Source organism: Ambystoma mexicanum, unplaced genomic scaffold (assembly GCF_040938575.1).
Source record: "Ambystoma mexicanum isolate Mex_15411 unplaced genomic scaffold, UKY_AmexF1_1 Mex_scaf57, whole genome shotgun sequence".
NCBI lineage: Eukaryota > Metazoa > Chordata > Amphibia > Caudata > Ambystomatidae > Ambystoma > Ambystoma mexicanum.
Window position 1 is genome coordinate 650,254 of NW_027182474.1, and position 144,179 is coordinate 794,432.

The 144,179-nt window shown below is 46.3% G+C and overlaps 1 protein-coding gene across 1 annotated transcript; it reads right to left on the reverse strand.

Annotated features, from left to right (window-relative positions):
- Positions 1–3,505: 3,505 nt before the first annotated feature.
- On the reverse strand, positions 3,506–111,557 carry LOC138562528 (extracellular calcium-sensing receptor-like). Its single transcript, XM_069642774.1, has 7 exons — positions 111,401–111,557; positions 98,637–98,802; positions 80,992–81,283; positions 68,513–69,355; positions 35,128–35,355; positions 11,266–11,389; positions 3,506–4,981 (listed from the first exon to the last, which is right to left on the reverse strand). Exons 1-7 carry the CDS (start codon positions 111,555–111,557, stop codon positions 4,059–4,061), a joined length of 2,733 nt encoding a protein of 910 aa, XP_069498875.1. The 3' UTR covers positions 3,506–4,058.
- Between the last annotated feature and the right edge of the window lie 32,622 nt (positions 111,558–144,179).

Below are 144,179 nucleotides of genomic sequence, written 5' to 3' on the forward strand. Positions count from 1 at the left end.
AGCCCAGCATGCTTTGTACCCCTTTCAGAGACGTCGGTGAAGGCCCTTTCAGAATGGCATCTACCTTGTGCACGTCCATTCTGATGCCTCCTGGAGTGGGGATAAAACCTAGAAATTCTACTTCAGTGACGTGAAAAAAGCATTTTTCAAGCTTTGCAAACAAGCAATGTTGACGGAGCTTGGTGAGGACTGAACGAACGTGCCTGACATGATCTTGTTCCGAGACTGAGTATACTAAGATGTTGTCTATGTACACTAAGGCGCACACATCAATTAACTCCTTTAAGACGTCATTCATGGAATATTAGAATGCCGCAGGAGCGTTGCATAACCCGAAGGGCATGACTTGATATTTAAACAAGCCGTGCTTAGTACAGAAGGTGGTTTTCCATTCATCTCCTTTTCTGACTCGGACCAGGTGGTACGCTACTCGAAGCTCCAATTTGGTGTAAATCTGGGCATCTTTAACTTGGTCTAGCATCTCAGGGATACGTGGCAAGGGGTAGCGGTTCTTCACGGTAATCTGGTTCAATGCGCGGTAGTCAATACAGGTTCTCAAGTCTCCTTCCTTTTTTGGTACGAAGAACAAAGGACTGGCTGCACAGGACTTCGAAGGACGGATAAATCTGTTTGCAAAGTACTAGTCTAAATAGGATTTCAAATGAAGGTTTTCTGGTTCTGTGAGAGCGTAGATCCTGCCGCAGGGGATTTGTGCACCAGGAACAATGCCTAGTATTAGCCTGAACTGAGGTGCCTTGATGAGATCGAATGAAATAGACTCCCCATGTCCGTCCTGCCACAGCAAGGTTACCCTGGCTGTGCACCGGGTTACTGGTCCGGAAGCGATTTCTGTCTCATCCACGGTGGTTACCTTGTCCATAGTTGGCTTAGAACACAAAGGAAGCCCCATCTCTGCTGCCAGTTCTTGATCAATATAATTTCCAACTGCTCCGCTATCGATGTATGCTTCAACGGCATGCATTCTTGACGACTGTTGGTGGTTAATTAAGATCACTGGTATTGCAAAGTGCGAGGTCAGCAACTCTTCCTTCTCACTCGACAAACTGACCTCTACGTTTGTCGAGCTTGGTAGTTTCCCGATTTCTTAGCTTCATCCTTCTCTGTAGCCCCGACTGTTCTTCTTGGGGGTTTTACTGGACAGTCCTTCAGGAAATGTCCTGGTTTCCCACAATACATACAAAGCTGTTGTTGTCTTCTTTTGTCCCGCTCTTGTTTTATTAATGGAGACATATCCCTCCAATCTGCATGGGTTCTACAGCATTTACAGGTACCCGGGGTGTGTTTTCCCTTGGTCGAACATACATGGTCCGAGGGTCCGTCTTAGACCAGTCTGCCATTCGGTCCTGCAACCGGTGGTCTAGCTGCACCATCAGATTTATGAATTCTGCACAGTCTCAGGGTGGATCAACAATCTGGGCTAAGACGTCCTTTAATTCGCCTCATAAGCCTCGATGGAATAACGTGGTTCTTTTGTTTTCTGGCCACATAGCTTCGGCAACCAGTCTGTTGAAGGTAGCAATGTACGTTAACAAGTCCTGATTCCCCTATCGGAGGGACAAGAGTTCATTGTCTACTGCTTGTTCCTGGGTATGGCGAGCAAAAAGTTTTTCCATTTCTCTCTGGAACCCCCCAAAGTCATGTAATAAAGGATCCTCATGGGTTACCAACGGCACCGACCAATCTGCCGCACTACCACTCAGGTATGATAAGACAAAAGCTACCCAAGCTTGGTCGTTTGGAAATGCTCCAGGCCTACAAAGAAAATGAAGGCGGCACTGATTGATGAATGCTGCATACGTCCGTGGGTCGCCTGAGAACCTTTCTGGTTTTGCCAGGGGCACTGTTCCAGGTAACGTGATCTCTACTGGAGTGGGTGGTATGGCGGGGTTTTGCATCGTTGGATTGCTTCCAGGTAGAGGCATCTGTCCTGCCTGTGGTTGCAAGTATTGCCTGCTAATCTCTTCAGTGCGTTCTTTGGTCACTATTAGGTCTCTCCGGAGGGCAGAATGAACCTCAGCACGAAGCTCCCCTAGTAATTGGGACAATTGGTCCATTTCTGATGTCTCCATGGGGCCCAGGTGGATTTTTTATGGTAGGCTTCGTGTTCTGTTACGCTCACCTGGTATCCACAGGGACACCACCCAGCTGGGTTACTCACTGATATGCTTCTCAGCTTTGCCCTGACATGGTCTGCGGGGAAGGCTCTGCCTGAAAATACAGGAGGACTGTGTTCAAGACTGACCAACTGGGGTAAGTATCCTCACTCCACCCCCGTATGCTTTCAGCCCCTCTGGCGCACTCTCCTTATCTTGTGGTAGAATTAGGAGCACTCTCCATCCTGCCTTCTTTGCAGGGGCGTGTTGTCTTTCATCGGTGAGTGCGGTCCAGTTACTTCACTGACGCCGGCCCATTTGATATTGTTCAGGTAGGTCTTATTGCTGCTCTTTAGTTTTGTTGCTATCCTGCATGCCTTTCTTTGTTTAAAATGTCTCTTTTTTCTCCCTTAGGTATGCAGAGCTTCAGCGCGGCAAACTGGCTTGGTTGAGCCCCGTTGGTAAATGATGGTGCATTAAGAGCGCTATGATGCGGTAAGTAAGCGCTATGCGCAGCACTGGGAAGTCTTGCCTTTGCTAACCTGTGTTTTCCTTCCTTGCAGGTCGCGGTGCTCTTCAGCGCGAGTGGAATGTCCCGAGTGGTGCCAGCCGAAAGGCGACCAACCAGGTAAGCCTTTTGAGCAGTTCGTAATTTGTAAATGTTGTGTATGAGCCTGGCGCCATAGCACATTCCCAAGCACATTGTTGTTCATGGTGTATGAGCCTGGCGCCATAGGCGCCAGGACTGGCCTCATGAGGGCTTTTGAAGATGATGCCAGGCTCTAGAGGCCCGAGTACTGACTCCACCGGGCCAATGGGTTTGCCAGAGGGGGTTTGGACAAGGGTCGTGACACTTATAAACAAGTGTGTCAAAGATTAAAAAGTACCTTTAATTTTAGGCATGTCCGGTGTATTTAGATTTTCCTTCCACTGATCCAGAGGTTCCCTTGCAGTACAGTGACAGATCATATTAACTGGCTGCTCTGCAATCGTATCAATAATTGTTTTAAAACTTTCCATGTGTTTCAAGGAGAGTGTGCATTTTTTCTTGCCTTCTGGTGCAGTCTTTTAGCAATAGCATAACTCAATATTTACAAAAAAATGCATAAACTTCTTATTTTAATGTGTGGCTATTGAACTAGCATTTATCTATTTTTACTTTGATCTTTTCTGAGCTGTGTCAGAATTTTGGGACATGTCATATCTCTTGATTTGCTTCCTGATCTGCAGGACCTACGTTTCGATTCTGTAGGCTTGTCTTTTGTAAACTTTGAGGAGTTTTCTAAGCAATTTTGCAAGATAAAGTTTAAAACAATCTTGCATTGTTTAGCTGCTTCCTGTACTGGACACAGTAGCTGAGCTTCAGTCCTATAGCTTAATCTGGTGCTATGATTTCTATGCACTTTTAAAGAATTACCATTTATAACTTAATAAACAAATCCATAAATACATCTTATGATTTAACCTTGCCTTTGTAAATTGGGAAATTAACAACCAATGTTTTATAACATTCGATTGGTTCAACCACATTTTTTTTTAGTGGATGGAGATTTATTTGCTGGTAATCATCATTGATACAGACTAATGCTATTTGTCTAATGTACTTGCATTGATTTCATACTCCTACCTTTGTCTGGACAGGTCTGCGTCATTCTTGTTGTTTCCTGAATCCTGCAGAGGTCATTGCTGGTAAAGCCTTGAGCTCAACCAAAGCTACCAAATCAGATTCACCTGTCCTTTAGAGAGTCTCTGACTCACATCTGTTTATTAATAGCAGAGCTGGGGTGTTCTGGAAGGTGGGATAGTGTGAATGTATACTATACATTCTCTCCACATCTATCTAACCTGAGGTTTGCTCATGGTACTCATAAGAACAAACAAGCAAACATAACTATTCAGGCACATTACCCCTTTAAGTTTAACTCAATTATACCTTGCTGGTTTTCATTCGGTTTTTTTAATTACCAATTTAACTTTGCCTGTCAGCTGTTCTCTGGTGTTCCTGTCAGGCCTAATCAGTATAATATAACACTTTGGAAAGAATATGCAACCAAGAAGTCCAGCACTAGAACACAGAATGGCAAACACCTCCGCAGCCACCATGTACTTCCCGCGTGTGCTCAGGTACGCTGGGATGAAGGCGATCCAAACACTGACAAACACCAGCATACTGAAGGTGATCAGCTTGGCCTCGTTGAAGCTTCCAGGGAGATTCCTGGAGAGGAAGGCCACGATGAAGCTGATGGTGGCGAGGACGCCCATGTATCCCAGCATGCAGTAGAGGAAGATGGTGTCTCCCTCATTACATTCAATGATGATTTTCTCTGTATTGGATTTCATATTTACTTCTGGAAATGGAGAATATGTGAAACACCAAGCAAGATAGATAGCAACTTGTACCAGTGAACAGAAGGCAACAATACTCTTTGGTGTCTTTGATCCCAACCACTTTCTTGCCCGGCTACCAGGATTCCGTGCCCTGAAGGCAATGACAACCACAACAGTCTTTGCCAGCACAGCAGAAATACTGATGGAAAAAACGATCCCAAACACTGTCTGCCGGAGCACGCAGGTGATCTTCTGAGGACAACCAACAAAGATGAAGGAGCAGAGGAAGCATAGCATGAGGGAGAGGAGGAGAAGGTAACTCAGCCCAAGGTTGTTTGCTTTTACAATGGGAGTGTCACGAAACTTGATGAAGACACACATGACCGAAGCAGTCAACAAAGTCATGGTGGAAGCAGACATGGTCAGAGTTAGACCCAGTGGCTCTTCAAAGGAAAGGAACTCAATTGATTTTGGGATGCATTGATCACGCCTCTCATTGGACCAGTGATCATCAGGGCATTTGAGGCATTCAATGGAATCTGAAAAAGAATTGATATGGTTTAGAATCTAAACAATACACAAATATGCAGTATTGGTAGACACTTATTTCAAGTATTTAAAAACAGCAGAGTGCATTTAACAATTGCAGGAGAAACAAATAATGATTAGTAGGTAAATGCAAATCTTCTTGATTTAGTTGCAAAATAGATAACTTGCGGTATCAATGAGTTACTCTGCCTGCTCCAATAATGAGGGAAATGTAAACATTTATTGTATTAATTAATTGCACAGGTCCAAACACTTGAGATTTGGAAAGGTTTTGGATCATAACTAGCAACAAGAAATAATTTAGGATTAAGAAAATACTGTACCATTTGCATTTAATGATAATAGCAGAAAGCCTATTTTAATAAAGAACAAAGCATAACTGTAGACATTCCATTGTTGGGTGCTTTAATCAAATTATAGAAACACAAAAAAGTGTGGCAATAACAAATGAATAATGAGGGTCTGCCTCAAGAGATCCTCCATCAAAGACAAACAAATGTTCAAGACCTGCTCTTTGATCCAATCATAGACGTCTGGTACCTACTTAAAGCTCAACCCCACCAAAACTGGATTCCGTCTGATGATTGACAACACTGAATACACTGACATCCAGATCTGGCTTTCGTCTATGCACCTCGAGGGCTTCAGACCTCGGCTGGCTACCTGTGCCAAGTCCCTGGGGTTCAGCATCGACAGACAATTTAGCAAGAAAGACACAAACAGCTTGGTAGTAACTTTCGCATCTGTGGAAAATCAAGTGCTTCATCCCAGAAAATACTTCCGATCTGCTGTCCAAGCTCTGGTCTGCTCCCACCTGGATGGTTAAAACTCCATTTGGAAGGCCATCAGGCAAGAACCTGACACCCTTGAGATGTGTCCTGAATGCTGCAGTATGACTCATCAAAGATCTTCACAAATTTGACCACTTCACCAGACCCCCATTGAACTGCACTGACTCCTGCTGCAAGCCTGTATCATGTGCAAATCCTGCTGCATCATCTACAGGACTGTCACCCTGAGATCCACAAGCTACCTTACTGAGAAACTTAGCAGCTCCGGAGGCCTATGAATAATCCACATGAAGTAAGGACATTTGCAGACTTGAACCCTGCCGGTGCAAGAAGAAAATAGCCAGAAGACAGGCCTTCTCTGTCTACTCTCCAAGAATCTGGAACCTCCTCCCGTCAACATTAGTCTGGCCCCCTCCCTCCTACAGTTCAGGAAGGGTCTTAAGACCCTCCGCTTCAAGGAATGGTTCCTCCCAAACGCGTAGGTCCAAATATCCTCCACTCCCCACCCAACCGAGACCGGGTGATCCGACCCCCACTGTTTCCTCCTCTAGTTGCTTGTAGGTCCCATGTTGACAAATTGACCACCCTCACCCTCCACCATGTTCTTGCCCCTATATACTGTAATAATAATAATAATAATGATAATAATAATAATAGGACAATACCAGGCATCAGGCAAGAGTTTCATAAATGTGAATAATCTTCTTGACCTGTGTCAACCCCAGAATCTTTTGCTTGAGTTTGGTCATTATTTTGCCTTGTCCCTAGGTGAGTGGGAATCTTTGTCCCCTCTCACCCAGCCTTTTACTCTTTTTATGGGTGACCTTTTTATGTCTCCCCATAGTGTGTGTTTGAATTTATAGTTCCCTATAACTTTTGGGCTTAGGCTGGGTGCCCCTTTGGGCTTCCCTTTGTAATTTCTCTTATTATATCTTGGGTGAAGTACTGTTCCCAAGAGGCAAAGTGGGATTGCTATCCCCTTAACATTTTATATAGTGAGCCAGCACACCCCACCTTATGTGGATTGCTGGGGAGATACACTGGGCCTCATTAGACCGGCAAACTACGAGTTGTGCTCGCGGGTGCATTTTTGCGGACCTGGCAGGCAGAAAGGCACCCGCGAACACAGCCTGTTGGATGCACCGGCACCGTTATAAATGGTGCCGGTGCATTCGACCTCCCTATCCCCATTCCCTACGGGGCGGAATGGGAATGGGGAGCATCTTTTTTCCGGCACCCGCAAAGGGGTAATTACTGGGTCCGGCAGGGCTGTAATGACCCGATAATTGCCCATTTGCGGGCACTGGAAAAATTGCACATTTGGCGGCAGCCTGTCGGTTCTACCGGCAAGGCTACCGCCAAACTTGTAATGAGCCCCACTGTATCCCTTTTCTCACTTACCTGGTAAAATGTTTGTTACATTTACAAGTTAACTTGTATGGCTGCTGGCGGTGAAACTACTTCAATATGACTCGCAGGCTGTCAAATCAGTCGCAGTAATGCACAGGAGGGTCTCCATTCTGCTCGAATGATGGGCTCCTCCTTTTTCACAATTTCTCAATTGCTTGTTGCCTCTCAGGGCATCTTCTGCCATTGTAGGTGGGACAGATCTTGGTATAAGTTTTGTCTTTGGCAGGAATCCTTTGTATTCCCCACTGAGGCTCAAGAGTGTCTAAGAAGGCAGGAAGCGAGGGAGGAGTCCAAAACTCTGCAGCCCTTTGTCTTTCACCTTGCCAGAAAGGAACCAGTTCCCACTGGGGAGCTGGCTGTCCCGATCGGACAGCCAGACCACCCCTTTCTGTAACTGCAGGGAGAGTTTGCAGACGTTGTGCTGTAGTTGCTGATACATTCTCTGTCATGGAAACTGCTGACAAATCGAGCACTGGAACATAATCTAAAGAGGAAGATGAGGAAACAACGGCTGTGACTATTTCCAGCGACTAGAGAGTCTGCTGTGTAACCGAAGGCTGAAGTAAGTCTTCCTTCCCATCGTCTTGGGGGTCCCCAAAACAATGACTCCAACCCATAGGCTAGTGTGATCCACTAGTCTTAAGCGTACCTGAAAAAGACTGATCCCTCAATGTACTGTAACCATGCTGGGTTGCAAAACGTCAGTACCAGGCAACCTCAAGCCTGAGTGCAGTGCATGGTCTTCTAAAGTCCAAATCCTGCTGAAACTTTGGTGGACTCCTGCTGGACCTCCAGAGACACAAATTGAATCACTTAAATCTCCTTACCCGAGTGCAGGACCAAGAGATTGAAGAGAATCTGACTGGCGATATTCAGTCTTCATCAGGTACCTGTAAAAGAGCGTCAAATGCACAGAGCTGTGATAAACTGTAAAGTATCCTTTGGTGAAAGCCTTCCCTTTGATGGCTGCTGCCAATTTTCTTCAGTGTTCATGTTTTCAGTCTGCACACCAAGAACCCAAGGACCGGATCATGTGCTGCTGCATCCTGAAGGCATCCACCCAGAAGCTCTTTCTGCTGAGGTACTGTGTGGGCTTGGGTACTACTTACCTTAAGTCCTGTGTGAATCCTGTGAGGCTGAGTGGCTGATTCGAGTGTTTGGGAGTTTCCCATACCATTCACCCAGTCCTAATGCTGGAACACAACTAGGGAGCCTTCTGTGAAGTCCCTGAACACTTTCAACTAACTTGTGAATACTTACTTGTCTGAAGAGATATCCTCTGGAATTATGACTTTCCTGCAACTGAACCCTATCCTGACCTACCTACAGCTGGCTCCTAGACCACTAGGGCCCCTCTTCTGCCACTGAGAACACGTATGCTCTACAATTAGGAAAGAGCTTTGATGATAAGGCTTCTGTCTGGAAAATATAACACGTTTGAAAAGTACTTACTTGCTAAAGAAGTCAGGGTGGACTGTATATCAGCATTAGAATATGTTACAAAGTGTCCTGAAGTTTATACTCACCTTTCTTTAATTTGCTTTTTGGTCCTTTAATAAGTATATGACTTGCGTTACTTACTTTGAATAGTGTTCCACTCATCTTAAAAGTAAAACTATTGGTACTGTTTTATTATTCATAACTGAATGAGTGTAGAGCTTACCAATAGGGTTTAGCTACCTTGCATAACTGTGTGTTTTTCCTAAAGTGAACCATTGGGATTTGCTTCCCTGTATCTGCCTTATGCAGAGCTAAAACAGTCTTAGAGTTAATACTGGGCTTTTAGTTACTTGTAGCCCCTCTGAAAAGTATAATCAGTTACTTACTGGCCTTGACTTAATTGAAATAAGTGCTCTTACTGGCCTGACTGAAGTCGCTCTGTGTGTGGTTAGAAGAGTACATAGTAAATTACTCACCAGTTGGTGTTGTGCTTTCCCTGAATTGCTATTGGGCAGTTCTAAAATAGTTTCACTTGGTTCTAACTTGTCCATGAGTAACCTAAGGTCACTCTAGAAAGTATACAAGTTAGGTTACTCCCTCTGAACTTTGTTCTAAAAAGTAGCATTGGTGTGTAACTGTTTCCATTCTTGATAGAAGAAGGTTATACTTGTTGCAATATAGGCTTGTAACAGTGTTGGCCTAATTAAGTGTGTCTAAACTGAATAACACTGTATATTGGGACCAAAAGAGCCTACTACCCTTGCATTCCTTATTGTAATCTAAAAGTAACTAACTGTGATTTTACTCCCCAAGAATAACTTAATGGCATTCTGTGTTATAGGTTTGACTCACCATGACTGCTTATTCTTTGGTTTGTGTAACATAAGTATTGAGTTGGTTTTTATAATTTTGTATATATGATATGCGATAGTACTTACTTACCCAAGATGTATCTGGGCCTACTTCTATTTAAATAAACCCTTTATTGTTTTACAATACATAAGGCCTAATTCACAGAAGCGTTTTATAATGGGCCAATCCCATAGGAAAACTCTTTGTGAATCAAGCCCATAGTGTTTCAGTGTTTATTTGGACCAAATGTATGCTACAATTTCTTTGTACTGACCTACAGCCCTCTCTCCCTTCTAAGATAAAGCTGGCTGCTCAGTCTAGGCTACCAAATATTCTCAGGTGGTACAGCCTTATACTAAGAGTGGGGAGTTGTACCACCTCAGATATGGTTTTCTGAAGCCCTTAGTTGTACTTTATAAAACTGTCTTAACATCAGGCTTACCAGGGGGACATTGGGAAGCTTCACTGGACTGGAGGGACACAAAGGAAACAGAGTAGTCCAGAAGCAACCCTGGTGGAGTGTGGAGAAGGAGGAGAGGATCCCAGATTCAGCACAGAAGCATAGGGTAAGAGAACCCTTGAGAACCCTGGCTCTGGGCTTCCCTCCTACTTTGCAGCCTTTCTGGGCTGCTTCTGGTTGCCCGTCTACTCCTTCCAACTAGGCTGGCCTCAGCTGCCTCCTCTTCTCTTGCCTGATCCTTTTGCACCCTTGATTGACTCTGGCCTATAAATCAGGGCTCCAAGTGCATAAGAGGACCTATTGCTCGCTGGCATAGCCAATAACAAAGTCCTTTTAATTTCTTTGGTGACCTAATTACTGTAGAATGACCACCAAACTCACAATAAGGCCCAGTAAACTTTGCCATCCTTACACTGCAGTCTGGCCTCATTTAATGCACCCTACATGTGGTGGTCTGGCATGGGGAAACACATTATAATGAAGTATTGCAATTGTACATTACTACTGAACATAGTATTATGAATCCACCGGACTACTTTGATGGCATGACTTTCAAAATCTGTACCTCAGTTTAATACACATATGCTGAGCAATCAAAAGTGCCCAACTGATTATCGTTGTCTTCCTCGTGGCACGCCCCATAACAGTCTTTTGCCACCCCATAGCAACCCACAAATAGTTGCCAAAGGCAGTTATTCAAAGACCATTTTGGCCAAAGGTTGCTTACCCTGAGGGCCTGCGAAGGATTTCCATCTGCTAGGGAAAACTCCTGGATTTATTCGGAATTTCAGTAGGTCTGCTAATCAGCCTCACTTTCTTAAAGCTCTCTGTGCCTTAATAAATGATGTTCCTGGTCTCTACACATATGGATTTTCTGATCCATATGTTCTGTAAAGGAAACAGAAGCATCCATGTATAAGAGCTACTATTTATACTTTCTGTTGTGCATTAATTATTTGGCCTTTTTAATGAAATGGAGCACAACTCTATGTGAGACTTAAAAGGTAATCTCTGTGTACATGCCTAAAAGCTCTAAAATCCAACTTACAAGGTGATCTAAATTTAAAAATATAATGTTATGTGTTACGCGCAGCTTTCTAATTTTTGCGCCTGTATACCATGTCCCCTAGGGACACTCATTAGATAGTCACAGGGGATAAGTCGTTCCAGTATTATATTTATTAAAAACATACCATTTAGGCTAGAACATTTCCATCATGAACTGTTTGACCCAATAATTCATCACTTGATGCTTCATAAAATTACATTCTTTCAAAAGTATTGCTAAGCTTAGTGTAGGGATTACAGAATACAGACATACCAGTTGCATTGCTGACCTCTCCAAGAGAACAGGGGACACAGTCATAACAGCACCTGGGCTCCTCCTCTCTGGCAGCCTTCCTGTATCCTGGGAGACAGCTTTCACTGCAGACAGAACGTGGCACCTGAGGGTGGGGTCAGGGCAAAAAGAGAGAGCTTTCATGAAAATGTCACTGAGTGGGTGTCAGGGGAGGACTGGCCTACAGGGAACTCTGGAGTTTTCTCAGGGGGCCTCTGAATCATGGGAATCTTTCCTATCTTATTTCCAGACTTTCTCATGGGGAAGGGGTTCAGCTAGTTCAAAATGTGTACTTTAATTCCAGGGCCTCATTTGGTGCCTAGCCCACCCCTGATGGGAGTGCTACAAGTGAACATGCAAGTCCTAAAATGGAAAATGAGAGGGAGAGGGTGTGCACACATTCAGAAAGGAAAGAGGCTGCATTAGATGAAGAGTGAAACGTGCATTAAGGAATGCACATGTGTAGCAACTGCGGCACCAATGAAGGGGCCAAAGACAGTGGGATCGGCCCAAGGGTTGCAGGAAAACCAAATGTAGCCGGGCATCACTGGCACGCGACTATATGTCTAGGTGGCAATGGTCCCTTTCCTCCACACATCTTCACCATCTCCCAACCTTTGAAAGCGCCCCCTGGCTCCGACCCCTCTTTTATCTTCTGCCCCTCGGTCTCCAACCTGCTGTCCAAACTAACTGCCCAACCCACCTCTCCTGCATTCTGCCCACTTACCACTCTATGCAATTTGTAAATACATCAGTAGTGGCCTCAGGCTTCGTATGCAAAACTGCTTGAATGTCCTCCAGTCACTATCGCCGGCATGTGGTCCCATTGTTACCCCTTCACCGCCAGAAAAAACTCTTTCAATACTATGGTGTTCTTATGCAAAGATTCCTTAAGTGAGGACTGTTCTGCTCTCTGTTGTTGAGGACTTCATGAATCATTTCTGTTCGTTGTCACATCCTGATATGAAATGCACGATGCTCTGAAGAAGATTAACAGACACTGCAGCGTGGCATGATCACAAATACTACATACACAAATACAATGCAATACCTCCAGGTGCACCATAAGTCGTGCGTTGAAGGTCAATGAGCACAGGGCTTGTATTTGCCCACTTAGTAAGGTCTGATGTATTAGTGATGTGGAGTGGCAGCTCATCTGCTAGATCCAAAGGCGGGATGACCTGGTTCTTGACTTGAATCCTCTGGGACATCTCACAGAACATCTACTAGACCTCTACCATCATTGAGCGAGGGGTTCGGTCGGTGAAGTGTACCCTCCTCTGCAGTCAGATCATGTTTTGGTATCCACTAGCTTGCCTTTTCCAGGCCCTCTTCCCATGCTTGGACTTAAAACCAAACCTTCTGGTTCGGGAAAAGCTCCTGTACTGGAATGGGGGAGCGAGAAGCTGGTGTTTGCTAGAGGCCCCTTGGACTTTGGCTTCTGTCTGGATCTTCGGGCTAAGCATTCTTTCTGCTTACAGTAATTCCATTCCACAACACAGTTTAGTAGCCCTGCATTTGCGATGGTTTCTGCCAACCAGCTGGGAATCAACTAGGAGCTCCAGTAATCGTACGCAAGTGTCTGGATAGAGTTAAAATGATAAACACAGAGAGGGGATAAAAAGGGGTACTGCTTAGGAATGGACCCAGGATGGATCACTGAAGAGGTGCGTCTTCAGAGGTTTTCTAAATTGCAGCAGGGAGGCGGGCAGTCTTGTGCCAGTTTGAGGCTCGCTGCACATACTGAGTGCATAGTTGGATATCCAGGTTTGTCATCGGGTCGTATGCCTTTCCGGCTTCATGTTAAGCCTGCGTATGAGAACTATGGATTTCAATGGTTAACATTGAACACTGTGTTCTAAGTTCACTTTATTTAACCCATAACTACTTTGCATATTTAGAGATAGTTGTACTGCCAAGCATGCCTGCTCCTGCAGACAGTTGTCTATACTTTACAACAAAGAAGCGGAACCCCAGCTCCCTTCCGTGAGCCGAGTACATCAAGGGAAACTAAATGCAGCCAATCTCAGGTGTGATTCCTTCCAACCATCTGCCCATTATAACCATAACTGGCTAAGGCTGCAGAACCATAGGAGGCATTTTGCCTGGGTCACCGCTAGCAATATTTTTTTATTATTATTCCTTTTTTATTCTATAAGGTTAAACATACCTTTAGAATTCATCTGATTAAATGTAATTCATCATAAGATGAAATAAGAACAGTAATACATACCTACAATAAATACATTTTGAAAAAAGATATAAAACTATACCCACAGTAAATAACTGTTGAAAACGTATATTGCCACAATCGAGCACAGTTAAACCAACCCACTACAATTCCTTTCTTCTTAAAGTGTCATATATCACCATCATAAAACTTAAATAAAACAGAAAAGAATTACTGCATGATCACTGCCTCAGTATTCTTCAAATGCACCAACTTCAGTGAATTAACAAATCCAGCTACTGCAGTTCCCACCACTGTCGACTTTGGGCATAAACAGCATTTCCATAAATTCTCCAGGTCTACCTTTCCCTAAAATATGCCGTTCCTTGAAGAGACACTGTGGAGCACTCCAAAAACTGATGTTTAGTGGTTTCAATAATATTTTCATCTTTGCAAAATCGACAACTGGCATCTCCAATACCGATCGTTCTCCTTCCTATCCGAACCTCACGGGTTGGCGACAAGTTCCATCTCAATCGCCGAAGAAGTTGTCTATAAAGAACCATTTGGAAATAAGAGCAGATATGGGGGAGGCTGCAAAAGCTGGTTTCTTATGCTCATGAGCCAGATGGCAAAGTGAGGGATAACCGGGGAAGTGATCGACAGCAGCTTTCCAGCCCCATCATATAAAGCCGCGTTCACTTTCTCTGGGTTGGCTTACAAGGTGTCTATGTCTTGATGAATCTCTTTCAGGACATTAACACAGTAAACCCCCTCCCTTCCCATTTGGGATTCAAATTCTCCTTGTTCAAGCTGTGTTTACATACGTACATTTGGTACAGTAATACGTCTGTAAAGGAGAGCCAGTAATCTCTATTGGATGTGAACCTTAATTGATAATAACCCCTATTCATAACGAATCGCTGTAAGTGGAACAGCACTAGGAACTCTCAGAATTCGCCTCCAAATAGACACCTCCAGTTTGTCGATATGATATGTTAGTCCACAATTCCGGCTCAAATACAATGTCCAGTATAATTTTACGTTCATAAAAATACATGGCCAGTTTCAAGGAAAATCAATGTTTTTAGACTAAACCCATTTCCCTGCTGGGCTGATATGTGCAACCCCAAATAGGTTATGATTGAAGCCCAACTCAAAGTTATATTTTCCAAAAACCATTTTGGTGAACACAATTCTTTCCTCCTTGAGAATTCAAATATTCTCATTTTGAATGAACTGATTATAAGACCATTTGATTTTGAATATCCATTAAAAGCAGATGGCAGGCACTGGAGACTGTGAAGGCATCACAAAGTAAGACACAGACAACAGACTTACAGCCCAAGCAAAAGATATTTATCAACTTAAATGTCAGGATGGGGGATGACCTAACGTGTCCTATACTAGGGTGGGATTTCCATACCTGAACAAAACTAAGGAAAGTCTGAGTCAAAGAGTTCAACTTGAAAGTCTGTCTGTGTCCAAAATCTATCCTTGCCCTCACCACTTCAGCTTAACAAAGTGTTGGGATATCAAAGTCAAAACAAACAGTGTGGAACTCAAGGTTCTGAGCTCCCTTCAGCTCACAGATTTCCTTCAACTGCCCCATCCCCAAGCACAAGAAAGTACCATGAAAAAAGCTCACAATTACCTTTCTCCAGTTGAGAGTGTTGTAGTTCAAAATCACTTCTTGGGATTCCCTTCTACTAGTTTCAAGCAACACAGTTCAAAGTAACATAGTTCAAAACAAAAGAGGTCTTAACTATGGTTCTCAAAACACCAAGTGCAGTCCCTTTGAGTCTCAGGGTTTCCTTCCCCAAGACTTCATCTCTGCCACTTATACTTGCTGCAGTCTTTCCAAAAAGTCTCAACACTAGGCCACCCTGACCCCCCTTCTGGCTAGCTTTACCAGTCCATATGCAGTGGTTTAATTAGGCTGTTGCTCTGGGTGCTTATATTTCACCGTTCAGGCCTCTCTGGTCTAGGCATAGTTGTTAGACTGCATGGTCCACCCATTATAGGTCATGCAAACAGGGCCCTGGGACTCCTCCGCACACACACACAGGTTCCTTGGCACTTGCTCCTGTGCAGCAAGTCACCTTCACTTAGTTCTTTTGGTCGGCCTCTGGGCGTATGTGTAGTCTCGCACTCTGTTGGTTTCTCCTTAATAGCATTGTGGCCCTGCCACCACATGTCGCACGCCTCCTGCCAAGTTGTGGCCAAGCCCCACTGCAATTAATCATTAAAGTTCACTGTGTGGCTCCCTTTAACCTTTGATGTACTTACCTTCAGGTTTTAGGTTCAAAACGTGTGCAACATATATTTAGTATTGTTCAATATTCAATGTGCACTGGTGTTGCTTAATTTTAAGCCCTCATTCGGGTTTTTAATTTAATATGCACTCATTTGCTTCAAGGTTAAGTTTTCATTTAGTTCGGTATGCAACATGTTTTAAATGCACTTAATTCCTTCAAGGTTAAGTTTCCACTTAGTTCGGTATTTAATATGCACATATTTGTGTCAAAGTTAAGTTTCCATTTTTGTTCGGTATTCAATACATTGGCTGCTATTAGCTTGCAGTCCTTCTGGAGGGTCCTGGTGCTTAAATGCCCTCCCGACACTTGCCAGCCTTTCACAAGTCTTCCGAGCAGTTCCTCTGAACTCCTGAAGTTGAGAAACCAGCCTGCCGTGTGCTTCTCTCTCTGCACGCCGGCTCCAAGGCTGCTTCCTTGATGCGGGCGGCATCCTTACAACACCAGGCTTCTCCTCAGCAGCTCATGCTACTTGCACCTTGAGAGGGAGGCTCTCAGACCTGGGGAAAACATACAACCTACTCGTTTTGGGTCCCACAAGTCCTACGGGATGATTGCCAGTGTCCTGGCTCTGTCTCTGGTCGCATCATGGCTGCCTCCTCATAAGGGCCTTCTGCTGCTTCCCCTTTCGCTCTCCTTCCTGTCTGGCTGATTTCCTTTTATACACCTGCACCCCCTGGACAGGCTGCAAGTGTGGATGTCCCCTTAGCCCTGCCTGAACACAATTATATGGACATGCTTGACACTCACAGCTCGTAGCAGGCATCTTCTTTGTCCCAGTATCAAAGTGGTGGAAAGGTGTAATCTTCACTGCTCTAAGGGGTCTCTTCTTCGTCACAGTACTGGCAAATGTTACATGTGGAAAAATGAGGGGAACTGCTTATAACAGCCCATAAAGGTTGGGGGAGCGTTAGGTTGGTTGTCAACAGGAAAAGGAGGATACCATGTCTTGCCCAAGGACACCCCACTCCCAATCCTCAAGGACCCTCCACCCAGGTGGTCCTCCCTCGCTTCTCTAACCCCAGGGTCAGGATCCAAGAGCGATAGCCTTTTGCTAGCCACCTGCGCAGAGGACCCAAGTGGAGTAGGAGTGAGAATACCCTCCGGTTTCTCACGAGACCTATCATAGTTTTATAAACAAAATGAAAAAGTCCTCAGCATAAGTCTCAAGGTACTCAGTTTAGGAGATATAAAACGCAGTATTTTTTAAAATCACCTACATCAGATGCATATAAGTTAAAAAGGCAGGGAACCAGGACGCAACCTGGCCTGAGGCCTGATTCCATATTGATATTATGTGACAAATTGCCATCTTTATTTAGCCAAAGTTTGACTACTGACCCTTCATGTAAACCAATTGCTAGTTTTCACCACAATCTGTCTTGATCCACTCTGTTGAAGGCCTCTGATAGGTCTACTGAGATGGCATAAGTACAGCTTAAATGATCTGCCCAACTTTGTTCTTGGATTGCTCTAACCACCAGACCATTTACATTGTTTGAGTGTACCTTCCGAAAACCAGTTTGCAATTTAATCTCCCGACGGACTGCGCCCACTCCAACAAATGTGTTAATAAAAGGAGAAAAGGGACGTAAAGACTTTATTGTCAATATCAAGCAAAGTGATGAGATGATAATTCTTAGGGTCGGCCCTTGCGCCCCTTTTAAATATTTGTACCACCAGAGCCGTCCGCCAAGACTCAGGAAATCGGACACTTGCTACCACGTCTTTAAAAAGAAAAATGAAGATAAGTGTCCATAGCAAAGGATCACCCTTCAGAATATTGTTGCTCAAACCTTTGGGACGGGAGCCCCAAAGGGCTTACTATACCTTATCAAATCGAATACCAGATCAGTGTCCATTTCCAGTTTCCATCCACCCTGCAATTTTAGCAAGCTCTCCTGACTTCCAACTAAAAATTAATCTCAACATGCATGAAGTTCTTCAAAATGTGTGACCCACATAGCCTCTGGAATTGCATTTAACTGTGCTGTAGGAGCGACACCCGCTTGGGCATTGGTGATTTCCCAGAAGGCACCAGAATCCATTCTGCCCAATAAGCTCAGCATCTTTCTGCAAAGGATTTGCTCGATGGCCTTTACAAAATTTGCTATAAACTAATTTTACCTGATTCCTCTGCTCCAGTTTCTTAACTAAAATGCTGCTTGAAGACATAATTTCCTTAATATCCCAACGCATCTACCTTTTCTTTATTGCTAGAACTTCATCAACACTGTAGACAGCTTCCATTCATATGTTGTCCTTTTTATAGTCTCTGTAAGAGTGCTATTCAAGGAACGAATCAGTTTTGGTGACAAACAAATTCTATTACTTTCTGCGTTCACCTTCAAATTTCTTAAAGCACTTTGGGTAATCATACAGGGGGAGACCCCAAAGTCAACCGTTAACATAGAGTGGTTACTCCATGTATTTTTTATTATAGGAGGCTTACCTTCTGGACTCCCAACTCTCCAAAGGAAGTTTACCTTCTCGACACCCAACTTTCCACAGGAGGCTTACCTTCTGGACTCCCAACTCTCCAAAGGAAGTTTACCTTCTCGACACCCAACTCTCCACATGAGGCTTACCTTCTGGACTCCCAACTCTCCAAAGGAAGTTTACCTTCTCGACACCCAACTCTCCACAGGAGGCTTACTTCTTGACTCCCAACTCTCCACAGGAGGCTTACTTTCTGGACTCCCACCTCTCCACAGGAAGCTTACTTCTGGACTCCCAACTCTCCAGAGCAGACTTACCTTTTGGACTCCCAACTGTCCACAGGAAGCTGAACTTCTGGACTCCCATCTCTCCACAGGAGGCTTACCTTCTGGACTCCCAACTCTCCACGGGAGGCTTACCCTCTGGACTCCCAGCTCTTCACAGGAAGCTTAACTTCTGGACTCCCATCTCTTCACAGGAGGCTTAACTTCTGGACTCCCAACTCTTCAAAAGAAGCTTAACTTCTGGACTCCCAACTCTCCACGGAAGGCTTAACTTCTGGACTCCCAACTCTTCACAGGAAGCTTACCTTCTGGACTCCCAACTCTTCACAGGAAGCTTACCTTCTGGACTCCCAACTCTCCACAGGAGGCTTACTTCTAGACTCCCAACTCTCCACAGCAGGCTTACCTTCTGGACTCCCAACTGTCCACAGGAGGCTTACCTTCTGAACTCCCAACTCTCCACAAGAGGCTTAACTTCTGGACTCTCAACTCTTCACAGGAAGCTTACCTTCTGGACTCCCAACTCTCCACAGAAGGTTTACCTTCTGGACTCCCAACAATCCCCAGGAGGCTTACCTTCTGGACTCCCAACTCTCCACAGGAGGCTTAGCTTCTGGACTCCCAACTATCCACAGGAGGCTTAACTTCTGGACTCCAAACTCTTTACTGGAGGCTTACCTTCTAGACTCCCAACTCTCCACAGGAGGCTTACTTCTGGACTCCCAACTGTCTGCAGGAGGCTTACCTTCTGGACTCCGAACTCTCCACAGGAGGCTTGCCTTCTGGACTCCCAACTCTCCACAGGAGCCTTAACTTCTGGACTCCCAACTCTCCACAGGAGGCTTACCTTCTGGACTCCCAACTCTCCACAGGAGGCTTAACTTCTGGACTCCCAACTCTTCACAGGAAGCTTAACTTCTGGACTCCCAACTCTCCACAGGAGACTTACCTTCTGGACTCCCAACTCTCCACAGGAGGCTTACTTTCTGGACTCCCAACTCTCCACAGGATGCTTACCTTCTGGACTCCCAACTATCCACAGGAGGCTTACCTTCTGGACTCCCAACTCTCCACATGAGGCCTACCTTCTGGACTTCCAACTCTCTACAGGAGGCCTACCTTCTGGACTCCCAACGCTCCACGGAGGCTTACCTTCTGGACTCCCAACTCTCCAGAGGAGGCTTACATCTGGACTCCCAACTCTCCACAAGAGGCTTAACTTCTGGACTCCCAACTCTCCACAGGAAGCTTAATTTCTGGACTCCCAACTCTCTACAGGAGGCTTACTTCTGGACTCCCAAGTGTCCGCAGGAGGCTTACCTTCTGGACTCCCAACTCTCCACAGGAGACTTACCTTCTGGACTCCCAACTCTCCACAGGAGACTTACCTTTTGGACTCCCAACTCTCCACAGGAGGCTTAATTTCTGGACTCCCAACTTTTCACAGGAAGCTTACCTTCTGGACTCCCAACTCTCCACAGGAGGCTTACTTCTAGACTCCCAACTCTCCACAGCAGGCTTACCTTCTGGACTCCCAACTGTCCACAGGAGGCTTACCTTCTGAACTCCCAACTCTCCACAAGAGGCTTAACTTCTGGACTCTCAACTCTTCACAGGAAGCTTACCTTCTGGACTCCCAACTCTCCACAGAAGGTTTACCTTCTGGACTCCCAACAATCCCCAGGAGGCTTACCTTCTGGACTCCCAACTCTCCACAGGAGGCTTACCTTCTGGATTCCCAACTATCCAGAGGAGGCTTAACTTCTGGACTCCAAACTCTTTACTGGAGGCTTACCTTCTAGACTCCCAACTCTCCACAGGAGGCTTACTTCTGGACTCCCAACTGTCTGCAGGAGGCTTACCTTCTGGACTCCGAACTCTCCACAGGAGGCTTGCCTTCTGGACTCCCAACTCTCCACAGGAGCCTTAACTTCTGGACGCCCAACTCTCCACAGGAGGCTTACCTTCTGGACTCCCAACTCTCCACAGGAGGCTTAACTTCTGGACTCCCAACTCTTCACAGGAAGCTTAACTTCTGGACTCCCAACTCTCCACAGGAGGCTTACCTTCTGGACTCCCAACTCTCCACAGGAGGCTTTCTTTCTGGACTCCCAACTCTCCACAGGATGCTTACCTTCTGGACTCCCAACTATCCACAGGAGGCTTACCTTCTGGACTCCCAACTCTCCACATGAGGCCTACCTTCTAGACTCCCAACTCTCTACAGGAGGCCTACCTTCTGGACTCCCAACGCTCCACGGAGGCTTACCTTCTGGACTCCCAACTCTCCAGAGGAGGCTTACATCTGGACTCCCAACTCTCCACAAGAGGCTTAACTTCTGGACTCCCAACTCTCCACAGGAAGCTTAACTTCTGGACTCCCAACTCTCTACAGGAGGCTTACTTCTGGACTCCCAACTGTCCGCAGGAGGCTTACCTTCTGGACTCCCAACTCTCCAAAGGAAGTTTACCTTCTCGACACCCAACTTTCCACAGGAGGCTTACCTTCTGGACTCCCAACTCTCCAAAGGAAGTTTACCTTCTCGATACCCAACTCTCCACATGAGGCTTACCTTCTGGACTCCCAACTCTCCAAAGGAAGTTTACCTTCTCGACACCCAACTCTCCACAGGAGGCTTACTTCTTGACTCCCAACTCTCCACAGGAGGCTTACTTTCTGGACTCCCACCTCTCCACAGGAAGCTTACTTCTGGACTCCCAACTCTCCAGAGCAGACTTACCTTTTGGACTCCCAACTGTCCACAGGAAGCTGAACTTCTGGACTCCCATCTCTCCACAGGAGGCTTACCTTCTGGACTCCCAACTCTCCACGGGAGGCTTACCCTCTGGACTCCCAGCTCTTCACAGGAAGCTTAACTTCTGGACTCCCATCTCTTCACAGGAGGCTTAACTTCTGGACTCCCAACTCTTCAAAAGAAGCTTAACTTCTGGACTCCCAACTCTCCACGGAAGGCTTAACTTCTGGACTCCCAACTCTTCACAGGAAGCTTACCTTCTGGACTCCCAACTCTTCACAGGAAGCTTACCTTCTGGACTCCCAACTCTCCACAGGAGGCTTACTTCTAGACTCCCAACTCTCCACAGCAGGCTTACCTTCTGGACTCCCAACTGTCCACAGGAGGCTTACCTTCTGAACTCCCAACTCTCCACAAGAGGCTTAACTTCTGGACTCTCAACTCTTCACAGGAAGCTTACCTTCTGGACTCCCAACTCTCCACAGAAGGTTTACCTTCTGGACTCCCAACAATCCCCAGGAGGCTTACCTTCTGGACTCCCAACTCTCCACAGGAGGCTTAGCTTCTGGACTCCCAACTATCCACAGGAGGCTTAACTTCTGGACTCCAAACTCTTTACTGGAGGCTTACCTTCTAGACTCCCAACTCTCCACAGGAGGCTTACTTCTGGACTCCCAACTGTCTGCAGGAGGCTTACCTTCTGGACTCCGAACTCTCCACAGGAGGCTTGCCTTCTGGACTCCCAACTCTCCACAGGAGCCTTAACTTCTGGACTCCCAACTCTCCACAGGAGGCTTACCTTCTGGACTCCCAACTCTCCACAGGAGGCTTAACTTCTGGACTCCCAACTCTTCACAGGAAGCTTAACTTCTGGACTCCCAACTCTCCACAGGAGACTTACCTTCTGGACTCCCAACTCTCCACAGGAGGCTTACTTTCTGGACTCCCAACTCTCCACAGGATGCTTACCTTCTGGACTCCCAACTATCCACAGGAGGCTTACCTTCTGGACTCCCAACTCTCCACATGAGGCCTACCTTCTGGACTTCCAACTCTCTACAGGAGGCCTACCTTCTGGACTCCCAACGCTCCACGGAGGCTTACCTTCTGGACTCCCAACTCTCCAGAGGAGGCTTACATCTGGACTCCCAACTCTCCACAAGAGGCTTAACTTCTGGACTCCCAACTCTCCACAGGAAGCTTAATTTCTGGACTCCCAACTCTCTACAGGAGGCTTACTTCTGGACTCCCAAGTGTCCGCAGGAGGCTTACCTTCTGGACTCCCAACTCTCCACAGGAGACTTACCTTCTGGACTCCCAACTCTCCACAGGAGACTTACCTTTTGGACTCCCAACTCTCCACAGGAGGCTTAATTTCTGGACTCCCAACTTTTCACAGGAAGCTTACCTTCTGGACTCCCAACTCTCCACAGGAGGCTTACTTCTAGACTCCCAACTCTCCACAGCAGGCTTACCTTCTGGACTCCCAACTGTCCACAGGAGGCTTACCTTCTGAACTCCCAACTCTCCACAAGAGGCTTAACTTCTGGACTCTCAACTCTTCACAGGAAGCTTACCTTCTGGACTCCCAACTCTCCACAGAAGGTTTACCTTCTGGACTCCCAACAATCCCCAGGAGGCTTACCTTCTGGACTCCCAACTCTCCACAGGAGGCTTACCTTCTGGATTCCCAACTATCCAGAGGAGGCTTAACTTCTGGACTCCAAACTCTTTACTGGAGGCTTACCTTCTAGACTCCCAACTCTCCACAGGAGGCTTACTTCTGGACTCCCAACTGTCTGCAGGAGGCTTACCTTCTGGACTCCGAACTCTCCACAGGAGGCTTGCCTTCTGGACTCCCAACTCTCCACAGGAGCCTTAACTTCTGGACGCCCAACTCTCCACAGGAGGCTTACCTTCTGGACTCCCAACTCTCCACAGGAGGCTTAACTTCTGGACTCCCAACTCTTCACAGGAAGCTTAACTTCTGGACTCCCAACTCTCCACAGGAGGCTTACCTTCTGGACTCCCAACTCTCCACAGGAGGCTTTCTTTCTGGACTCCCAACTCTCCACAGGATGCTTACCTTCTGGACTCCCAACTATCCACAGGAGGCTTACCTTCTGGACTCCCAACTCTCCACATGAGGCCTACCTTCTAGACTCCCAACTCTCTACAGGAGGCCTACCTTCTGGACTCCCAACGCTCCACGGAGGCTTACCTTCTGGACTCCCAACTCTCCAGAGGAGGCTTACATCTGGACTCCCAACTCTCCACAAGAGGCTTAACTTCTGGACTCCCAACTCTCCACAGGAAGCTTAACTTCTGGACTCCCAACTCTCTACAGGAGGCTTACTTCTGGACTCCCAACTGTCCGCAGGAGGCTTACCTTCTGGACTCCCAACTCTCCAAAGGAAGTTTACCTTCTCGACACCCAACTTTCCACAGGAGGCTTACCTTCTGGACTCCCAACTCTCCAAAGGAAGTTTACCTTCTCGATACCCAACTCTCCACATGAGGCTTACCTTCTGGACTCCCAACTCTCCAAAGGAAGTTTACCTTCTCGACACCCAACTCTCCACAGGAGGCTTACTTCTTGACTCCCAACTCTCCACAGGAGGCTTACTTTCTGGACTCCCACCTCTCCACAGGAAGCTTACTTCTGGACTCCCAACTCTCCAGAGCAGACTTACCTTTTGGACTCCCAACTGTCCACAGGAAGCTGAACTTCTGGACTCCCATCTCTCCACAGGAGGCTTACCTTCTGGACTCCCAACTCTCCACGGGAGGCTTACCCTCTGGACTCCCAGCTCTTCACAGGAAGCTTAACTTCTGGACTCCCATCTCTTCACAGGAGGCTTAACTTCTGGACTCCCAACTCTTCAAAAGAAGCTTAACTTCTGGACTCCCAACTCTCCACGGAAGGCTTAACTTCTGGACTCCCAACTCTTCACAGGAAGCTTACCTTCTGGACTCCCAACTCTTCACAGGAAGCTTACCTTCTGGACTCCCAACTCTCCACAGGAGGCTTACTTCTAGACTCCCAACTCTCCACAGCAGGCTTACCTTCTGGACTCCCAACTGTCCACAGGAGGCTTACCTTCTGAACTCCCAACTCTCCACAAGAGGCTTAACTTCTGGACTCTCAACTCTTCACAGGAAGCTTACCTTCTGGACTCCCAACTCTCCACAGAAGGTTTACCTTCTGGACTCCCAACAATCCCCAGGAGGCTTACCTTCTGGACTCCCAACTCTCCACAGGAGGCTTAGCTTCTGGACTCCCAACTATCCACAGGAGGCTTAACTTCTGGACTCCAAACTCTTTACTGGAGGCTTACCTTCTAGACTCCCAACTCTCCACAGGAGGCTTACTTCTGGACTCCCAACTGTCTGCAGGAGGCTTACCTTCTGGACTCCGAACTCTCCACAGGAGGCTTGCCTTCTGGACTCCCAACTCTCCACAGGAGCCTTAACTTCTGGACTCCCAACTCTCCACAGGAGGCTTACCTTCTGGACTCCCAACTCTCCACAGGAGGCTTAACTTCTGGACTCCCAACTCTTCACAGGAAGCTTAACTTCTGGACTCCCAACTCTCCACAGGAGACTTACCTTCTGGACTCCCAACTCTCCACAGGAGGCTTACTTTCTGGACTCCCAACTCTCCACAGGATGCTTACCTTCTGGACTCCCAACTATCCACAGGAGGCTTACCTTCTGGACTCCCAACTCTCCACATGAGGCCTACCTTCTGGACTTCCAACTCTCTACAGGAGGCCTACCTTCTGGACTCCCAACGCTCCACGGAGGCTTACCTTCTGGACTCCCAACTCTCCAGAGGAGGCTTACATCTGGACTCCCAACTCTCCACAAGAGGCTTAACTTCTGGACTCCCAACTCTCCACAGGAAGCTTAATTTCTGGACTCCCAACTCTCTACAGGAGGCTTACTTCTGGACTCCCAAGTGTCCGCAGGAGGCTTACCTTCTGGACTCCCAACTCTCCACAGGAGACTTACCTTCTGGACTCCCAACTCTCCACAGGAGACTTACCTTTTGGACTCCCAACTCTCCACAGGAGGCTTAATTTCTGGACTCCCAACTTTTCACAGGAAGCTTACCTTCTGGACTCCCAACTCTCCACAGGAGGCTTACTTCTAGACTCCCAACTCTCCACAGCAGGCTTACCTTCTGGACTCCCAACTGTCCACAGGAGGCTTACCTTCTGAACTCCCAACTCTCCACAAGAGGCTTAACTTCTGGACTCTCAACTCTTCACAGGAAGCTTACCTTCTGGACTCCCAACTCTCCACAGAAGGTTTACCTTCTGGACTCCCAACAATCCCCAGGAGGCTTACCTTCTGGACTCCCAACTCTCCACAGGAGGCTTACCTTCTGGACTCCCAACTCTCCACAGGAGCCTTAACTTCTGGACGCCCAACTCTCCACAGGAGGCTTACCTTCTGGACTCCCAACTCTCCACAGGAGGCTTAACTTCTGGACTCCCAACTCTTCACAGGAAGCTTAACTTCTGGACTCCCAACTCTCCACAGGAGGCTTACCTTCTGGACTCCCAACTCTCCACAGGAGGCTTTCTTTCTGGACTCCCAACTCTCCACAGGATGCTTACCTTCTGGACTCCCAACTATCCACAGGAGGCTTACCTTCTGGACTCCCAACTCTCCACATGAGGCCTACCTTCTAGACTCCCAACTCTCTACAGGAGGCCTACCTTCTGGACTCCCAACGCTCCACGGAGGCTTACCTTCTGGACTCCCAACTCTCCAGAGGAGGCTTACATCTGGACTCCCAACTCTCCACAAGAGGCTTAACTTCTGGACTCCCAACTCTCCACAGGAAGCTTAACTTCTGGACTCCCAACTCTCTACAGGAGGCTTACTTCTGGACTCCCAACTGTCCGCAGGAGGCTTACCTTCTGGACTCCCAACTCTCCACAGGAGACTTACCTTCTGGACTCCCAACTCTCCACAGGAGACTTACCTTTTGGACTCCCAACTCTCCACAGGAGGCTTAACTTCTGGACTCCCTACTCGCCACAGGAGGCTTACCTTCTGGACTCCCAACTCTCCACTGGAGGCTTACCTTCTGAACTCCCAACTCTCCACAGGATGCTTACCTTCTGGACTCCCAACTATCCACAGGAGACTTACCTTCTGGACTCCCAACTCTCCACATGAGGCCTACCTTCTGGACTCCCAACTCTCCACTGGAGGCTTACCTTCTGGACTCCCAACTCTCCCCAGGAGGCTTACATCTGGACTCCCAACTCTCCACAGGAGGATTACTTTCTGGACTCCCAACTCTCCACAGGAGGCTTAACATCTTGACTCCCAACTCTCCACAGGAGGCTTACCTTCTGGACTCCCAACTCTCCACAGGAGGTTTACATTCTGGACTCACAGCCTCCTGGACTCCCAACTCTCCACAGGAGGCTTACATTCTGGACTCCCAACTCTCCACAAGAGGCTTAACTTCTGGACTCCCAACTCTCCACAGGAAGCTTACCTTCTGGACTCCCAACTCTCCACAGGAATTTTAACGTCTGGACTCCCAACTCTCTACAGAAGGCTTACTTCTGGACTCCCAACTGTCCGCAGGAGGCTTACCTTCTGGACTCCCAACTCTCCACAGGAGACTTACCTCCTGGACTCCCAACTCTCCACAGGAGGCTTACCTTCTGGACTCCCAACTCTCCACAGGAGGCTTAACTTCTGGACTCCCAACTCTTCACAGGAAGCTTAACTTCTGGACTCCCAACTCTCCACAGGAGGCTTACTTCTGGACACCCAACTCTCTACAGGAGGCTTACCTTCTGGACTCCCAACTCTCCACAGGAGGTTTACCTTCTGGACTGCTAACTTTCCACAGGAGGTTTACCTTCTGGACTCCCAACTCTCCACAGGAGGCTTACCTTCTCAACTCCCAAATTTCCACAGGTGTCTTAACTTCTGGACTCCTGAATCTTCCCAGGAGGCTTACCTTCTGGACTCCCAACTCTCCAGAGGAGGCTTACCTTCTGGACTCCCAACTCTCCACAGGAGGCTTACCTTCTGGACTCCCAATTCTCCACAGGAAGCTTAACTTCTGGACTCCTAACTTTCCACAGGAGGCATACCTTCTGGACTCCCAACTCTCCACAGGAGGCTTACCTTCTGGACTCCCAACTCTCCACAGGAGGCCTACCTTCTGGACTCCTAACTCTCCACAAGAGGCTTACCTTCTGGACTCCCGAATCTCCCCAGGAGGCTTACCTTCTGGACTCCCAACTCTCCACAGGAGGCTTACCTTCTGGACTCCTAACTTTCCACAGGAGGTTTACCTTCTGGACTCCCAACTCTCCACAGGAGGCTTACCTTCTGGACTCCCAAATTTCCACAGGAGTCTTACCTTCTGGACTCCTGAATCTCCCCAGGAAGCTTAACTTCTGGACTCCCAACTCTCCACAGGAGGCCTACCTTCTGGACTCCCAACTCTCCACAGGAAGCTTAACTTCTGGACTCCTAACTTTCCACAGGAGGCTTACCTTCTGGACTCCCAACTCTCCACAGAAGGCCTACCTTCTGGACTCCCAACTCTCCACAGGAGGCTTACTTTCTGGACTCCCAACTCACCACAGGAGGCTTAGCTTCTAGACTCCCAACTCTTCACAGGAAGCTTAACTTCTGGACTCCCAACTCTCCACAGGAGGCTTACCTTCTAGACTCCCAACTCTCCACAGGAGGCTTACCTTCTGGACTCCCAACTCTCCACATTTCTGCTTCATACAATTCTGGTGTTTTTCACGGTACACATTCTCAATCATGAATCAATCAATAACTTCTCTTATCTATTTTACCAGTCATACTAACCCTCTGCCATAAGCTGTACCTAGGCCCACCATAGACCAGGAGAGGCAATATAAATACCCTTTCCTCTCCTACATCAATACACAGATGAAGCATCCTCACAGAGCACAGACACACCAAAGACACAACTGCATATTCCACTTGAGGTCCCAAGCACAGCTGGGGAAGTGTCAATCATCCCTGCCATGGATTCCCTGTGGGACGCGCATTACACTGATGGGGAAACACATGCCTGGAGAGGCAAACCTTTATGGCCCCTCCTGCAGAAGAAAGGGGATTCCACTCAGAAAGAATGGTTTATTGGTGTAGCAGAGAATTGCCATTGCCAAAAGAATATAAGGGTCATTATTATTAAGGGGATGACCATGGAGATTGCTATGTTTGCGAATCTTGCCAAACGTGCCAAACAGCAAAAATAAGCTGTTACGTGATTAATTCCATCTTTATCTTTGTATTGTACAGTTATTCACCATTACTGAAGGGATCTTGGACTTACAACAGTACAAATACCTTCAAAACAGTGACATTTCCAGTCTACAAATTCAACGCTGCTATGACTTGTCAAGACATTTTGGCAACCGTTTGTGGCGGTGTATGCGGGCTCTGGACAGGATTTTAAAATGGCAGAACCCTACAATAGATGGCTATTACTAATTGGGATGTTAACATTAGATGTGAAGGGAATAAATGGAAGGAGCCATGACAGTTTCTCAGGATTTAAAGGGGTAGAATAAGACACCATTGGTTTGAGGGATAATAGCATGTGTTAGTGTGATTTGAGGCACATAATCTCATAAGCAGTAAGCAATTTAAGGATAGTTATTATTAGTAGTATTAGGATTTCTCATGACAGCACAGACATGATGAGGAAAACACATATATGAAGGAACATTAGGTGAAACACGAAACATAGGCAGGGAGTGGGAGTCTGACAAAAGGGGTTGGACGGTGGGGAAGCGTCTCAGGTCTCCTGTTAAATCCAGAGGCAAGATAACATCAGCTCTCCGAACTATGAGAGCAAAAATAGATGGCTCTACGGGGGCCGAAAGGCTGATTACTGGGTATTTTGAAGACTCCTCTATGACTTGACTGGGCTTGCCCTCTTTTTTTCTATACCAAACCCATTTAATGCTCTTCCCCCCACGGGTATGCCAGGTGTGATAGATGGTGTGACTGATGAGGGTACAGCTGCTGCCATTGACTCTGTGAATAACATAGATCACAGTCTGCCATCAATTGTCAACAATGGATCTCTTCTTCGGATGTGTGAGAACTTAAGGCAGAACTCTATGGCCTCTGCCATGGTAAACCCTACCCTGGCAACTGGTGTTAGTATAGCATTGAGCCTAATATGGTGGCCGCAAATTCAAGCCAGTAGGCTCCCTATATCGACAGTGATTTTGCGGCCATGGTAACATCTGTGACATCCCTGATATCCTCGAAGATGCTGCTTAACACCCAAGCAGATGTTCTAACACTCCCCTCAGGAGTCAAGGTCAATAGCCAATGCAAAAGTCCACTCAATAATACCGGGTCCCCGGCTCTACCCGGTAACAGGGGATCAACAAGGGAAACATGTTCAACCCAATATGATGCCGACAGAGGTCCCATCCCCTGTTTTTGCAAGAGCGCAGCTCCCTGAGCCGATAAGGAGAACCGATCCAAACACTGTCCTTCGAACGACTTCCTACATGTTGAGGCTGCAATAGAGGAATATGCGATCGAGGTCCTAAGTGTGGAGCAGCTGATGTTTGCTCGTAAATCTCTGTGGGCAACCATTGCGACCGGTCTATTGTCCAGCTTCTACCGGTAGGACAAAGTACTCGAATACACCCCCAAGAGGAGGTGGTATCCTCAGTGGTATTGTCTGGGATGGCACACATTCAAACACTGTCATCTCTCCCGCACTGTGATCCTCCTCCCCTGAGCTTCCATCAAAGGTCTATTACAATGGCCCAGGGGATGGGACAGCAAGGCAGGTGATCCTCCCAGGCCCGCGAACAAGCCATATCCCTGATCTCAATGCAGAACACCCCAGCAACCAGCAGAATCGAAGTACCATACAATGAGGAAGTGGGATCTACGAGGACGTGGATGGCGCATTTTTTTTGCCAAGGCCTCAACACTTTTTTACAGAGGGCTATTCTCTAAATCTACCTGGCATCAACCAGAAGTTACATCCCTATAACGCGCGTCCTATTGGAGTCCACAAAAGTAACAATGTGGCACAACTAAACTCTCTGCTTTACAGATCAGTGAGACTGGAGCAACTTGCACCAAGATCTGAACCGTTCCTCACTGTTGTCTATATGGGGGGCTATTCCGCAGTTATCTTCAATTCGCAGCAGCAACATATCCCAAATCGAACTACCTAAGTGGAACAGTGCCCAGAATTGGGCTTCAATTGAATTAGGTTAACCAGTGGCTGTCTCTCTATTATCTACATGTGCAGGAACCCTACTGTCTATGGTCTTCGCCCTTTCAGTCTGCCAACTGCAGTCCTCAAATGATCACCCCTTGCCACAATGGCATGTCTGCAGCAGCAATGGAGGATGGCCCCCTTTACTGGCCCCGGCTACGGTCCTGACCCGTTACTGGCCAGTGGGGGAAGACTATGGGAGATCTGCCAGCCTGTTGGCTACCACCAGCCCCCTAACCTGAGTCAACTACATCTGAAGGAATCCAACTGACACAATCAAGGTTTGTGCTTAGCGGGAGGCACCCAGGGCCTCAGGCTGCCCTCATGAAACATAGATGGAGTGAGCAGGCGAATGGTCGACCCGACATGGACTGGTTTTATTAGTGGCTTTTATATATTTGCTTTGCAGGAAACGTGGTCCGTGGATCCTGCCATGTTTTATGGTTACCAGTCCTTTTGTAGTCTGGCCACGAAGGGGCAGAAAGGCAGGCCAAGGGGGGGCTTCTGATCTGAATCGATTCTTCTATGGACTGGGAGGTGAAGATGGTAGACACCCTGTCCCCAGATGTTCTTATGTTGTAAATTAAATTTAATTCTGCAGAGATATTATAACAGACCCGCGGGCTAAACAGGACTGGCCTGTATGGGCTAAACAGGACTGGCCTGTATGGGCTAAACAGGACTGGCCTGTATTGAATCAGTCCAGAAGGCGCTAGCCGTCAACAAAGCCACGGGCCCAAAACATTCTTTTCTCATGGTAGTGGGTGACTTTAACCTGCAACTGGAGCCAATCAAGTTGCTTGAAGGATTGTTGGGGGCGGATCAAGACGTAGCCTGGGATATTCCTGACCGGGTGGCACCCGGCCCAACCTCATTGTAGCTAACAGTTTGACAATTGTGTACAAACTTGAGCTTTGAGCTTGTAATGGAAGGTTTGTTACAGACCAACCAGCCAAAAAAAACTTTCTTTGGAGTGAACGGCTCCTCCTTAATTGACTACATATCAGCGTCAGCGTGCGCAGTGGCAGGTGAGTTCAGTGTAATTGATAGGTCTGAAAGTGACCACCGCCCGCTGGCCATGCATCTGAAACTGGAAAATGAAGATGCCGGCAGGAAAGCCACTACGCAGGGTCCCAACAGGAACAACGACCTTGCATGAAGATCATTGAAATGGGCTAAGATCCTAAACCCTGAGTTGAAGCAAAGTGTATATATACCAATCTTAGCCAATGTCAAGATAATCTGTAACCCAGAAACGAAGAGAATTTGAAATGTAAAAAGAAATGTGAAACCATATGTTTCAGGGTCTGGGGGAAATGCAAGAGTAAACTCTCTTTTGGGGGGGGGGGGTGGATGGATGGCCACTGTCGAGAGGCAAAGAAAGATATAGAAAAATGCCTCAGAGATCCCTTGGGGATTGATAAACACCTGCTTCGTTCATTGAGAACCCATTATAAAAATCTACTCTATGATTGAAAGACCAAATATCTAAAAGGGATATGGGTGGGATTGCACAATGCATGGCAGTCGAGAAACAATGTTTTGTTATGGAAACTCGTTCCCAATAGTGTTCTTGAGGGGGACCCCCAAAAGCTAGATAGATAGTATAGGGAGAGACAGGCGGAGGGCACATTATTGTACTCTTTATGCTACAGACTCCCCTTTAACCCTTTCATTGGCCATTGAAGGTGGTTCCGGTAGTAATCCATTATGTACCGCGTTGCAGAACGCAGAGGAAGCTTTAGTCTCATCCAAAAATGATAGGCGGCCAGCCCAGACCTAATACCATTGCATCTTTATAAGGACGAGCCGAGTACCTGGGCAGCTAAATTACTCCAGGTCTTTAGGCGAGTGATATACACAGGCAGGATCCCAGATTCATGGCGTAGGGAAAGTCATCATCCCGGGAAACAAGAAGGGAGGTAGGGACACCCCGGCCAATCTTAGACCTATATCCCTCTTGGATGCAGCTGGGATACTGTTTGGAAAAATAATCCTGAAATATCGCAGATTGGGGTGGTCCATAAACGGATAATAAGCGTCCACCAGGCAGAATTGCAAAAGGGACAGGGTAGAATAGATTAGTGTCTCATGTTACTTTTAATCATCCAAAAATACACGGTTTTACTAAAAAGGCATTTGTACGTCCTATTCGTGGACCTTAGGACAGCATTTGACTCTGTGTCCCGCGAACAGGGAGAGCGGAAAGTACCAGAGCATCTGATAGTTATTACATCAGCTTTATAGTCCAATACTATGGGCCTCATTACACGGAAGGCGGTAAGGGTTTACCGGTACCGGTAAGGGCACCGGTACCGGTAAACCCTTACCGCCTTACTACGAGGTCCCTTTGCGGGTCCTCCCTTAACGCCTGTTTTTTACAGGCGTTAAGTACAGGACCCGCAAAGGGACCTTGGTGCTAATTACGGTACCGCAATTTGCGGTACCGTAATTAGCACCTTCACCATTAACATGGAGCCCTATGGGGCTGACTGGCAACGGTGAAGGGGCAACGGTGGATGGCGGAATTAGCGCCCCCACACACCTTGGAATATGTCGCTAATTCCGCCATCTACCAAGGCGGACCCGGTAAGGTACCGACGGCAGCCATGGCGCTAATAGCGCCATGGCTTACCGCCTTCCGTGTAATGAGGCCCTATGTCTCGTGTATGTTATAATCTGGGCTATGAACAAACTGCATACTTTGAGGTGGCTGTGGGAGTCAGGCAGGGCTGTGCCCTGGCCCCCCTCTTTTTCAATCTACATATACAAGGAATTGAAGACTAGTGAGGGGGGCTAAGACTGCCTGAAGCTGGATACAACCAAGTTCCCGGCATTATTCTACACAGACGATTCAGTGCTAATAGCCACATCACCGCAGGGCCTAAAGGAATTTCTAGCAATCTCTCTTCTCAAGGAAGTCTAGGGAGCAGGGTCTTGGCATAAATACAGCTAAGACAAAGTCGATGATTATCAAACGAAAACGCGGGAAAAGTGTTGCGCTCCAAATTCCAATTGACAACCAGGAAATAGAACAAGTCGAAAGTTTTCCCTATCTGGGGGTGAGAATTTAGGCTAGCCCCAGATGGGCCCACCAGCTAGCAAGGGCGACAGCCGGGCTGACCAAATATAGCGGATGAATCTTGGCTTTCTTTAATCATGATAGGAGTGGTGCAATTTCAACGGCATTAGAGCTATATCAGAGGCAGGCAGTCTCAGCCGCCCTCTACGGTTTAGAGCTATGTGGGTACGTGAATGTAAAGGCCCTCCTAGTAAGAGAAAATAACTTTTTTTTTTAATTATTGCATCTACCTCCAAGTGCTCCTTCTGCACTGGTGCATTTGGAATGTGGCACAATCCCTCTGAGCCTATGCATTATTTACCGGCCTGTCTTCCTCTGGGCCAGATTGTGGATGAAACAAGCACTTGAACCTTGTAGGGAGGCACTGGTAGAAATCATGTCACTGGAAGGTGCAAGTGGATTGAAATGTCTTAAACAAATAAAAAACGTTCTACTCTACCTGAAAATGGGTGCGTTTTGGAATGAGCCAGGCAGGCTCTTTAATTTGAGCTGGTACCAAATGAAGCCCTTAATAAAACACAGAGCTAGGGAAATGCTCATTCTTGAGGCCTCAAAGTTAAGATTGGGGACCGCCTATTTAGCTCACAGATACACATATGGGTGTAAATCCTATCTGGATCAGGTCAGGCTGCCACTGCAAGGTCACTAAATTTGAGGGTAAGATTAGGTATACTGCCTATTAGCACTTTTGCCGCCAAATGGACCGGCCTTGGTTCTGCCAGATGCCCCTTGTGTGGTGCCCTCGAGGAGTCAATTTCACATTTGATGTTATTTTGTAAGCCATTTCAGTGGCTATGGTCCATATACCTAAGGCCCATCTTGCTGGAGGCAGGGATCAAGTCATGGCCCAGTGCCGTGGAATTCCTGGGCCAATCAATTACCCCTCCAATTGTGGAGGCTGTGGCCTGTTTTTTGCGCAGGGCACGGATCTTGAGGAGAAAATGGTAGCACTTCAACTGGGCAACAGGCTGCGAGTATAGCAATCGTGCTGCTCCAGTAATCCCTTTGGGCAGTCATGTATCAGTTTTGTTTTTATATGTGTTACCTGCACTATTGATCTTGTGTATTTGTGATAACTGATTGTGGTATTTTAATTTATATAATGTAATGTGATGAATTAATGTTTAATAAAGTCTTTCTCCAATAATTGTAATAAAGATAAATATGGTATAGGGGAACAGTCCAGAAGTGTCAATTATAACTTACTCACTGAATGCTAGCAGAGCCATGACCATGCTTTAAGGACCCAGAGGCATATGGGCAAGAATTCATATTCACATTTTTTAGAGACCCACAAAAAGGGGAGTGGTGCAGGTTTACACTCCAGAAGGGGCATGGGGACTGGCAACACACTGGTTAGGGGCTTATGAGGATGCTAGTTAGAGAAGCAGAGAAGGCACAAAGAGACAGGAAAAGAAAGAGATAAACAGAGATCATAGAAAAGGAGGAATCAGATTGTTAGATGAAAAACAAAACCTAAGCTAAAACGTCTTGAAAAATAAAATACTGAGCCCACACCTTGGCTGACCCATCAGTCCAGTGAATAGCACTCGTATTGATGACAAAATCTCTGTAGTCTGTTTCTTTGGGACTCAGTTTTCCAACATTTATGGTCTTGAAGTCCCCATTCTGGGATATCTGTATGTTCAGGATGTTGTAGGAGGCAGGGACATCTCCATTCACATCAAAGGATACTGAAACCTTGCTCCCAGGTTCTGAGTGAAGATTTTTCAGGTAATGCAGAATCTACAAAATTTGAAGGACGAAGATATGTGTAAATCAGCAAATGACTGTAGAAATGTTACATTTAAGTCTGCGTGTCCTCCTTTGTCACCTTCTTAATGTGCATACAATCATGATACTCAAAATAGCCAGGATGATCTTCTTGCCTACTGATACATGGATGGACTTCAGAGAGTGCCGGAAGATGTGCAACCTATAGCCTTAAGTATCCTTGCCTACTGCAAAGTCGACCACAACATTCTCCTGAACCTCTTGCAACAGAACATGGGAGCTGGAGGGAAAGTACTCACCTGGCAGACCTAAGCATTTAACAGAAACACATGTTGGTGCATCACAGGGCTCACTTTCAATTTATTTATCAATGTCAACATGACTGCCTAGGGTAGTCATCAATCATGGAATAGTTTTCAGGTTGTACGTGGACATTCAGCAGACGAAGAGCACATAAGGAAAATGGGCCAACCATCTCCTAAACATCAAAACAATGCTGGGCAAAAATCCAGAAATAGATGGCGGACAGCAGCCCTATGTTTCAATGGCTCTTAAAGAACTGAAATCCTACCTTTTGGCAAGACCATTCCTAGCAGTCAACCATCCAGTGGCTTTGCCATCTGTGCTAGTGTGCATGAAGCATGGAGCATAGGGATCCTTTAGTATTTTTTTGTATTTGTTTATTATTTGTATCGCGCACCTAACCCTGAGGTACCTGGGCACTGGAGAAACATGTTGCAAAAAAAACATACTTACACAGAAAAGGCATACATAGGACATTGGCAGAGAGGTCGACCGTGGTTACAGGGAGGTCTGGCCTTCAATAAATACAATTGGGATATGATCGTCAAAGCACCATCAGAACAAAGAAGTTGCAATGCAGATACCTGGGAGACAGAACTTCAGTTATTAGGCTTATCAGTAGGCCAGAGTTTACCGCTGGTTTTGAAGGTATTGAAGGAAGGTTCCAATCTAATTGAGGGAGGTAAGGAGTGGCAGCAGTTGGCGGCTTGTACGGTGAAGCTTTGACTCATTGCTATCCTTTTCCCCACCCCCCCAGGTGAATTGACTAATGAGGAGAAGCTATGTCTTTATGCAACTCTCCAAAAAGACTTTGCCCCACCAAACCTTCAGACAAAAGGCAAATCTGGTGAAAGCATTGATTCTATTTTAACAGTGTAAGCTCAGAACTCCCTTAGAAAATATAGCAATTACCCCACCTACGAGGGTGTACCGTGCCGGTAACGGGCCACCAGCCCGAGCCTACGTATACGCAAGTACAGTGAGGGCTGAGCCCCTAAGCGGGGGTTTTTACAGGTGATTGGCCCCATGTTCACATTTGTGATGTCATCTTTGATGTCCGGGGTGTTAGTCTTAGCAGAGCATGACGGTGCATAGCTTACCATAACTGGCAAATTTCTTCGGTTTTACTTGTTTTACTTGTAATCAATTTTACTTGTAAGCATAACATCCGTTTAAAAACAATTTGCACTGAATTTGATTGGTTTTATATTGCTACAACTTAACCATAACATCCTTTTAAATAACTATTTTTCCTGAATGTCAATGGTTTTTATAAGTCCCTATGTTTCATGATGTTACAGCACTGTATACAAGTTATTAATAATTCCTCTTTTTACTTATATCAAACAACTATAAACCTTTTTACATTAAAAACTGATTCTGCACACTATGCAGCAGTTCCAAAGTCTGTCAACTGTATCATGTGTCCACGGACGTACCTCAGAGCAGGCGGTAGTAACCCAACCCATACACACAGGGGACAACACAATTTTCATCTTCCCTTTTAATAGTAACAATATATATATATATATATATATACATATATATATATATATATATATATATATATATATATATATATATATATATATATATATATATATCCATTTAGAATAGCATAGAAAATGCTATTCCCTCGAGCTGCACTCCTCACCATCCAGTTCCAAACATGAGGTTCCAAGTTACCTCATCTCAAGGCACGAGTTGAAAAATAAACTGCACAAGTTGTGTGCATTTGAACAGCCTTTATTTAATTCATAGCAGTTTCTTAAAAAGGAAAGTTTCCCAGTAAAACCATTAGCCAGACGGCACCCTTACGCGTTTCGCCACAACCTAGTGGCTTGCTCACAGTTACGCCTCCCCCTATGGGAGTTTGTTTTCAAACCCAGCACCACACCATAGTGATAAACATAGAAGAGGTGACTTACAAAGAAGGTCAATCTATGGTTGGTAGCCATATTGGATTGGGTTATCAAGGCCAAGCTTACCCATATCACAGAAAACGAAGAAGATTAGCTAAAAAAATGAAAGCATTATTTTCAACGTTCATAATAAGGCATACATATTATTGTCATTGTTACATTGTAAAAGACATGATAGAAAGTCGTCATCCTTTTCTCCGTGTGTTTTGGGCTTTATCTGTTACGTTTCAAAGGGCTACCATGTTCCACTGATTGCATAACCAAGGATGCTGAACGGTAACGAAATGCAACACGCATTTCTAAGGGTCATATTTAAAGTGCATAGTGCATTTTAAAAAAAGCTATTTCCTTTTCTAAAACATATATTACCAGTCCATGGAAAGATATAGGGCTCCTTGTACAATTAAAAAAGGTATTTAACAGCACTGGAACAGTTTATCACAATCTTCAATAAACATGTGCATATATGGCATAGTGCTATATATTATGCCACAGTTACTTTGCCAGTGCAAAATTGCAAACTATAAAGTGCAAGTGCCTTGGGCATTCCAATACTAAGGAGAGCCATGGCTGGGTTCATGAGTTCATGCTAATACAGTACAAGTTACATTCATATGATAAGTGAATGTTACCCATTCATAAAGCAGCATTGACATGATATAAAGTACATAGTGCCTTCCTATGATCAATGACACATGTATGACCCATAATGGAAAGCCCAGGTATAGGATACAGCAACACATATTTGCAATAAATATATCCTACTAGATGTAAAAGAAACTACTTAAAAAGTATTCTATACAATGCCATATATGTTATGCAACAGTTGATAAATGTTCAGATATTTTCCAAATCTGTGTATTGTCCTTTTTAACCAATTCAACGTGCAAATAGCCTGTGATCATGATCAACCATCTATTGCAAGTTACCATAAGAAAGTGAATGGAATATGAAGCCATACACCACAAATTAAAAAATGTTATAAGCATTAAATGAGGGAGAAAAGAAAGAAAAAGCCTTAACATACAACCAAACATCAGGAATTATAATATAGGGTCCTCTGCGTTGATGATGATGGATACTAGATGGGCACTCTATTACTATAATGCAATAATTAAGTCCCCAAAAAGGTGTATAGTTCCTCATCAACATTATGGCCAAAATAGGTCTTACTCTCAAAATCAAGAATAAATGTGGTCTCTTCTTGTTGGAGTGTTTTCTCATTGTCACCTCCTCTAGGGCTTGGAATGACCCTATATATACCAAAAAATGTAAGACTTGTTGGGTCCCCATTGTGGAATTCGGAAAAGTGCTTGGCCATAGGATATGTACAGTCTTTATTAATTATGTCTCTGATGTGTTGTAGGATGCGTACCTTCAATTTGCATTTGGTACTTCCTACGTACCATTTAAGGCACGGGCATATCAAAACATAAACCACCAGTTCAGATTCGCAAGTGATTTTGCTTTTTATGTAAACCAGATGTTTCAAAATTGGATGAGTGTAAATTTTACAGTTGTTTGCATATTTGCAAATCTTACATCTGGTACATTTCATGAAGCCACCTCCTGATGCAGAAAGCTAATTGGTGCCAACATCACTCTTTTCTACAGCCATATAGCTGTTCACCACTAAGTCTCTAATGGAAGTACTCTTTCTAAAGGTGATATCTGGATGGTCGTTTAGTAGGCTACCAATATCTTTATCTGCTTTCAGCACCTTCCAATATTTTTTAATTATCCGTCTGATAATAGGTGTGTGGCTTCCAAATGTCAAAATCAGTCTGGTGGTGTTTTCATCGTCTCTCTTAGTTTGGTCCGACTTTGATGCTATTAGCATGCTGTGTCTATTCATTTCTCGGACTTTCAGGTATGCCCTTTCAATTATCTTTTTAGGGTACTGTTGTTGCAGGAAGTTCTGGGCTAAATCGAAGTCCATTATGTTGCTGCAGTTTCGCCTGATACGGATGAATTCTCCATAAGGGATGCTCCATAGCAGGGTCTTAGGATGTGCACTGTTAGCGTGTTGTGGAATATTGGCACCTGTAATTTTTCTATACAGTTCAGACTCATTTTTTTGTGCCACAATCTTCACCTGCACGTCCAGAAATACAATTGATTGTCTGTTGTGGTGTTCAGTAAATATGAGATTCAAATTGTTGGTGTTAAGCAATTTGACAAACTCACACCACAACTCAGCTGTGCCATCCCAAATGATGAATAAATCATCAATATAGCGAAGCCACAGTACAATTGCTTCAGTGAATTTTTCATGTGCGTCTGCCCACACTGTGGTTTTCTCCCAATGTCCCATCATAAGATTTGCATAGCACGGTGGGAAGGTCGTACCCATCGCGGTACCTTGGGTTTGGCGGAAGGTTTGATTGTTGAAAATTAAAATGTTATTTTCTAGGCATAGTTGGATCATTTCGAGGATCATTTGAGAATGTTGTAAATGATTAAGAGATCTCATATTGAGGAAGCTTTGTCAAGCACGTATCCCATCATCGTGTTTAATTGACATGTACAGAGACACTACATCCATGGTTGCAAATAAGTAGGTGTATTCCCATGGAAGTTCATCGATCATTAGCAGAAAATCAGTAGTGTCTCTCACATATGATGGTAATGTGGATACAAATGTGCAAAGAACCTCATTGTCATGATGCCTACCCCCGGGCATCCGGATCAAGCCCATCAGCCCGGGGAGCAGGCATCCAGATATTTAATAAAACCCCAACAGCCCCAGCTTGGGGCTGTCTGGGTTCAGTCCTGGCGCCTTAGGCGCCAGGCTCATAATAGAAATCAGTCCTGGCGCCATAGGTGCCAGGCTCGTAGACTTTACTTACCTCATGCAGACCATGCTGCAAATGAATCCAAGCCAACGTGAGGCCTGGATGGGACTATTTTACTACAGGGACTATTTTGTACTCGGGTGTGGTTCTAGGGACTTCTTACCTGGAACTACTTTGGAGGCTATTTAAACCACGCCCGAACAGCAGCACATGCTTCGCGTTATTCTGCATCCAGCAGCGTAACGCTCACCGTGCCTGCAGTCGGCATCCAGTCTTCAGCCACACCCGTCTCGAATCCAGAGCTCCTAGCAATAGAAGAAAGAAGAAGGAAAGGTTAGAAAACAGATACTATTTCAATCCTTACCTGAATTCTGGATCCATCACGTCTTCGGACTTGAAAAGGACATTATTCTACACTCGTCGCATCGCCAGCTGCAGCGCCGCGCCATACTCACCAGTCCTCACAGCATTTTTCGATCCGGCGGAAGCCTCCATCATTTTCTCCGCCAAATTCCACCATCTAGGGGACAAAAGAAACATAAGGTGAGCCGAGAGAGCCAACAAATCAACCTCTCCACCATAGACTTACCTGATTAACAACCGGAGGCATTATTCTGTAACAAACCGCAACTTCTTACGCCGCACCTGTAAGGAGAGAGAAACCAGCAATTTAAACACACACATATTTTACTGGACAGTGTTGGGTAATACAGACTCTTACCTGAACACCATCAGCTGCCACAAGACAATCTTCCCTTGGACCCAGCTGCAACACAGGAAAGGAATGTACAAGAGTGAACAACGAACATATTGAACTCTTTGAACTTTATACTTACGGGTTCTCGCCTGGAACCTCGGAGTCAATATTCATCCGGAACTCTTCCAACGCCTTCAAACCAGTGAAGTAACTGGTATCTACACGCCCCTGCATTCCACGCAGGATGGAGAGCTCATCATTTGCAAACATAAGGTGAGCTAACTGAAAGTGAATATCGGTGGTGATTAGTGGGGAGAACAGTGGGGTGCCATTACTAAAATCCATGGGTGGCTAAATCCCTTTCTCCACTTGCAGGAGAATACTTCTACAGGTCAAGCAGACGAGATTAGGCGGTCCAGTCCAGTCTGTCATTTCTGCACTACGCTTCACTTTGGAGGAGGTTGCAGCTGTCCGGGTCCGATCGACGCCCCTGTGGGAGACAGGTGAGTGTAACACTCATCCACAAATTTGGACATACTTTCCAGTAACGACCCGCACAAGGTCCCAAAAGGTCTCCCTGGTGGTTTAAGGGGATTCTTATGGACTTTGGGGAGGAAGTAGATAGTAGGAATGACGGTATTCTTGGAAAATAGAAATCTCACCATTTCTTCCTCTAAGATGTCTGCTTGTTGCTACTTGGTTAGGAAGTTGAATACTTCACTTTCCAACTGTTTGATGGGATTATTACTGAGTCTTTCGTAACAATTCACATCATTAAGTTGTTTATACGCTTCAGCAATGTAGTCCGATTTATTCGTTATGACTATGTTGCAACCCTTGTCTGCTGGTTTTATTATATATTTGTCCAGTTTTGCGATGTCGGATAGCACCGATATTACTAACAATGGGCCTCATTATAAGTTTGGCGGTAGCCTTGACGGTAAAACCGGCAGGCTGCCGCCAAACTTTCGAATATTTCCTGCGCCCGCAAATGGGCAATTACTGGGGCATTACGGCCTTGCTGGACCCGGTATTTGCTCATTCGCGGGCACCAGAAAAAAAGATGCCCCCCATTCCCATTCAGCCCCATAGGGGAAGGTCGGATGCACTGGCGCCGTTTATAAAGGTGCCGGTGCAGCCAACATGCTGTGCTCGCAGGTGCAGACCTGGCGGGCAGAAAGGCACCCGCGAGCACAACTCGTAGTTTGCCGCTGTGGGAACTGTGGCACCGGCAAGCTTACCGGTACCCTAGTTCCCAGACTGGCAAACTTATAATGAGGCCCAATGAACAATAATGTACACTTGTATGTCTCCAAACCTAAACAATATTTAATAAGAGCCCTTAGGAAATCAATAAGCCAATGACACACAGTTGTACCTAAAGTTGAGCAGCGTCAAAGACACCTCATGGCTTGTTCAAATTAGACTATCAAGCACATACCTACATCCCAACTTCACCAAAACTGAGTATGTGTTCCTCGCAAACCAAGCCTAGACAAAATACTTCTGATCAGGCCACTCTGATATGAATGTCTTTGGGTTCACACTGAATAATAATCTCACATGCCTCATCTCTAGATTTAATCTTTGATTAAATCCTCTCCTCCAAACATCGTATCACTGGGTAGGGGCAGAGCACCCCTGTATATTGCACTTTTACTCTTGGGCTGTAATGTTCTCTTTTCCATTCTCACATTCAGTGGTCGAAGTGTACGAAAAGAAGTAGTGGAACTAGGTTCCCTGCTGGCCTGCCCCTGCTCCCCACATCCCCATTGCCACAACCCCTCCTACACACAATACACCCCCGCAAATACTTGCACCTGCTGTTTAAGGGACCGTTCAGTGCAGTGCACTGAAAGTGAAGGTTTCAACTTCTTTCTACACTTTTATTTTAAAACAAAACCGTTCCGGAACGGTTTCTTTTTAAAATAAAAGTATAGGAGCTGTACAAGGTAATTTAAAAAAGCATAGGAGCCCCGCTCCCGACCGCTCCCGCTCACTTCGACCACTGCTCACATTGCTTCCTCCTGGGTTAAAATATCTCAACCTAGAATTCTCATTATAGACTGGCCAGATAAATTGACATATTGACCAAGCAGCATCTCCTTAGTAGAAAGCTGTTTTCTTCATAGTACATGCGTGTCTATATTTAAGGAATTGTCCTTCCAATTGGGTTGGTCAAACCATTTTATTCTTCGATTTAAATCCACTTACAGTTTAGGATTGACCCCACCTTGTCTTTTTTTAGTAGGGACCAGAAAGAACTGGATACAACAAAATAGGAAATAAGCCACCAACTAATGGTCTAACAGTGATATTTCTAAACCGAAGCATCTAAAAAAAACATCAGAGAGAAAGTGAAGACAATCTTGTGCAGGCTCTCTAAAACTATGTCTATCTTGAATGTATGTATGCATGGGATTTATAAAGCACAAATCTAGCTGGAAAGTAAGGCAGTGCGGTACCCCAGGGGATAACAGAAGGGTGTAGGGGTACTGTATTGCTTGGGTCTTCTTAGTGATGTGCATTTTGATTGAAAGGACTATAGTCAAGCCAAGGGGGTTTGCAGTGGGTGAGAACCGAAGTGTAAATCCATAGAGCTTCATGCCAGTATGCCAATTCTGCACTTGGACCTCTATGGTGGTGTTTCCTGGGAGAATGCATTTGGTTTTTGTAGGACTGAACTTCAAGTAGGACCTTGGCATCCAAGCTTGAATGAGGATTAGACAGTGCTGAAGTTGACGCATGTCAAAGGTACCATTGATGATTAGGTAAAGCGGTCTCATATCTGGGTCTTGGTGTATCTCAATGCCCGTGCAGTGATCAGTTGCAGAGGCATCCAGCAAACCAATGCAGGTGCAAGGATGTTGAGGAGGGTCTCATGGACAACGATGCCAAAGGCAGCAGAGTAGCCGAGCTAGTACAGGTCCCTTTTGTCGCTGAAGTATAGAGCATTTTCTTTAACTTTGTTGGCAACCTTTTAGGTAGTTTATTGTGGGCATAAACGTAATTGATAATCCTGAAAGAGATTGCGCCGAATGATACTTTCATGCAACAGGATGGCAATGCTCTGTTCAATCTCTATGACAAGGTAGAGTGGATGCATGATGGGGCAAAAGTGGGGTAGGTCATCTGGATTTGGTGTGGGTTTCTTCAGCTGGAGGAGGACGTGTTCTATTTTCAGTGCATTTGCAAAGTGCCTCGTGCGAAGGATGCATTGATGATGTTAAATGGTGTGAGTATTTCATGTTTAATGATCTTCACAATTATGGAACGGGGAATGTAGTTTTTAGTATTGGTGGGTTTGGGCTACCAGAATGATGGTCAGGTCTTTCGGAGTAATGATCCTGAATTCAGTTAATCTTGAAGATCGATCTGCTCTTGTTGGCGGCTTCAATGATGGTTATGTTGTGGTTTGCTTTTGCTGTGGTGATGAGTGTCATGTGTGCTTATCGGAGGGCTCTCAGGCTTAAGGGGGTCTTCTAGTTTGGGGGCATCCTCTGCAGATGCCATGCTTTTTGCTGAGTATCTGCAAATAGCTGTGGAGTGCATGGAATGCTAAGCCTGTGAGACCAGAGATTTCTATTTCTGTTGCATTTCCAAGGAGGGGGAAGTGCTTGTTAGGCGGAAACCTGTGCAGTTCCCTCTGGGACCACTGCAAAAGATTTAGGACTACAGGTGTTTGGCGGTGAACCCACTTGGTAGCAGTCTGTACCACACAGATTCACTTGGTAGCTGTGGCTGAGAAGTCAGACTTCCCTCAAGAAGAGTTGAGCAGTATGTGGAGTATACAAAATAGGACAATTCTTCACAGCAAGACAAGCAAACACGCAACAAGGCTTAGTGTAAAGATATTAAGGTATTTATTTATAGCAAAACATCTATGGAAAACACTAAGGCAAATCACGGCAAACAAATCAAACACAATTACTCTACTAAGTAGAAAACGATCAATCCCCCTAGCAATATATCGACAACTCTAGGTTCTACCGGTACCACTTATTTTCAGACAGAGGTGTATACCTCAACCTAGATGACACTCGTATATTAGTTAGGACGGGAGAGAAAAAGATAGGCAGGTTATGAAATCAACACAGTTCAATCCTACGCGGATAAAATGCAAGGCAGGAAGGCAAGAATCACAATAGATCATAAAGTTCAGAGGCCAGGCCCACTCGGAGAGAGGCAAGGCGCGATGTCCCAAAAAGTCTCTAGTGGAGATGCATTCAAGTCTTTATAACAAATTGTTATCGGCAGATTGAACCAGTTCAGAACAAAGAATGAGAAAAGCTTGGAGGCGACCCAACGGAACGGAGAGGATTAAGACACCTCACTCGAGCCGATAGAAAGGGAAGCCAGGCGGACACGGTACCTTGTTGTGGAGGGCAGCTCCGGTGGGGGCAGTTGTTCCTGGTGGTGGATGCACGTCGGGTCTTTGCCAAGAGTAGAGAGGTTCTCGTCGTCGAAGAAAGTGAAGTCCGGTACACCACCAGGGAAGAGACCAGCCGCAAAGTGCTCCGTCACAAGGCACCACCTTTTGGTCGCGGTTCAGGGGTAGTGGCTATCCGGTTGCCGAGGTGCTCTGCACGGGCAATTCGACCACTGCGTCCTGAGGCGAATAAAAAGCAAAGGGGACTGGTTGTTCCCACCAGTCAGGGGAAGAGACTCTCCGGCAGGGAGATCTCCTCTGTCGTCGGGAAGTGGTGAGTCGGTTCCGCAGGGCTCCACCGGAAGTGTCGTCGTGCCGGTCAGCTCAGCGTTACCCTCATCGGATTCTTAGGTCCTGTGGCGACTTCTGAAGATCCAGTCCCAAAAGCCCTGCTTTTATGCAGAAAACCCCCATTCATTCAGCCTAGCTGTCAATCAACACATGCTAAGTGGTGAGCGGGAACGCTCACCACTTGGGCCAATCACTCCAGAGTGCGACCGGAGTTGGCAAGGCAACTCGGTCCAGGGTGCCTAAACCCCCTCCCGCACCCCTGTGGTAACCCAGACAGAACGGCACCACTTTGGAGGGTCTCTGGACAGAGGCCCGCCAAAAGTGGAACAAAGGGCTCAACCTTTGGTTTAGGAGTCACAGAGACGAACACAGACGCCATTTTACAAACCGAGTTCTGGCAGAAAATACCATCCGATAAACTTATTTAGGATAAGTAGACCGGTGGTACGTTAGAGATTAACAAGAAAAGTATCAATCTCCAACAATGGGACGAATCCCATAGGGTTATGTTCGAGGTCGAACATAACAAGTAGTTTCCACTGCCACCAGCCAAAACTCGACGAGGGGGGACGGGACAGTGCCCCCTCGAGTAACAGATCCAGGAGTAATCGAATTACCCCTACTAGTACGTCCACAATAAGATGGTTGGTACTAGTCCTGTTAGTAAATTTAGGTCTAGTAAAGCCATTGGTGACTTTACATGCCCGGGGAGACAGTAGTCAGTCCCCGGGTATGGAGTCTATGGTGGGGGATCCGCTAGGACGCCCCCGTGTTGCGGCACGTAGGGTGCGGTGTAACACACATAGAAAAACATATGAGACCCTATGGAGTAAAAGACCCCATAGCCCATAGAACACATTGACATTCAAAGGAATTACACACATTCATGTCCAAGAGTGGGAGGAAAAGAGTCTCACTCTTGGCAGGATGGAAAAAACAAACTCCCGAAATCCAGCAAAGCTGCTGGGGGACTCACTAGGTTAGGAAATTCAGCCTAAACAGAGAATTCTCCCTAACAGTGCTCAGGTCCCCAAATACCCTAAAATGGTCCTTGCTTTCTCACCTGTATCACGGCTATTGCTCTCCCTCCACCCACACCCTCTCATTGCTGGATTAGTCTTAAAGTGTCAGGTGATTAGACTGTGTATATCTTATAAGGTAGAGTTGTTTTGATGCCTGAGGTATGTGAGCGTCTTCGGTCAATCGGCATACACACTTTTGATACAAATTAGGTCTGGCAAGTTTAATCGGGTACTGGAGGGCATAACATTACCAAGTGATAGGCAGCCTGTAGCTGTGTAGTGTGAGGTAACTGGAGATTTGAAGGTGGGTCAGTTAGTTGAGGAGAAGTGAGGGTTTGGAAATAGTGAGGACTCCTGCTGGTGCGTCTTTGTCATAGGTTGAACTGTTAGCCTGCTGAGACATGGAAATCAGACAACAGAAATCAACTGGAGTGGGCGGGGGAGGGATTGTGCCTCTTTTGTATGGCTGACTTTTCTCTCTATGTTTTTGGAACTATTTCACTGAGAACGATGGCTGCGGATGTCTACGCACACTATCAGATCAATGTGCAGGCAAGTATTGGAGCTAATTGAAATCAACTCCCAGGTAAGTCGATGACTAGATGGGTATACCTACACTGTGGGCACCATGTGGTGACTTTGAAAGCAGCCTGGTATATTTACTAGGAATCCGAGTTTATTACCTACACTCTTCTTGCTCTATGCTCTATGTATGTAAATTACTTATCTGAGCTTTGTCTCTTCCCTGTAAAATAATAATTTTAACCAGGGCTAGCCACTAGAATAGGCCCCTGCAGTTTGCGTTTATCCATCCCGGCCATCGGAGCACCTGACGGGGCAGTACATTCTCCCGCTTGTGCTCCTCTGGGCAGGTGGTTGACGGCAAAGTCTCTGCAGCTGTCTTTTTCTTGCAGGTGGGCCCGGGCATCATCTCCTTGACATCCAACACCACAGATCAGTCCTCATCACTAGACTAGGCCCATTCAGTTGCATCTATCTAATCCGCCCATCGGAGCGCTTGACGGGCAATAAGTTCTCCCCACTTGCGCTCCTCTGGGCAGCTGGTTGACAGTAAAATCTCGGCAGCCGATTTCTCTGGCAGGTCGACCCGGGCATCATGTCATCTATGTCCAACACCGCAGACCAGGGCTTGCTGCTAAATTAGTCCCATGCAGTTTCCATTCCACCCATTGCAGTGGCTGACAGGGCAGTGAGTAATCCCCCTTGTGCTCCCCTGTGCAACTGGTTGATGGAAAAATCTCTGCAGCTTTCTTTCTCTTGCATGTGGACCCGGGCATCGTCTCCTCAACATCCAACACCACTGTCAGGGTGCAGGGAGTTGTAAGAGGGAGTCAGGGCTTACTGAGGGGTCCAGGGTACAGACACAAAACAAGACAAACCCAAAGGAAAAGCCTCCAGCCTTATAGGAGGCTTCTCTGTCCCTTTTGCAGGTAGAAGGCTCGCCGGACCATAATTCCCAGCAGCCTCCGGGCCGGGAACTACTTTTCCACTCCCAAGTTAGGAGGGGCTTGCGCATGCGCATGCGCGAAGAACAAAGGCACAGGGCTTGTGCTTAAGCTCCCGACCGGAACGGACGCATTCTTCAGAGCTCCTGCCAATGGGGATCATGCGAGGGGCCACGCCCCAAGGAACCAGCATTCCAGCCCCTCACATAAAACAGATAAGTGCAGCAAAGCCATAGCGAACGAGCGATCAACCCCCACATGGGAATTAGAAGCGCAGCTACGGGGGAGAGTGTGGAACAAGCAGAGAAGCATTGGAACTTCAAATCCGTTGAGGGGCTCACGCAGGGGGCACCACCCAGCCATATTACGTCCCCTGCTAGGGGCAAAAGCTAAGTGCCTATCAGCGCTCCATAGCATTTAATCAACGCCGATTATGGCTACCATGACCCATTACGACTAATGCACGCAGCGTTTATTTACCAAACGTGTCTTCAGCCACGTGCGGCAAACTTTGGCAGCACAGAGAGCATTTCTGATCGCAGCCACATGCGGCAAACTTTGGCAGCATGTAGTGTTTAGATATTGGGCCACGTGCGGCAAAACTTTGGCTGCACTATGGATCTTACTCCTTTTAAGCCACATGCAGCGAGTGGCGAACTTGGGCTACATGTTCTGAACCAATCGCTATAGTTGTGTACTACTGAGCTCAGTGAGCAGATGTGTGCATGTGCCAGCATTGTATCTCCAATGTGTAATGTGCATGTGCCAGGACTAACTAAACCCAGAGGTGGCATACCTCACTGTGGTATGTGTGTGAGATGTATTATACCTATGTGAGTAAACACAGGTCACTAATACTAAAACTGTCTTGCAGCATTTGAACTGCTCCGAGCTCCGGACCTGAGAGTGCGCAGGCAGGAGGCCAGCACTCAACCACAGAGCTAAGTGCCTTTTGTATCAAAAGTTATTGTAGAACACAGTGTGCAGCTGTCATGACCCATAGAACTTGCCCTTTCTGGACTTCCTGGTCCTTATCGCGACGGGGCTTGTATTCCTTTTTACTCCCAACATGGCCGTGCCAAGTGACTTGCCTCGCACCAGCCTTTACGTCGGACACGGCACGTTCTATAAATTGGCCACGCACCCACGGCCCCGCGCGTCTCAACGCTATCACTAGGTAGTGACTAGACGTGTGTGTGCTGTTCGGCGAATCCACTATTCCTAGTTCCTGGTCCCTTCTTCTTTCATTCCACCTTTCCCCTCTAAATCTGCTCCTGGAATCCTCAAAACTAGCGACTGCTACTTCCTTCCTGGACATCCTGTGACTGCGACCTTCCTGGAAATCTGAAAGTGCGCTGGAGTCGGACGAGACTCTTGCGAGCCTATACAAAACCCGATCCACCCGCAAGAGGAATCCTCCCGTGGAACAGAGCAAGAATCGATCCCAGGTCAGACGGGGGGGGAGATTTATGACAGTTTGAGACACCAAACGACCGACATTGATACTGCTATGGCGAAAGCAGTCCAGGACCTCATGCATGGCATGCAAGAACTAACAACTGAAGTGCAGAACTAAAAAGCGAGAATGCCGCGTTAAAGCAACTTGTTTTGTCTCGCGACTCCGCTAACAAGGAGAGTGTGTTACTGGGTGGAGTGGTAGACAAATATGATGGCTCAGCAAAGTCCTTACGTGGATTCCTGGATTCCTGCTTGGTGCATTTTACTTTTAAGCCCTACTATTTTTCAACTTCCAGGGCGAAGGTGGGCTTCATAATCTCGCACCTCACAGGGAACGCGTTGACCTGGGCCACTCACCTAGTCAACACTGGAGATGCCCTCCAGGATGATTATGATGGATTTATTCAGGCACTCAAAACTATGTTCGACCACCCAGAACAGGTTTATAGTGCTCAGGAACGGTTACTTGATTTCCAACAGGGATCCCAGGATATGCTAACGTATATTACTAGATTAAAAAAATTGGCCAAGGAAGCAGATTGGTCCTCAGAATCAAGTTTCACTCTATTTCGCAGGGGTCTAAATGAGGATATAAAGGATGAATTAGCCAGAGTGGCTCGTCCTAGCTCATTCCAGGCTCTTATGGATCTAGCCATGCAAATAGACTTACGAATCCAGGAAAGAAAGGCTGAAAGAAGAAAGACCAAGATACCCTTTCAAAAGAAGTTCCTTGAGACTTCTTTAAAAACCGATCTTGCCCCAACCCCTGACATTGATCCGGAACCCAGGCAAATAGGATCCTTCCGTGGACCTATTTCCCCACAAGAAAGGATGAGAAGGATCCACACAGGCCTGTGCATGTATTGTGCCTCGGATAAACACCTTGTTAGAGAATGTCCTCTAGCCCCTCCACGGCGTTCGGGAAATGCCAGCTTCCGATCCTAGATGGAGCGAGGTGTCGGGAGAGAGATGTTTGTTGCACATCTATTCCATCCTTGAACTCTCCTGGACAGAACAATCTAGTGGTTCTCCAAGCCTTCATATCATTACCAAAGAAGGAGGCCTATCCCATTCTGGCTCTGGTGGATTGTGGGGCTATGGGAGTATTCATCGACCAAGATTGGGTCTTTAGATACCATATTCCATATGAAGCTCGGGATACAATGCAACCTGTGGAGGCAATTGATGGTAGACCCCTCAGTTCAGGACCCATATCTTTACAGACCAAGGAAATACGACTTTCAATAAATCATCACCAGGAACTGCTCAAGTTTGATATCATCAAATCAGCCCATTACCCCATGGTATTGGGCATGTCCTGGTTACAGAAGCACAATCCATACATCAATTGAACAGCAGGATCCTTATTTCTGGGTTCAGAGTATTGTCTTTCTCATTGTTTGTCCTCGAGTCCTTCCTTGATGTCATCCAATGCTACTCCCACTGATCAATCAGAGACACTCAGGGTTTCCAACATCGTTCAGGTGCCAAGGGCTTATCAGGATTATGCTGATGTCTTTTCAAAGCCATAGTGCAGGCCTTATCCCCTCATAGACCCGAAGACTGCGCCATAGACACAGAGCCTGCAGCAGTGATTCCCTTTGGGAGGATGTTTATCCTATCCGAACTGGAAAAAAGGCCCTCCAAGAATACTTGGACAACAACCTTGAAAACGGCACCATAAGACCATCGAAATCTCCAGCCAGAGCCTCGCTGTTCTTTGTTCCCAAAAAAGACACCAAGGAACTCAGACCTTGCCTCGATTACCGTGGATTAAATCAGTGTACCCTCAAGGACCGTTACCCCTTACCCTTGATCTCGGATATCCTGGAGGCAGCGAGAGGAGCTGTCATCTTCACGAAACTGTACCTCAGAGGTGCCTATCATTTGATTCATATTAGGGAAGGAGATGAATGGAAGACGGCCTTTAGAACACCCTTTGGACATTACGAACATCTGGTCATGCCTTTTGGACTTGCTAATGCCCCCGCAGTCTTCCAACGCTTCATGGATAGGGTGTTCTCTGACATGCTGTTTCTTTTCGTCATCATCTACCTGGACGATATCTTGATTTTTTCCAAAGATACGTTAAAGCATGAAGAACACGTGAAGGCAGTCTTACAACGACTACGAGAACACAGACTCCTGGCCAAACCTGAGAAATGCCTCTTTCACGTTACTTCTGTTCATTACCTGGGGTTTGTCCTTAGTCCAGAAGGGATTGGTATGGATCACTCGAAGGTAAAGGCCATACTGTCCTGGCCGACCCCCACTTCCGTGAAACATGTTCAATCCTTCCTGGGACTTGCCAACTTCTACCGGAAATTCATACCCACCTTTTCTGAAATTGTACAACTGTTACGCTCCCCTGGCTCCTACAGAGGCGGCGATCTGAACTGGACAGCTGCGGTCTCCACCAATGTGACGCGTAGGGCCGAGATGACGGACTGGACTGGCCCACCTAGCTTCGTTTGCTTGGCCCGTAGGAATATTCTTCTATAAATGGAGAAAGGGAATTAACCACCCGTGGAGTTGAGCGCAAATCCCCCCACCCCTGCTGTTCTCCCCACAGATCACCTTTGATGTCCCCTCTTATAGTCTCACCTGATGGTTTGAAAAGATGAAATCTCCATCCTGCATTGAGCGCAGGGGCGCGTTGATAACCAGTTGCTTCACTGGCTCGAAGGAATCGGTGAGTTCCAGAACAATATTGACTCCAAAAAGTACGTAGTTCGTAAGAGTTCACATGTCTGACTTTCACTCTTGTCCGATTCCTTGCAGTTTGCAGCTTGACCCCAGCGAAGAGTTCCTCGTGGTAGCTGACGAAGTTCAGGTAAGGATTTGGCTTATCCTACACAGGTCAATAAAAATAAGGCCAGAATGTAACCTGTTGTTTGCTCCCTTATTCAGGTGTGGAGAGAAAATAAGAAGTTTGGGGAATAATGCCCCCGGCGGTAAAAATATTGTAAGTCTATTGTGTTGAGAAGAGTTCCCCTTGTTTGTCTCACCTTGTTGTCCTTTTGTTCCCCTTAGGGGTTCGGGGAACGGCGAGGATGCAATGGAGACTGCACCGACCCGTGAAGAGGAGTAGTACCCCCGGGGGTAATCAGGTAAATCTATGGGGGTAGTTACTATTGCCTCTGTTTATTCCCTTGGCTCACCTTTGCTGTTCTTGTGTACCCCTTAGGTGCCAGAGTGAGGCGGTAACGTGGAGAAGGATGCGGTGGATCGTGAGGATGCTGCGAAGGCCGGTGAGTTCAGCGTGGCGCTGCAGCAGGCGAGGCGGCGCGCGTAAATTGCTTCTTTCTTCCAGCTCGAAGGCGCAATGGATCCGGAATTCAGGTAAAGATCGAAGGTTTTGCTCTGATTCTAACCTTTTCTCCTTTTGTTCCTCCCTTTTTCTAGGAGCTGCAGACTCGAGGCGGGCATGGCAGAAGCCTGGATGCAGGCTTGCAGACACGGTGAGCGTTACGCTGCTGGATGCAGAATAACGCGAAGCATGTGCTGCTCTTCGGGCGTGGTTCAAATAGGCACCAAAGTAGTCCCAGGTAAGTATTCCTCCCCAGCCCCACCCGAGTAAAAAATAGTCCCTAGGTAAATTTGTTTCTTCCAAGCTTCATTTGGCTTGGAGCTCTGCAGCATGGTCTGCATCAGGTAAGCTTGCAGCATGGTCTGCATCAGGTAAGTTCTACTCTATGAGCCTGGTGCCTATGGTGCCAGGACTGACTCTCCATATGAGCCTGGCGCCAGGACCGCACCCAAACAGCCCCTAGCAGGGGTTTTTGGGCTTGCTCAAAATAATTTGATGCCTGCTTCTGGGGTTGCTGGACCTGGTCTGGTTCCCCGGGGGTAGGTATCATGACAGCACTCCCCCCCAAGGCCCCTCCTCAAGTCGTTCTTCCCCGTGGTTTTGGTTTGTCTGGGAAATTCCGGTGGAATCTTTTCACCAATCGAGGTGCATGCACGTGGTCACTAGGTTCCCAAGACCTTTCCTGTGGTCCGTAACCTTTCCAGTCGATTAAATAAGAAAGTTTTGACTTCACCATCTTGGAGTCCAGGATGTTCTTAACTTCAAATTCGGGTTCCCCGTCCATAAGGATGGGGTCTGGTGGCTTGGTTAGTCTTGTCCCTGGTTGCACTGGCTTCAAAAGTGACACATGAAAGATGGGATGAATTCGCATATTAGCAGGTAAGTCCAAGTTGACGGCCACCGGGTTGATAATGGCCTTAAGTAAGGTCCCAAATATCTAGGGTTAAAGGTCCACGTTCCCTTGAGAGGTATGTGTTTTGTGGCCAACCATACTTGGTCCCCTATCTGGTACTGTGGAGTATCACTTCTGTGCCGATCAGCATCTTTCTTATATTTCTCCTTCGCTTGTTTTAAATGTGCAGTTGCCTCCTTAAAGGCTTGTGTAATCGTAGCGTGTAGATGGTCCACTGCGGGCATCTCTAAGTGTTGGGGTGAGTCAAGGTCTGAGGTTCGAGGGTGGTGTCCATACAGGGTATAAAAGGGACTTTGTCCAGTTCCAAAATGTACTGAATTATTGTATGCATATTCGGCGATCCAAAGAATGTCCTTCCAATTACTCTCAGTTTGATGTAACATACAACGCAGGTATTGTTCAAGAGTCTGGTTTGTCCTCTCCGTTTGACCATCGGTCTGGGGGTGGTGACTGGTCGATAATCTCACGTCGATTTGCGCCAATTGACAACATTTCTTCCAAAAATGTGAAATGAATTGACTGCCCCGGTCAGAGACCAACACGGACGGAAATCCATGTATGCAAACAATGTTTTCGAGGAATTCTTTGGCCAGGATTGAGGCTGAAGGTAGTCCTTTTAAAGGAATGAAGTGGGCCATCTTGGAAAAAAGATCCACAATAACTAGAATGGTGTTAAACCCATTACAAGGAGGTAGATCAGTAATAAAGTCTAACGATAAGGTGTGCCATGGTGTAGGCGGAATGTCTAAAGGTTGTTAGAGTCCAGCTGTTTTTTTCTTTTGACTTTTGTTTTGGGCGCAAATGCCACAAACATCACAAATGATTTAATATCCTTTCGCCAGGTGGGCCACCAGAATTGTCTTTTAATTTTAGCTTCAGTTTTTGCAATACCTGGGTGCCCCTCCATTAGGGTATCATGATAACAGGAAATTGCTAGCTCTTGTAGTTCCTTGTGTGGCAGAAATAGTCGCCCTTGGTCATAAGGCAGATCATTGGTGACAGAGTAGTCCGGGCCTTTCTTTACCCAGTCCTGCAGGGCTGTAGGATCAAAGAGTTGCTGGATCTTTACCTGAATGTCCTCTAGTGTCTGTAGAGTAGTCATGCCAAGAAGCCTTTGTTCGGAAATTATAGGTACTGGTTCTGGGTTCACTTCTGCCTCTCCCATCCCTATTCGGGATAAGGCGTCTGCTTTACCATTCTTACAACGTGGTCGATAGGTTATCACGAAATCGAACTCGGCAAAGAACAATGCCCATCGGAGTTGATATGACGATTGGGCCTTGGCTGTTTTTAAATACTGTAAGTTCCGTTGATCGGTGATCACAGTAATGGTATGCCTGGCACCGAGAAGATAGTGCCGCCAAGCCTTGAAGGCGGATTTAATGGCTAATAACTCCTTGTCGGTAACCGCATAGTTTAACTCGGGTGCGGAGAACTTTCTGGACCAAAATGCTACTGGGTGAAGCTGGCCAGTTTCAGGGTCCTTTTGAGACAGGACAGCTCCCATGGCTAGACTGGATGCATCAGTTTCCACTATGTATGGAAGTTCAGGGCGCGGGTGCTTTAACACAGGTGCAGACATGAATTTCGCTTTCAGCTCTTGGAAGGCTTTTTCAGCTTCTTCAGTCCATATAAAGCGTTTATTTTTTCGCAAGAGTGCTGTGATGGGATGTACGACATGTGAAAAATCTCGGATGAATCTGCGGTAGAAATTGGCAAAGCCGAGCATGCTTTGTACTCCTTTAACTGAACTTGGTGATAGCCACTTAAGGACTGCGTCCACCTTTCGTGAGTCCATTCGGACTCCCTTTGGGGTCAAGATAAACCCAAGGAATTCAACTTCTGTGGCATGAAAAACGCATTTTTCTAGTTTTGCATATAGTTTGTGCTGGCACAATTTCTCAAGGACTGCTCGGACGTGCTTCACATGGTCAGATTCTGAAGAGGAGTATACTAGAATATTATCGATATACACAACACAAACGTCAATGAGTTCACGAAGGACATCGTTCATGAAGTATTGGAAGGCTGCTGGTGCATTGCACAACCCGAAAGGCATCACCTGGTATTCGAATAACCCATACTTAGTGCGGAAAGCAGTCTTCCAATTGTCACCCTCTTTTACACGTACCAGATGAAATGCCCCCCGGAGATCTAATTTAGTGTATATACAAGCGTCCTTCACTTGGTCTAGTAGTTCAGGGATCAGAGGCAGTGGGTATCGGTTCTTAACAGTTATCTGGTTCAATGTGAGGTAGTCTATGCACGTTCTGAGGCCACCTTCCTTTTTGGGCACGAAGAACAAAGCTGAAGATGCAGGGGACTTGGATGGGCGAATAAAGCCATTGGCAAGGTACTGGTCTAAGTATTGTCGTAGGTGAAGGTTCTTAGGTTCTGTAAGGGCATATATCCTGTTACAAGGGGGTTGTGCACCGGGGATGAGATTGATTTGACAATCGTACGATCTGTGAGGAGGTGAGGTGTTTGTCGGTTCCTTTTGGAAGACATCCTGGAATTCTTGGTATTCTGGAGATAGTTGCATGACTGCTGTGGTTACTGTGGCCAGGGCGCGTTCTGATTTTTCTTTGGGTAACAGGTTTGTGCACAATCCAGGAAGGTTATTCTCTTCTCTCGCCAATCAATACAAGGATTATTTGTTTCCAACCAAGGTATCCCCAGTATTACTTGGAACTGTGGGGCTTTGATTAGATCAAACACAATAGTCTCTCGATGCCCATCCTGACCCAATAGTGTCATCTCTGCGGTGGAATGAGTTACAGGCCCAGAGGCAATTTCAGTTCCATCGACTGTGGTGATGACATCTGAGGTGGTTTTTCGGCAGAGAGGTAGATTCATCCTGGAAGCCAATTCATAGTCCACATAGTTTCCTAGGGCCCCGCTATCAATGTATGCCCTTACTGCGTGCATACGCGATGGCTGCCCTGGATCTCCGAGGACCATTGGTATCATGAAATGCGAGGTCTGAGTATACTTCTTCAAGCTCGGCAAGCAGACCTCTACGCTTGTCGGGTGTGGTCGTTTCCCAAGTCTGACTCCATATGGCTTTTATCAGCAGCTCCTACCACCTTCTTGGGTGGTTTTACAGGGCAATCCCGTAGAAAATGCCTAGAAGTTCCACAATAAAGACACAATTGCATTTGCCATCTCCTTTCTCTTTCCATCTGGGTTAAGGGTCCTTTAAACCCTCTGATTTGCATGGGTTCTGAAGCATCTGCTCCTTTGGGGTTAGCGTGGGTTTTGACCAACACCCGATTCTCAAACTTGGCTCGATCAGCATTTCTGTTCTGAAGTCTGTGATCTAACTAGACCACTAAGTCTACATATTCAGCGCAGTCTTGAGGTGGGTTCATGACTTGAGCCAAGACATCCTTGAGTTCTCCTTGAAGCCCTCGATGAAATAACTTGATTCGTTTTACCTCAGGCCATCCAGTTTCCACTATTAACCTATTAAAGGTCGCGATGTAGGATAGAAGGTCCTGGTTACCCTGTCGTAGGGACAAAAGTTTGTTATCCAGGGCCTGTCCTTGGGAGTGCCGGGCAAATAGTCTTTCCATGCTAGTTTGAAAGCCTTGAAAATCCCGAAGAATTGGGTCATCCTGAGTAACTGGTGGAATTGACCAATCAGCTCCACTGCCGCTGAGATATGACAATACAAAGGCTACCTTGGCTTGATCGTTTGGGAAGGCTGCAGGTCTGCATAAAAAGTGCAAGCGGCATTGGTTCATAAACACGACAAACCTTTTGGGATCTCCGCAAAGCGTTCGAGTGGAGCTAATGGAATATTTCCTGGTAGGTTTATTTGCACAGGGTTACTCGATAACACAGGAGCTGGATTTCCCCCGGAACCAGGTAGGGGTGCTTGTCCAGCCTGGCTTTGCAATAGTTGCCTAGCAAAGTCATCAGTTTGCTCCTTTGACAAAATCTGTTCTCTCCTAAGAGCATTGGTTTCTTGACGGGTGGAATGCACTTCTGCCCTCAGTTCCCCTAGTAATTGGGCCAATTTGTCAGTCTCTGAGGTATCCATAACGCCCGGTTGGGGAATTTGTGGGTAGGCTTCGTGTTCTGTTACGCTCACCTGGCTACCACAGATGCGTCGATCTGAACTGGACAGCTGCGGTCTCCACCAATGTGACGCGTAGGGCCGAGATGACGGACTTGACTGGCCCACCTAGCTTCGTTTGCTTGGCCCGTAGGAATATTCTTCTGCAAATGGAGAAAGGGAATTAACTACCCGTGGATTTGAGCGTAAATCCCCCCACCCCCGCTGTTCTCCCGACAGATCACCTTTGATGTCCCCTCTTACAGTCTCACCTGATGGTTTGAAAAAATGAGCTCTCCATCCTGCATTAAGCGCAGGGGCGTGTTGATAACCAGTTGCTTCACTGGCTCGAAGGAATCGGTGAGTTCCAGAACAATATTGACTCAGAAAAGTATGTAGTTCGTAAGAGTTCACATGTCTGACTTTCCTCTTGTCTGATTCCTTGATTCCTTGTCTGGGGTCAATTGATTCCTTGATTCCTGATTCCTTGTCTGGGGTCAAGCTGCAGTTTGCAGCTTGACCCCAGCGAAGAGTTCCTCGTGGTAGCTGACGAAGTTCAGGTAAGGATTTGGCTTATCCTACACAGTTCAATAAAAATAAGGCCAGAATGTAACCTGTTGCTTGCTCCCTTATTCAGGTGTGGAGAGAAAATAAGAAGTTTGGGGAATAATGCCTCCGGTGGTAAAATGAGGTAAGTCTATTGCGGTGAGAAGAGTTCCCCTTGTTTGTCCCTTTGTCTCACCTTGTTGTCCTTTTGTTCCCCTTAGGGGCCAAGGTACGGTGAGGATGCAATGGAGACTGCGCCGACCAGTGAAGAGAAATAGTACCCCCAGCGGTAACCAGGTAAGTCTATGGGGGTAGTTACTATTGCCTCTGTTTATTCCCTCGGCTCACCTTTGCTGTTCTTGTGTTCCCCTTAGGTGCCAGAGTGCAGTTTATTATTGTGAGGTGTGAGAAAGAAAAGGTGTCTGACCTGCTAGTCCTCAGGGTTCTGTCGTCCAGGTGGCCAGGACTTGGCCATCGCTTTTGACATCCAGTTCCTAGGGGTGGACCATTGCAGGAGGATCACCTGGGTGAGGGGTCTTCGGGAATGGGAGTGGGACACCTGATGGCGAGACATGGTATCCCTCTCCCTGCAACAACTATACCCCATCCTACCAGGTGGGATATATGGGAACTCTACCCCCGCGGCACCCTTTCCCTGCACAAACACTTTCACACAGACAGCCTGTTCGGGGAGAAAATAGACTCACACCCGAGCAGTGTACCTGACATGTCCCACTACTATGGCCAGGGAAAGTCCTGCAATTACTGGTAACCATTCACACCTGACTTCCATTAAGCTTCCCCACACGGATGAAAGGCAGAGAATGAGAGTACATTCTGAGGGTTCCATGTGTTAATATCCCTGCAAAAATATTGCAATACAAAAATATTGCCATATTTTTGCGACGATATTGAGGCATTGACCCTGCGGGGGACAGCCCTGCATTATTTTTAAATCTGCTGGGGACACCCCCACAAGCCCCCAAAAAATATTGCCTATGGCGTTCCAGACGACCATATACATGGCAATATCATTGGTAGGGATAATATGTAGGGATACCATTCTGAGTGAGGCAAAGCATATGAAGGAACATCAGTTTCAAGATGGCAGCTGAACGAGGGAAGAAAGATGGCAAACCAAGAAGGGTTCACAAGGTGGGAGATACCCTTAATCTTGGGATTGAAAAGTGTGAGTCCAGAAAACCAGACTGAAGAGTCCTTCTTTGTGTGTCGGATATAACCGGGGCCCTCCTGCATGACTAACCGACCGGCTCGGGAGAAGCAGCAGCTGCTGTGGTACTCTTCCTTGGCTCCAAGATCAAAGAAACATCAACAAAGCTGGTGAGTTGGGAAGACCGAAGCAAGACCGGTCTGTGTTGAAGTCAAGGTTGCAAGCGGCAACATTGTATAAACAACAGAAAGATAGAGACAGGTAACGCGTGTGATGAAAGACAAGAGGAAAGCTTAATGGCTGATGGATGTTTAAACTGTAGCAAAGAAGATACAATATTTGTGACATAGTGGTCCGGCACTGCGAGTGTGCTCAATCGAAGGTCTCTGTGAGGTATTCAACCAAGAAGTGGCAGAAGTGAAAGTACAACACAAAGAATGAGAAATGGAATGAATCAAAGTGGTCCTGCAATGGTTTAAGCAAAACCCAGTGTACAATCGAAAGACTTTGTTTTTTTATACAAAGGGGTCGGAGACCGAAAGAGAGAAGTCTGTGGACTGAGCCTGAATGATTGAGAACAATTGTGAACATTGTGCTAAAAGGGGTCTGAGCCAGAACAGGGAAGATCCGTGGTCAAAGCCCAAACGAGGGAGACCAATTGCAAACCTGTGATGTGAGAATCCTCATAAGAAATTAACTTTGGCGTTTGTTTGCTATGTCAGGCCCTCTGCAAAAGAGACTGTCATTGGGAGATAGACTTTGGCAGAAGGTGCTGATACCTGTGATTTGAACTGTTTCCTTGTGGCCAAGAAGCCAGAGTGTGTGTGAAGCTCAAACGTGCTGCCTTGTTCTGTGCTGAAAACGTGGGGAAGGGAAGCCAACTGCTCAACTATCCTGAAATATTATTTCTCGAACACATTTCTTTTGCATACACTATTTTAACACACCCATTTGTTATTAGAAGTAACGATTGGCAAGAGGTTTATAAGTATAGGCCCTTTTATTTTGACAGAGACTCCACTAGGAATGCATAATTATTATTGGATGGTCGTAGCTTGCTCCCATCCTTAGATTTAGGATTAGATAGGCATTCAAACAACCCATTTGAAGTTTAATAAACACCCTTGAACTGTGATCACCTTTGTTTGTCTTCACTGTTTGATACATGCCTTCCTTACAGACGTCAAAGGTCAAATGTCATAACCTCTCTATTATACTAATGGATTATGGGGAGCATGTCATTAACTTTAAGATGCCACCACAGTTAGGACAAACAGGTCTAAGGTTACAACAATATGATCCTGAACACATTTGAGGTAGTACATTTTAAGATCAAAGGTCAGATACAATGACCATGTGATGCATTGGCTCACATGAAGAGTCTAAAACCTTTCTCATAACAAAGCATATATAGTGGAACCAAATATTTTCTATAGCTTTTTTTGAAATCCAGAACTGCAATAGTGATATTTGTAGGGAAAGCAACTTATGCACATATGGATTTTTTTAACTTCCATCAAAGTGCTCCTAAAAAGAAACATTTTTAAACAAGCAGCATTGTAAGTATTTACTGCTTGATGTGAGCAGGTGCTGAATGCTGCAATGCACAGCGTTTGCTGGAGTAGTTAAAAAAGAGAGTGTGGTTATTGAGAAGCTTATTATAGTGTAAATAGCAGGAATCCTCTATATATAAATATGTGTAAAAGAGTTGAAGAAAGTACTTTAAAAAATATAAGCATACTATGTATTATTAGATGCAGATGTTGTTGAATCTGGAAATAAACATCTTGGATAGTTTGCAGTAGTTTCTGATGCAGATACTGTGATTAATAGTTGATATAAACTCTCAGAGTTGAAGTGCACATCTGAAGTGTTGAATTGAGATGACAGGATTAGGTGTACAGGTTTTGGATGTGATTGGTGGATGGATGTGTGGCTGAAAGCAGCCAATGAGGGAGTGTTATAAACAAGAAAATGGAAAGGGTAGAAGGGCCACGTGCTACGGTGTCCATGGATGGCACGTGCCACATATGGGTCTTTTAAGGATACCTGGCATGGAAAGAGAACTGTGGGGATTAGCCAATGAGGTTTTCTGGTTGTTGTTTGTCGGTAGGGAGTGCAGTAGGTGTTTTGTTTGCTGTGTACAGGGAAGATGACTGTGGCTATTGCTAGAAAGAAGATGAATGTATGGTTGGTGGGAGATTGTTGCATGAATTCATTGAAAGGTTATACTTCATCTTGAGGCAGCTGTGCTACTATTGGATTGCAGGGAGTGGATGTTTGGTGTTATACAGTTTCTGCCGTCAACTGGGTGAGTTTATTATCTTTTTGTCAGAGTATGGTTCAATTTCAATGGCCAGATGTTATTATTGTGCATTGCGGAGGGACCAGTTTGGGCCATGTGACTGCTGTATCATTGCAGATTGCCGTTAAGGATTTCTTGAAAAGCCTAATGGAACAGTTTCCAACTGTGCAGATAATTGTTTCTGCAATTAATCCAAGGCAAATATGGAGATGTCTAAATGCATTGAGTACAGACATGGAAAAAGCGAGGAAGCTTGTGAATAAAAGGTGTATGTGCTTCAGGGATCGCCTCTTTTCAGAATCAAAATATCAAGTTGGATGGTGTAAATAGTTTTAAGAGCAATGGTGTACATTTGAGTTATGTTGGGAATGACATTTTACTTTTCAATGTAAAAAAATGCTTTGAAAAAGAGGTCTCTTTAAAGAGCCACAGTTGTTGAATACATTTTTTGAACTGAGTGTAAACCTCCCCACCCTCTTCAATTGGCCGTTTTGTCTGCGGACACCGCGATAGTCCGTGGATGGCACATGTCGCAACCAGGTCTTATGAGGATTCCTGGCATGGAAAGGGGACTGCAGAGACCGAGAATAGTCATGGATGTCCGCAGACATCGGAGAAATAAGCCAATCAGGTTTTCTGCATGTGATGTTCAGGAAGAGTGGGTAGGAGTTTTGTTTGGTGAGTGTACTGAAGATGGCTATGGCTATGTCTTTCAGGAAGCAGAGTGTATGGCTTCTGGGAGTCTCTTGGAGACTCTTGGATCCATTGTGGATCTTCTGAAAATATTGGATTCAATGAATTTGAAGTTTCATGGTATGGATTTCAAGAAATGAAGTGGGTGGGCTTCCTTCTGTTTTGTGAGAATATGGTTCACTTGAAGCATTCCGACATCATTATAGTTTAGCATGTGTTACCAGAATGTTAATGCAGTTTGCAATGAAGGACACATTGGAAAATTATTGACGTCATCAGGTGTGTCATCAGTGATGTCATCAATTACATTTATGATGTCATCTTTGATGTCCTGGGTGTTATTGTTAGCAGTGCATGGTGGTGGCGCGAGTTATAGTTGCTAAGCTTACCATAACTGGTGAATTTTCTTGGGGTTTTCGGTTTTACTTGTAACCGTAAGGTCCCTTTAACAATGCTTTTTCGCTGAATTGTATAGGTTTTTATTAGTGCAACTGTCATGACCCTTGCCCAAAGCACCCTCTGGCAAACCCATTGGCCAGGTGGAGTCAGGACTCGGGCCTGTAGAGCCTGGCATCCTCTTCAAAAGCCCTCCTGGGGCTAGTCCTGGCACCTATGGCACCAGGCTCATACACCATGAAAACCATGTGCTTGGGAACTACTTTATTGTGTTTGTCAGTCAACATGGAGCCATCCAGTTAGCAAAGGCAAGACATCGCAGCGCTGCGCATAGCGCTTACTTACTGAATCATAGCGCTCTTAATGCGCCATCATTTACCAGCGAGGCTCAACCAAGCCAGTTTGTCGTGCTGAAGCTCTGCATACCTAAGGGAGAAAAAGAGACATTATTAAACAAAGAAAGCCATGCAGGATAGCAACAATACTAAAGAACAGCAATAAGACCTACCTGAACGATATCAAATGGGACGGCGTCAGTGAAGTAACTGGACCGCACACGCCTGCGAAAGACAACGCACCGCTGCAAAGAAGGCAGGACGGAGAGCACGCCTAACTCTACCACAAGGTGAGGAGAGGGCCCCAGAGGGGCTGAAATCATACGGGGGGAGGAGGGAGGCTAGTTACCCCGGTCGGCCAGTCTTGAACACAGTCCTCCTGTGTTTACAGGCAGAACCTTCCCCACAGACCACATCTGGGCACCACTGACAAGTATACCAGCGAGTAATCCGGCTGGGTGGCGTCCTTGTGGATATCAGGTGAGCGTAACTGCAACTTAACCGTAAAGTCCCTTTAACAAAGTTTTTTCAGTGATATATATGTATAAATAAATAAATATGCTAAAGGAAAATCCACAGAATAGTTTAAACCAAGCTTACTGGTGCATATAGATGAGGTTACACCAAGCTTACTAATGCATAGATGTGCAGTTAGACCATTTCACTATTTTTCATGGAGACATGGAGTGGAGAGTTCTTATCGTGTTGCCTTCTTTATAGATTTTGTTGTTGACGAACACTTTGCTGGCATTGCAATAGTCTACAGAGTGCTGCATTGTTTGATGGGCCCATTTTGGGTTAAGGTGATTAGAGGCCCATCTGTTTTATGTTGTAAGTCATTTGTATTCATTTTTACCTAGTTTGTTATTTTAGAGGTGTGAGGTTATATCCTGCACCAGCACGTCCATTCTGAGGTCTGCCCTGATAACATTCAGTTTGCTTGTCTGGTTGGCTGGAGCCCTCACCTAGGGGTGAGGTGGCATCTTATGGTAAGCCCACCCGTAAATACCTTTCTTGAGTATACCCTTGGCAGTGTTCATTTTGTATTGACTGTGTTATGTTATATTACCATAAAGGTTTTTATACTGCACACTCTTGCCACCTGTGTGGTCTCTTGATGCTCTGGCGGATCTGTAAAGCAAGGAGGGAGGCATGTAGGTTAGTGGGACTGAGCAGGCAAAAAGAGCACAAGAGCTCTCTGATGTACTGTTGGCAGATGTAGTTCAGTGAAACTGTTCACTGAGCGTAGGTGTGTTATTCGGTTGGTTTCAGCCATGTGGTGTTGGGCGAGAGTATGTGTGTTTTCATTGGTTTTGTGATGTGCATGCAGTTTTTTGAGCTGTAGAGGTATGGTTGTTTTTAGTTCAGAGTTTTGAGAAGGTGTATGCAGAAGGGTGAGTTTTTAGTATGGTTAGTTAGTGGAAATACCTTTCCTTCCCCTGATGTTCTGACTAAATGTGGCCCATATCCCTTCCCCTGTCGTACATTCTGGTGTGCAGCAATTACCACTGCAGGTTCCTACAAGGGTGATGTGTTCCCTGTCTCCCACGGCCCATCCACACGAGATATGGCTCGCTAAAAACAAATGGGATAAATGGGAGATATGACTCACTAACACAGATGGTCTAAATGATTGTTTAACTCAAATGGGCTAGATGCAAGATATGTCTCACCAACAGAGAAGGGTTAAATGCAAGATATCACTCGCTAACACACATAGTCTAGATGCGGGATATGGCTCACTAACACAAAAGGGCTAAATGTGAGATATGTCTCACCAACACAAATGGTCTAAATGTGAGATATGGCTCACTAAGACTAATGGGCTAAATGCGAGATATGTCTCACCAATAAAGAAGGGTTAAATGCGAGATATGGCGAACTAACACAAATAGTCTAGATGCGAGATATGGCTCACTAAGACTAATGGGCTAAATGCGAGATATGTCTCACCAACACAGAAGGGTTAAATGCAAGACGTGGTTCACTAACACAAATGGTCTAGGTCTGTGATATGGCTCACTAACACAAAAGGGTTAAATGCAAGACATGGCTCACTAACAAAAATGGTCTATCAGTGCGAGAAGGCTCACTAACACAAATGGGCTAAATGTGAGATGTTCCTCCTAACATAAATGGGCTAAATGTGAGATATGTCTCACCAACACAAATGGTCTAGATGCAAGATATGGCTCACTTCAAATCGGCTAAATGGGAGATATGACGGACTGGCAGAAATTATCTATGTTCAAATAGGTAATAACAGTAGTGAGGTTTTACTGGAGTACAGTAATGGCTGTACTCCCTGCACAGACCACATTTACATTATCAGTCACTGCTGCAGCAGTCTTCTCTGGCGAACATGGGCAAAGATGGACTGGTGCTGCATCTTCAGGAGCTGCCCTTTGCCTCAGGCTCTTAGCTGAGGGCTGCACAGGCAGATGCTGCCCTGGAAGAATGTCATAAAGGGACTGTTGGCCCATTTACTGGGCGTCGGATGGGTTGGCAAAAAAACGAGCAAGCCCGTGCCGAGGTCAACAGGGAAATGGTGCAGAAAGTGCTTGGACAAAATTACAATGTATAGCAACTTCCAATCAAAGAGAAGGGGGGTCACAGAAGCAAGGGCCAACAGATACTCATCCCTAAGCAGGCAGATCACAAGTAACACATGTGCAAGGGGACTAGGTCCCCATGGGAGATGTTTAGGCCTTCTCAGGCCCATCAAATCTCGGGTGGGTGGGGTGGAGGGAAGGTGGAAACATGGAAGGGGGCTGGGGTGGGGATGTTGAGGGGGCACCTATTGCAGGTGAGAGTGGTAGATTTAAAAATAAAATACACATGGGCTGCAGATTATTCACTACATTCCCCAAGCTCTTCAGGGACCTGTGGTTGCTTCGTCGGTATTGGGGATTATAGATTATTGCAATGTCACCTTTTTGGCTTAGTTTACCAATGCTCTGAACCATTCCCTGAATCAGGATTCAATCCCCTCAGTAAGCCCTGGTATCTCCTCTTGTAAAAATTGCCACCTTGGAACCGGCACTCCCATCTTATTTTCAACAGATTTTACTTCTCATGTTTCTTATGAAAGTGTTGGCGGACATAGCTATGCCTCAATTAAGACATGTTGTAGAGGATGCTTCAATCTTGGATCCCTTTCAGTCGGGCATTTGACCATCTAAGGGCACTGAATCAGTATTAGTGTTGGTCATCAATGACCTCACCCAGATGTTGAATGGAGGTTCGGTCTTTTTTTTATTATTCTGCTGGACTTGTCCCCAGCTTTTGACACCATCAACCACTCCATCCTCTGTCGTAGTCTTGGTGAGGTACAAGTTTCTGGCAATGTGCTATGTTGGTTTATCTCCTTCCTTCTGTATCCTTTGCAGACACTTTCTTTTCCTCCGTTTAGGTCCACTCCGACCGCTCTTACTTGTGGGGTCCTTCACGGCTCGGCAATCTCTCGGTTCCTTTTTAATGTTTAGGTTCGCCCTTTAGCCAGTCTTATTCATTATCATGGGTAGTATTTCTATTTGTATGCAGACAACACCCAATTGAGCCCTTGAGTTGATCAGAATCCCTAGGAGGCCGCCTTGCACTTGAGGGGTTGCCTGTAGGACATTGGATGAACAAGAATTGGCTGAAGTGTAATGGGGACAAGAACAGGTCTTGGTGGTTGGATCTCTTGCAGCCCATTTGGTCCGGTCTGCTGAAGTTTGGCCTCCCTCTCTTGGGGTGCTACCTGCTATGGTTGATTCTGTAAATAACCTGGGTATAAAAATCTTGGCCTCTCTGTCTCCTGACTTGCAAATTAGCCCCATGTGTAGTGCAGGCCATTTTAAACTAAAAAAGATTATTCACTACATTCCCCAAGCTTTTCAGGGACCTGTGGTTGCTCAGTCAGGATTAGGGATTATAGATTATTGTAATGTCACCTTTTTGTTTTAGCAGAAATATAATTTGAACAGGCTTTAAATCCATAACATTTTGCAGCTCGGCTAGTGACTGGGCTACCTAAGTATACGCATGTCTCCATGGTGCTCCATAAACTCCTCTGGCTGCTGGAGGAGAGTAGAATCACCTTTATAGCTTTATGCTTGAGTTACAAAGCCCTTTTAAGACAGGGTGCTTTGTGTCTTCAAGAGATGATTGCACCCTATAGGCCCACCAGCGACCTTCGTTCATCTAGACTCCATCTTCTTTTTGTGCCCAGGTTCTGGAAAGTAACTGTGGGTGGTAGGGCCTTTTCAGCGGTGGATTCTACCCTTTGGAAACTCTCTCCCTTTATCTTTTAGATTGTTGGAAGATCACACTACTCTCCGGAAGTCCTTCCTCTTCCCTGATTAAATAGAACTAGATATCAGCGCATCGGTCACTACTTTTATTCCGTTGGAAGTATTGGCTTACCTTCTCTTCCCCAATCTGGGTCTTTATCTTATCTCTCCCAAAACTAAAGCGCCAGGATACCCTTAGGTGATGGAGCACTTTACAAACATGCAGTAAGATAACATAGCAGGGTGAGAAGAGGAGAGGGCGAGAGAGTGATGGAGCAGTGCACTTGGTATGGAGGCCTCACATGATCCTGCTGGACAGCATGTAGAGAGCGTAGAATGGATCCAGATGCTAGGGCCCAGTACAGGAGGGCACCCAGGGCCACATGGCTGCCTAGGGTGGCACATCCCCTTTTCTGTTCAGGGCATGTATGTAAGTGGTTCGCATGGCAAAGAATGTCATCCCTTAAAGCTATGATGCAAAATTAAATAATGACTACAATTCAACATTTAAGTTTAGCAATGGAGATATGACTCAGATTGGCCATGCACTTCCCATGACCTCACATGAGAAGTCACATATGACATGACAGATAAAATCAAAGCGGAAACAATAAAGATATCTCGCAGCTCATTTACTATTCAGTGAATGGCATATTGTATGACTGAACATGGGTCTACATACATAGCTACGTTCCATCTTTTCATTTTTTATTTTTTTTAAAAATACAAAGTTTTGTTCTTCATAATGTTCGTCTGACAATATAGAAGTCATTTTCCTCTTACCTGCCACTGATGGAGTTCATTGAGGTTGGCACATGCTCCATTAGAGAAGGGTCCATGGCCGGGTATGCAGGCAATTAGAGTGTCTATTGCTTGGGCAAAAGCATACACAGCAAGATAACTGTGGTATGTGTAACTTAAATCCTCAAGTTCAAACAGTGCCATGGCCTTGTTTCCTGGCATTTCCTCTCCCGAGCAAACCTCAATCTGCTCCACCTGTTCTTTGTGGACAGTGGTTTTAGTCTCATTGGTCCGTGGCCAAGAACATTTGAAGGCCTGCTCCCAGTAGAATTGTACAAAGATATCATCAGAAGATGTGGACGGATGCAACCTCTGTAGAAACTCTTCAAATCCTGGCATGCTCTCAGTGTAAGGTGCGAGGCCCAGCGCCCCGTTCAGAATTCTCCAGGACTGATTAGAAAAGAGCCCTTGAGTGATAGCAAAGGAAGCTGAGAATATCCAGACCTTGTCGTCCACCTTCAGCCTGTAAAGGGCTTCTAGCAATGCCTTGACAGCCACCTCGGAACTGTGAACAATAATCACCTGCACGGTGTGTCTCCGGATAAATTCCACCAATTGCAGGACCTTCTGATGGGGATAATGAGGACTAATTCTCTCCATAAATGCCACACAGCCACCTTCTTTCTCAATTTGCCTTTTTATATCCTGCCCTCCCTGCAAACCCGATTCGGTATCAGCAATAATCATTCCCACCCATGTCCAGCCAAAGTGACTTGTTAGTCTTGCAAGAGCAATATTCTGGAAGGCGTTGCTGGGCACTGTGCGGAGAAAGGAAGGGAACTGCATCTTGTCACTTAGAGTGGGGAGTACAGAAGAATGGCTTATCTGTAAGAAAAAGGGAAAGAAATCAATGTTTTGAAGAACAAATATCCACAGATATCTTTCGATAGCAAAGGTGATGCTTCCAAACCAATCCAAACGACATGATCTCACTTCCATCTGACACTGACTTTCCTGGTGCTATATTCCATGGGATTTACATGATATTGCACCATGAACACTGAATATCCTGGCCTCCTTTGTCCGTAATGCCCCCACTTAAAAGGTGATGATAAATGTTACAATTTAGAGCTCATCCGATGTAAAGAAAGGCTTGAATACTGTAACACTGTTGCTGCAAAACAATCGATACAGATAATAACATTAAATGCTCCACAAAATTAAGTTATTTCTCCACAACCATATCTCAAAAGTTACCAACAACTCATTTGAGGTCTTCCATATATTCAGAGAACAAGTAAAACCCAATGAATCAAACACTGATCCAGAAACTTACGCAGGGGTTGCCGATGACTTGGCCTCTTTCTTCCAGAGGAAGACTATTAAGATGCAATCAAGACCAAACCAGACCAGACCAAACCAAACCAAACCGTTAGTTAACAGAGTGGAACTCCCACATCAAACTTCAGATCAATATGTAATGAAGACATTATGAAAACACTTTCAGCCTGAATACCTCCTCTGAACGAATATTTCCATTTCCTGCCATCACCATTAAAGAGAACAGCACCAGAAGTGCCTGCCCTCGTCAACAGCTCCTTTTAACTTGAAACAACCCCAGACTGTCTAAAAATGCTGGCATAGCTCTGATGCTTTGAAATGCCCAGTACAGAATTTTAAATTCTAAAAAAAATATTGCCCTTTTGCAAACAGTTCTTTGATTGTCAAAATCAGGGAAAATGGCCAACCCAAGATCTCCAGGAATACAAATAAACGCCCAGCCTCTTACATGAACATCAATCAGAATTAATTGCAACCAGATTGCCTGAATCTTCCAACCTGTTTGTGAAATAGGAACAGCTGATGGGCCTTGACAACTACAGCATGCTTCCAGTTCTTGTATGCAATGCTTAACCCCGTTATAGGAACAGCTGATGGGCCTTGACAACAAGAACACGCATGCAGTGCCTGTATGCAATGCTTAACCCCGTTATAGGAACAGCCGATGGGCCTTGACAACAAGAACACGCATGCAGTGCCTGTATGCAATGCTTAACCCTGTTATAGGAACAGCCGATGGGCCTTGACAATAACAGCACGCACGCAGTGCCTGTATGCAATGCTTAACCCTGTTATAGGAACAGCCGATGGGCCTTGACAACAGCAGCATGCATGCAGTGCCAGTATGCAATGCTTAACCCCGTTATAAGAACAGCCGATGGGCCTTGACAACAAGAACATGCATGCAGTGCCTGTATAATAATAATAATAATAATAATTTGGCATTTATATAGCGCTACGAACCCTCAGGTATCTGAGCGCTGCTTATTATTACCCACAGTGTGTGGTGCTCATTTATCGACCTCGGAAGGATGAAACGCTGAGTTTGGCGCTGCCGGGATTCGAACCTGCGTTAGCAGGCTCTGCACTGATGTCAAAGCGAGCGCTCTACTCGCTGTGCCACTTGACCGGTTGCAATGCAATGCTTAACCCCGTTATCCATGAACCTTTGCTCCAGCTAAATAATCTCAACATGGGCATTGGCAGCCTTGCCCCATTTCAGAAAAAAAGAAAACTCAAGTAATGTTGACTGTGAAGAACCTCAAAAAACAATACTGCCCCTTGCATTTCAAGAGCAATAAAAACATTCTGGCAAAGCTCAATTTCCTTTTGTACTTTTCCTTCCCCATGTAAGCAGACAACATGTAGATAATATATATTCTCAGCAGTAGTATACATTTCTATCAGGTAATCATGACCCGCCTACATGTCACGCATCCATGACTGGCTGATCAAAAACAGCATCTGCCAAAAAGAACTGAACATCTGAAATCTTTTTCATTATCATTTCCCCTGGCCTTCTACTAAGGGCCTTCCACCTACCCCATTAAAGGAGGCAAAGAAACATAGGGCAACAGCTCTGCATATGTCAACCATAAACTTAAGAAATCCATTTTATGACCTATGGAGCAGAAACGGCCCTAAATGTGTCCTGGGATATTTTGCAAGCTATTATTTTGTGCAGAGTTCTCTGCCTGCCAGCAGGGATTCCAGTGACTATGATCAGGTATGAATTAGCCCTCCAATCCCTCCAATCCCTCGTCCTTTGGAAGTCCCTGGTTTTGTTTTGTAAATCTATCATGGATGGTGCTCTACCTTTGTTCGAGATACTAAGACAGGGACCCATGGGGAGATCGGATGGATTATTGGATGCCTGGAAAGCAAAATGCTCTCAATGGTTGAGTAGCCTTTATTTATCGGTAGAGGTTTTAAAAACGAATCCTGAGAAGGTGAAAAAAGTACTGCTCCAAGATTGGATTGACACGCAAGATACGCAAGACACGCAAGACAGAAGAAGCAGGTATGGATTATCATTAAAAAAGATGACACGTGTTTCGGTCCTCCAAGGACCTTTTTCAAATCAGGGCTCATGGTCTGTTGTAGCACCATATCATCACAAAGCACATGAAAACACACCAAGATAATCACATTAATAAACATGTATATGTATCAAAATTCAGGTGACAAGAAAAGGTTAATTGTGCATTCAAAGGGAAGGTACAAATACATGAAACAAAATATATCGAATAAAAACCAATACGATAAAAAATAAAAATGAAAAACCAGACAAAAATAGGACGGGAAAAGGGGGTAGAGAAAGAAAGTGGTGATAATTAGAGAGAGGTAGATACAAAACACTTATTAGTTTAGATACGATATACTATGATTGAACATTTTTGAATTCATTTGCAAAGGTTCATGTCAAAAAATATAAAGTAGTTTACCTTGAAGTCATCTAAATGCCCCTGTCACATAATGTGAAAGTTATGAATTAAGTTTCCAAGTCAAATAAGTGAAAGTGCACGTTCGCGTGCGCAAGCTTACACGTATTGCTATGCGCGAGAAGCTGCAAAAATCCAGACGAAACATATACGTTGAGGTAAGTTACAGACTGAAGTCATACTTAGTCCGAGATTTTCAATATAAGAGATTACACAAATTACTGAATAACAGAGTCAGATACATATAAAAGCGCACATTCGCGCAAAGTTACACGTATTATTGAGTTGCAAAGTCAAGTGAGTGAAAATGCACGTTCGCGTGCGTGAAACTACACGTATTAGTGAGTGCAGCGGGCCATGAGAAACCCAACGAAAATATACGTATTACTAAGACTTTGAAACAACCTACCATTGGTTTCATCACCAAATATGGCAACAATCATAAATACGTGAGAAAAATTCTGGCCAAACATTGGCATCTTCTGAAATTGGATGACCATATTTCCAATTTTGTGGACGATAAACCGAGAATCATTTTCAAGAGAGCTCAGTCACTGAAGAATAAACTAAGCCCTTCGAAACTACCAGACTTAACGGAAGAAAAATCCAATTGGTTAAAAACCACCAATGGTTTTAGGAAATGCGGGACTTGAACCATGTGCAAATATGCAGATGCAAAAACAGACTCTTTCTTGAGTAGTAACAATAAGACTTTAAAAATCAAACAACCCATAAACTGCAGGACAAAATATGTGGTTTACGCAATTATCTGTGTATGTAATCTGGTTTACATTGGGAGCACCATCAGAGAACTCAGGACAAGAGTGCATGAACATTTTGCTAAAATCGGAAGCCAAGATCCTAGACTGCCTCTTGCTTGTCACTGGCAAGAGAAACACCAAATGGATAACAAAGCGGACATACAGTTCATTGGCCTCCGAAGAGTGTCGCTGGGAAGACGTGGAAGCAACAGAGAAAAAGTAACTTAGACAAACAGAAGCGAAAATAATTTGTAAATTTAATTCTACAGTACTTGGCCTCAACACAGACAATGAAATGGTGTCATTCTTATAAGAACTTGACTAATAATCATGCTGTGTTTAATGTGATTTTACCATCTCACTAATATTATGTAATAGGGACCTGTCCCTTTCCATTACTAGTATGAGAAGTAGAACAACATTACTCGACATGCCTACCCTAGATAGATTACTTTATTTTCCTTTATATTCCTATGTACTTTTGATGCGCATATTGATACCTGATCTGTGTCTGGCCATCTTCACTATTTAATTTACTGCTTTTTACTACACTTCCTAATGTAACTAGACTCCCTTTAACTATGGCCGCCTGTGTAGCATGTGACTAGACATGGAGGAAGGACTGACCAGAGTACTCACCATAGCAACAGATATAATCACAGAGAGGACGTCTAATGGCGCCCCCTCGGGATTCTTAGCAACTTACGATCAGACGCTTGTATTGGAAACAGCAGGTAAGAGATCGTCTGCCATTTCACGGCCCGCCACATTCAGTTTTTCGTGTAATCTTTGCGCACGCGAATTTGCGCTCTTATCCACTTGCCTTTGGATCTCAGTAATACGTGTAACTTCGCGCACGCGAATGTGCGCTTTTATATGTATCTGACTCTGTTATTCAGTAACCTAGCAATACGTGTAATCTCGCACACGTGAACGTGCGCTTTCACTTATTTGACGTGGAAACTTAATAATACGTGTAATTTCGCGCACACGAACGTGCGCTTTCACTCACTTGACTTTGTAAATGTACAATACGTGTAATTTCGCGCACGCGAACGTGCGCTTTCATTAATTTGACCTTGAAACTCGATAATACTTGTAATTTAGCGCACGCAAACGTGCGTGTCCAATTTATTTAACTCTGTAACAAACCATGTATGACAGTAGTCTGATTATGATATTATCTCACACTTACAGGGATTTAAACTGTTCAATATATGGAGGTCTTACTTTCACATTATGTGACAGGGGCATTTAGATGACTTCAAGGTAAACTACTTTATATTTTTTGACATGAACCTTTACAAATGAATTAAAAAATGTTCAATCATAGTATATCGTATCTAAACTAATAAGTGTTTTGTATCTACCTCTCTCTAATTATCACCCCTTCTCTACCCCCTTTTCCCGTCCTATTTTTTTCTGGTTTTTCATTTTTATTTTTATTTTTATTGTTTTGGTTTTTATTTGATATATTTGTTTCTTGTATTTGTACCTTACCTTTGAATGCACAATTAACCTTTTCTTGTCACCTGAATTTTGATGCATGCACATTATTATTAATGTGATTATTTTGGTGTGTTTTCATGTGCTTTATGATTATATGGTGCTACGACAGACCATTAGCCCTGATTTGAAAAAGGTCCTTGGAGGACCGAAACACGTGTCATCTTTTTTAAGGGCATTTTTGAGTAATAAACCTTTTCTGTAAAGCTCTGGCGCAGTCTCTTTCCGGGTTATTCATACTTCACATTGCTTCTCAAGGGGTCTTTCACTTGGATAAACCCTGCACCTGGTGAGACGCGACTTAATGGACTCAATGCACTGAATGAAGCTATTCTGATTTTCTTTCATTACTATCAGATGTCGCCAAGTTAGACCAAACCATTCAAGCCAAGACTTTTTGATGAACATAGATTATCATTAGATCTATCTCATGAGCGGAGAGCAGATAATCAACTCCCTCTTTATTTGACAAAATTTCCCTGCCCTGGATCCAGAGATGTTTGTTTGTTTGTTTGTTTGTTTGTATGTTTGTTTTATTTGTAAAGCGCACCTAACCCGTGGGTAGCAGAGCACAAGCAGCAAGAGGAGTGTACGGCTTAGGTTACAGAGCAGCGGGAGATTAATCCCAATGGGTTACAGTGTTGGGAGCATCAAACAATTGGACCAATACGTCAAAGTACAAATTATAGGTGAATATACATAGTTTAAAGGTTGTGGATATAGCTAAGCATAGAGGTGAGAGGATATACAATTATACAATACAATATACAATTTATACACAATTTACAATAGGCACGGCCGTGGAAGTGATTAGATGTCCTAGCATTAGGTATTGTGTTCCTTGATCCAGCGGATGCTATTGGATCTGAATTGTGGGTAGGGAAGGTCTTCCCTAAGGGATGGTGGTAAGGAATTCCAAAATTGTGCTGCTTTGACAGGGAAGCTATTCCCTCCACACATCATGCGTTTGAATCTTGGGAAAAGGAGGAGGTTTTGAATTGGCCTTTCTAGATGGGCGCCAGGAAGTCGGTCTGGTGAATCTCGTTATCAAATATTGAGGGGCCGTTTGGTGTAGGCATTTGTGGGTCAGAGAGACTGATTTAAGGAAAATGTTATCTTTTGTAGAAAGCCAGTTGTACGACCTTCTAGTCTCTGAGATGTGTGCTTTCCTCGGGAGGCTTAGGGCTGCCCTTAAGGCACTGTTTTGCAGGCTTTGAATTTTATTTGTGATGTATTTGTTACTGCCTACGTAGAGCGCGTTGTAATAATCCAACTTGGATAGGATCAATGCGCTGGCTAGAGTGATGCAGTTGTTTGGTGAGAGAAATGGTTTGGATGCCCTAATGAGTTTACATGTATAAGAAGTTGCGGACGCCATGGCATTGACTTGTTTTTTGAAGGTGAGCGTTGAATCTAAATAGAATCCTATGGTTTTGACCTCCTTAGCTACAGTGATGATATTATTGTCAATGACAAAAGAGGAGTAGTTTTGACCTAATTTATTGAGGTTGGGTACGGTGCCTAGTATAAGGAGTTCTGTCTTGTCATCATTCAGGCATAGACCATGAGAGGCCATCCATGCCTGGATGATGAGGTACACACGATTTACAAAGGCCAAATCCTTGTCATAATCCCCCGTCAGCGGGATGAGGATCTGGGCATCATCAGCATAATTAGTGTAGGTGATACCCAGGCCATCTAGATCATCAAAAAGGGGCTTTGTAAAAATATTGTACAGGGTAGGGGAGATGCAAGAACCCTGTGGCACACCACAGGTAAAGGGCATGGGGTCAGCGGCTGCTGAAGGGGAAAAAACTTGCATAATGCGGTTATTGAGGAAGGACTGGATCCATTCCGTTGCCTCCTGGGAGAAATGAGCTGCCGACTGTAGGTGTGTGCAAAGGATCTCGTGGTTGACCAGATCAAATGCAGCTGAGAGATCGAGAAGTAACAGAAGTGCTGTCTTGCCCTCATCTCTCAGCTCATCTATCTGTGCCTTAAGATCTATGAGTGCAGTCTCAGTCCTGTGCTGGGGTCTGAAGCCTGACTGTCAGACTCCCAGGAGGTGGTTAAGTTCCAAGTATTATTGAATTTGTTGGTATGCTATTTTATCGAGGATTTTGAGAAGAAATGGCACTGTAGTGATGGGACGGTAGTTGGTAGGGATGGCAAGATCTAGATTAGGTTTTTTAAGGAGTGGGAGGACCCAGGATTGTTTCAGATTGTTAGGTATGGTACCAGTTGTAAAGGAAGCATTTATTAGTTTAGTGATAAAAGGTGAGAGTTCACGAGCTGCATCTTTTATTAGTTGTGCAGGGCATAGATCCCCATGGCAGTTCGAAGGTTTGAGTGCAAGAATAACTTTTTCAAATAGAAACTTTACTGAGGTTGAAGGGGGAGGAGTGGGCACAGGAGGTGACATCCAGGTGGGTTGAGGAGTAGAGCTGGTCTTACTCAATTTGGAAGTGGAGAGAAGGGAATCTTTTTTGTTACTAATTTTAGTTTGCAGAGAGGTAATTTTAATAGCAAGAGCTTTTTGAATATCTGTGCACCAGTTTTTGTCCTTGATGCATGAGTCAGGCGGCTGGACAGGAGTTTCTATTTCTTTCAGGATTGAGAAGAGCTCTTTAGTATTAGATTTCGCTTGAGAGATTCGAAGGTTATAAGAGGTTTGTTTTGCAACGATAATTTCTTTTTTGTACTGGAAAGCTAAATTACTTAGGTTTATCTTATTAGTTTCAGATGGATCTGATGTCCAGATTTTTTCATAGCGTTGTTTCTCCTGTCTGATAGCCTTAAGGTGAGGAGAGAACCAGTTGTTCACATGTTTGCGAGGTTTGCTCTTTCTCACTTTGAGAGGTGCTGTGGCATCAAGGGAGGATAGCATTACTTAATTGAACAAATCTACCATGGTTGAGGGATCCATATGGGTGGGAATAGCGTTAAGAGTAGGTAGGATCATAGGAATAAGATTTTCAGGAGTGATATTTCTCTTATTTCTGCTTGGGACAGCTGGAGCTATGCTGTTAGGTTGCAGCTGTGGTGTAGGCTCTAGAGAGAATGTGATCAGGTGATGATCAGACCACGGCTGTGGGATTATAGATGAGACTGTAACTGGGCAGTTGTGCACAGCTAGCCAATCCAAGGTTCTACCTTTGGTGTTGTTGATTATAGTGGCATTAGTGTCTAGAGGGTCTCTAAGACCAAGGTTAAAATCTCCTAATATGAAGCTTTGGGAGGAGTTCTTGAGATTATGTGATATAATATTTGTTAAGTCATCTTCAAATGATCCTAATGGACCAGGAGGTCTGTATTTATGTGTCTCTGGTTAAACCTTCTGCCCACTAGAGAAGTACTATGCCTTAGGAGACATGTGGATATAGCTGAATCGACCTGTGTATTCTGCAAGCAGATTGTCTCGGCTGAATCGTCTAAACATTTGGTGGTTGAATGTAGAGCGCTTGCTGCATTTAGAGCGAAATATGCTGCTAGGGCGACTCGAAAGTTGCTAACCCTGAATGTTGATGATTGCTGGAACTTGATATTAGTCAGAGAACGGAACAGCATGATTTTTATGATCCTGAAATTTTGTGAAGACTTTTTCCATGATCCTTTTTATGACGAGTTGCACGTTTAAGATGATTTGTGTCATGTTCATAACTGGTTTCATTCTCTGTTTATAAGTGAGATTGTAGAAGAACTAATAATTGTCCAGACAAGCTGCTTTTCTTTTTTTTAGGGGAATTGGTTGAGTTAATTTGATTGTGATGGGATTTCTAATTGTTATACTTGATGTTGAAATGTATTGGAAATCATGTGAAAGGTTTGTAATAAACCAATCATGTAATAAAAAACAACACACATTTTTAAAAATAAATACATTGCATCAAGGCATCAGATCTAACCGTGAAGGAAGAGCTCTAGCATCCAGAGGAATTACTCTCTCGAAAGATCTCCCAATCCCCCTTAAATGAGATGACAACCATCTTAAGTTCAGGAAACCACATGAAAAGTATGTGTTTAACAAAGCAGACTATCCCCCTGCACCGCTGCCATAGGTAACATGATGGACTTTCTGCCCTGATGCTCTATTCTCCACACCCTTCCATTAAGCTGATTCCTGATCTGGAGTGCCCTGAACATTTTCAATGATCGGTGGTGTTGTAATGGTGCCCGCCCCACGTAATGTTGCATCCCCAAATTCCTTCTCTTTCTTCTCATGTAGTGCCACAAAGCTGGCGTTCCACAGCAGGCACCTTACAAATGAACATTACATCAATATATAAAAATAAACACAATGTTGAGTGAACTCATAAGAAGTACAGTTTTGCTCTGTCAGGTAAAAATCTGAAGATGGCTGCCAGAGGAGGGGCTTAGGAAGAGGGCAGCCATTGGCTGGGGCAGTATGACCTAGAGCCCAGTGATTGGTTTATAGGAGAAAGACAGTTTGTAAGTGAAAGTGAAGCTGTTTTTTCATTTACCAAGGATTCCCGGGCTGACGACGGGGAATACTCATGAACATGTGAATTCATGCTAGACACATGCTGGAGAACAACAGTTACAGGTAAGTAATTTGTTCCTTCAACAATGTTGCAAATCTGGTTGTGCCAATATTACCAGTATGGCAATGTATGTGCATGGTGCCCAGGCTGTAAAAAGCATGTATATCCCTACTTTGGTAAGTGGCCTTGTAACACTACCTTCTGCCAATAATGTTGGCCTTGCTGAATCTAGTGCAAGCAAATGCACTAATAGTGATGCAGTGACAACACACTCATGAATTGTGTGCTCGTTAATGGCAGTATTGCCACTGTAAGAAGACATTCTCCTGCTTAATGTGCCAATATGTACATTAGTAGTGCCACTGTAAGAACACACTCATTTTGGCGGTGCCCAATCATGCTAGTATCGTACTTTAAGAACACCCTCATGTTTGTGTGCAAGACAAGGATAGCACACACAGTACTAACACACCGATTATCCAATCATTCCATATTTTGAATGTACAAAGACATTGCAATGCTGGCTGTGCCAATATATGCCAGCAATGCCCTCTGAGATTTGTCTTTTGCCCAGGGTCTAAAGAATGGCTGGATTTCCATTTGAAATCTCTGCCAGCACCTCAACAACAATCCTTCCTCCATCTCCTTCACCCCCTCACAATCAGCCACACACTTACCCTTTCCCACATATTCATTATACAAAAACATACACACAAATATGCACATTCACACACACACACACACACGAAGGAACACATATATGTACATCCTGACACACAAGTGCACACACACACACACTTTCCTTTGTTCATGTATCAGCTCTGTTAGTCTTCTAAGCTCTGTGCTCTCTCCACAGATTCAAACTTGCTTGGATTGGCCGCCATGTTCACTCTGCCGACAAGAATCCTGGGGAGGTGTCGATTAACAACTCTCACCCTGAACCCAGATTCCTAGCAAGCACAATTTCAGGATTCTCAGGCCCCTGACAGGCATTCAGTGTGGGCTTGTGCAGGAGGGCCCCCACACCATTGTGGACCATCATCAGGCCAGCAGACAGCATGCCCAATGGACCATGTGAGGATGGGACAATAAAACATTGCTGGCTCTGCTTTGCCCATTGGGCATACAGCTGAGCTACTGCAAGCCACGGGGAAACACTGGCCAGTCCAGCAGTGCTTGCTCAGCTGCTTGCTGCCGGCGAGGAAGCATCCAAATGTTAAACTGTACTGCTTTGGGCTAATTATGAATGAGCCACTTCTGGAGCAGAAGCTACAGCTCTCCCTGAGCAGAAACAAACACTCTCACAAATGATAGAAAGCACAGAGACAATGCAAGAATGTCACTAGTTTTAGGGTACATGTAGACAATCCTACCAATTTCTGTTTGTCTAAAAAAGTCATCATGAGTGCAGTTAAGTCATGTAGGTTTTCTTTGGTGCACAGAGTCATAGGAAATGTCAGCACTGATTGATGTACTGTCCTGATGAGTCCCCACACGATGATGCCTGTGTGGTGTGCTGTGGGGATGTGTAGCTCTTCCCATTATAAGTACATTAATCTGTGGTTGTAATAACCTGAACATGTTTTCATTGCACAATGAGATTCATTGCTTTTTGCGATTTCCAATTTGCTGCAGCATTTGTCATGCACAGAAATTATGTTGCTTTCGGTTCCCAGAAAGTTTGTTTGTGGACTTGGGAAAAGTGGTGGGCAGCTTTCAAAACAGGACAAACTATTCATTTGAACTTTTATGTGATGTGAGCATTTACTCACACTTCTGTTTGCTCTCAGTGTGGAAGCAACTCCTAACCCTCACTCTCGTCAGTGGAAAGTGGGGTGACTGCTCACTTGGCCTTGTCTTTGCAATTTTGACATAGGTTTTGAGAAATCGACTCTATTCGTATACATTCCTCCAAGCAGTTGTCTATTTAGAATCTCTGAGTTCCTATCTTGAACATGTATTGTTTTTACCTGTGGGTAATTAAGAGCCCCCAAGACCCTCGCAATGGGGACCGTTAAGGATGAAAACGTATCCCCAATGATTCCGGCCAGCACGGGATGGTTTGGGCAGCCGTATCCCGGAACAAGCTCTTTCTTCCCAGAAAGCAATTCCAGAGACCTCCTGAGGGCTCGGAGATCAGACGCGCAGGAATCACAGATCCGGAAACCCAAAGTCACATTTGGTAGCAGGTCTGGGGTTCGGTTAATTTCTTCTATGGCAAAGACCATGGCCACCACATCACGATAATATCGGATATAGAACCTTTTGGAGAAAAAAAAATATATGAAGACCTTGAAAACTGTCAATTCCCCCACAACAGAGATATGTGTATACACTATAAGAAATCATTATTACCCTCACAGGACGTAACTGTGACACATATTCACATTAATACACACGTATTACCCCGAAAAAGATACCAGTTGCAGAACTTACACACTCTATAATTAACTTTTCTAAGGTTTAAAAAGATGTATTGAAAATATTCACAAGACGAAGCCTGGAACATTAAAGCCTTTACCAAGTCCCTCGCAGAGGGTGACAGACTCACATATAAGAAGAATTATTGATGAACACCTGGTACATAAGTAAAACGCTACACACTTGGTATAAATGGAGAGGCACAATTTCTGAAACTGAAGTATTTAGACAAACCATTTACTGTTTCTAAAAATTTGTAAGCGATAGAGATATCATAGTTACCGAACCTAGACTTTACTGAGCAGCATTTTGCTCTGGACAACAGAAGAAGCAGTATTGGTGCACAATCTGTGTTCTCAGTTATCTGATTTGTTTATTCGTGGGTGGACACTCGATGAATACCAAGAGATAGTGATTTAATTAGTAAGTATGATCCGAAATGATTCTTGTGAAAGAGAGATATAAGAAGAAGAGTTTGAAGGAGAAATGGAAATTGAGAGTTGAGTAAGATGAGATTGAGAGAAAAAGGAGTATCCTGGAGATAAGTTGGGGGAACCAGCTGTAAGACAAGTGATGTATTAGTCTATGTGCGTCCTATGGGGAATCCTGGAGATAAGGAGGGGGAACCAGCTATAAGACAAGTGATGTATTAGTCTATGTGCATCCTATGGGGTATCCTGGAGATAAGGAGGGGGGACCAGCTATAAGACAAGTGATGTATTAGTCTATGTGCATCCTATGGGGTATCCTGGAGATAAGGAGGGGGGACCAGCTATGAGACAAGTGATGTATTAATCTATGTGCGTCCTATGGGGTATCCTGGAGATAAGGAGGGGGAACCAGCTATAAGACAAGTGATGTATTAGTCTATGTGCGTCCTATGGGGTATCCTGGAGATAAGGAGGAAGAACCAGCTGTAAGACAAGTGATGTATTAGTCTATATGCGTCCTATGGGGTATCCTGGAGATAAGGAGGGGGATCCAGCTGTAAGACAAGTGATGTATTAGTCTATGTGCATCCTATGGGGTATCCTGGAGATAAGGAGGGGGAATCAGCTATGAGATAAGTGATGTATTAGTCTATGTGCGTCCTATGGGGTATCCTGGAGATAAGGAGGGGGGACCAGCTATGAGACAAGTGATGTATTAGTCTATGTGCGTCCTATGGGGTATCCTGGAGATAAGGAGGGGGAATCAGCTATAAGACAAGTGATGTATTAGTCTATGTGCGTCCTATGGGGTATCCTGGAGATAAGGAGGGGGATCCAGCTATAAGACAAGTGATGTATTAGTCGATGTGCGTCCTATGGGGTATCCTGGAGATAAGGAGGGGGAACCAGCTATGAGACAAGTGATGTATTAGTCTATGTGCGTCCTATGGGGTATCCTGGAGATAAGGAGGGGGAACCAGCTATGAGACAAGTGATGTATTAGTCTATGTGCGTCCTATGGGGTATCCTGGAGATAAGGAGGGGGAACCAGCTATAAGACAAGTGATGTATTAGTCTATGTGCATCCTATGGGGTATCCTGGAGATAAGGAGGAAGAACCAGCTGTAAGACAAGTGATGTATTAGTCTATGTGCATCCTATGGGGTATCCTGGAGATAAGGAGGGGGAACCAGCTATAAAACAAGTGATGTATTAGTCTACGTGCATCCTATGGGGTATCCTGGAGATAAGGAGGGGGAACCAGCTATAAGACAAGTGATGTATTAGTCTACGTGCATCCTATGGGGTATCCTGGAGATAAGGAGGGGGAACCAGCTATAAGACAAGTGATGTATTAGTCTACGTGCATCCTATGGGGTATCCTGGAGATAAGGAGGGGGAACCAGCTATAAGACAAGTGATGTATTAGTCTACGTGCGTCCTATGGGGTATCCTGGAGATAAGGAGGGGGAACCAGCTATAAGACAAGTGATGTATCAGTCTACATGCGTCCTATGGGGTATCCTGGAGATAAGGAGGGGGATCCAGCTATAAGACAAGTGATGTATCAGTCGATGTGCGTCCTATGGGGTATCCTGGAGATAAGGAGGGGGAACCAGCTATAAGACAAGTGATGTATCAGTCTATGTGCATCCTATGGGGTATCCTGGAGATAAGGAGGGGGAACCAGCTATAAGACAAGTGATGTATTAGTCTAAGTGCATCCTATGGGGTATCCTGGAGATAAGGAGGGGGAACCAGCTATAAGACAAGTGATGTATTAGTCTACGGGCATCCTATGGGGTATCCTGGAGATAAGGAGGGGGGACCAGCTATAAGACAAGTGATGTATTAGTCTACGTGCATCCTATGGGGTATCCTGGAGATAAGGAGGGGGGACCAGCTATGAGACAAGTGGTGTATTAGTCTATGTGCATCCTATAGGGTATCCTGGAGATAAGGAGGGGGGACCAGCTATGAGACAAGTGATGTATTAGTCTATGTGCATCCTATGGGGTATCCTGGAGATAAGGAGGGGGAACCAGCTATAAGACAAGTGATGTATTAGTCTATGTGCATCCTATGGGGTATCCTGGAGATAAGGAGGGGGAACCAGCTATAAGACAAGTGATGTATTAGTCTATGTGCGTCCTATGGGGTATCCTGGAGATAAGGAGGGGGGACCAGCTATGAGACAAGTGATGTATTAGTCTATTTGCATCCTATGGGGTATCCTGGAGATAAGGAGGGGGAACCAGCTGTAAGACAAGTGATGTATTAGTCTATGTGCGTCCTATGGGGTATCCTGGAAATAAGGAGGGGGAACCAGCTGTAAGACAAGTGATGTATTAGTCGATGTGCGTCTTATGGGGTATCCTGGAGATAAGGAGGGGGGAACCAGCTATAAAGCAAGTGATGTATTAGTCTATGTGCATCCTATGGGGTATCCTGGAGATGAGGAGGGGGAACCAGCTATGAGACAAGTGATGTATTAGTCTATGTGCATCCTATGGGGTATCCTGGAGATAAGGAGGGCGAACCAGCTATAAGACAAGTGATGTATTAGTCTATGTGCATCCTATGGGGTATCCTGGAGATAAGGAGGGGGGACCAGCTATGAGACAAGTGATGTATTAGTCTATGTGCATCCTATGGGGTATCCTGGAGATAAGGAGGGGGAACCAGCTATAAGACAAGTGATGTATTAGTCTATATGCGTCCTATGGGGTATCCTGGAGATAAGGAGGGGGAACCAGCTATAAGACAAGTGATGTATTATTCTATGTGCATCCTATGGGGTATCCTGGAGATAAGGAGGGAGGACCAGCTATGAGACAAGTGATGTATTAGTCTACGTGCATCCTATGGGGTATCCTGGAGATAAGGAGGGGGGACCAGCTATGAGACAAGTGATGTATTAGTCTATGTGCATCCTATGGGGTATCCTGGAGATAAGGAGGGGGGACCAGCTATGAGACAAGTGATGTATTAGTCTATGATCGTCCTATGGGGTATCCTGGAGATAAGGAGGGGGAATCAGCTATAAGACAAGTGATGTATTAGTCTATATGCGTCCTATGGGGTATCCTGGAGATAAGGAGGGGGATCCAGCTATAAGACAATTGATGTATTAGTCGATGTGCGTCCTATGGGGTATCCTGGAGATAAAGAGGGGGAACCAGCTATAAGACAAGTGATGTATTAGTCTATGTGCATCCTATGGGGTATCCTGGAGATAAGGAGGGGGAACCAGCTATAAGACAAGTGATGTATTAGTCTATGTGCATCCTATGGGGTATCCTGGAGATAAGGAGGGGGGACCAGCTATGAGACAAGTGATGTATTAGTCTATGTGCGTCCTATGGGGTATCCTGGAGATAAGGAGGGGGAACCAGCTATAAGACAAGTGATGTATTAATCTATGTGCGTCCTATGGGGTATCCTGGAGATAAGGAGGAAGAACCAGCTGTAAGACAAGTGATGTATTAGTCTATATGCGTCCTATGGGGTATCCTGGAGATAAGGAGGGGGATCCAGCTGTAAGACAAGTGATGTATTAGTCTATGTGCATCCTATGGGGTATCCTGGAGATAAGGAGGGGGAACCAGCTATAAGACAAGTGATGTATTAGTCTACGTGCATCCTATGGGGTATCCTGGAGATAAGGAGGGCGAACCAGCTATAAGACAAGTGATGTATTAGTCTACGTGCATCCTATGGGGTATCCTGGAGATAAGGAGGGGGAACCAGCTATGAGACAAGTGATGTATTAGTCTACGTGCATCCTATGGGGTATCCTGGAGATAAGGAGGGGGGACCAGCTATGAGACAAGTGATGTATTAGTCTACGTGCATCCTATGGGGTATCCTGGAGATAAGGAGGGGGGACCAGCTATAAGACAAGTGATGTATTAGTCTATGTGCATCCTATGGGGTATCCTGGAGATAAGGAGGGGGGACCAGCTATGAGACAAGTGATGTATTAGTCTATGTGCGTCCTATGGGGTATCCTGGAGATAAGGAGGGGGAATCAGCTATAAGACAAGTGATGTATCAGTCTATATGCGTCCTATGGGGTATCCTGGAGATAAGGAGGGGGATCCAGCTATAAGACAAGTGATGTATTAGTCGATGTGCGTCCTATGGGGTATCCTGGAGATAAGGAGTGGGAACCAGCTATAAGACAAGTGATGTATTAGTCTATGTGCATCCTATGGGGTATCCTGGAGATAAGGAGGGGGAACCAGCTATAAGACAAGTGATGTATTAGTCTATGTGCATCCTATGGGGTATCCTGGAGATAAGGAGGGGGGACCAGCTATGAGACAAGTGATGTATTAGTCTATGTGCGTCCTATGGGGTATCCTGGAGATAAGGAGGGGGGACCAGCTATAAGACAAGTGATGTATTAGTCTATGTGCATCCTATGGGGTATCCTGGAGATAAGGAGGGGGGACCAGCTATGAGACAAGTGATGTATTAGTCTATGTGCATCCTATGGGGTATCCTGGAGATAAGGAGGGGGAATCAGCTATAAGACAAGTGATGTATCAGTCTATATGCGTCCTATGGGGTATCCTGGAGATAAGGAGGGGGATCCAGCTAGGGAACCAGCTATAAGACAAGTGATGTATTAGTCTATGTGCATCCTATGGGGTATCCTGGAGATAAGGAGGGGGAACCAGCTATAAGACAAGTGATGTATTAATCTATGTGCGTCCTATGGGGTATCCTGGAGATAAGGAGGAAGAACCAGCTGTAAGACAAGTGATGTATTAGTCTATATGCGTCCTATGGGGTATCCTGGAGATAAGGAGGGGGATCCAGCTGTAAGACAAGTGATGTATTAGTCTATGTGCATCCTATGGGGTATCCTGGAGATAAGGAGGGGGAACCAGCTATAAGACAAGTGATGTATTAGTCTACGTGCATCCTATGGGGTATCCTGGAGATAAGGAGGGGGAACCAGCTATAAGACAAGTGTTGTATTAGTCTACGTGCATCCTATGGGGTATCCTGGAGATAAGGAGGGGGAACCAGCTATAAGACAAGTGATGTATTAGTCTACGTGCATCCTATGGGGTATCCTGGAGATAAGGAGGGGGAACCAGCTATAAGACAAGTGATGTATTAGTCTACGTGCATCCTATGGGGTATCCTGGAGATAAGGAGGGGGAATCAGCTATAAGACAAGTGATGTATCAGTCTATATGCGTCCTATGGGGTATCCTGGAGATAAGGAGGGGGATCCAGCTATAAGACAAGTGATGTATCAGTCGATGTGCGTCCTATGGGGTATCCTGGAGATAAGGAGGGGGAACCAGCTATAAGACAAGTGATGTATTAGTCTATGTGCATCCTATGGGGTATCCTGGAGATAAGGAGGGGGAACCAGCTATAAGACAAGTGATGTATTAGTCTAAGTGCATCCTATGGGGTATCCTGGAGATAAGGAGGGGGAACCAGCTATAAGACAAGTGATGTATTAGTCTACGTGCATCCTATGGGGTATCCTGGAGATAAGGAGGGGGGACCAGCTATGAGACAAGTGATGTATTAGTCTACGTGCATCCTATGGGGTATCCTGGAGATAAGAAGGGGGGACCAGCTATAAGACAAGTGATGTATTAGTCTATGTGCATCCTATGGGGTATCCTGGAGATAAGGAGGGGGGACCAGCTATGAGACAAGTGGTGTATTAGTCTATGTGCATCCTATGGGGTATCCTGGAGATAAGGAGGGGGGACCAGCTATGAGACAAGTGATGTATTAGTCTATGTGCATCCTATGGGGTATCCTGGAGATAAGGAGGGGGAACCAGCTATAAGACAAGTGATGTATTAGTCTATGTGCGTCCTATGGGGTATCCTGGAGATAAGGAGGGGGAACCGGCTATAAGACAAGTGATGTATTAGTCTATGTGCGTCCTATGGGGTATCCTGGAGATAAGGAGGGGGGACCGGCTATGAGACAAGTGATGTATTAGTCTATTTGCATCCTATGGGGTATCCTGGAGATAAGGAGGGGGAACCAGCTGTAAGACAAGTGATGTATTAGTCTATGTGCGTCCTATGGGGTATCCTGGAAATAAGGAGGGGGAACCAGCTGTAAGACAAGTGATGTATTAGTCGATGTGCGTCCTATGGGGTATCCTGGAGATAAGGAGGGGGGAACCAGCTATAAAGCAAGTGATGTATTAGTCTATGTGCATCCTATGGGGTATCCTGGAGATGAGGAGGGGGAACCAGCTATGAGACAAGTGATGTATTAGTCTATGTGCATCCTATGGGGTATCCTGGAGATAAGGAGGGCGAACCAGCTATAAGACAAGTGATGTATTAGTCTATGTGCATCCTATGGGGTATCCTGGAGATAAGGAGGGGGGACCAGCTATGAGACAAGTGATGTATTAGTCTATGTGCATCCTATGGGGTATCCTGGAGATAAGGAGGGGGAACCAGCTATAAGACAAGTGATGTATTAGTCTATATGCGTCCTATGGGGTATCCTGGAGATAAGGAGGGGGAACCAGCTATAAGACAAGTGATGTATTATTCTATGTGCATCCTATGGGGTATCCTGGAGATAAGGAGGGGGGACCAGCTATGAGACAAGTGATGTATTAGTCTACGTGCATCCTATGGGGTATCCTGGAGATAAGGAGGGGGGACCAGCTATGAGACAAGTGATGTATTAGTCTACGTGCATCCTATGGGGTATCCTGGAGATAAGGAGGGGGGACCAGCTATGAGACAAGTGATGTATTAGTCTATGTGCATCCTATGGGGTATCCTGGAGATAAGGAGGGGGAATCAGCTATAAGACAAGTGATGTATTAGTCTATATGCGTCCTATGGGGTATCCTGGAGATAAGGAGGGGGATCCAGCTATAAGACAATTGATGTATTAGTCGATGTGCGTCCTATGGGGTATCCTGGAGATAAGGAGGGGGAACCAGCTATAAGACAAGTGATGTATTAGTCTATGTGCATCCTATGGGGTATCCTGGAGATAAGGAGGGGGAACCAGCTATAAGACAAGTGATGTATTAGTCTATGTGCATCCTATGGGGTATCCTGGAGATAAGGAGGGGGGACCAGCTATGAGACAAGTGATGTATTAGTCTATGTGCGTCCTATGGGGTATCCTGGAGATAAGGAGGGGGAACCAGCTATAAGACAAGTGATGTATTAATCTATGTGCGTCCTATGGGGTATCCTGGAGATAAGGAGGAAGAACCAGCTGTAAGACAAGTGATGTATTAGTCTATATGCGTCCTATGGGGTATCCTGGAGATAAGGAGGGGGATCCAGCTGTAAGACAAGTGATGTATTAGTCTATGTGCATCCTATGGGGTATCCTGGAGATAAGGAGGGGGAACCAGCTATAAGACAAGTGATGTATTAGTCTACGTGCATCCTATGGGGTATCCTGGAGATAAGGAGGGGGAACCAGCTATAAGACAAGTGATGTATTAGTCTACGTGCATCCTATGGGGTATCCTGGAGATAAGGAGGGGGAACCAGCTATGAGACAAGTGATGTATTAGTCTACGTGCATCCTATGGGGTATCCTGGAGATAAGGAGGGGGGACCAGCTATGAGACAAGTGATGTATTAGTCTACGTGCATCCTATGGGGTATCCTGGAGATAAGGAGGGGGGACCAGCTATAAGACAAGTGATGTATTAGTCTATGTGCATCCTATGGGGTATCCTGGAGATAAGGAGGGGGGACCAGCTATGAGACAAGTGATGTATTAGTCTATGTGCATCCTATGGGGTATCCTGGAGATAAGGAGGGGGAACCAGCTATAAGACAAGTGATGTATTAGTCTACGTGCATCCTATGGGGTATCCTGGAGATAAGGAGGGGGGACCAGCTATGAGACAAGTGATGTATTAGTCTACTTGCATCCTATGGGGTATCCTGGAGATAAGGAGGGGGAACCAGCTATAAGACAAGTGATGTATTAGTCTATGTGCATCCTATGGGGTATCCTGGAGATAAGGAGGGGGGACCAGCTATGAGACAAGTGATGTATTAGTCTATGTGCATCCTATGGGGTATCCTGGAGATAAGGAGGGGGGACCAGCTATAAGACAAGTGATGTATTAGTCTATGTGCATCCTATGGGGTATCCTGGAGATAAGGAGGGGGGACCAGCTATGAGACAAGTGGTGTATTAGTCTATGTGCATCCTATAGGGTATCCTGGAGATAAGGAGGGGGGACCAGCTATAAGACAAGTGATGTATTAGTCTATGTGCATCCTATGGGGTATCCTGGAGATAAGGAGGGGGGATCCAGTTATAAGACATGTGATGAATTCATCTATGTGCATTTATATTGGGGGATATTTACAAAGTAATTTAGTAGTGTAACACAAGAGAGAGTGTGGCAGCTTTGTGCTACAGGTCTGATGTGAAGAAGTGGGATGATCTAATTAGTATACATTATGTAGCAGTGTGATGAGATATTGCGAGCCAATATTGTGAGGGGTGGGGTTTGGCGGTATCCCAGCTAGAAGTGCCCAAGCGTTAGTCTTGTTCTTTATTATTTGTGTGTACTGGAACGTGGCATGGGATGTGGTAATATTATTATGTAGAGTATTTATTGTGAATACAAAATAGAAATGTTTAGGGGCGTTTGCGAACTTCAGGAAGTTGATTCTTGGTTATAATATTGAGATGGGAGTAATTAAGGAAGTTCTCTAAGGGACTCCAAGTAGACGAGAATTGTTTTAGTTCAAGCATATCTCCTCAAATTCTTTTTTTCCATTTTATGGGTCAGGCAAATAGAGTTCCACCATGTTCTGTGGGAGGTTGTTTCCTGTTGTTTCCAATGGGATGTGAATCATTGGACGGCCGCTGCTAGTAGAGTTCCACCATGTTCTGTGGGAGGTTGGTTCCTGTTGTTTCCAATGGGATGTAAAGCATTGGACGGCCGCTGCTAGTAGAGTTCCACCATGTTCTGTGGGAGGTTGGTTCCTGTTGTTTCCAATGGGATGTGAAGCATTGGACGGCTGCTGCTTGTAGAGTTCCACCATGTTCTGTGGGAGGTTGGTTCCTGTTGTTTCCAATGGGATGTGAAGCATTGGACGGCCGCTGCTAGTAGAGTTCCACCATGTTCTGTGGGAGGTTGGTTCCTGTTGTTTCCAATGGGATGTGAAGCATTGGACGCCCGCTGCTAGTAGAGTTCCACCATGTTCTGTGGGAGGTTGGTTCCTGTTGTTTCCAATGGGATGTGAAGCATTGGACGGCCGCTGCTAGTAGAGTTCCACCATGTTCTGTGGTAGGTTGGTTCCTGTTGTTTCCAATGGGATGTAAAGCATTGGACGGCCGCTGCTTGTAGAGTTCCACCATGTTCTGTGGGAGGTTGGTTCCTGTTGTTTCCAATGGGATGTGAAGCATTGGACCGCCGCTGCTAGTAGAGTTCCACCATGTTCTGTGGGAGGTTGGTTCCTGTTGTTTCCAATGGGATGTGAAGCATTGGACGCCCGCTGCTAGTAGAGTTCCACCATGTTCTGTGGGAGGTTGGTTCCTGTTGTTTCCAATGGGATGTGCAGCATTGGACGGCCGCTGCTAGTAGAGTTCCACCATGTTCTGTGGGAGGTTGGTTCCTGTTGTTTCCAATGGGATGTAAAGCATTGGATGGCCACTGCTAGAAACTGTCTAGACTTGTATGTTTGGGGGTGAGAATTGTATCTTTGTTATCTTTGCAGAGTCTGTCAAGGCAGAGTTCTTTAGTGAAATATTTATGTTCAGCTGTAAAATTCCTATGATGTTTTTGGTATCTCACTCCAGAAAATGGATAGTCGTGAGCAGGAAAAAAAACATATGTCCTAGTGTAGCTATGGCTTGTTTATCAATGCATCTCCAGCAGTATGCACTGGGATCGAATTTGGCTTTATGCAATTTTTCTGGAGTCCAAAGAGCTCCATAGAATATGAAATAGAGAGTTTGGGATTTGCTAGTCGATCGTGATGCTTTTCCTATCCTGCTGTACAATTGTTGCCATTGGGTGGGATTTAAGTTAATGGCTAAACATCCTCCCATTTTTTTGATTTTGCAAATGGTTGTTTCCGTGTTAATGGAGAGGATATTTTCTCTGTGAAATGCACTTGCCGTGTTGGCCGTGTTGAATTTGCTATCCATACTAATGACATCAGGATTGCCTAATGACACTAATTGGTCATTTGTTTTGATTTGGTGATTTATTTGGTTAGTTTCAAGTAGTTCCCCAATTCCTTAGAGGGAAGCCCATATTTATCTTGACGTTCTGCAAAGGTCAGAGGTGAGTAGTGTCCCAGATTTGGTGAATATTAAATATCTTTCTTACAATCCATGTGTTCCAATGTAAGCTTTTTTGTTAATTGTTATACTAGGATTGTGGCATAATGAAGAGAGGTGGAGAAGAGGGTAATTTAACCTAGAATGTTTAGTGAATGATGACTGAGTCTTCATTGATGCAGTCATATTTGGGCCAATGTTGTGGTTTTTAAATTGCACCTACTGAGTCTGTATTTTAATGGAAATGGATGTGAGAGGCCGTCTTCTATTTGTAGCCATTTTGGAGGATCCCAGTAATCATTTGGAGGGTGGTAGGTTATTTGATTTATTTGTGTCAGTATAAAGGCACAGAGATATGGTAGAAAGTTTGGAAATTTGACTCCTCCCTGATCCTTGTTGGCCTGTAATGTCTTTGTGGATATTTTTGGTGGTTTGCCTTTCCACAGACATTTGGAGAGAATAGTGTTCACATCTTTGTAGAATATGTTGCTCAAAGGGATTGGGATAATTGTAAGGGGTAGTATCGGCATAATCATCATTTTAATTGTGTCCAGCTTGCCCTCCCCACCCCCACGACAGACATAAAGTTGACCTGGAATCGGTTTTTCCTTTATTTTAATCGACTATGGCCTTTTGTTCTTCGGAGATGGTTGAATTGATGTTGGGGGTGAAATCAATGCCTTGGTATTTCATATGGTTTGATCTTTAACATATGCCTAAATCATCAAGATCAGTATTTATGCATGTTATTACGATTGGAATAAGTTCTGTTTTATCTTTATTTAGTTTGTATCTGGAAACTTGTCCATAGTTCTCTATGAGCAATATTGTCCTCCTTACTGTGGAATTAGGGTTAGAGAGAAATATACTAACATCATCAGCATAGGAAGCCAATTTAAGGTGGATGTTTTTGGATAGTATGTCTGTATTGTTTGCATCTCTTCTGACTGACTCCAGCCGGGGTTCAAAAGCCAGAATGTAGAGAAGTGAGGAGAGTGGGCATTGTTGTCTGGTGCCTCTGCTTAAGGGGAATAAGGATGTGACAGTGTTATTGACCCTCATGGAGGCTCTGGGGGTGTGATAGAGGGTTTTGGCCAGATCTATACAATGATCATTGATTCCGTGCCATCTTAGTGTTTCAAACATAAAATTCCATTGCAAGTGATCAAACGCTTTTTCTGCATCTAGGGCCATCATAATTCTGGATTCTAAATTAGGATTGGGGAGAGATAATATGCCAGCTACTAATCTAGTGTTATCACCGGTGTGCCTGCCTTTTATAACTCTGACTTGGTCATTTTGTATGAGAATTGGGAGAGATTTTTCTAATCTAGAGGCAAGGATTTTACAGTCGACATTTATTAATTATACGGGTCTGTAGTTTTTATGGTCGGTGGCATTGTTATTGTTCTTTGGTAGGACAATAATGTTGGCTTCTCCAAAAGTCCAGGATGGGGGTGCTTTATTTCAAAAGTGATAACATAGGTTTAACAAATTAGGAGATAATGTCTTCATGAAAGTTTGTTAGAATTCTATTGATTTCTTTTTCTTCATGAAGCAGATTGCTTTCATTATTCCTGTTATTGCAAACTGGGAGTTTAGGCTCTGTAGGTCTATATTCGTGGGTTTCAACGTTGGTGTATTTTCTAGAAAAATATGTAGTTCCTCGATGTTGGCTGTTTCGTAGCTTTCAGTGTGCGGTACTAACCCACAAATACTTGAGTTACATGAGAATCTGTTGCTTGCTTTTCCTGACTTGCTCTTAATGAACTCAATTTTTGTTTCTTTTTCTTTTAGGTATCTTGCTAGAAGCTGGCCGCCTTTATTTGAGCTACCATGGTATTTAGACTTAGGGCCTCACCACGAGTTTGGCGGTAACCCTTAAATCCGGTGGTAGCGCTGTTACTGCCGCATTTAAAGGTCCGCCAAATCAGGGCTTTGGCGGATTTCTCTGGGGGGAAATCTGCTGAAAATTCATGCTCATACCGCCGGCGGGAAATCTGCCGGTGGTATGAGCGCAAAATTTCCCCATTGAGCCCAATGGGGAATGGGGCATTCCCGAATGGGCTCAATGGGGAATGGGGACTTCCAAATCCGCCAAACCTGTGATGCGGCGCTAATAGCGCCGGTGGGTTTGGCGGTAGGGCAGATAGCGCCAGCCTTATTAGTGCCGGGGATACCACCCAACTCGTGATAAGGCCCTTAATGTTTAATAATGTCATTTTGGCCGAGAGGGATGATTTTTTATTGAACTTGATTTTTAATTTCAGCAATTTGTTTAATTTTGGCTTCAAGTTATACATTTGAAATTGTGTCTCTCTCTGTTTAATTTTTGTAAGGGCATCTTGTAATTCTTTCTCATATTTATTGTATGCAACACTGCTGTTAATTTCACCTTTTAGTGTGGCTTTAAATATGTCCCAGGTACTTTCCATATTAGTGAGATCTGGTTGGTTAATGGAGAAACATTCCTGACAGAAAGCTGCAATCCATTTAGTAAAAGGATGCATCACTAATTAACTTGTCTTACTAATCACCGGATCATCTGTTACACGTCTATGTATTCTCTAATAAAGTGATCTATGAGCTACGCATTCTGTATTGTAGCAGTTACACATGCAGCGGATCACTCGGGTCTATAACTTGGGCCCCGAGCCGCTACCAGCCAATCCATCACGCAGCCACCAGTGTTATTGCTTTTAGCACCCTCAGACTGAGCCCTCAGGTACTAGTAGCAAGTATTTCATCCACAGTGTGCGTGTGGATCACAGTTGAGACAGTCATGGAAATGGAAGACAGGCTCCTCTCAGTGCCCGTCTTGCATTTGCATGACCGGCTGGTGTGAGGGGTCAGGAATGCAAGGAAGACAACTGATGATTGGTCATAACATGCCATTCCATTCCTCACTATCCCGACTCTACTGAGGATTTCCCTGCCTAACCAAAGCTAAAGGGTGACACTGACACAGGATGTCTGATCCTCACACTAAACAACAAATACACCAAGAAAGTATATGGCCATTCAAACAATATCAACAACATTCACAGTTTCTTAGTAACCTCTCAATTACCTGGGAGAATTCCCTTCCCCAGGAATCACAATGAATTCTGCTCCAATGTTCAACAAAAGAAAAGAAAAAAGGAAATCCTTGAAGGTAAGGCAGTCTCAAATCAGTTCTTGATGTTTCAATGTCAAAGTAAATTGTTGTTAACCAAAGTTCCAATAATAGCAAGTCTTTTCACCTCAGTGAAATATGGACTTTCCACTTCCTCGAAACAGAATCAATGGTATTCCCAGCCACGATGCTTTGTCACCAGCTCTAGTAATCCATGAAGTCTTTCCACAGTTCACAAGACATGCAACATCCACAACTGTCAGTTAAACATAGCGCCTAGTTAACATTTAGTATGTCATTAGTTAACAGATTAGGATTCACAACAGGTGTAGTTGTCAGGATGACTTCGTAGTGATGCTGCTTCTCCTTCAACAACTTCACGTATACTAAAGTGTACCATGAGAACAGTCTCTGTTGTCTCATAGCACTCCGCTACACTTGGACTACTGAAACATTGCATCTACTGAAAACCAGAAATTCCAGCACAGACTCAGTATTTTGTGATACCACCACAGCTTCAGTATTTTGTAATTCAAACAGTGTTTAGTTCTGACAAGATTTGGGTTAAGTCACTCCAACACCTTCTACCAGGCAAGGTACTCTTCCCCTGAATATCTCTCTTTAAAAGGGGCAGCCTCTTTGCCTTTCTCGCCTCTCTGCCATGACCACAACTTAGGTTTGTCTGTATGACGCACTTCTCTCATTAGCTTAAGGTCTTTGGCAGGCAATTTATATTGTGTCAGCTTCAAACAATACTCATGAGCAGCACGTTTTGCTTCCCCACCTTTGACGCCTGCTCTCTGCCAACTGTTAGCCAAAACAATTACCCAAACGACTTGGTGCCACTCTCTTGGCTCTAGGTCATGCTTGCACATTTGTATTTTAGGAGAGGTTAAAATACTATGAGGCTCATAGAGTTGGTTGGATAGTTTACTGAGTTTTAGAAAAGCTACTTTCAATAATCTTGGGGTGGGCAATGCTTGCTCTCTCTCCAACTGTAGATACACGGCCCGATTCATTACATTTTTTGCACGGTTCAAAGTGACTTTGCACTGCTGAAAAATGACTTTGCACTGCAGACACAAACTCTGATTCATGGAACTGTGTAAAGTGTATGTGGTTTTACAGTGCAAAGTGAGTGCAAAATCATTTTGTACTGCAAAAATGACTTGGTACTGACTTTGCACTGACTTTGCACAGTTCCATGAATCAGTGTTTGTGTCGGCAGTGCAAAGTCACTTTGAACCATGTAAGCAATAGCAGGCCCACAATCTTTAAATGCTTTATTCCCTTTAAAGGCATTTAAGGGTCACATGAATAGACGATGTAAAAGTCACTCTTTCTTTGAAAAGTAAAATTAGGCACATGTGACCACTTCTTAATATAGTTTACCATGTTTAAAGTATTCAACAATTGTTTTCTCTAGCATTTGCTCTTCAGGTGAGTGAAAAGAATATTTGCTGATCAAACGGATTTGACTGGATAATGTTGCCGGTACTGCATGCGCAAGGAATCAGAACGCTAGGTTTGACTCACTGGCTTCTGTAATCCTTGTTCTGTGGGTCACACAACTTCTACTGCTTCTGGCTTCACAGGGACCCACAGGTGCCTCCGGTCTAGCCACTCAACAAAGGAGCCCCTCTTGCTCCTGAGACCCATGGCTTGCCTGCAGCTCCTCACCTCGGTCTCTGACACGTTTCCTTCTCAGCAACCACAGCAATCGGTCTCACATGGGGAAAGACAGCCTCCCTGCATGTCTTCCACTGTGTACCTCTGCACTTCAGAGTTTTGGGGAACAGGACCGTCTCAGAACAAGCAGCTGAAATCATCTGAATCCTCGTACTAGCGGCTCTCTGGTTCTCCCGCTTCTGCGTGGTGTGCCAGTTCTGTGACTTCTTCTATCTACGTCTGCTACTACAGCTCGCACTCCAGTCACAGTTCCAGCTCCTTCCCATTGCCTGCACCTGGGGGGGCCTTTTATGCCTCCCAGGTTCCTTCAGGTGTGGGCCGTTACAGCATGCCTCTTCAGTCCTATTCCTCATCCTACTACTCATGGGATTATGGGACTCGTAGTCCCCAACAACAACGTTAGTTCTTTGGACTTCTGCTGTTTGGCAAACGGCCACCTGAAGTGTGAGATTATGGGGAAAGTCAAATAAGGGGGGTTTCCCAGTCATCCTGGCCTGTTCCCCCCACATGTGATCCTCCTGCAGTACACCAGCCCCACGGTCTGGATCAGGAAGCGTCTGCCCTTCCATGGCCACATGTGAAGGGTCCCAGCACAGATTTCAGTGAGAAATCATTATTGATTCATCCTACTGGAGACAGGGGGCCACAGCACGAGTTGGGCAGTAGCCCTTAAATGTGGTGGTAACGGTGTTACTGCCGCATTTAAGGGTCTGTCCAATCTCGAGTCTGGCGTGTTTATCCCCAGCTGAGAGCTGGGGATAAACATGGCAGAAAAATGCCCATTTCCACCAAAATTACTGTGCGGTAATTGCACCGAAAATTCCCCATTGGGTCCAATGAACCCAACAGGGAATGGGGACTAAGAGTTAGTGCCCAACTCGTGATAGGGCATAATACCGCCGGTCGAGTGGGCGCTAACTCTGATTAAGTTGACCGGTATCCCAGCCGGTATACCGCCCAACTCGTGATCAGGCCCAGAGTCTGGGAAGACTGGATGCGACGGACAAGTTCTGCAGGTAATGGGCCGGGTGAGGGAGGGAAGGGAGACTTTGAAGCGAGTGGATGGTTGGGGATGTCAAAAGCGCACTACAAACCGGCGATGAATCAGAGACTCTGAGAGGAAGGTAGCAGCCACGGGATGGTATTCATACTTGGATCCTAATATTCAGCCTGTGTTCCTTAGCATCTGATTGGTTGGTGACCTCTCCCTGGGTGATAATAAACTGTCCTTTTAATTGGGACACGTTCTATCAATATGTTAGTAAACTGTCATATCCCCCTAACATGAAATCAAATGTGACAGGCCTTTACACGCTGTAATAAACTGTTCTTACCAATCACTGGACATCGGTTGTGACACATGTTCACTGTAATATGTTCTTCTTGCTACTCACAGGATATCAGCTGTCATACTTCTAAACCACTTTAGTAGACTGTCCTGTCCCTCTCAGAGGATATCAACTGTGACACATCTATGGACACTGTAATAAACATGCATTACCCCTCACATGATATCATGCTATGACCCCTGAATAATTACTGCAATGGGTTTCCCTTAACTCACAGGGTCACTATCAGATGGGGCATATTGGGATACACTTGTCTTACCTCTCATGGGGCTCAATCTTAGAAGGCCTTTACACAGCCAATAGTACCCCATCTTTCTTACCCGTCACAGGACACCGGCTTTGGCTCCTCTTTAAAGGTGAGTTCTGAGGAGGTGAATTCCGAGTGCACGACAAACACTCCCCCGATAATGATATCCCCGTCTCGGGAGTAGCTCTCTGGCTCCCAGCTCCGGAGCGTGCAGGCAGCTTCTAGAAACACCTTCCTGACTGTGAACATCACCAAGAGGGCCACACATGCACACAGCCCCATGGAAGAAGCGCTGAGATTCAGGGGGGCCTTATTGTAGTAAATCTGGTAAAACAATGATCCTCATGAGTGGGAATTCCGATGTGTAAAGCAGGATCAGGTGCCCGTGCACGGTCATTGATGCAGCGATCAACAGGAATATGGAAACTGAAGCAAGTAACTCTGCATTAGAGATAGAAAGTGGCCTGTCTTACTGCACTCTACCAAAGAGGAAAGAGTAAGACGTCCTCTTACTTCTGCAGTAGAGATAGAAAATGGCCTGTTTTACTGCACTTTATCAACGAGGAAAGAGTAAGACGTCCTCTTACTTCTGCAGTAGAGATAGAAAGTGGCCTGTCTTACTGCACTCTACCAAAGAGGAAAGAGTAAGACGCCCTCTTACTTCTGCAGTAGAGATAGAAAATGGCCTGTCTTACTGCACTCTACCAGAGAGGAAAGAGTAAGACGCCCTCTTACTTCTGCAATAGAGATAGAAACGGGCCTGTCTTACTGCACTCTATCAAAGAGGAAAGAGTAAGACACCCTCTTACTTCTGCAATAGAGATAGAAACTGGCCTGTCTTACTGCACTCTATCAACGAGGAAAGAGTAAGACGCCCTCTTGGTTCTGCAGTAGAGATAGAAAATGGCCTTTTTTACTGCACTCTATCAACGAGGAAAGAGTAAGACGTCCTCTTACTTCTGCAGTAGAGATAGAAAATGGCTTGTCTTACTGCACTCTATCAACGAGGAAAGAGTAAGACAACCTCTTGGTTCTGCAGTAGAGATAGAAAATGGCCTGTCTTACTGCACTCTATCAACGAGGAAAGAGTAAGACGACATTCTTACTTCTGGCCTCAAGGTTTTTATAGTGGGTTTCACATGTACACTCTCACATCAGGGACCTGGGAAATTAATTGGATGACTTCTTTCCCTGTTTCTAATTAAGTCACTTCTCCTTTGAGATTACCCACTGCACCAGAGGTTGGCTAATAACAGTATTTCATGTAATAACTGTGTTCAGTGCTACATCAAGCCTACTTCTACCAATCATATTTTGTTATTATTGCAACTTCTTCTACCATTGCTAACCTGGGTGCTGCACAGATGTTATTTGGGGGCAGCAGGTGTGGTGGTCATGTTGTGCTACTGGGATGAAAAAGCAGCATGTGACTGACATTGGACCTTTCTTCCCTCGCGCTCCAATGTTCAAGAATGGGGGTGTATTAAATTCAGAGGCCAACTTTATTTTTTATTTGTTCTTATTGCAGCAGGCCTAAGTCTTGATGCACCCAATATCCTGCCTACCCATGAGATAATGTGTCCACAATTTAAATTGCATTTGCAGAAAATGATGACATATTTATCTTCTTATGTCAGTTAATACATTTTCCTGTGATTTTTTTGCAAATTCTGATACTTTCTAAAATGAACCCTCTTTTACGCATTAATGGTATTTACCATTAGATATCAATACTTTTGCTATGCTACATTATAACTATTTACGATCATGTTTATGTGCACATCATATGTTTTGCAATCAGATACTATTCCATAATCTATGCAGCAGAATGGTAGTTGGTTCCTCTTTTTAGGCAGCGTCATTCCACTACATTATTTTATACCATAAATATGACACAATGGTGTGGTCTTCCTCCATGTGCCCCCTTTTCACTGATTCTCCACTTTATCTTTATACCAAGCACATCTGGGCAAACTCTGGGAATTTGAAGAGATTGACCCCAGATATAATCAAGGAACTGATGATTCCAACTCATGAGCTAATTTTACGCCTGCACTCTACGAAGGAGAGTTATTTTATTTTTTATTTATAGGTTTATAAAGCGCCGAAAGCCTGCAGGCATCGGGGCGCATAAACATACAACTCAAAACACGATTACTAAAAGATGGTGACAAGACAGAAAGACCTAGCCTAACCTATCCCCACTGGGAGGAATGCTGTGCTAAATACTTGAATGAAAAGCTATGTGTTTAGGCTTCTCCTGAAAGCCATACAGTTGGATTCCAGTCAAATACTTAATGGGAGATTATCCAATTTTTTTGCAGCCAGCACTGGGAACGCTCTTCCCAAGCCATTAACATGTTTGTGGGCTGGTACTTCAACCATACCCTGTGCCTCTGACCTCAGGGCACGCTTAGGGACATATTGGACGATTAGTTCCTTGAGTAAACGCAGGTGCGTTCACATGTAGGCATTTGTGCACTGGTGTCAAGGATTTGAATGGAATCCTATCCTCTACTTTCAGCCAGTGTAGGGATCTTCTGTCTGTAGTGATGTGATCCCTTTTGTTCTTTCCTTTAATTATTTAAATCACATTGTTTTCCATAACCTGGCATTTGTCCACACAGCACTTATTAGCACCTAGTAATAACGCGTTCCCGTAATCTAAACGGGACAGAATGGTGGCCCTTGCGATGGTGGCACAGTTTGCGTCATTCTATCTAAGCTTAAACCCTCGACCTGTAAAGGGAATACATTTCCTGCCACGAAAATTAAAGCCTGTTTTGAATCCCTCATAAGCTCTTTCCCAAGAATTGTAAATGCATCTCTCAAAGAAGGGTGTGTCCCCATGCGCTTGCATGGGTGACCCCACTTTTGAAAAAACAGGTCTGAATCCTGCGATTCGTACTAATTACAGACCTATTACGAGCTCCCCATTTCTTCTCAAAATCCTGGATAGAATTGCATATGAACAAGTCTTAGCTCATTTAGAGAATAATAAATACCAATCGGTCTTTCGGCCGGGCTTCAGCACAGAATCTTCTCTTTTGGATCTTAAATCGAACATGTTGAGAAGAATCAATGAAGGACAAAACACAGTGCGTATGGCTTTGGATTTGTCTGCTGTGTGTGATCCGGTGGATCACTCACTGCTCCTTCAAAGACTTCGCAAAGTTGCTACCATCAGTGACCAGGCTTTAACCTTAATCGAATCATTTTGGGTAAAATAACTTTTAGGGTCTGTAGTAATACGGCAGAAGCCTCTCCTGTTCCTTTGAAGTACGGTGTCCCGTAAGGGGACTGTATATCACATATTTTGTATAATATCTTTACAACCCCCCTCTCGGCCCTGCTAGAAAAGAATGAGATCTGTTTTTCAAGCTATGCCGATGATACATAGTGCCTCATCACTCTGTCAGGTTACCTGGAGGATGTGAAACAGGTAAATGATATCTATAGTCTGATTCATGGCTGGATGTGTAGGAATGTCTTGGCACTCAATTGTGAAAAGACAGAACCTATGATCATATTTTCCAGCCATAGACTCAAAAATGTAAGTACTGACTATTCTCACTTCTTAATAGGAGACTGTGTAATCAAGACGAAAAATACAATAAAGACTTTGGGGGTTATGTTTGATCAATTCCTCACAATGAATTCCCATGTCAGTAGTCTTGTATTGACGTCTGCCTATTACATGAGATTTCTCAGCCATATCGAACCATATGCTTCGCAAACATCTTGTGAAACTGTAGCAAGGGGCATCATTAGCTCTAAGATTGACTATTGCGGTAGTCTTTTGGTAGACATTGGTAAGAAAGAGATAGCTAGACTGCAAATGATTCAGACTAGTACAGTAAGGGCCATTCTAGGCCTCAGGAAATGTGATCACGTCTCTGATGCTAGGAGAAGTCTGCATTGGCTCCCCATAGAGACAAGAACTGAATGTCACCTGCTTACGGTCACTTTTAAATGCCCAGCTGGTCAATTCCCAGCCTATGTGGCAGACAACTTGAAGAGGAAGACTATTACCAGGAATTTAAGATCCAATAATCTCAAACTCTAACAAATCCCCATGACCAACCTTGTATTTATCAATAAATGTGTGTTTTGGATAGCGGCACCCAAAACGTTGAATGCCTTGACCTTGGATCTCAGAAGTTGTGAGTCCCTTGGTATCTTTAAGAAAAACTCAAAACACATCTATTCGGCTACGAGATTCATCGTTTCTACTTGATAGTGTCCAGGATAGGTTTGTCTTTGTCTTTTCCATCTGTATTTTGGACCTCTGTCCCTGGCACCCGTATGCCTCCGCACCACTTGTTTACTGATTGCTTCTTTCTAAATTTGCCTTAACTGGATCCCACTGAGTTTTTGTATCCTTGTGTGGTCGCGCAGTATTGTCTCTATTCCCCTGTTCTTTACCTTGTCCCTAAGTGAACCCACGATGCTGACTCCAGTAAATCTTTCTATTTTCTTTTCATTTTCTTTGAGGCTTTTCTAGTATTTCTTTATTATGGGTGCACCGTATTACTGGGCCCGAGGCTGGTGTTTCTCTGGGACGAGAGTCCACTGGAAGTTTGATATGATTTGTGTTTTCCACAGTTCCCTCCACACCCGTTTGTTTAACTCTTTGGTTGCATTTTGTGATATTTACACTGTACCCTCAACTCATCACATCAGCTTTAATGTCTGTGGTCCTCAACCTCTGAGCTCACTGCTTTGTTTTTCACATGCCAGCTCTCTTCTCCATCAGGTGAATGTTATTATTAATGTGATGTCCTCCTGCTGGTTGCAGCTCATGGTGTTTTCTGTACATTGCTCAATGGAAGTTTGGGTTAAACATATGTTCTGGTTGCATGTCTTTGTGACACTAGATTCTGGTGACTAACTATCTATCTTTTTGGAGACATTTGAACCCCCTATTAGGATCTATTAGGAAGGGTAACTAGGACTGTAGGGCAGAATTCTTGAAGGATGGGCTATTCTGCTGATGGGTTCAGGCTTACCTTGTTGTAGCAGATTAATGACCACGAATGCATGCTTTCTGTTTGGGAGAATTCTCAGTAATGTGCTAATTCCTCTCTACCTTAGAGACAACCAATCCTGCTGGATTTTGAGGACTTGAATCTGTAACCTAGAGAGAATGGGACCCTTTTCCCACTCTCGCGTGTATTTTAATGTGATTTCTGAACTGTGTGTTTCTTTTGTTTGTGGAGTCTGACAAACTCCATAGGCATCATCTTTTACATTGAGACACACAGCACCTTCAGTGCAGTGGCACAGGGAAGTCTTTCAGATTTCCCAAAGGTTTAGATACCTTCTCTGGGATAAACTACTGTTTCCAAGAGCAGTGAAGAGAAATTGACTTTACTTACATTTGTAATTTTCTAAACCCAGCACACACTATCTTACAATAGGGTGCTGCATGGGTTACTTAGTATTCCCTTTTTCTAGATTCTCATGTGACAATTTTATGTTACCCTTTCCTCGATGAATGGCTGGTGGCAGTGGTTTATTTTGAACTACCGTGGTGTTCATTTACCGTGGGCTGCGTTCACAGCTGCAATAAAGCAACCAAGAGTGCCATTTTTGTCAAAATTGCCCCGGTCTTCTTTTTCGCCATTTCTTTGTCGAAAGGTCCATCTTGAGATTTACTCTGCGCGCCAAACCAGGTTTGGTACCTTTGTTCATTTCGCTTTTGGTGGGGTTCACAAGTGAAACCCGCCTCTGGCTCCAGGGTATCTGGTGCCTGAACCTCCCTGTGCTTAGTCTCCTAGGAGACCAGAATGCACTCTTAGGTGATTGGCCAGCTGGCTGTCCAGCAAGGAATGAATGGGAGAAAACTGCATAAAAGGCAAGGCTTCTTGTCTTGGAAGGCAGAGTTGACCACTGGACAAAGGAATCCAAAGAAGAACTTGTAGAGGACGCCTGCTACAACTCCGGGACAGTTGGTTGCCCAGTGAAGCCCTGCTGCTGTGCTGAAACTCCAAATTCGTATCGTCAGAGAAGCCCCTCCAAGGACGACTTCTCCCTTTGAGTTCGTGGGACCAATCAACTCCAAAGTAAGCCACCTGGACATCCTCCCAGAGCTGGTTGAAATTCCACTGCGGTCGATACTGGAACCGAATAGCTAGGGAGAGGAACACCAGATCATGTGGCTGGCCAAGATCTCCAGGAAGATTCTCCAGACTCCTAGGAAGCAGGACTGACCGAGCCTGAGCCCCCTCAACAGAGTGTGGGACCCCAGATGCAAGGAAAGCCCATCGTGACAGCCAGGAACAGCTGTGTTGCTATTTGCGGTAGACCCCAGGAGCTGAAACACTGCAGTGCCACTTGTTGGAAGTTTGCAGGTTGCGAGCAGTGACTGTCCCATTGAAGTGCAGGAGTCCTCAGAAGTCCTCTCTCTTGTCCCCACAACTGAGGCCCAGGAACAGCAGGATCTGCAGAGCTGCACAGGAACAGAAGTCATCTGCTGCACCTTTCTTCAACCTAAAGGTACTGTACAGTCAAGAGAGAACTTACCTCTTGGTGTGCCACTTTGCTTGTCCTCATTGGAGACTTGTCTTGGTTGCCCCTGTAGAGTTGCTAACATCTTCTTTACCTCACAAGCCTAATCAACTTGTGGCCCTACTTTTTATTTCTTCTTATCCTACAAAAACTTCTAAAAACATTGTGCAAGACTTTTACTTGGCTGCAAGAAGTGCTTCAGTTCACCTTGACCTTTGCTAACTTAACATTGGCTGGCCTGGCTCCCTGAATTACTCTTCTCTCCTCTGCTCACATGTTGTGTCTTCCTTCCAGGAAAGGGTTAACTCATTTTGCATTGGGGTTACCAAAAGTACTTAGCTGCTATAGAATATTTGTATGATCTCTTATTTTGTTCTAATAACCTTTTTCCTTTGACATATTCATAAATCTGATTCTAAATGCAACAGTGATACATTAATGTCCCCAGCATCCAAATTATTAAAGTCACCTGAGGATGTAGGAAGTGTCTGTGTGCCATTCCAAATGGGTACTTGCTGATTTGGAAATATTAAGAGTGTGTATTTTTGAAGTGTATTTAAGTGTTACTATTACATTGGCCCTTCCAAAGAAGGCTTACTCTAACTGACTGTTAAATAAATTAATAATTGTTTAATGAAGAAACCTTGTGTCGTGACTTGCCGCGTAGTGAAGAGTAAAGGGGCCTCTGTCCACAAATCACCCACAGGAAGAAGTAAAGAACTCCCTGTGCGAGCTTTGAGGCCACAGGTGGTTTTGGTGATTCACTGGATCTGATGACGCCGAGGATCCCAGAGGCTGTTAAAAAGGAAGTCAAGGTTAGCACAGGCAAACACAGTACTTTGATATGAAACAATGTTAAATAACTTTCTTACCCTGATCTAGCGAGAGGGAGCTAGGGTGCCTAGGGTCAGATGCGAGGGAGCATCAAAGATCCGGACAGCCGTGTTCTAGATGGTAGGTACCGGCTGGTGCATGTAGCTCTTCCGTAGCCAAAGGGAACTTGAATTGATCACGAAGTCTATGGTTGGAAGATCAAAAGCCAGAAGGGGAAAATCCAAAAGCAATCCGTTGAGCGTAGCAAAAGAGTCCAAAGTACCAAAAATCCGTACAGAGTTCCGAGTGACAGTATCCGTGGAGCAAGAGAGAGCAAATCCGTGGTTCGTACGCCTGAGTCCAAAATCCGATGAATCAAACAACGAAAAATCCTGAAAGCGCCAAACAGAGTTGAGAAACAGCTGTGAAGCGGTGAGCCGCTCGAACTTCCCGGCTTTTACGTGCGTCGGCTCCCAGTCACATGAGCGGAAACTTGACCATGTGATCGGGGAACCGTCGCGAACCCAGGAAGTAACCGTGATCGGGTGCTCAAGCCCGAACGCAGCCTCCACGGGAGTTGCCAATGAAAACGAGGCAACAAACCGGTCCGGCCTCTGCGCACGGCCCGGAACTGCCGATGATGATGACTCCCTCGCACCATAGGTGAAGTGATGGCTTGGGAGGCGGACTGTGGTCCGGGGAGTCTAGCAGTGTGTGTCGGGGTGTCAGGCAATATGGTGCGTGGTTGTGCTGGCTGTGCATCTGATTTGTTGTGCATGACACCTTGTGTGTAAGAGTTTATTTGAATACTTGTCACTGTGAATCTCTGTGTAACTCCCCAACAGCTCACATTGACTCCTCCTGAGATAAGCCTGGCTGCTCAACATGCTACCAACCTGTGTAGTACAGACTTATACCAAAGGTTGGGTTCCTATTGCCAGGAGGTCAGGGTTGTTGTAGTGCACCTAAAGGGTACTGCATACTATCTTGCCTAACACTTTTCCAACCCCTTCTTTGCATCAGAGGGATCAGAGCTCAACAGTACGAACTATATGTTTCAATAATCCCTGCCATGCAATGGGACCCATTGATACTAAAGGACATTGCAGACATCTGTTACTTAGACAGAGAGGCACTCTTTCATGTCAAGGTGACAGCTCCTCCGTGCACCGCAAGTTCTTTCAGCCATAAGTTGCATTAGTGCATTACCTCGTTCTGGGAGGCTATTGGAGTAGCAGGGATGATACACCCCGTCCTCCCTACACTTGCTGTCACCAAGTTTTTTTAAATGTTGACCTATATTTCACTGCCACCTGGACTCTGATCGAGGCCCCTTGTATCGTCGAGTGGTCTCCGGCTGGTATATTTCTCTGGTCCTATCGCTGGCAATAACATGTGCACCTCCCCCCACATTCCACAGTGCAGCGCATGAAGCAACCGTGATACGCTACTCACTCTGTATCCACTAGGGTTAACAGACTGTACATCATTCTTTGCAGAGTGGACCTGCAAAACGGATATCCGTTTGCATGCGTGACAGTAGATGCATCTGTTTTTCTGCACAGGCGCTTTGTACTGACAGTTCTACAATATGGTGCTGCTCTTGACTCTTCCATTCAGTATACAGTACAGTAAACAATGCACACCTCTTTTCAATTTTATTTTAACAATCGCTGACCAAGCACCAAGCTACAGTACAAAGGGTGTCGCACAGGGTGAAAGTGGAGACAGATCTCAATGACAAAAACTGTAAGCTGGTGACTGAGTTACTCGTCGGCTCCATTTATTTGTTTATTTATTTTTCTTGTTTTGCTGGAAGGCGGGCTGAGGCAGGAAAGGTACACTCCACTGCTGTGCTCTCCGTGAAAGGTACATAATAGTTAGCCACTGTGCTCTTGAGAGCCTTTCAAGTGAGAGCTTGTATGTATCATACTTTACCTTGGGTGTGCTTTGGCCAGGACAGGCCATTGATACCAGAAGCCCGGGTGTAATACAGCCATAGATAAGACCAATGGAATCTCCTAGTTACTCAGGCAGGTTGTCTTTAATTCACTTCAGGGTAGGCTATTTTGCATTCAGAATCCTGGAGAATGCAAAGAGCATCATTGAGGTTGCCTCAGACTCGGCGTAAAGGATAACCTGTTAATGTGGCCCTTAATGTTGGCACTATGCATACATGGCTGATGTTTACATTGTGTTCTCTAAAAATCAGTCTCTAACTCAGGGTAAGAGGGCGTTAGAAACTCTCTGGCTTCCAATCACAGAACAAGCTGCCATGTTGTCTGCACCTGACTGTTACCCACACAATAATTGCAAAAAGTGTAGAAAAGAAATCAGTTTATTTTTCTTCCGCATAAGCATGTAGAGGTGCTATGGCTTGCAGAAGTACTTTGCACTCAGCCACAACCCCTCACTCGCTACTGTAATCAAATTATGGAGCAACAATCTATTACAATGAACTCTTCATGACTGAGGCATTTTGGTAAAATGGACACAACATCTGAAACACTTTAAGGATCTCCCATGTTAAGCACATAGTATAATGACGTGCCAGTGAAGGGCACGGCGTTAAGGCCAGGAGGAGTGGGGCGGTGGTACATACAGGTGTTTGAGAAGAGGCAGAAAGGTTGTGGGTGCCGTGGAGGTGAGAGGTGTCCACTTAACATCAAGGTGGAGAGGCATGAGGCAGCGGGGTATGGAGAGAGTCGTTGCCAGGAATTCTGACTTTCATGTGCAGGACATTTTTCAATTGATGCTAACACACCTGCAAATGGTGACCTGTAACCTTTAGATCTTGCAAGTACACAGGCGAGGGTCATCACCGTCATTAGAAGAGGCAAGCCTGCAATGACAGTCATCGATAGGATGTATGGAATGTTTCTAGTGATTTGTTTCACAGACACATATCACTGGTCTCCTGTCTTTACTTTAGCATATCCTTTTCAAAACATTTCTATTGACCCATCCTTACTCAATTATTGTTGCTCCTAAGGCAATCATGCTACTGTCCACCTCTCTAGCAGTCGTGCAGCATGTTTCACCATTATAGTCCAACCACAATAGGACCCAGTAGTGATTAAAGCGCTAGTGTTGCGCTAGTGAGACACTGCTCCCCCTGGCCTTTCTTCTCACACGCATTGTGGGTTAAAGCATCCCATGCAATTGGCTATTTGCTCAACCTTTAGCTATTGTTGTGGCCCGCTCCCAGATCACCGGAGTGGGCCGTAGCTGACAGCTGCGTCCACACAGCGTAAACACAGCAGGGGTCACCTGGCGGACTCCGGATCACCGGTGTGGGACACGTGGGCTAGGGACACCCAGCTCACCGCAGCCCCGGCTCTGGGGGCACCCAGGCCGGGGTTGCTCCTACAGCCATGGTCACATGGCCAAGCCCTTCAGTTGGGACGGCGTTGCCCAGCAGGGGCACCATCCACATGCAGGGTTCCCGCCATTGGGCCTGCTGCACTCGGTGTAGCACCAGCCTAGTGCTCCAATTAACTACACCAGAGTCAGTTCTTTGTTTGACTGACGAGCCACAAGTGGCGTGCCCCTTTTATTAGCTTGGTCTCATGGTTACTACCATGTGACCATTATACAAGTCCTGGGTGCTACCATGCTCCCAGGAGGGGTGACATACAACACTCCTCCTTTTTCATAACGAACAACAAGATAGCATCACACCACAATGCAAACAATAGTACTAGGACTATACCTGCCACTAATCTTCACACACTTACGGGTCTAGGTCACCTCGGGGTGACAGTCAGGGTTGGTGAGCTACTGGTAACACATTGGAAACTCCACATGCAAGCACACCCTTTATTAACCTGGGTGAGTGGAACTTGCACCACCAACACACCACCATTGCCCACACCTGGTACCCCTCGCTACAAAACCCACAAGTGCAGGAGAACAAATTCACACACTATTTTGGCTGGGCCACTTCAAACATGTCCAGGGTCTGCAGGATCCCCAAACTTGGTGTGGATGGCTACTGGGTCCACTTTCCGCCTTAATCGGTCCGCAGGATACCAGTCCGGCCTCCAGTGGGATCTTTTCAGGACAGTTCAAAACTCAAAGGCCAGCAAAGCCGCACCTGGGGGCACCAGGTGCCACATCGGCCTGGTTCATGGATGGTGTGGGAACGCCATGGCAAGGTGTTATGTCGGTGTCAGGATGGTAGGCCACAACCTTCACTTTGGTACTGCTGCTAACGGCAGAGGGCGCACAAGCGCTCGTGAGAGCTGCAACCCTCCTCCGCTCCTTCTTTTCTCTTTGCACCACTGTTGCTGGCCCTTTTCTTTCTGCCACTCTAACCTGGAACGTGTGCATTGCTCCCCTGCTTAGCTCCGGATCGATGCTCAGACTTTTGCAGGCTGCTCACTCACCCCAGCGCAGTTGATGCAGTCTTGATTTATTCTGTGGGCACTGCTGGCAAAGCACGTGTCTCTTTAGTGTGGGAACGCCTGCTGGCATGTCACCGGTGGGCAATGGACCCCCACGCCCTTCCTTATCCGATACCTTGTCCTGTTGGGGAAACCAAAGGCCATTGGTGCTGCCCTTCCTGACATGAAGTTGACCTTTGTTGACACGCTTTCTGATTTCAGAGCAGAGTATGGTGATTGCCCCACTGGCAGGGCCTGGAGCACGAACCGCTGGGGTAGATGTACCCCCACGCTGCCCCTTATTCACGTTGCAGGGGCACGTAAGGACACGCTGCTCCTCCCTCCTTCTCAGACCACAGGAGTCTGCAGGAGGCCCAGGGGATTTACTGGCCACGCCTCTACCTCTCAGGGCTGCTGCAGTCCTCCCCAACACCCCTTGATTTTCCCCTTCACTCACATGAAGGGCTCAGCCTTTCCTTCGTGGTTTCTCATTATTTTTTTTCTCTGCCGTCGACCCGGTTGTCTTCAGGCCATGCCCCCTGTTTTCCGGACTGCTGCGGGCCTCAATGTCCCTTTGTTCTTTGAACACCGTGGCCCGGCGTCCACAAGCCCTGCCCCCAATCTTCTCTACGGGGCTGCTTTTTTTTTTCTCCAAGCAGGCGCACAAGAACCCGCTGCACCTCCCTGCAGGCTCTCAGGGATAACCAGCAGTCCCCCGTGGCCCGCATCTCACTTCCATTGTCCGCTCCTCAGAGTGGGCTCTTCTTACTGTTGTGCCTGCCTCAATGCACTGCGGCCACACCTCCTTTCCATTTTGGCAGAGGCCGCCTTGGCTGCTCTTGTTCCTTTGCGGCCACCACTGCCTCCTCCTCCTCCTCACCAGCGGGCGACACTGCACTCCATCCTGCAGGCACCAGGTGGCCCGTGCCAACACAAAGAACGGGCTCATGGGCCACCCGCATGTGGCGTTGGCCCTTTAAGGGTACGCACGCGACGGAGTGACGTTCACTCCGTCGCGTGCGCTGTTAAATAAATGGGGCGTTCCCGGTGACAAACACAATCACCGGGGAGCCCACACCGACAACACTGCTGTCTCCGTGTCTCTGTAGCACGGGGGTGGGGGGCTCACGGAGGCGGCCACCGGAGACCGCCAACAGTGGCGACGAGGCCCGGATCGCTTCCTGGGACAGGCGGGGATGTTCGTCTGGAGCGCAGATGATCGTAGGTGAACGCTCCGACGAACTCCGACCGCGGAGAAGGAAGCGACACACGCGGCCGGCGGCCATTTTGATCAATAGGCCTCGGAGACTCACGGCTTCATAACGAAGCGTCGGTGAGCCATCCGGACACAATCTTTGGGAATCTCAGCGGCGGATGGTCGCTGAAAACAGCACATGTCGGTTCCAGAGGAATATTTCGACGTTTTCACTGTTATTACCGAGCAGAGGCATGGAGGCTCCATGGGAAACCTGCTGTTTGCACTAGGGGTCTCTTCCTCTACTCAAATTTTGGACACATCATTGTCTGCATGCTGGCTGGAGTGACACTTCCACGGAGAGCACGGCTGGTGGTGAGTTGCGGCCCCATTCTTTTCAATCCTTTGGGGTGCCTGTGCGCTTTCCACCATGAATCAGGCTGCTGCTGCTGCTGCTCCTGCAGCTGCTGCTGCTGTGCCTCCTGCGCCTCCGCCTGCTCCCCTGCCGAAACCACCGGGGTCCCTACAGCCAATGCCTGAGTTTGATATCTCGGGTGCTCCATCAGGCCTGGGACAGAGGTGGAAGATGTGGATGGACAGGCTGGAGATGTATTTCAGGGCCACAATGGAGACAAGTGACGACGGCAAGCTGGCCACTCTCCTGTACTCCGCTGGTCCAGCGGTGCACGAGGTATTCATGTCCCTGCAGCCGGTAGACGGATCTTTTGCGGCGGCGAGGGAGGCACTCCACAATCATTTTCTGCCGATGGCCAATGCGGACTATGAACGTTTTCTAATGGGAACGGCTCGACAAAAAGATGATGAGACTCTGTATGTATTCGTTGGGCGGCTGCGGAGATTGTCAGCGCCGTGTGCCTGGAACGACCCTGAAGTCATGATTCGTAACCAACTCATTCAGGGGTGTAGCTCTGGGAAACTGAGATGCCAGATATTGCGCGAGCCTGGCATCACCCTTCCTCGCATCCTAGAACTGGGAAGGTGCCATGAAGTCTGGGAATTGCGGGCAACCAGGATGGAAGCTGGTGCTCGCCCAGCCAAGACGGAGGAGATCTGCGCGGTCGGAAGAGGCCGCGGGGTGAGGCGCCCCATGAACACCCAGAGCCCGCGCACGCCGGGGTCGAATGCCTCGTGCCTGAAGTGTGGATACGATCTCCCGCACCCCGCGGAATGCCCTGCAATGGGGGTCAAGTGTGGTAGATGCGGAGGCGCTGACCACTTCGCCAGAATGTGCAGGTCTGCAGCCCCCAAGATTGTACCAAGGGGGCCAGTTCGAGCCGGCTTCTTCCGGCCCCAAAGGACGTCCAACGTTGCCCAGGTAGACCAGGGTGACGAAGGGGCCCCTCAGGATGAGGAGGAGGAGGAAGAGGACGAGGAAAACGTATTTTTCGTGTCCAGTGTGAGCATGCTGAAGTCCCGCTCCAAGAGACAGCCCAGGTGCAACGTGCTGGTTAATGGAGACTCGGTGCCGATGCTAGTAGACACTGGCGCATCCGTGAATGTAATGGCCCGCCAGCATTATAGTACCATGCAGGCCCCGCCCACGGTGACTGCGCCGAAGGCACGCATATTCGCCTTCGGCGGGGACCGGCCTTTGCCTCTGGACGGAGTATTCGTGGCTGATGTGCAATATGGTGACTCATACATACGGGCCAGGTTCTATGTCACACCGGTGAGCGACAACACCCTGCTCTGCTGTGCCGCGGCGGAGGCGCTGGGTATCGTCACGTTCGCTTACTCAGTGTACTTAGATGACATTCAGGTCCTCCTGGCCAAACATGGATCCCTGTTTGAGGGCATTGGACAGCTGGTGGGTGAGCCGGTCCGGCTTCATATCAACGAATCTATCCAACCAGTGGCGCTGAAACACCGACGGGTTCCTTTCCATCTCAGGGATCTGGTGGATTGCGAACTTGACAACCTAATGGGGCTGGACATAATTGAAAAGGTTGAAGGCCCCACCCCCTGGGTGTCTCCCATCGTCATCGCACGCAAGCCCAAACAGCAAGATGCCGTGAGAATCTGTGTGGACATGCGGCTTCCCAATAAGGCCATAAAGAGGGAGCGACACCTCACCCCTACCATCGATGACATCATAGCGGAATTGCAAGGGGCGAAGTTCTTTTCCATGCTCGACCTGAGATCCGGCTATCATCAGGTGGTCTGCACCCCGAGTCCCGCTATATTACTACATTTACCACACATCGGGGTCTATATCGATACAAGAGACTGAGCTTTGGGGTGTCCTCCGCAGCGGAGGTTTTTCAAAACATCATAAGGGGAGCATTGGCGGATCTTGATGGTGTCCTTAACATTAGGGACAACATTTTGGTGTATGCCAAATCAGAGACGGAGCATCTCTCACGCCTGTCCAAGACCTTTGAACGGCTACGTTTGCTGGGCCTCACCATGCACAAGGACAAGTGCGAATTTCTGAAGACAACGATCGAGTTCTTTGGGTTCGTATTTAAGGCGGATGGGGTGTCCCCGGATCCCCGCAAAGTGAGGGACATAAAAGAGGCGCGCCCGCCTGAGAATGTTGCAGAGGTGAGGAGCTTCTTGGGGATGGTCACTTACTGTGGCCGCTTCATCAGGAATCTCGCGTCCCGCTCTGAGCCGCTGAGATCGCTCACCAAGAAGGATGTCACCTGGCAGTGGGGCCCTCTGGAACAGGCGGCATTTGACGATATCAGAGGGGCTTTGGCGGCGCATGACACCATGGCGTTCTTCGACCCGAGCCTGCAGACGGAGATCATGGTGGACGCCAGCCCATATGGACTGGGGGCGGTGCTTACGCAAGTGGGGAAAGACCAGGAGGTTCGACCCATAGCATACGCCAGTAAGGCCCTTTCCGACACTGAGCAACGATATTCCCAAATTGAGAGGGAAGCCTTGGCGGTGCTGTGGGGCTGTCGGCACTTCCGCCTCTATATTCTGGGGCGTCCAGTGACCGTGGTCACGGACCACAAGCTGTTGTTGCCGATCATGGCGGGCTCGTCATCTCGCTCGTCATCTCGCCCAATTGAGAATTGAGCGCTGGATGCTCGCCCTGCTCGAGTATGGAGTGTCGTTGATATATCGTCCAGGTGCTAGCAGAGGTGACTCACAGGAGTCGGCATCGGCGGAAGAAGCCGACGATCACGTCTGCCTGGTCGTGGAGACTGCCACCCCTAACTCCATGCAGGTGGAGGAACTCGAGGCTGCGTCGAGAGGCGATGAATGTTTCGCCATCCTGAAGGAAGCCATGCAGAAAGGGACCTGGAAGACAGTGCTGGAGGCTGTGGAACGGAGGACATGTGAGGCCCGAGTCGCCCTCGAGCAATTGTGGAGAGTGAGAGAGGAACTAACATTCTCGGAGTCGGGGCTGCTACTGAGAGGGGAAAGGATCGTGGTGCCCCAGACCAAAGTAGCACAGGTCATTGCCTTGGCGCACAAGGGTCATCAAGGGGCCCCCAAGACCAAAGCTCGCCTCCGTCAGAAGGTGTGGTTCCCTGAACTGGAGCGGAAGGTGGAAGCGTTTGTGGCCTCGTGTGTGTGGTGCCAGGCTGCAGCACCGGCCCAGAAGGAACCATCCATTGAAGCAATGCCCCGAGGGACTCGACCGTGGGAAGTGGTGCACGCTGACTCCGGGTCCACGTCGAGAGGTACGCACTTTCTAGTGGTGGTGGACGAGTGGTCTAGGTACCCGGAGGTTGAGTTCATAGACTCAGTGGCGTTTGAGAACGTGGTGGTGGCGTTGGAGAAAATCTTTGCCACTCATGGCCTCCCCTCTGTGCTGTGCTCCGACAACGGAGCCCCATTCCAAGGCGAGAGCTTTGCCGAGCTCATGAAGGAGTATGGCATTCAACACCGGCGGGTCACCCCACTGTGGCCTCGCGCCAACGGGGAGGCCGAGCGCATGATGCGCACTCTCAACAAGGTATTCAGGATTGCTCATGGCAAAGGAGAGTGTCTGCAGAGGGCTTTGTACATCTTCCTGCGTGGATACCGGACCACCCCTCACTCCTCAACGGGGGTGGCCCCGGCGGAAGCACTCTTCCAGCGGTGCCCGAGAGATGTCATACTGGAAGTGGGGGGCAGAGACCCTGCCGTCATCGACAATGAGCAGGTCGAAGAGGGCAGAAAGGTCAGAACACAAATGGAGAATATCCGGAGGGGCCTCAGACCCCCACACATTGCGCTGGGAGATGAGGTGCTAGTGAGGAATCGCCACCCACATGGAAAACTGTCCCTCACGTATGAACCCGCTCCTCTAGACGTGGTGGCAGTCAAGGGTTCGATGGTAACAGCCTCAGATGGAACGTCGTCGGTAACCAGGAATGCTTCATTCTTCCGGAAGATCGGCGACCCCAGAGTGGACAGCCCGGACAGCCGAGAAGGAGAAGGTGCTCTGGATGAAGGTGGGGGAGAAGGTCCCGCCGTGGAATCTCCGGCTCGAGGCGGACCCGGTCCAGGGACACCAGCCAGGGACGGTGGCAGGAGGTACCCCCTGAGAACAGGGCGTGGGAAACCTGCCCGTCTCACTGACTATATTACGGACTGAGTCGGCGAGGCTGACCGGGGGTTAATGGTCAGGCCAGGACAGGCACCCACGGGGGATCCGGGGTGGCTGTCAATAAATGGGGGTTTTTGTGGAAACTGACAAAGTTTTGTGTTATGTAGATGTGTGCTAATTAGGTACTCCTGTTTCCAATTTGTTGTTATGGAAAAGGAGGAGTGTGGCGTTGGCCCTTTAAGGGTACGCACGCGACGGAGTGACGTTCACTCCGTCGCGTGCGCTGTTAAATAAAGGGGGCGTTCCCGGTGACAAACACAATCACCGGGGAGCCCACACCGACAACACTGCTGTCTCCGTGTCTCTGTAGCACGGGGGTGGGGGGCTCACGGAGGCGGCCACCGGAGACCGCCAACACCGCAGAGCGGCCGATGCCGCCTCTTCTCACGCACACGGGCTACCAGCAGCCCGCAAACTCCAGCTTGCGGGGCCCGGACCAGCCTTCGTCGCCACTGTTGTGGCCCGCTCCCGGATCACCGGAGCAGGCCACAGCTGATGTCGGGATCACTAGACATGGTACCATAGAGCTGCGTCCACGCAGCGTAAACACAGCAGGGGTCACCCGGCTGTTTCCGGATCACCGGAGTGGGACACGTAGACCCGGATCTGGGGGCACCCAGGCCGAAGTTGCTCCTACAGCCATGGTCATATGGCCAAGACCTTCAGTTTGGGACGGTCTTGCCCAGCAGGGGCACCATCCACGTGCAGGGTCCCGCGATTGGGCCTCCTGCACTCGGTGTAGCACCAGCCTAGTGCTCCAATTAACTACACAAGAGTCAGTTCTTTGTTTGACTGATGAGCTGGAAGTGGTTCACCCCTTTTATTAGCTTGGTCACATGTTTACCACCATGTGACCATTACACAAGTGCTGGGAGCTACCATGCTCCCAGGAGGGGTGACATACAACAGTTATTAGTCAAACAATCCCAGACACTATTGGGCTTTGTTCTCTCCACACTTCTCTTTAATTGTAGCGTATTCACTCTTAAACATTCAGTATTTAATGAATTAATTACTGCTGATACTGGAAGTGCATATTTGCTAAGTCTATGCACGATCCTGTAACATATATTGGAATCCTGTTCTCAACCAGCATAATCTTCACAACTGCTTGCACCCAATCATTAAACTCTCTACACAGATCTTTGCCCACTTACCAGTCAACTAATTGACATGTTTGCGTGAGTGTGAGCGTCACAAAATTGCTAATATGATTTTTTTTTTAAAAACTTTATTCAGCAATTAAAGCCATAAAAGCATCACAATACAAATTCACATTTAAAACACAACTCCACGCCTAAAAATGCTTAGTATAGCACTGCATTAAAACTGCTCATCACTTCTTTAAAAATACATTAATCGATGTTTCAGAACAAATAATAAAAATTGGCAGATCACAACAGTTTCATCAGATTTGAGTAGAGTAGATGAACGGCAACGAAAGGAGGCGTATAGAGCCTTACTAGGTATTGCACCCCCGGCTCTGGGGGCACCCAGGCCGGTATTGCTCCTACAGCTGTTGCACAGCAGATGATAGCCAAGCCCGGTGCAAACATTGTGAAACAGAAAATACAGCAGCCTGGTCCTTGGCATGTGTGCAGCGTTCAAAGGCAGCTTGCACTGACCTCACATTCCGTAGTTTAAATAATGGTACCAAGTGTCGTAATGTGTGGTCATTATATCTGGCACGTGACTGGTTCATCATTGGCAGAACAGGCTACACAAGCCGGCTACACAAGCTGGGCTGTTAGTGGACTTCCATTCTACAGCATAGGATGCTACTTTCAGCGGGATGATACGCAGCTGGACATATAATGAGCACGCGTACCCAGGCCTTACATTGTCGAGGTATTCCTCCAAGCCATGTAATAATGTATAGGTCATGTAAAGGCATCCAGTGCTGCATGGCATGCAATCCCGCTTCATTCGATCGATTAGTGCTTCGCGGGAAGCTACCTTAACACTCAGCTTGGAACTCGAAAATTGCTAAGATTGTTTTACATTTCTGTATACTACGAGGTCAGAGGGTGCTTCAAGGGAGACCCAAGGCGGCAGCTAATTCCCCTTCATGGTTTCAGAAGCAAGGAGCTATAGTAGGGAGGTGGTTTTGCAGATGTATTTGAGTAAAGAGTTTGAGAGGGTACGGTCTCTCCCAGAATCTTGAGGAAGGAAGCTGTCAAAGCTGAGATACAGAGTGGAGTTGTCTACAGGGGTGGTAGATGTGGAGCCAGTTTTTGAGGTTTGTGGGGTGTTTGAAGGTTAGGCATAGGAATCTGAAGGAGATGTGGCCTTCTCTCAGGAAAGATGCAATGGGGATATGTTTCTGGATATCAGAGATGAGGCTGCCACTCTGCTCTGAAATACTTGGAATCTTATAATTTGGCAAATGGGACAGATCATGTAGAGGGATTGGGATATTGTAGACACAGGTTAACAAGAAAATGTCCATGTGGTGTTATTATGGAATGAAAGGGAGAACCTTTGAGGGACTTTTGCTGAAACGAGCATCACTTCCCCCACTGCACCACTTTGAGACTTCATGTCTTGGTCAGCGTCCGATAAGATACCAGGTTATTGGCTTTAGAGGACAAACTCACAGAATGTGGGTTCCGAGGTCTTGGCATGTGTGCATCTAAGCCTTAAGAGTAGTCAGTCCATTGGACAGGTACTGAAAAGGTAGTGATTTGGAGGCAGATCAGATCATCATCCATAGTGACATTGTCAAGGATGAACTCGGTATATAAGGGCTTTTGGTGAGTTGTGCCTCTGCTGGGCATGCAATCTAAACTGATAGAGGCAGGACAGAAAGGGAATTTGGGAATGCCTAAGACCAAAGGGCAGCTAAGAGTTGATTGTTGGTGGCCAGGATCAGATACTCAGGTAGAGGAAGTGATCAAATTATGCATTTTGTGTTGGAAAGCTAATAAGACATTACACAATTATGTTCAGCCACTTAGACCTTTCCAACTGCCAAAAATGTCATGGGAATGTATTGCCTTGGACATTCTTAGACCAACAGGGGGAGAAAGAGGCAGAAGGAAATATATTTTTGTTCTCATGGGTCTCTATTCTAAATGTGTTCAGGTAAAAATGTTACTGGACACATGGTTGGTTATTTATTTTCTGGCTGAGAAATCCAAAAGGGAGGGGTATCCACAGAAGATTCTGACTGACATTGGGGTGCAGTTTAGCTCAGGTCCTATGGAGTTGTTTCTAGAGGATATTGGGATGGAATATCATAAAACATCTTTGTATCATCCAGAAGCTAACGGTGCTGTTGCAAGATGTAACTGTAGGCCTATGCAAGGCATTAGGATGGCTTTAGAAGCAGGGAACGATGTTGAAGAGTGTGTGCATACAAGTGAGCTGTGCATGCAACTATGGGCCTGATACCTTTTGAGGTGTTGAGGAGAAGTAAGGCACACACAGAAGTGTGTCTGCCATGGTTGGTAAGAGTGTGGGTTCTAGAACGGGATCAGCAGAGGTTGAAGGAAGTGCTGGAGAGCAAAGCTTAACGAATGAAAGAAACATTTCATCGCTTCTGGAGAGTGATGAAGTGTCCTTTTTTGGAGGGAGAGAACTTCCATGTGAAAGACCAGGTTTGGTTCCGAAAGAACAAAGCAGATACTGGGGAACACAATGAATCAGGAGACTATTGGATGATGCGGTTGCATTGGAAGATGGTAGGACATGGAATACGGCAAGAGCTACAAAAGAAGTGAGAAGATGAAGTAGGTACTTCTACCGTGTGGAAAGCCTGATTATAATGGAGGGGAGGTGTGTTAAGTTGAACTGTTGTTGCTTAAAGTGTTTAGTTACAAAGAATTCCAGTGCTGTGGGTTTCGTGACACAACATGTATATAGTTAAATACATATTGCAGGACAGAGCATGATGGTGAGGGAATGTTGAGAGAGAAGGAGAGATAGGTTGGTGGTTGAAGAGGGAAGGAGAAGGAGACAGTGGAGGATGAGACTGAAGCTGGGGGCTTGTGTACCTCTACATTGTTGAGCGCATAATGAATAAAGCCTGCCTTGAAAGTTACTAGTTCTGCCTGTGCTTCACTTCCTCTCAGAGGGGATTGTGCCCCGATGTGTGGAGTAGAACACATACAGAGGATGTGTTAGAAGGAGAGGTACAGAGCAAAGAGGGTACAAACCGGCTGAGGGAAACTGACACAAGGAGAACCATTTGGGAAATGTATGGGAATGAGGAACTCATCTTTGGAGGAGTTAGAGAGAGACAGAGAGAGGAGAAACAGAGAGAGTAGAGTAGAGAGAGAGAGAGAGACAGAGGAGGAGAGCGAGAGAGATTGACTTGAAAAAGAGAAAGAAGGGTTCCTCCTGGGAGAAGGAAGCAGCGCTAGGAAGTAGGAGGAGGGGCTTGTGAAGAGAGACTTCACACAGAATGGTGGAAAGGTGCCACATGGATACAGTGGCTAGGTGAAGAGGCCGGAAACAGGGGGAAAGTTTTGGAGTGAGAGAGGCCAAAGCAGGAAGAGGGTGGTTGGCATAAAACAGAAGGAGACCATCAAGGGGTAAACGCTATTTGGGACATTGAGTATGATAGATGCCAGCAGAGATGTGAGGAGGAAAGCAGCAAGACACAGGAGATAAGGATAGACTTTATTTCCAAAAGGAAAAGGAGAGGAGAATACCAGCAGAAGTAATAAAACTGTGTGGGAATGTGAGAATGGCATGAGCCAGGAGAAGAGAGGCAGGTCCGGGAGAGCGTATTGAAGGAAGAAGTGAGCAGTTAGGCGCAGGGCAAAGCTTCTATAGCAAACCCCACCCAAGCAAGCAAGACTTCCTGGCAAGCTAAACCTTGTGTGAGCAGCTGGGAAACACTGAGAAGCCAAAGCTCTAGAAGGCCACTGAAGCACCTGTCTACCTAAGAGTCATGAGCCATCCCTGAGACAGGGTGAGAGCTGGGGGTGCAAGAAGGAGAAGTGGAGGTGGCTGCCTGATGCTTGCTCTCCAATTCTAACTGGAACAGGCATTCCCTGGCCCAGTAAAGTCCCCGCCCATCAGGGTTTATTGCTTAATTATTACTATGAATAATCTCATCGATAAGTGATGGCCTTGAGATTTGCTCAGGAATGCCTATGAGTGATCGGGGGCAAAAACTCAACTGCTCACATAAAGAATATCCTCTGCTTAAGGCTCAAAGCGGATGTGTTAAAGTTAAACCCACTACCAGAGGAGTCAGAGACAGGATTAGCTTGTTTGCAGGAAGTATCTGGGGTACACACCAGGCAAGAGTAATAAGTCTCCCCCATCACGAGCCAGCACTGAAAAGGAAGAGAGAGTGTTAGCTTTGTAAGCTTGTAGCCTCCTGGTATGAGGCGTATACTGTGCTGAGAACTTCTCTGCATCTGTCCTGCAGCCAGCCCACAAATACACCTGTTTGATAAGAACCATTAGTCTCATTGTGTGCTGCCCTTGAAGGAACTGAACCTGAATTCTGAGAATGTATTTGTCTTTCTACCCGCACAGAACTCCCTAATCCTCATTATGCATTGTATTGCATTCTATTGTACGCAGACTTATAAAGCGTGAGCTACGGCAAGAATTCATCTAGGTGATGAAAGGGCACAGGCGTGATATTATACAACAGAATATAATTAAATCTACACTGCATTTTCTGTACTTTAAGCCCTTCATTGCTGGCCATCAGAAGAGTACCCTCTTTCACAGGGTCAAAATGGAATTCTGCAATATCATGAGGTCCTGCCACAGGACCGCTATAATTAGTTGCTCTCTCTGGTTTCTGCATGTAAAGCCTCAACAAGTTCCCTCCCATGTCTGGTACTATATCTGCATCCTGCTAAGAGCCGGGAAATGGCACTACAACCCCCACCCTCCATCACACAGCTATACCTCAAGATCGAATCCATAGGCTCAAAACCTGCCTCTCACTGATCCAGTCTTGGATGTCCAGTGCATTTTTGAAGCTCAACCCCGTCAAGACCGAATTCATACTCCTCACCAACAACATCGAACACTCAGACACACAGACTAGCCTATAAACCATGAACTCTGAGGGTTTCACACCTGTGCTCACCTACTGCGCCAAGTCCCTCGGGTTCCACATCAAGAAACATCTCTCCTCCAAGACACATAGAGCTAAGAAAACTCAGCTTGGTATCACCTCTCCCTCCTGCAGAAATGTCAAGCCCTTCTTCCCTCTGTACAGCTTTAGATCCACTGTTCAAGAACTGGTCCTGTCCCACCTGGATAGGGGCAACGCACTCCTCAAAGGCCTCCCGTCGTTCCTCCCTTGTGCCCATGAGATGTGTCCTACACACGGCTGCACGCCTCATCACGGGCCTACGCATATATGACCATATCACCCCGGCCCTCATTGACCTTCACCGGCTCCCACTACATGCACAAATCACCTTCAAGTCTTGCTGCATCATTTATAAGGCAGCCGCCCTCAAGTCACCCAGCAACCTCACAGAGAAACTCAGAACCTTCGGCGGACAGAGCACCACCAGACGTCTGGACACACGCAGACTTGAAATCTGCTGCTGCAAAAGGGAAAGAACCAGAAAACAAGCCTTCTCTGCCTATACCCTTAGAATACGGTACCTCCTCCCCATCAGCATCAGACTCACCCTCACGCTCCTACAATTCAGAAAAGAACTGAAGACCAACTTCTTCACAGACTCTATCCTCCTAACACCTAGGCCACCACGTCCCCTCTCCCTCTCTCCCCCTGGCGCCACCTGACTCGCTAGACGCCGCCCGCCCCTCACCGCCACCCTGTCCAGCTGTACCCCTCGTCTGTGCCCCTCTGTATCATACCCCCTGCTGTATACCTGTTCTGTTGTTACCTGTCAAAAGCACTCTGTTATGTATCTCTATTGTTGAATACCTCTGAAAAGCACTCCTTGCTTCTTTAAGCTAGATCTGTGCTCAATAATTACCATAATAATAAATGATAAATAATAATAATAATAATAATAATAATAATAATGTTGGTGACCCACTTGGCATAGATCCCCCTATACGGCAGCTATAAAGCCTGCCAAATGAGGACGAACATGTTTACCTGTATCATCAGTCTCATCTGTGAATCACAGCTGGGTGGAGCAGCTGGGCATGGTGGCTCCTTACTAGACCTTTTCTGACACTGGCAAACCCTTGACTGCAGCCCTTTTGGAAGGGGGGCTTGGTTACCAGACTTCACTGCCTCCAGGTTCCCCCTCTATTGGATCAGTCTTATCCCCGAGCTCCAGCAGCTCCGTAGACATTCTGAATCAGGCTCCACTGAACGGTGCCAGTTCTCACTAAGGCTTCTAACTGCCCCTCTCATTTCATCTCCACCAGAACACAGATCCCATCACTTGCCGCAACATATTAGAGATGGCAAAACGTTCTGCAAGACATTTCAAGCATTTTGCTTGGGGGAGGTGGAAGGGGCGACCTTGCAATGGGCCTCTGGCTCACAAATACGGCTTCATTCTGGGAGACATCTGAAATGGTTTACTACAGGGAGAAGGTAGGGGGAAGATCACTGTCACTCTTGCTGTTTACCTTACTCTGTAGACCAGTCCTTTTATCTCCAGCTCCCTGGATCACCTCCTTGTTCTGGAGATGGTGATCTGTGCAGGGGTGCGCTGGCCTGCAGCATGCCCCCTGTCCTGAGAGGCTGTGGCCTCTTAGTTAATAAAACAGCACATATATCTAGTCATGCGATGCCCTAGTGATGCTCTTTGTATGTATCGACAAGGCTGTCTGGGGCCGGGGAACACACTATCTGCAACTCCCTCTTACAAAATACTCTCCTTCTAGACCTCTACGTTCCTCTGGCACCAACCCCTTATGTGTAAAGCGTTTAGCTAAATAGAGAGCAGGAGGTCATTTGCTTTCCTCAGCTAGATCCCTCTTATGGAACAGGCTCCCCCTCCCTCTGCGTCTTGAGTAGGACCTTCTTAAATTCCGAAAGCACCTCAAGCCTTTCCTCTTCTCCTCCTCCTTCCCTACTCTGCTAATCTCTCAGTTGCTGTGATTGGTGTCTTGGACCCTTATGCATCCTCTGGGCCCTGGACCACCCACACCTGATCTCTCCAGCTCCTGTCTACCCTCAGCACTTGCCTCGGCACACCCTCCGTCCCGGGGACTCGCACTTTCCATCCATTGTGGCTTCAGGCTGTGTTCCACTTACCTCACCTTGCACGTCATCTGCGGCTTACCCACAAGCACAGACACCCGCTTCCTTCTTCCTTGCTGCACTTGCATGTTCTGAATACTCACACGGCAGAGTAGGTTCGTACTTTCCTTTCCCCAGCTGTATTTATATTGTATGTATTATCTATATTTTTAATGTACTTCAAATCCATGTTCCCTCCCTGTTGCCCTGTGGGTGCTTTGAAACAGAATTGATTTGCTGAATAAGCACCTAACAAGCAAACGATAAATAAATAACATAAATGTATGGGAAACATAAAATGCAAGACTAGCTGTGAAGCAATGGATCACAGTACATAGCAGACACATTGGGGGTTAAAAGTAGGCCATGGAGAGCAGGTGCAAGTGGATATAGGTCACCTGGTGTACGCCCCGCCCCCTGGTGCCATCCTGGTTGCCTCTCTTTTCCCCCACTCAAGGAGCACTCCAGCCTCTTTTCCTTTGCAGATGGGGAGCAGGTGCAAGTGGATCTAGGTCACCTGGCCTAAGCACCACCCACCTTCTTAGCCCTGCCTCTTCCTTCCTGCTCTTGACTCTTAAATCAAGGGTGTCTCTCGCCCGGGCGTCCGAAGCAAAGGGCAGACGAAGAAAAGGGCAATTCCTGTTTGGACCTGTTCGGACCAGGAGGACCGAGGGCCCGAACCTTGCTCAGACAGCAGGTAAGCATGCACCAACATGTGTTACCCCCTCTTCCCCCACAGGCCATCCCCACCATCATCAAGCAACGGCAACATCAACTTCTCCGGTGCTGGGGTGCCTTCCTGGTTGCTGCTCTTTTTCCCCCCTTAGCAAGCCCCGCCCACCTGGTGCCTTCCTGGTTGCCACTCCTTTCCCCTACTTAAGGAGCCCTCCAGCCTCTTTTCGTTTGCAGATGGGGAGCAGGTGCAAGTGGATCTAGGTCACCTGGCCTAAGCCCCGCCCACCTTCTTAGCCCTGCCTCTTCCTTCCTGCTCTTAACCCTTAGATCAAGGGCGTCTCTCACGAAGGGCTGACAAATAAAAGGGCAATTCCTGTTTGGACCTGTTCGGACCAGGAGGACCCAGGGCCCGATCCCCTGCTCAGACAGCAGGTACGCATGCACCAACATGTGTTAGTCCCTCTGTCCCCACAGGCCATCCCCACCCCCTCTGGTCCCCCCGTGATGTTCCCTTGTGCCCCCACCATTCTCGTACACAGGTGTTGCCTGTTTTGCTTGATTCTTCTACCTTGCTCCCCCCTCACCCCCTCTCAAGCCTACTTCTGCAGGAGTCCGTCCTGATAAATTCGGGTTTCACCATCACCGTCTTGTGGCCAATGCTGGATTTGACTTTTATGGACTTCATTCATTTACGGTGCGTCACCCTTTCTGAACTCTCATGCTGGACTTCCTTTGCATCTGGTACTCATGGTGGCCCTGAATCTTGCTCTTCCCATCTTCATCTTGTATCCTGTGCAACATTATGTGTTACTACTGACTTCTGCAATTGTATTCACTCTCCCCTCTTGGTTCTCCACTCTTTTGACTGCTAACTCTGTTCTCTCCTCCTTTCCCTTCTCCCTTTTCCTATCTCCTCCCCTTACTTTCTTCTATGCACTTACTCTATCAGAATTGTCCCTGGACCTAGTATGATAGCAACCTTCTCTGTCTCCTCCCCCCTCCCCTTACTGTCACCCCGAGCCCCCATCCAGCACTATCTAAAATGCGTAGTATGAAAATCACTTGTTTTGTTGCTCTCCTCCCTTTCTCCTCCCCCCTGCCTCACCTCTTGTTAATCTCCGGCTCTACCAGAAATGTCGTCAGGCCTAGTACGGTAGTCGCCTGTCTGTTTCCATTCCCTTCCCACTCTCCCCCTCCCTTCCTTATCTATGTCTTAGCTCTTGCACTATCTGAAATGTCGTCAGGCCGAGTACGATAGTTCATTTCACATCCTTACTGTTCATGGCCTGTAAGAATGTCATTGTATTTTCCCTTGTTCCCTCCCTTGCCTTGAAGCGCTTTGAAACACATTGTGTATAGGCGCTATATAAATAAACTATCATATCATATCATATCATGGGGTAGCAGATGAGCTGGAGAAGGTAGGGGGAGAAGGGGAGTGTGTAGCTCTGGTGCGGGAGAAGGAGGTTTGAGGGGAGTGATCAGTGAGATATTCTGTGAAGAGTAGGGTACACTCTAATTATAACTGCCACTCCTCCAAATCCATCTAAGCACTAGCCCAATACCATTTGTTCCCCTGGCTATTTGCCCCCAACTCCCAGTAAATCCAATGGGCACAATCTCCATGGATTAAAGGCGCCGGTAGAGCTGCCGGCGCCGTTAACCCTCTACTGCCTCATTACGAGGCGTCCTTAGAGGGACCCACTAGCAGACCAGGGAGCTAACAATGGGCCTGTCATTAATGGGCCCATTGTTAGCATCCTCCCCATTCCCATTGAGCCCTATGGGGGCTCAAATGGGAATGGGGATGTACCGGGTCCGGGTTCCTGGAATGGGGGAATACCGGGCCCTCCAAGATAGGAATGACCCGGTATTTCCCCACTCCAGGAACCTGGACCCAGTACCCGGTATGGGGGTAGCCATGCGGCTAAAATCGGCATGGCTACCTCCATACTCGGAATGAGGCCCATTGTGTTTGGACTCCATGTTACATTTTATGGAAACACTGTAGGTGGCCAGTCTCACGTTGCTGATTTGTGGTAGTAATTCAGCCTTTTCCAGCCTCGCAATTCCAAAATGACATTCACTTTTTTTTAACTTTGCATTCCGGTGCCTGAAGTCGTGCATGTATAATGTACAATGCAAACAAGTACCCAGTGGTGGAAATGGAAAAAAGTTGGTGGGGGATCGAACAAGGGCTGTGGTGGGGGTAGAGTTTGGGGGGGTGGGGCGGTGCCCGAGGAGGCGGGGTTTAGAGGGGGGCGAAGCTGGCAGTTGACCTCCGATCAAAGGAAATGTACAAAATAATAGTTTAAAACGGCAATATCAAACATTCTGGCATAACAGGAATGAATGGCCATGTGCAACTGATGGCCACTTTTGTATTGGTGCCCGAGACAATTTTATGCCCCAGTCCGACTGTGGCAGACAGTGTGTAGACGCATACAATTTGCCCACAGCATCACTCGCAAACCCCGCTTTTGCTCCGTGCACGAACCAAGACAAGACAAATTACACAGGGTCACCGGAGCCGACACATGTTAAAATCCGGCCTCCAGAAAATGCAGCACATCACATAATATACAACGTATCTGATGTGCTGCATTTTACAGGGGCCAGACCCAAACGTGTGCCAGCTCTGCAAGATCCACTCCAAGCAGTTATCCAACCTTTGCACTACCCGTGGAGATTGCACCACCTGGTCACTTGGGTCAAGGCCTTTAGCAAACAACTTGCACACGCGGATGGAAAACAGCAGTCAGGTGTCGAAATGTTAAGCACATACTGTATAAAACAATGGCCCCTTAAATGAGAAATCGCTTATAAATTGCGCCACTTGAAAGTCTGTCAGCACAAAGAATGAGGGGCGCTGGGTGTGTGGCTCCAGTGCCTCTCACACGCTGCCTTTGGAATCTGCATTCCTTTGTTTGCATGTTCCAATGCTTCGCAGCACATCACACAGGAGCACACACCCGCACAACAGGCTGTTTCATCTGCTGTCTGCAGCTTTCTAGGTGGGCCCCTTACAGTGCTGAGTACAGGGCAGATTACATCGCGGGCTCTGCAAGGAGTTTTTTTCTTTTCTTTTTTTAACGAACCCAGAGCAGAGCATAGGCCTGAGGGCTGACTCTGGCCGGATCCCCAGATCCGGCTACAGATCTGGTGCCGGATCTCGGATCCGGCGAGAGCCGGCCCAATGACCAGCGCTGCAAGTACCAGAATAAAATAAAATATTTAAAAAAAACAGACCAGGGCGAGCTACATCCGCCTAGTTGAGATCCCTCTCCTGGGGCCTGGACTCGGCATCATCCCAAACCCCCGTGTGTGCATTTCCAGATACCAGGGTGCATTACATTAGGGGAGGGAAGATCTCCTTAAATGGTTAAAGACAGCTCCCGTCACGTGCCACGGGTTAAAGGTGATGCGCCCCAAACACATGAGAGCAATATTCTTCTGAGACGTCATCGGGTGCCCCCCTTAGCCTGGCATTGCGCGATTGATCCGCGTGTGAATCCCTCCCTCCACCGGTCCTTGCTGGAGCTCAGTGGGTCTTACCTGAGCATCCCAGAGTCCCGCCCTCTCCTGGAAGCCGGGGCTGGGAATGAGGAGCTGCAGAGAAGCCCGTCCGGGGGGGGGCCAGAGGTGGGGAGTCTTTCCAGGCAGAGAGACAATGGGGAGCAGCCAAAATGGGGAGTAACGCGTCTGACGCGCCTTCATATCGCCCCGATCCTGAGAGATGCAGAGTGCATATAACTTGGCAAGGAGACAGCTCCGTTCTCTCAATTCCAGACGGCGGGAAATGAGGGATTACAGAATATCCAGAGAGGCTGCAAACCTGTTACCATGCCAACAATTCAGGTCCTTGTTTTTTAAGAAAGAAATGCAAAAGAAAATATACAGGAACGTGCCGAGATGATACCTTGTATGTGTTTGTTTATATTTTATTTGCAATGTATATAGCGCTTTATGGCGAAGCGCTGATCAGAAAACAGTGCAATCAAAATCACAGGCTATGCAAAATGTACCTCGTTTATATTAGGACTGAAGAAGTCCGCTCCTAAGAGAAGAAAGTGATAGAATGAACAGGCAGGGGAAGAGAATTCCAATAATGGGGAGCAGCTGTGAGCACCAGGGGAGTTGCTAGCCCGGGAGCCCCCGGCAACTGATGTCAGACGTGTGATCTCAGCAAACCTAAGTGTCTGTTGAGTACCCCCAGCACCACTCGGGCTGGCCCGTGAGCCTGTGAGCCAGACCGCAGCAACTGTCATTGAAGACTATGCTGGGTGCCCCCAGCACTGATGGGGAAGGCCTGTGTGCCCATGGACCGCCCCCCACAACAATGGCGACCAAGGGGCCTGGTGCCCCGCGATGCTGGTGCATGAGACTGCCTGGTCGGAGCTTGAAGAATGAAAATGAAGGAGTGGGTTTTGTTCAGAGATCGGAGCCCTTCACAGAAGTGCAGAGTCCTGCAGACGGTGGAACAGTGGTGCCGGTGTAACGTCACTTTTTCCTATCTGTCAGGAGCATGCGTGCGCATGCTCAGTCAGTACTTAAAGGATAGGATTTTTTGACAGCAGGAATGTGGTGTGCCTGTGTTTGTGGGGCCCCAGGGGTGCCGTTTCTGTAACTTCATGTGAGCCAGGCTCACTGCAATAACAGAACACGGCGAAGCCCTGTTAAGAGCTACTCGTAAATGGACGCAAACCTCACGAATCCACCGAACGCCGGAAGATAAACACAGCGGACACTGTGTTTCACAAAGTCCCAGGATTCTAATAAGCACTAAATGTGCAAAACATATGAAAGTATGAATAACAAATAGATATGTACGTGTGTGTGAAGTACGTGCATCATGATCACGTTAATAATGCACTTATTTCACAATTGTTGCCCAATGCCTGCTCTTGGTAGGAATTTCTGATGGGTAGGAAAAAATGACAGGCCAGGCTGTCAGATTTTCCTACCCCATCACTTTTTCCTACCCCTGGGTGGGTTGCCCAATGCCTGCTCTCGGTAGGATTTTCTGACGGGTAGGAAAAAATGACAGGTCAGGCTGTCAGATTTTCCTACCCCGTCACTTTTTCCTACCCCTGGGTGGGTTTCCCAATGCCTGCTCTCGGTAGGATTTTCTGACGGGTAGGAAAAAATGACAGGTCAGGCTGTCAGATTTTCCTACCCCGTCACTTTTTCCTACCTCTGGGTGGGTTGCCCAATGCTAGCTGTCGGTAGGATTTTCTGACGGGTAGGAAAAAATGACAGGTCAGGCTGTCAGATTTTCCTACCCCGTCACTTTTTTCTACCCCTGGGTGGGTCGCCCAATGCTAGCTGTCGGTAGGATTTTCTGACGGGTAGGAAAAAATGACAGGTCAGGCTGTCAGATTTTCCTACCCCGTCACTTTTTCCTACCTCTGGGTGGGTTGCCCAATGCCTGCTGTCGGTAGGATTTTCTGACGGGTAGGAAAAAATGACAGGCTAGGCTGTCAGATTTTCCTACCCTGTCACTTTTTCCTACCCCTGGGTGGGTTACCCAATGTCTGCTCTTGGTAGTATTTTCTGACGGGTAGGAAAAAATGACAGGTTAGGCTGTCAGATTTTCCTTCCCCGTCACTTTTTCCTACCACTGGGTGGATTGCCCAATGCCTGCTCTCGGTAGGATTTTCTGACGGGTAGGAAAAAATGACAGGTCAGGCTGTCAGATTTTCCTACCCCGTCACTTTTTTCCTACCCCTGGGTGGGTTGCCCAATGCTAGCTGTCGGTAGGATTTTCTGACGGGTAGGAAAAAATGACAGGTTAGTCTGTCAGATTTTCCTACCCCGTCACTTTTTCCTACCCTGGGTGGGTTGCCCAATGCTAGCTGTCGGTAGGATTTTCTGACGGGTAGGAAAAAATGACAGGTCAGGCTGTTAGATTTTCCTACCCCGTCACTTTTTCCTACCTCTGGGTGGGTTGCCCAATGCCTGCTGTCGGTAGGAATTTCTGACGGGTAAACCCCGTCACTTTTTCCTATCGGTAGGATTTTCTGACAGATAGCAAAAAGTGACGTTACACCGGCACCACAGTAACGTGCCTGCAGCCGCCTCAGGCAGTGGTGGCCCCACCTCGCCTCGCACCTGCGGTGGGTTGCGCTCTGCCTGAGGCATACCCGGGCAGCACGTGCAGTGATGTAAGATTTTACTCCCTGGTCTAGTTTCAAGAAGTGACTGCTGCCTCTGTATGACCCAGGCCACAGGGGGTGAGTTCCTGTGCTGCTTCGGGTTGGCAGCTTTGGAAACTTAAAAAAAGAAGTCGCCCGGCTGCCCGTCTTTGATTAAAATTCTGGCCAGTGAAGATTGGCCTGCTCCGAGGCCTGAGCTGAAGTTTGCACCCCTCCCAGAATTACCCGGGCCGCTGGCCAGTGAATACGTCTGTGCTCCAGAATCCGAGCTTGGAATACATAGAGAGAATTAAGCCCCACCATGTGTGATCCCAGGCAGAGGGACGGCGGTGAATGCTGTGTGATGTGCTCCGTGGCCAGAGCTCATAAAGAGGAAAACAAAGGAAAGTGTGACACTGGGAGGTCCCATTAGAGATCACACACAGCTCTCTGTGCTACAGCGCCGAATACAGAGCGCACTGATGCAACACTTGGTAAACAAAATATATCTCATCATTCAGGCATGGATGGCCACACACGGTCTATGTCTAAATGATGAGAAAACCGAAATCCTGCTCCTCGGATCCAATACCAATCTCAAAAAACTCAGTTCCAACTATAAGGCCTTCAACATTGATGGCAACACCATCACAGTGGCCAAAACAGTGAAAACGCTAGGCTTTCACCTTGATGCAACCATGTCACTAAAAAAACAAGTCAACTCACTAGCATCCTCCACCGCCTACACATGCAAGCTAATCAGGGCAAGTAGAGCCTTCCTCACCCAAGCTAGCTGCATCATCATAGCCAACGCCATAATACTATCCAGACTGGACTATTGTAACGCCATGTACCTAGGAGCCAACAAATGCATAACCAACAAACTACAGACATTGCAAAACAATGCTCTCAGAGCAGCCCTCAACCTACCCTCTAAGGAACACATCTCCAACAAAAGGAGAGAACACAAATGGCTCAAAATCCATGACCGCATCTCTCTCAAAACGGCATCACTCACCCACAAATGCTTAAACAACGCAGCCCCCCCCTATCTCGCATCCAGAATAAAAAAAAAAACGTCCACCCGCCCCACCAGATCGATTAACTCCTACTGCCTGCAGGTACCCAATTTCAGACAAAAGAAAACCGGCGGCAGCAGCTTCCCTCTCTTGGCAGCCCAACACTGGAACGCCCTCCCACTCAACATTAGGACAGAACAATCCTACTATAGCTTCAGGCGAAACACCCTCACTTGGTTGCGGGCCAATGATCCTCACGACTAACCCTGCCATCTAATCTGCTCACGCCAGTGTTATAACCTGACTACCATGCACAGCCTTAAATATGTAAATATGTAAGTGCAACCGAACTGCCCCTATGCACAGCACTAAATATGTAAATTTGTAAGCTCTCGCTTAATTATATGTATATATGCACATCCCACACAATGTAATTGTAAATGCAATGCTCTTTTTCTCATGCCTGTCTTATTCTGTAACCAAGTTCTTATGAAATCCTATCTTCCTGACCTCTGTTGCGCCCTGTTACCTCTGGGTTTTGCGCGCCATACTAAATAAATAAACAAACAAACAAACAAACAAACTTCGAGCTGCGAGGCCTCTACAGCCAAGCTGAGGTGAGCGGGCAACGTGCCAGGCTGCCTCTCACAGGAATCCCTGTCTTCGTGAATGCCCTGACAGATGGGTCCGCCACCGAGGGAGGCAATGCACGCAATCAGCCCTTCAAGAGACAGGCAAAGTCACGCAGCTCGGAAGCAAGGGAACAGTCACCTATTTGCCACTTCACCCTTTCCCGGCCGGACGAAGAGCTCGCTCCCTCCCAGCATGCTGTGCCGCTCTTTTACTCACAGCAAATCCACGACAAGGACACAGGTGACTTTCACGCTGCTGCCAGGAATGACCTAGCTTCAGCTCTGGGCGACTGATGGCTATTGGCTTTGCCTCATCTGATAATTAATCTATGTCACCATTACTCATGTTCCAAGAGAAATGGAAAAGGAAAGGGAAGTGGTGCTATGCCGTGTGCTCTGGGATCAGAGCTGATGGAAGGGGGAAGAAGTGAAAGTAACTCACGCCTGGGGGAGCGCTTAAGTGGCACAGCCTGGACACCCTGCTACCGGTGTCTCGCCGCAGCATCAAGGGCCTACAGCCGATGTGGCCCCCGGTGTCCCCAGGTGCAGATTGCCGGCATATTTAAATGTTCTCTCAACTATCCTGGACTGATATTAGTATGAGGTCAAACTGGTTTCCGGCAGCCATGCATATGCTCAAAGAGGACTCAGTAAATATGTACTTTTGAAGTTGAGATCCTGCATGTCACTGATGTGCTTAAAGTTGACCCAGTAATTAAGTGTGTGTGAAGCTATGATCCCACAGATTGTTGGCATACTCAATATGGTTCCAGTATCTGACAATGGTGTCATCCGCTGGTTGAAGTTTCCCTTTCTCTCCAGCTGAATAAAGTGCACCGTGAGTGCTGTTTGCTGATGTGAAGGCTGTGAAACGCTGATCTACGTCTACTTTGTGCGATAAGCAGGACATTATTCCTAAATTTCTGGCTCTACTGAAGCTCTGCCCCCTTTTGACTCAGAAGCAGCATAAAAATACTGCTTGCACGCATCAGCACGCGTGTGTCTTGGGAGGGCGCCATGAGTGCTGTTTGCTGCTGTGAAGGCTGTGAAACGCTGATCTACTTCTACTTCGTGCGATAAGCAGGACATTACTCGTGGTGGTGTACCTCACTATCGACAAGCTGAAGCACAGAGTTCAGCAATGCAGGCCAGTTTCTGATGAGCCAGAGGGTGCGTGAACCGACTGAACAGTTGTCATCCTCACCATGGACCACCTCGGTGGAGCCACACATGGGAATTCACAATCCACTACCCCTACTGAGGGTTCATTAGCGAGAACACCACCCTGGCGCTCACAGCACCGTGCAGCACAGGCCACAATGGCTGCTGACAAGGGGGACAAGAGGTTGCACTAGTCGGTTTATGACCAGGAGCTAGAATGTTGGGTGGGTGGTGGAGTTGCGGATCAGGGTGTGGGGTGGGTGGTGGCGTTTGGGATCAGGGTGTGAGGTGGGTGGTGGGGTTGGGGATCAGGGTGTGAAGTGGGGGTGGAGTTGGGGATCAGGGTGTGAGGAGGGTGGTGGGGTTAGGGATCAGGGTGTGAGGTGGGTGGTGCGTTGGGGATGAGGGTGTGGGGTGGTTGGTGGAGTTGCGGATCAGGGTGTGGGGTGGGTGGTGGAGTTTGGGATCAGGGTGTGAGGTGGGTGCTGGGGTTGGGGATCAGGGTGTGGGGTGGGTGATGAAGTTGGGGATCAGGGTATGGGGTGGGTGGTAGATTTGGGGTTCAGGGTATGTCAGGTGCAGAACAAATCACAGTTTGAAGTTATTTTATGTGGAAGGTGTTTGTTTATTTTATGGTTGTGTATTCAGTGACTCATTGTTGCCCTCAGTGATGCATTAGTGCATAGTCAAGGGTAATTGTGGCTGAGGTCCTTGCGGACCATCGGTCCTGCCATCACATCCCAGCATATGTCATGTGCTGACCTGTTTACATCTTCGGAGTCATCCTCATCCGAGTTAGGGGTGATTGGGCCTCATCTAGTGGCATTTAAATGTGCCTTCAAGTGCACAAGTAGCGCATCATTGCAGTAATGAATACTACCTTGCCTACTTCATCCGGTTGGTACATGGGGGCACCACCTGTGGGACGTAGGCACCTGAATCTTTCTTTCACAAATCCAAATGTGCTCTCAAGGCATGGCCTTGTCCTCCTCTGCGCATCACTGTGGCTTCCTACTGTGGCTTGCCAGGGTTCCTCACAGGCGTACTCATCCATGGTGACTCTGGATGGCCAGCTTCCCCTGCAAGATATGAATGGACTGTGTGAGGTTGATGTGACGCTACAGACATGGTACAATTGCAGTCCGTCACTTTGCAGGATTCAGCAGTAGTGTCATGTCATCGGCAAAGCCCTTTTCAGTTATGGTGTACTATGGTTGTGGCGGGTGGCCTGAATGCATGGTGGTGCCTTGCATGGCAGGATACCCTGTGTACAGGGGTGGGTCAGTCAGTGTACTGGGCCTGTTCAGTGCACTTCTGTTTATTGCATCATGGGACTTGTAGTAGTTACACTGTGCTGTACATTATGTGTGATCCTGTGCGCCAGGTATGCCTATGTCTTACCCACGAGCCAGGTGAGCTGTCCTCTGTGTCACTGCATGAACGCCGGCAGGGTGCTTTTCTTCAGTATCATGGCATCATGTGTGGCCACAGGATCATGTGCAGCAGTGGGTGATTGTGAGGTCTGTGCCACATGGCATTTGCACATTAATTGATTGTTACTGTTTCCTGTTCCTGTATGCCTGCTCAGTTGCCTTGGGGGGTACCAATGCCACATGTGTGCAATCCAATGTCACTATCGTATTGGTGAAATGGGCAATGTTGTTGAAACTTGACTTTGCTGCCTGCACCTGCTCTTGGGTGATGGACATGTCTAATGAGTGCATCCATGACTTGGTCCAGCACCTTAGCGAATGCGGGCTGTGACATCCCATGCAGTGTTCCCACTGTGTGCTGGGATTCGCACATGACACAGATATGTAGGACCAACGCCAACTTCAGCGGGGTGGGGTGGCAGTTATGATTCCTAAGGCATTCTGCAGATCAGCCTAGAACAGGGTGAGCAGGTCTGTGAGGGTTGGGCGGTTCAAACGATAGAGGGTCACTGATTAGCTGCCCATTGGTGTCCATGGGGGTGGGCAGACACATGGTATGGGTGACCTCTACGGCATGCGTCTCCTGTGACTTTGTGCTGACTGTCTCCTTCCCTGCTGGGGCCTAGCATGCTGCTGTAGCTGGATGCAGAGTAGGGGGTTGTGGAGCCTATAATCTACATCTTAATGTGGCTGCATGTTGGTTGGATGTGTGTTGGGGGAGGGTGTGGCCCTTATGTACTCCTCCTGAGGTGATCTGGTGCACCTGCGCCTTGATTTCAATGACCTGTCTGCATTTACCGCCACCATTTTGGTGGAGGAATATGTGCTGTGTTTTGGCTGTATTTCCTCCAATTTTTAGTGGTAATTTTGACGATTGCCAATTTGTAATTTTGCTGTAATAGGTTGATTTTATTTTTGAGGTAATTCCGCCAACAGACTTGGCCTGGTGCTAATTCTGCCAATTGTTGGAGGATTTACCGCTAGGCCTGATTCCGCCTGAGGTATTTCCGCTGGTGGAATTAACGCCAACTTTCTGTGACTCTGAATTTGGTGTAGTGGTAAAGTTGGCAGTAACAGAATTAACTTCAATTGTACCACTTACCGCCATACTCGTAATGAGGCCCAATGTGTTGTATCCATCGTCAGCTGGGTCCATTTGTGTTAATATGGCGCCCAGGGCTGGCGTCCACTACCAGTTCTGTCTCCCTCGCTGTGTTGAAGTATGCCATGTTTTTGGTGGCTGAGATGTGCTGGAGAATTGATTCAAGCGCTTTCTGGCAGGAATGACCACAGAAATGGCACTTGCTGTTTCGTAAGAGTTCTCAGCGGTTCACTCACAGGCACAAAATACTGAATGAAGCAGGTGCAGTAGTTGGCATGTGCCAAGAATGATCGCAGATTTGATATGTTGGTCAGAGAGTTTGCGTTGTTGAGTGCAGCCACCTTCTCCAGGTCAGGGGTCATGCCCTGGGCAGAGAATATATGTCTGACGAATCGAAGAGTACCTTTCCTGAACTCACACTTTTCCCTTTTAAGGGTTAGATGGGCTGCTTCCAACGCCATGCATACTCCTGTTGGTGTGTTGTCAAGTTGTTCTTGGTACTTTCCAAATACTAGTATATTCTTGCTGTAAGTTAGGCAGTTGGGAATGTGCTTGATGACGTTGGCAATGTCTGCTCATGATGCCCCAAAACTGAGGCGCTTGTACCTGTATAGGCCCAGGTGGGTGAACAAGTGGTGATGTACCTACACTCTTCACTCAATTCTAATTGATGGTAGCCTTTATTCAAGTCTAGTTTGGAGAATTTGATTGGCTCCATTCAATAAGTGAACCAAGCCTGTGATCCGCAGGGCTTGATGCCGTTCATTATGGCCTCATTTGGACAGCGAATATCTACACATATTAGGATGTCCTTCGAGTCCTTCTTAGGTACCGGAACAATCTGGGACACCCATGGAGTGGGCCCCACCACCGGCTCGATAATGTCTTGTTGCAATAGTTTGTGGAGTTCATCATCAACCTGTTGCTGTATGTTAACAGGTATGCCACGGTAATGTTGGGTCACAGAGTGTATCTCTGGGTTTATGTGTAGGTTGATTTGTCTGCCCTTCAACTTGCCTAGATCTTTGAAGAGTGTTGGAAACAATTGTTCAATTTTCGCAGAAGGGTTAAAGTATTTATGAGCGACGAGGTGATACAATACATGTATTTGTCCTGTATCTAGCGCAGCTTTGTAACTTAGTATGCACCCACTCTCCGTAGCAGCTTCTAAGACGTGCAAAGCTATCCCTTTGGGCTGTGTTTTATACCTGAAGTGTGCCATGAAGTACCTTTTGCACTGCAGTAGGGTTGTGGACCCATATGGGTATATGTTTACTTCCACCAGTCGTAGTTTTGGGATGTGTAGAATATTTATGTACAATTCCTCGCGCATACATCCACCGTTGTATCAACTAGGAACTCGGCTGGCATGTTGTCCACCTGGAGCAGTAGTATCGGGCTTTGCTCCTTCGCTGCAGGATTTCCCAGGGCATTTAGATATCCTTTCTTTCTGGGTTCTTCATGGAAATGTTCTTTCCTTCGTGGCTCTTCCGTCGACGACTGACTGGGTCCACTGTCTGTCTGGGACTGCTCTACCAGGTAGCAAACATATCTTTTGGGCATCCTTTTGGGTTGTGTGGTCCATTGTCTGCTTGGCTGCCATTCTGTTGGCTCCCTTTCCTGTGGTCTGCCTTATATTATTATAATTATTAAAATTGTTCTTTTATAAAGCGCTTAATACCAATGAGTGGTTTCTATGTTTGGGATCGGTATTCAAACCTGTGTTGCACTGGGTTTTATTGCTTCCAAGACAAATGTGCTGCCCCTGAGCTATCCTTCATCACCTTCCTCCTTCCTTTCCCTGTGTTTTCTGGGAGGCAGCTCCTGAATCTGAGTCATGCTTGATGAAGGTCCCCGGGGTCTTCCTCTGAAGTGCGTTGCCTCCCGACCACTTCCTTCACCACATGCTTGGCTTTGGTACATGCAACATAAAGCTTTGAAGTGGTTGTCTCCTCCGGATGCCGAGTACAGTTGTCCTATCGCTGGGCATGTACCCCATGGGGAAACTCATAACCACATCAGTAGCAGAATGGTTCTCTGTTGCCCTTATGGGGTGGGGTGGCTGCCAGTTTGTTGACAACCTCTGACGGCCCAGAGGAGATCGTCTTGTTGCCCGTGGTCTCTATATGGAGGGCCAACGCCACAACTGATCTCTCTAGGTGCAGGATCTCCTCCAGTGACTGGGGTTTTTGGATCAGTCTTTTCCTGAAATCTGCACACTCACAACTGGAAATTATTTGCAAATGCATGTCTTCCTCATTTGAATAATTGTTAAAGTCACAATGTTTGAGGCGAATGCGAAGGCGCATCACAAAAGCGTCCATCGACGCACCTTTTGTCTGTTTTTTCGTGTGGAAAATATGATGTTCAAAGTCCACATTGTTGTGTGGCGTGAAATATTCAGTGTGGGTTGTTCTGAGCCCTACATAGGTGTAGGGTGATCCTGCTGGGAGCTCATCGACAATGTCACGCACATTTGGACCGATGGCTAATGTCAACAGGCTGTGTTTTTTTTCCATCATCCAGTGGCCGGATGGCCGTGATGTACACGTCAAAATCCCTTATTCACCTCTTCCACTGAGGCCACAAACTGCTGGTTTCAGTGAGATCAAAATGGGTGGGCATTTTCATTACCAGAATGTCTTGCAGCATCGAGGGCAGAGCCATAATAGGTGGCGTGAAAGGGACCGTTAAAAAGTCATCTTCGACATGATGGTTATGTGTGCAGACTGGCAGGGGTGATGAATACAAGACTCTGGTATACAGGTGAGTGGGCAGGCCACTCACTGGTTGGTATCTGACTTTTTGGCATGCAAGAATAAACAAAATGATTTTTCTTACCTTCTCTGCATATCACATTGGGCCTCATTACAAGGTTGCCAGTCCGGATACACCGAGTTGCGCCGCGGGTGCCTTTCATTCCACCAGGTCTGCCCTGGCGGAATGAATGGCACCCGCGAGCACAACAAGCCTGTAGCACCGGCACTGTTGTAAACGGTGCCGGTGCTACAGGCATCCCCATCCCCATTGAGCCCTATAGGGCTGAAATGGGAATGGGGATATTCCGGCACCGGCATCCGTGAAAGGGAAATGACCAGGTCCGGCAGAACCAGAAAAACCCTGGTAATTGCCCATTCGCGGGTGCCGGATTTTCATGCCGGTTTGGAGGTAGCCTTGCCGGCTTTACCGGCAAGGCTACCTCCAACCTTTTAATGAGGCCCTATAATCTTTTTTGCATTTGTAATTTACCTTGTGAAGACTTCTTCCAAAACGCGAGGTCCTTTTTTTTCTTTTGTATTGTGGCTGTTTACAGTTCATCACTTGTTGCATTGTATTGCAGGATCGCGTGATAGATGCACGCTGGACTCTTTTCTGCACCTGCACGCAAGGTTGACTCACCAATAAGCGGCACTGCAATGGAGCCCTTGAATGTGCCGCGCTGCGCTCACTCACCTTTCCTTCCGTGCACCACCGACGTACCACGGCACAGTTCCCTGGATAGGAAGCAGACTCCCACTCCCACGCCTGTGTTTCCACCACTAAACTAGCCAGGGAACAAGTGGGCTGACCTCCTCAACGCCAGTTTGGCGTTCCTCACCCACACGGCTGCCCACAGCAAGGAAGAAGTGGACACGGAGCCGGGGATTTATTTATTTTATTTTTGTATTTATAATGCACCGGCAGCCCGCAGGCATCGGGCGCAGACATAGACACAGTTAACATAGCAATTAAAACGAGACAGGCAGAATTAGTAAATCAGTGGAGATGTAAATCTATGTATTGCCCTGTCTCCCAACTTCAACTGAACTGCCACATCCTGTCCCTCCCCTACCGCCCACCCTGTGCCTTCACTCCCTCCCTACTCACTTGTCTCCCTTAACAAGTGGGATGTCAAAGTTGCTGCCAGCTATGCTTCTCCCTACCTCAACTGTCTTTGACCATTTTTCTTAGAAGAGAGTTGTCAAGTGCCAAAGGGAAGAGTGTGATTACAGAATGGTGATTTAGTGATGGATTAGCGCTGCAATCGGATATGTATTTTGATTTTGAATAAATCACGTCATTGTAATAATCAAGTACTTCATGGATGAAGCAAATTAGTTCACCAGGGACGTCATTTGGGGATCACCAGGGGTTGCACCTGTGACCCCTGAGGGCCCCCTTGCTACCTCTGTGGTCTCCCTTGCTGCCCCTAAAAAAGATTTTTTTTTTAATTGTTTTTCTTTTTTTACAAATTGAAGCTCCAGGGCTCTGGCCAGTGCCATGTCGCACTTTGTTTCTAGAGTGGACAGATTTTGAAGGAACGTTTGTGTTGATATCACGTAGAACCCCCGCGACCTGATTAAATGCAAACATTTGCACTGTCGCATTGGTGTGCCATAGAACGGAGACTCTGTTTGTTTAATTAGGAAACCAGGCTGCTGTGGTCACACCTCGTAAAAATCACGGTAAAACGGAATATCCAGAAAATAAAGTTAAGTAATTCAATCAAACATTATTGAGAAGAAAAAAAAGAAAATGGCATTTTTTTAAACGTATGCATTTCCATTTCAGTTTCCCATTCACAGAGAGAGAGGGTAGGGGATAAGGGATGGATGTTTAGGTTTGGAAAAATCAAAAGGAGAAAAGGAAAACACATTAGAAATGAATAATTGCTGAGTGGTTGTGATTGAACAAACTCGTGCTAAGTGTGCTGTAATGTGAGAAAATATTTCTTACCCAACTTTATTTCTCTTGATCATTACTAGAAGTGTACTATGTGCAGATATGCAACGACTAGTACAGATTTCTACAGAGACATGAATGGAATTCAAACAAAAGTAAAGGAGCAGATAAACCGCCGAACCAAATATGTTGTCTATGCGATCATATGTGTCTGTAAAAAAACCTACATCGGCAGCACAATCAGACAGCTACGGATAAGGATAAGAGAGCACCTCTCAACAATTGGCAGCCAAGACAATCGTAACCTGAAAAAACTCCAGGTGTTACAAAACAATGCCTTAAGAGCAGCCCTTAACTTCCCCAGAGCAAACCACATTTCCTTTGCTAAATGGAATGCTCACTGGCTCCCAGTGCAGGACAGAAAGTCCTTCAAAACTCTATCACTAACACACAAATGGCTCTCAAACTCAGCCCCCAAATATCTAAACGTCAAATTCACAAAATATCTAACCAATAGACCGACTTGGTACACGCATGCACACCCCCTAACTATACCTAGATACAAACTTCTAAAGGCAGGGGGGAATAGCTTCCCGGTGTTAGCTGCTAAACTCTGGGACTCCCTGCCTTTGGCATTAAGAGCTGTACAGTCCTACTGGACTTTCAGGAAAAAATTGAAATCTTGGCTCTTCGCACATGAGCGGTAATGTACTATGCCTCTACAAACTCATGGTTCCTCTTAAGCTGACTGTGTACAAACTACGATGTATCTTTAGCGTTAGAGAAAAAGGTCAAAAAAGCCCAGAGAACCACAGCGCTTACTTAAGTTAAGTTAGTTGTATGTTCCCAGCTGCAGGTATTTGTTAAGGTGTGGGTGTAATCCCTACACGCCACAATTTAAGTAGATTATTGAGATAAGGCTAAACAATTACACTGCGCCAAACAATGTGATTTCATATGTACAGTTGTACATTATTTAATTAATGATCAGATCTGCCTGACACGTGTTTCGAGACTTGGCTCTTCTTCTCGGCATATACAGTCTGATGCCGAGAGGCGGACAGTGAATACTAAGACTCATTGCAACAGCAGGAATTTAAGATTAAGTGTTGAATTTAATTTCTTGTGAGATCAACTTAATTGTGACTTGAACATTGTAGACAAGCGGAACTGCCTCAGAAGAAGAGCCAAGTCTCGAAACACGTGTCCGGCTGATCTGATCATTAATTAAATAATGTACAACTGTACATATGAAATCACATTTTTGGCGCAGTGTAATTGTTTAACCTTATCACAATTATCTTTAGCGTTAGACAACCTCACATGTTGCACGTTATCGAGATGTATCTGTACAGTAATGTAAAGCATCTTCATATTGTAATATCACTGGAATTTTTCAAGATATGCGCCCAGATACCTTCGGGTTAGGTGCGCTTTATAAATGTATAAATAAATACATTTTAAAAATTGAGCCACATTTAATGCTTTGTTGTAATGTGTCTATCTTTCCTACCACCACGGCATGCTGTTCAGGGTGTTTGTTTGCAAGTAGGAGGTAACGAGTGCCCAGAGTATGAGATGCCATGTGAGTGCGCTGCTTTCCCTGCGCTACTCTACATTCTTTAATACACAGTTAGGAACTCTCTCAATGGTATGTATTTTGCCAACCTCTGAAGATTGAAAAGTAGATACATGCAGGCTTGACATGTGGCCAACTTTGCATCAGACCTACAGATGAATTGTGTGGGCTACATTGACCCACTGAACAGAATTTCTCAAAAACCAAGCTGCGCTTCAACAGAAACAGCAAAATGGTTGTGCTGGTTGCTGTGAGCAACATAGCCTCAAAACTGTGTTTTGCAGCCACAAAAAGATGCCTGCACCATCTTGACAAGCACATATTGGGCAGGATGGAAGAAGGGGACACACTAAGGGTGCTTGCCAGTGTGTTCTTACATAAACATAAGAAACAGTGGAAAAGCAGCGCTGTTTTGTTGCCAGACCAAAGTCCTCATTAAAAAGGAAACTTTTTCACCTTTAAAAAATGCTTTTCTGATGCTATTTTCATCTGCTCTTCCTTAAACCACTATGATTAATAAGGCCCCGACCATGCCCATTCATATCTCCATTGTGCTTCAGCAAAACCAAGCATGAGCCCTGAATGACAGGCTCTGTTAAACCAAATCTGAAAAAAAGGCCCAAGAAACTTCTCTTTCTGCCATGCACGGGAAACACTTTATTTAGTATCAAAGATCAGTATTTCAAAGGAACTCCAGCTATCTGGGTTATGTCAATTTCAATGCTTCTGGGCTTCAAACAAACTCCTGCCTGCAAGAAAAAAATAACTATGGCTTCAGAACAGTGTGAGATTCTGATGGAGATGACAAAACGCATTTAAAAAGACATGCCAGCTTTTTACCACACGTGTAAAAATGGGCTTTGCAGACAGGAGGAAAATGCCTGTTTTAAAAAGTACAACTGTTGAGTGAAACTCTGCCCTTATCTAGCAATGTGAAGGGGATTGTGATGTGAAAATGGTTCTATTTAGCAGATCTTCTTACAATTCAGAGCCAAAATAAATACAATTAATACAAACTTCAGTAGCTGCTGGGGGGGTGTCAACTAAAGAAAATAATAGGTTTCTGCTGAGAGGATGACCGAAACAAAAGGGCCTCTCAGTAGATACTAACACCTCCGTGATAATTACTAGGTTGGACAGAATTCAGTCTAGGCTGAACTCACAGACAATGGAATTTCCAGGACAAGGAGAAGTGAAAAGAAAGTCACACGTCTTTGTGATTTCTACAGGAGGCTTCAGAAGAGATCTCCATGACGTCCCCCCCCTTCAGCGGGGTAGCTTGGAAGCTATTCCCAAATATGGGGGACAAAGGACTGCCATTTGTTTCCAAAGACTATTTATAAATACAAATGTAAAGACTTTTATCTCTGCAGCAGGACTTTGTAAAAATGTAAAAATGTCACAGTTTAAAAGTGATTTTGTGGTTTATAATTTGATGCATTGTAGAATTCACTGACCCCTCCGGAAAAGAAATGGCAAAGAATCAGGGATTACAAGGAAAGGATCCATGATGCCATTGCGAAAGCTCATATTTACATCCCTTATGATAATCCACACATGTAAAAAGTTATGGCATTTTTGTAATACG

Excerpts from the sequence above, each read along its gene's own strand:
- LOC138562528 (XM_069642774.1), bottom strand. The coding sequence starts at position 111,557 with ATGGCCGCCGGCCGCGTGTGTCGCTTCCTTCTCCGCGGTCGGAGTTCG. Across the intron at positions 81,284-98,636 it reads AAGCCGGTGTCCTGTGACGG|GTTCTATATCCGATATTATC; the intron begins GTAAGAAAGATG and ends TTTCTCCAAAAG. Across the intron at positions 11,390-35,127 it reads GGACTGATGGGTCAGCCAAG|GTGCCACGTTCTGTCTGCAG; the intron begins GTGTGGGCTCAG and ends CCCCACCCTCAG.